This window comes from Leptinotarsa decemlineata, unplaced genomic scaffold, assembly GCF_025532065.1.
Source record: "Leptinotarsa decemlineata unplaced genomic scaffold, Ldec_3_MD MMD2_tig00026361_RagTag_RagTag, whole genome shotgun sequence".
Classification (NCBI taxonomy): Eukaryota; Metazoa; Arthropoda; class Insecta; order Coleoptera; family Chrysomelidae; genus Leptinotarsa; species Leptinotarsa decemlineata.
In genome coordinates, this window is record NW_027412704.1 from 1,525,272 (window position 1) to 1,645,614 (window position 120,343).

Here is a 120,343-nt window from a genome sequence, read left to right on the forward strand (position 1 = left end):
ACGAAAACAAAACAGTAATGTGTTGCCTAGCAATACCTTCTCTTTTTGAAAGCGATGACTATTTACTGTTGACCACACAAATCGTGATAGTCTGCTTAAAAATTAAAAAACACGTTCACCAAGTGCTATGATAGTGAAAAAATTTGTCACTAAATAGGGAAAAAGAGTTGCTTTCCATACCATTTATTTATTTATTCTTCATTCTTATATTGTGTACTGAAAAATATGTATTGAAATATACGGAATACTTTTTAGAGTAACATATTAAAAAAAGGAATACAAATTATGAAATTACGTAACAACAACAAACATTATTTGGCACTCCGGGACGACTTGACTGGTTTCAGTGGCGCATTTGCTTTTTCAGCTGCAGGAAAACCCGGGAAAACCTGCAGCATCACATCATCTGAAGATCTTGATCTGCCAATGTCCTCTCTTTCATAGAATAAAATGTAGGTTGTCTCCAGAGGCTCCAAGGACTCCAATAAATTCAAGATATCGCCAGAAGATCATGGTAGTGGTCTGGTAGTCTTCATCTATTTCAAACCTTCGTAAGAGTTTGGTGCTTCTGCCAGAGGTTGAGTCATTATTACGTTGACTGGTGCCTCAACTATACTTGCTTTCTCATAATAGTCAGTTAGTTTGGCAGACGTTTGGCAATACAGTTGATCATCTGAAAGTTTTCAGACGATTCAACAAAAAGTGTTAAGAATAATTATATGAAAAAGAAAATATTCATGTCAACGTTTCAGAAATATCATTATCATTTTGAAACTGATGAAATGTCTGTCAAAATCCACTAGAATAGCATGAATTTTGATATCAGTCTTCTATTAAAGCTAGACTGAGAAATGAACGAAATTTTTAGGAACAATCCCCAGGCTCTTTTTCTTCAATTAACATTTTACTTCAATGACCATCAATTTGGATTTTTTTTCATTCTCCAAATCATCTAAAGGAACAATTTATTCAGGCCAGTCTTTACCTACCTACACAGTAGGTTCATGGACTGGCACCTATCAGAAAACAACTACTTTCCTGGCTAATACCACGAAGAGTGTTGGATTATATCCGACAGGAGTCAGTGCAGTATTCTTCACTGAAGTTATTCCTGCATATGCTGTTGGCTATTCAGCTGCCGAAGTAGATTTTCAAGTATTGGAGCACACTTGCAATCCTTTCCGTAACTTTTGTGTGAAATATTTGTTTATCTCCGTTAAAGAAGCACCTATTGTCCACCCCAAATCGTTGATACACCCTGTATGTCATCCTACATGCCCTTAAAAAGTATTTCAGTCCAGGTCGCCATCCTACGCGGGACAGCAAAGCGTTTTGTGAACTTTCTTGCACTACTTGCATCTTCATTGCTTGTCCAATTTCATTCCGCAATAAATCGAATATACATTTCTTGAAACAACAAGAATTACATAATATTCCGGTTTCTCACACCCACATGAATTATTGATGGTCAATTAAAACTCTACCCAAATGTATCGGTCTATCTTCCTCTTCCACTGAATTCTGCAAGGACAATCATGATTCGGTCTAGGTTAGCCAAAGTCCATTTGCGTCAATACTTTATTTCTTGTATGTATTTTTAAACTAATAGGTATAAATTAGCTGAGAACGGAAAGTATACCAGTTCGCCGATGATTAAAAAACATACAAGAAGAACCATGAGGATTTATCATTCAAAACAATATTGATATGATTACAACCCTTCAAATTCAGGGCCCCGCAAAGATGCTCGACGACCGGACAGGAAATATTCCGGCGCCCTATATAAAATATTGTAGAACTTGTGCCTCTTCTTTATGAATATTTGATACGCTGTCAGCAATTCGGTTTCATATCTTCAATCCTCGCGTATTCTGTCCTCTCATGGGTCTCTCCAGTTTCGGAAGCAGGCAAAAGTCGCAGGGGGCCAAATCTGGTGGATGCGGTGGCTGAGGCATGACTATAATGTTGTTTTTGGCCGAATGATTATGAAAAAACTATGTTTTTGAACATTCACTGTAGATATTTTTTTCTTCTTATAGTAAAGTCATCAGATTTTGATTCGAAAATTAATAAGAAAATCTCTTTTTCTGATTTATTCCTTCTATATTTGTCTCGAGAGGAAATATTTCAAAATGTTGCCTTCTTTATAATTGTTGACCTGTTTTTCTATATTTCCTGCAAATCATTGTTTCAAAAGTTATTCAGGGTGGTTCGTTATAAATGTAATGCAGTGTATATACGCTACACATTGAAATACACACATCGGAAAAGTCTAGGGATATTTTTAAAAATGGCAATAACTTTTTTTTAGATCGCTTTAGGGAAAAAAAGTTGACGAGTAATTATTAAACGAATGTAACTTACAACAAAATTTATTAAATGGTCAAAAATACTGGGTGCGCATATAAGCAAAACTAAAAAAAATATGGCTCTTCTTTGGCACCCCGAAAAAAATCATAATACAAAAAAAATTGAAATCAGTACAAAGTATGGCCTCCACGCTGGTTTATTACGGCCCTACATCTATCGTGCATCGAAAAAATGAGATTTTCAATGTCTTGTTGAGGTACATTTGCCCATTCAGCGATTAAAAGCTTTCTCAATTGAAACGTTGTGTGAATGTTTCCCATATGCGGAGTAATTCTTCGTTGAAGCATGTCCCACACATGCTCGATGGGATTCAGGTCCGGTGATTGTGCTGGCCATGGCAATACATCAACTCCTTCGTTGGTGAGCCAGTCAGTCACTAGACGCGCGACATGTGGACGAGCATTATCGTGCATTAGGTGGAAGTTTTCACCAACAGCACCAGCAAACGGACGGACGATAGGTAGAAGAATGGTGTCGAGGTACTGTCGAGCTGTGAGGGAGCGATTTGGAAAAACGAGATCGGTTCTGCCGCCGATCATGATTCCGCCCCATAGCATTACTGCACCACCTCTGTATCTGTGGACTTCCTGGACGTGCCTCAAACGTTCATTATTTCCAGGTCGTCTCCACAGTCTTACTCGACGAGAATCTGGATGAAATCCAAATCTGGATTCGTCTGTAAACAAAACTGTGACCCAATCATTTGCATCCCAGTTTTGATGTTCTTGACACCACTCTAATCTTCTACCGCGATTGCCTCTCGACAAAGGTGGATATCTAAGTGACCTTCTGTTGTGGAGATCTGCTTCATGCAGTCGATTTCTGACAGTATAACGACCAATGGTTACCTGGTGCGTCTGCTGCAACACGTTAGCCAACTCAGGTGCTGTGATTGTCGGTTGTCTTCTTGCGGTTAAGACCAAAAATCGGTCTTGAACTGCAGTTGTAGCGCGTCCTCGCCCTGGACGCTGGACTACCAGTTTCACGGAAACGCCGCCACAATCGACTGATAACACTTTGGGAGACCCCCAAACGAAGAGCTACATCATTTTGTCGCATGCCACCTTGAAGAAGCCCTACAGCTCTATTCATCTCAGCCAATGGTAAGTGATGGCGTTCCATGTTAAAGCACAATATTTCCAGTTTAATTGCTGAGCAAGAACTGCATAGAATGTACAAACTCGACACTTTCAGATTATTCATTTTAGCCGAAAACCTACAGTTTGTAAAAAACTTGATAAAAGATTAGTTACCGTTTTTGCAGGCTTTGTTCAACCCATAGAAATCTACAGGGTGGTCGAGTGTACCAATTTAATCGACCTCATGCTTTTATTTTTATGATATTTAGTATGTTATAAAAATATCCCTAGACTTTTCCGATGTGTGTATATAATGCCTTTGATCTCAATTGGCAAATGGTTAAACTTTTGTTTTTCATTATATATGAAAGACCTCTCAATTCGTTGGTCTTGTGGTATAACTTTATTGAAAAGTTACTAATTATTGAAATTAGTCTAAATATCGTTTCAGCTCCTTACTTAAACGCATGTAAGAAAGGTTCCCCAGATTTTGATGAGTGTGTTACAAGAGAAGCATTAAATGGGCTTCCTGGTGTACTCAAAGGGGACCGCAAATATGGTATTCCTAAGTTCAACCCGCTGAAGATAAGCGCAGTCAAATTAGAAACTGCTGGAAATTTAGTGATAAATCTCAAAGATGTCGAAATTTTTGGACTGGATAAAACCGTTTTGAAAAAAACCAAGTAAGTATTTATTGAGTATTGAGTATTGTCAGCGTTCTGTAACAATGAAGGTGATTGACAATGCTTCATGATGAATTTCATCAGTTCGGACTTCCATTGTCTGGTATTATATGAAATGATATGAAATCCCTGAAAGAACTAATAAAAAAAAAGAATAAAAAAAGAATAGCTGAAAATAACAATTATATCAACCAAAAAACCTGAAATGAAATTACAGTGAAACAAAATAATACAAGTAAAAATAGAACAATTGAACAAAAAATTAAAAATATCAAGAATTAAGAGATTCTAAACCAAGTTACTTCATGACGTTTCGATTGTTAATATCCACAATCGTCTTCAAGTGATGACTGGACTAATTCCTCCGAGAGATGACTATATATAGGTCGTTCGAGTACTTTCACTCATCCCCGCTTTCCATTTTCCGCTTCACTGGTTCCGTGGGAGATGACCGTTTTGGCGGGAGTTGGCCATTTTTCGCTTGATGATGGGTTTCCATATGTTGCGTATTTCTACGCTGGCTTGGCTGAATACGTTGTTGGACAACATGTATGCGGCTTCCTTGAATTTTCTCCTAAACCAATGTTCCCCTCTGTGCAAGATCTCAGCTTGGGACCACTCGATGTTGTGTTGATGGGCCCAAACATGGTCTGCTATTCCTGATTTGCTCGTTTCCCCTCGCTGTGTGTGTTTCTTGTGCTCGACAATGCGAACATTTAATGGCCTCTTAGTTTCACCAATATAGGATTTTCCGCACTCACAGGGTATCCGGTAAATGCAATTCTTGGAATCGCAGTCCGCGTTTGGTGGCCTGGTTTTCGTGAGGCTGCTACGGATAGTGTTACCGGATCTGAAGCAGGTTCTGATGTTGTACTTGGAACCAATTCTTCTCATCCTCTCCGATAATCCTCTGATGTAGAGAAGTGCAAGCACTGGCTATGACGGCTTCTCTTCCTTCAAGGCTCCTGCTGTCTTCTAGCCAAAGTCTTTTCTACCATTGCTTTGGAGTAGCCATTCCGTTGAAGATCATTTTTGATGATGTCTAGTTCCTTCACGAGACCTTCCTTCGTATTACAGAGCCCAAAAGCACGGTCCAATAGAGTCGTGATGATTCCTCGTTTAGTCGATTGATGGTGGTTGGATTCGTGGTTCAGATACTGTCCCGTATGAGTGGGTTTTCGGTATACAGATGTTACCCACTTAGTGTCGGTCCTCTTCACCAAAACGTCTAAGAATGGCAATTCGTTGTGGATTTCCTTCTCCATTGTGGAATTGATGGAAGGTCTCACGCTGTTGATGTGTTTCAGGAAGGCGTCTAGTTCAGTATTCCCATGGTTCCATATTATGAAGGTATCAATATATCTCTACCAGACTCGAGGTTTCTTGTGGGCTCCTTCACTCTAGTACTAGCCCTGAGGTAACACGTTGTCTGTTCAAGGCTAATAGGACTTGTCTGCTGTCTGGGCAGATTGTTATGTTTCTTCCAAAAATTCCTTTCCTGGCGATTGAGATACCAGCCAGTTCTATTTGGACCAGGCTGGTATTTCTTCCTATTCCCCACTTAATTCTTAGGCTTAGTGATCTGGAGTACACTCCACACCCTGATCCTTCTCTGGTTTTTGAGCCGTCTGTATATATGCGTATTGCATTTGTAGTATCTGACCCTGTACTCTGTTTTATTTGTATTTCGTAGGGTTTATCAAACACAAACCTGAGTTCAATTGCATTACTGGTTACCTGCAGCAGAGGTTGCGGAGTAAGCGCTTCTCGCCATAGACCCAGCCTCAATTGACCCATTCCTACCAGCCTTGCGCAATCATAACATTTCCATTTTCGATTCCCTAAAAAAAATTTTTTTATTTCCAGGCTTGACCCATATGGCCAAACGCTCTCTGTGGATTTCGCTGTAGATAACTTGGTTATCTTGGGAAAATATGATATGGATGGAAAAATTCTGGTACTGCCACTGAAAGGAAATGGAGATTGTAACATTACTGCAAGTGAGAAGTTTTTTTTTGTTGGTTATTTGACAATATTCACATCTTTTCTGAATTAGGATACGAGCTTCTAATCATGATTAAAATTCAACTGAAACTTTTGAGAAAAAAACTTTCTCTCGATGAAGGATACAATCAATTCCTCAACACAAATTCTGTTAGAGTTATACACTCATGTTTACCAAACGATCGAACTTCCCAATGAGTTTATAGTTTTACCTTTTGAACTATGAAACTTTAAAAGCTGCAAGGCTGCTAAATAAAGTAGAATTTTTACACTAGCTACTGGTGTAAATAAACAAAACATTGCCCAAAGAACACTAAAGAACACTTCAACCTCATTTGACCATCTCAATTGTTAAACTTAATTGTTATTTCACTGTTGAGAAAGAAAGTAATTGTTCAGGAGTACGAAAAAATTTCATTCAATCGAATACTAAATCTGGAATGACATTTTTTTTCATATTAAACGATTATTTCCTCAGTTTTTGGATTATATTCGGCTGTGAAGTGAGAATGGTTGAATAGAAACGTTCTTCAGGTTGAAATAATGATAACGTTTGATTTTCATCAGTTTGGACTTCCATTGTCTAATATGATATAAAATGATTTAAAATCTTCAAAAAAATCAATAAATTAGATCAAAAAATTCTGAAATGACATTACAGTAGCTCCAGAGATTCAGCTACTCAAAACTTGTCCAGATTTTTATTGCCAATAATATAACCATTACAAGAAAAAACCTCATCTTTTGTGAAAAATTCAAGGCATTTTGTCAAACTACTAAGGGCAATCGAAATCACAGACTTAGATTAATTGATCAGTTTTGACGTTCCGTTTGAAACGTTCCGTTTGAGAAAACACTTCAAATCATACAAAGGAAGCTATCTGAAGACGAGAAACTGGAAGACAGAACTAATTTATCTGTTTAAAAATCTGTTTAACGTCTGTTTTTCCGTTAATCAGCTGTCGCTCCCATACGAAGGACAACTCTCACAAGTTGAGAAACTTGTGCGAGCTAAAGACTAACGATATCTTACCTTTTAACGTGTGATTCCTAACACGGTTGCAGAATCATCCCAGCTTCAACCAGATAAATTCTCTCGAAAACAATATCTGGTCGAGGCGGGAATCGAACCCACGGCTTTCCGATCGTGAGTCGGGCGCACTACCACCGTGGCCAATTCCACAACTCCTCTAGCACAACACAACCTATAGCAGTCATCATGGAATTATTAGGATGATGTGTACGAAACTGCTAAGTCCAACTGAAAGACGAATTATTTACGTAAGATGGAGTGCCAATGGGATCGCCACTTTCACTGGTTATAGCCAACATACGCTCTGTGATACGAAGAAAGGTTTCGAAAGGGAACTAGGCATCATCAAAACTGATCTTCAACGAAATGGTTACTCCAAAGAGTAATCATCAGAGGATTGTCGGAAAGGATAAGAAGCTTGCATTTTCGCGTTCCCAGTATTATAACTCACCAACAGGATACGTTTGTTTGGTCTATCTAGAACGTAACATATCCTTCATGATGCCGCCAAAGTTCAACAGTCATAAATCAAATCCGACGCTTAATCTGTTGGAAAAGTATCGATACCGAAAAACCGGGTGATCGATCTCGATCGTTATGAATAAAATAATGGAAGTTAATGCAATGGATCCAGATAAAGAAAACAGAAGACACGAAGTGGGTTTGATACTCCCAATTTTCAGTTTGTTGAGATTGATCGATTAACTTTATAAGTAGAATGTATAACCAAAATTGAAGCCATAAAAACTAGCAATTCTCTACACTATTATTTTTGTTGTTGAGTTGACGAATTGGGAAAGTTTAATCGGCATGGGAAATAGCAGTTAAACAATCTTCAATTTTGTTTCAGCTGATCTCGATTTCAAATATAAAACCACATATAAAGTCACAGAAAAGAACGGGGAATCACACATGTATTTGGACCAACAAAGCCTTGATTTCAATAGTACAAGATTCTATTTCCAGTTTGATAACCTTTTCAATGGAGACCCGGTGCTAGGTGAGTGGAAATAAAGAATTTGGAGTATAGTAAACCGTATATGTAACCGTATAGCAAAAAGAAGAATAAACTACATCTATATATTGTTCCAGGTCCCAATACTAATAAGGTTTTGAACGATGAGTGGGAGTCTGTCCTTATGGAAATAAAACCTGCGATTGGAGAAGCAGTTTCAGCTGTCGCTTCATCTATTGTCAACAGTATCAGTGAAAGAGTTCCTTACAGATTTATAGTCCTGTAGGTCTGAAGCAGTGGCTTGTTTATTTCTCATAAATCTCATTAACTAGTATCGAAAATTAAAGATATTTATTTTGTTTTGTCTGTTTCAATTACATTCTCCGTATTGAGAGAAGATTCTTACCGCATACGAGATGAATACAGTTGCAACAATAAGTGTGAATATAATTATACATACAGTGCTAGTCAAAAGTCCCCTCCCCCCCTTGTATCTTTTGAACGGGTATACTTATAATAACGAAATTTGGAGGGTGGAAATAAACGGATGTAGGCTTCTTAACTGGTCATAACAGGTGACGCAATAGTCATATATGACGTCACAAGGCCACTGTGACCAAAAATTTTAAATGGGACCCTATGGCAAGTGACAGCTCGTTTGAAAGGTATTGGAAATACCTTTTCAGTCATACCAATTTTGTTTGGGTTTCGGCTGATTTTGATTGATAAATTGAAGAAATACGAAAATTATAGTTTCGCATTTAATTAATAAAGATTTAAGAACCAGTTCTTATAATAAGTGTTCAAAATGTGCTCCATCTACTTCCTGGCAGTAATGCATCCTATTGCTAAACTCTTGTCGTACTCGTCCCAGTGTGTCAGCGGAAATTGCCCTACATTCTTCAACAATTCGTTGTTTCAGAATGGCAATACTGTCAGGTGCTGTAGCGTAAACCTTAGATTTCAAGTACCCCCATAGAAAAAAATCTAATGGTGTAAGGTCCGGTGACCGAGCTGGCCATTCGATCGAACCTCGTCGTCCAATCCATCTACCACGATATTCTTCATCTAGGTAACGTCTTACTGCACCGTAATAGTGTGCAGGAGCACCATCTTGTTGAAACGTTATTTCCAAGTTGTCGAATTCATCTGGATTATCTTCTAGAATTTCAAGAATTAACGCCTCAATATCAGTTTGTAACATCTCCAGATACAATTCACCGGTTAAGTTAGCATTGAGAAAAAGAGGCCCAACTATGTGGTTTCCCAAAATACCTGCCCAAACATTTACTTTTTCTGGAAATTGAGTATGTTTTTCACGAAAGATGTGAGGATTTGTGTCACTCCAATACCTCACATTTTGAGTGTTAACATTTCCATTGAGAAAGAAAGTACTTTCGTCACTAAAACAAATTGTCTGTATGTAGCCTGGTTGTTGGTTCATTTTATCGGACATAGTTTCACAGAATTCTAGTCTTCGGTCGGGGTCATCATCTGAAAGTTGGTGCACCATTTTTAATTTGTATGGATGAAATTTGTTTTTAGCCAACACCCTATGTACTGTCCTTTGACTGACTTCACAGATAGACGCAACTTGGGCTGTGGAAGAAGTAGGGTTCACTACCATTTCTCCAAGTATGTCAATTTTTTTGTCATCACTAATTGTTGGTCGACCAGATCGTTTGGCATCTTGAACACTACCTGATGCTTCAAACTTCCGAAGAAGCTCCCTCAAATAAACCCTCGATATAGGGCGATCGGGGTACCTCTCATTAAACAGTCGTTCCGCTGCATGGAAATTGTTTTTACATTCACCAATTATTAAGATAGCTGCTACTTTGTCGGCTACAGTACGTACCATTTTGCCTATGTAAACACTTAAACGTCTCGTTAAACAATAGCTTAAGTAAATTTTCAAGGTATAAACACTTTTGACAAGTAGATAATTCAAACACGTCAACCTTTTTGACAATGAACCAGAGGCGTACTTTAAAATCTTTATTAATTAAATGCGAAACAATAATTTTCGTATTTCTTCAATTTATCAATCAAAATCAGCCGAAACCCAAACAAAATTAGTATGACTGAATAGGTATTTTTAATACCTTTCAAACGAGCTGTCACTTGCCATAGGGTCCCATTTAAAATTTTTGGTCACAGTGGCCTTGTGACGTCATTTATGACTATTGCGTCACCCGTTATGACCAGTTAAGAAGCCTACATCCGTTTATTTCCACCCTCCAAATTTCATTATCATAAGTATACCCGTTCCAAAGATACGAGGGGGGGAGGGGACTTTTGACTAGCACTGTATATTTTGTGATATACGGATTAATTGGTCTATTGTCAGCTTTCTGATACGAGATCAGGTGCTGTTGAGGCCCAGAGGGAAAATGCATATACTGAGACTAAGATTGAGATTATTTTATTTCGAAAATTATGAAAACTGTCAGTTGAGTACTGAAGCGCCACCATTAATAATATATAAAGGCAAACACCTATGGAACCAGTGGCTTGCTCCTCCGAAAACAGATTTTCTAGGCACCCTATATGCTGCAAGCAAGAAAGGCTGGATGGAGAGTGATATTTTCACAGGATATTTCCTGAAGACTTTGATTCCAGCCCTTGGACCAGAACGTCCTGTTTTGATAATTTACGATGGCCATCCAACCCATGTAGGTTTGAAAATCCTTGAAACAGCGATTCAGAATGATATTACAATATTGAAGCTTCCCCCGCACACCAGCCTTTGGCTACAACCCTTGGATCTTTCTGTTTTTCGGCCATTCAAATCGAAATGGGATGAAAAACTCATTTCTTGGCAACGAAAACATGTTGGCCAGAAATTACCGAAGAGAATTTCCCCACAGTTTCTCTGATCCACATGGAAATATATGTATTTCAACTGAAGTTATAAAAGGTGGATTCCGAAAAGCCGGAATTTCACCATTGAATAAAAATATCATTCCAGAAGAAGCTTTCCCACCAGAAGCTCTCAAAAAATGGAATGATCATAAAGTTGTTATATACAGAGTGATTCAAAAGTACTTTGACAAACTTCAGGAGGTGATTCCTCACAATATTCTAATATGAATTGTCCAAATGAATAAATGTACGGAAACGCTTCGTTTCCAAGATACAGGATGTTGAAGTTTTATTTTTGTTTTCGTTTTTTTCAAATAACTTTTGAAATACTGAACTTAATTAAACGAAACTTGGTAATAGGAGGTTTTTGAGGTGTCGAATTCGAACCTGATGTTCTTATTGCTCTTACTCGTAGGGGCGCCACCTACACGTTTTTTTCTTTTTTAAATATTCATAACTTATTTGGGCGTACTTCTTGCACATTTTTCAGTGGAAAAATCGATTCCTCTATCATATCTACGTAAATAAGCTACCCTTGTTACTAGTCGCTGTAAGCAAACGTTTTCTAAACATTTTACTTGAAAACTTCAAGTCGATTATTTGATTATTTTTACATGTACCCTCATGATATGGTGTATATAATAGAATTCTTCTTGCATATTTACGATATTGCTAGCCTTTTTTAAAATTGTATGTTTATGCTATATTTATTATTGATTTATATTTTATATTTTTGCTTTTTTAATATCTAAAAATTTGTTCAGAATTTGTGAGAATTAGACTGTTATATATACATATGACCTGCTACAAACATTATGTAACGTAGTTACAATAAACGAATCTATCTATCTATCTATCTATTATCTATAGTTATCTTGCAGACCGACAAATTTGTGAACACACTGTGCTATAGAGCGCAGGATGGGCCCAAATTAATAGAAACATGATGTAAGGAACACTCACAGTCGATCAATCCCAAAAAGACTGAGATGGTCATTTTCACCAGGAAAAGAAGTTTATCGGGCTTGAAACCTCCCGAAATCTTCAAAAGCAAACTAAAATTCTCTGAAGAGGTGAAATACCTTGGTACTATCCTCGACAGAAAGCACAGAAGTTCACAATATCTTGGTTTTCGTAGTGGCTGTAGGAAAACAAAACCAGTCAAATAATCATTTATTTTATTTACATTAGACAGAGTCTGATGTTCCAAACTACAAAATAGTATACTTGTGAGGAACTTTCGATAAAATATTGTCCAGAATAGAAGAAGCGACTGTTAGAATGGTATTTCCTATTGGTTCCTTCATTTCTTTGAAAACAGATTCCCATTCTTTATTGAGGACTTCGTTAGCATTGGCACCTGTAAAATTATCAAAACGTTATTCATCATAACATCATAACAAATATACTATTTTTTTCGGTAACCGTTCGGCAATCTTTTTCTTTGAGGAAGTAGCATTTTTCTGGGTATGGAAAGTACGTACTTCCAGACTAGGCCGGGAAGAATCACATCGTTGTTGTCAGTGTCAATATGAAATTATTGGATCTTCAACAATTATATTTTCTATCAGCTGTAATACGACAACATGCCCACAGAAATATATAACTACGGTACACGTCACAAAAGCAATTCCTCCGTTATACCAAGACCGGAAAAAACCAACCTATAAAGAAGTTAAGTCTACTTGAGACCTGTATTGAATAGCTTAATCCCCCAAGAAATGAAGAAACACACGTTATATAATATTTATTTATGTATCAAGGGCGTAAACTCATCTCAAATTTGAATCCTTTGAGCTGTAGGAGTATCAATGTATTTATTCCATTCTGATCCTTTCATTTTTTGTGCTAATGCTATTAAATATTGTGTAAGTGGGCACATATTGATTGACTGTCACTCTTATATCAACGTGCAACCCAAGCAACTGAACCTAGAATCTTGAAATATGCAGGTGGGGTCTTTGTATAGCGTAAACGAGCACCAAGAAAGGGAATCAGGAATTTCCACCCCCACGGGGGAAACATAGGGATTGTATTGAATTTCGTCAGTCTAGAAGATGGAAACCTGAAGTTTTGGGTTGATAAAAAAATATTGTTACTACTATAATGAATCATAATATGATATTATATACGGGGTGTTCCATTTGAAAAATCAAAGAAGCCGCTACTTTATAGTAGAAGCGACAACGCCGCTTCGTCTGAAATATTTTAGGCGTGTAGGTCATATTGACTTATGCATATTGTGGAATTTTGAGGTTGATCCGTTGAATAGTTTGCCAGAAACGGCTAATTAACGCTCATCATGAAAAGCCCTGTTTTTGGAATGGTCTGTCACGAAACTCAATATGACAAACCAATTTGTACGCTGCTGAAGCCGCTGGCAATAACTAGTTTTCATATAAATGTTAATACAGGAGAGAAGTAGAATGTTAGTTACTATCTACACTGTTCGAATTTCAATATTCGATGCAAATTAGAACTAAAATGTACGAAATGAGGTTCTGCAGAATTTGATTTGTTATCCTACACGGTTGTCGAAAGAAACAGTGTGCGCAAAACGCCCGAAAACAGTTTTTTTGGATCCGCAGACTTCTAGGGCGTGCCTACGACTCGTTCCAGAACTTGGCTACTCGCCAAGAAAACAGAATTTTTCGGACTTGATTAACTATTTCATTGGAAGTTATTGAAACTCCACCTGTTCAAATTTTGTTGGTTGTTGAATACTTCGGAAGTCCATGAAAAATTTATTGAATTATAGGATCGATAAAATGGATAATATTCATTCTCTCACCTAAAACTTTATCGCCATTGAAGAGATTATCGAATTGGATGAACAATCTGCCAACTTCGTAGTCTATGTTTTGTTTCGTTGATTTCATATATTCCTCTCCATCCCTGTTCTCGAGTTTGTATTCGAAATTATAGTGGAAATCTCCACCAACTGAAATGAAATGAAATACATGGAATAACCAAGTGAAATGACGAAAAAAAATTTGCAGTTTGATACCTAGCCTGTCAAGTTCTGTTGGGAAGTTTGGTGAAATTATAGAAATTCTGGATCGACTGCTGTGATTAATTATGACTGAATATATCGACTTTTTTTCTAAATTTATTGAAAATAGCAAGAAAGTTTGTCGAGATTGCCGAAATTTGATATAAGGATATACAGGGCTATTCAAATTCGTTTCTGTGCATGGGGATCTCGTTAACGATAAGAGACCTATTGAATGATGTAAGGGAATCGAATATAGCTCTTTTGGTTCTGAAGATATACAGGAAAAACCAAAAAATTCCTAATTATTTTTTTGCCTATATCTTCTTAATTCGCAGACATATTGCAAATATGTCTACAATTTACTGCTGGCACTTGATGTGGGCTCTCAGAATATATCCATGAATCTTTTATACAGGGTGTTATCTGACTTGGGCCACCCACGTCTTTGAATTTTTATATACGAACCTGTATTTTTTGTTGTAGTTTTTGAATCGTAGACGTTCACTTAATACTGAGAAATTGAATTCAATTTTATATTTCGGGGTTTTTTGGTAATTTTCGATTATAATTGTGTGAATTATTCTCTTTAAAATTACGGCCCTGGAAATTGGTTGACTGAGTTGAATATAAACACAATAGCAACTTTCATGTCTTCCTATGTACCGTAGAGTTATTCGAGAGTTTTTTTTTCATTTTTGGGTACCTATTCATATTTTTTCCATTGCTCTGAGCGTTTTCTACAATGAACTTTGAATAAGAAAGCTTTTTATGATTATCTGAAACATATCTACAACAAAAATATATTATATGTGTTTCGATTAGCAGAAAAAAAATGGTAGCAATAATAACATACGAAACGAACACTATAATTATAATGAAAATTGAAATGAAGTAATTTATATACACAAAAAATTAATTGTGCAATAAATGTTCGAATTGGAGTCCTTCCATTTCGAGACAAATAATGGGACAATAAGATGGTCTGCAAGATCACCAGATCTTACTATTTTGGACTATTTTCTATGGGAGACATTGAAAAATAGGATTTACGCTGGCAGAGAGATAGAAAATGTGGAAAACTCGAGATCGAGGATTTTCAATGATTTCGCAACAATAAATAATATGAAAAACCGAGTTTGAAAATGCCTTAAAATGCCATGTACAGAAAGGAATTTGAATAGCCCTGTATAATTGTGAGAGAAACAATTTTTTCGAAAGACTTTTATGGAAATTCTATAGAGAAATGACAATTTTGAAATTTATCTTATCTCATTCGATACCCTAAAAGTGAAATATAGTCATCTCAAGGGGTCGAATCGCGAATTATTTCGAATTGAAGTTTTTAAATTGACACCCTGTATTACTTACTCGCAGTAATATTGGCATCTCCATTTCCTTTTATAGGGAGAATCAGAATTCTGCCGTCCATATCGTATTTTCCCAAGATGTTAATTGTGTTCACTTTGAAGTCCACGTAAAACTTTTTGGCTTTCGTGTCGATTCTGAAAACCAAAGATATATCAGTTGTACCATTACACATGAGTTCCGAGGTCAATATTTCTACTAGACAATTTACTAAACCATGACTCGTGTTTCGCTATACAATATCATCTTCAGGAGTAACAATACTGACTTGAGGCGTCAGAATTGTGACGCCTAACTCCAGGCATCACTACTGACTTCAGACGTCACTATTGTGACGGCTGAATCTAAGCGCCAACACAGACTTCAGGCGTCAGTATTGTGACCTCTGGCTCGAGGCGTCAATACTGACTTCAGGCGTCAATACTGATTTCAGGCGTCAGTATTGTGACGCCCGACTCCAGGCGTCAATTCTGACTTCAGGGGACACTATTGTGACGGCTGACTCCAGGGGTCAATACTGACTTCAGGCGCCAGTACTGTGACGCCTGATTCCAGGTGTCAATACTGAATTCAGGCATCAGTATTATGACACCTGACTCTAGGCGGCAATACTGACATCAGGGGTCAGCACCCATCAGGGTTCTCACTATTTTTGATTAACTCACCGAATTAATTCACCGAATAAAAAAATATTTCGAAAAATCATCACATTTTCTTGATTGGAAATAAAATCAATATCTGAGAAGAGATAAACCAAGTTTGCTCCATTCAAACACACGAAAACATTATTGATTAACACAAATATAACTTTTGTGAGTCAGAAGAGGAATTTTACTATCGGAAAATTTCAAAAATACGAGTGAATCTTACTATCGCGACATTTTACTGCCAATGTTCGAAAAGTCATGCAAAGGAAAAAAAGTCTTGAATATCGTTCGAAATTCATAAACATTGAGTTTAGGGCAATGGCGTTTTATAGTTTGTCTGTTTTATAGTTCAAGCCATATTTACTCTTCTTGGCAACACTTTACAAGAAAAGTGTTTTGGTGGGATTGTTCTTGGAATTCTTCACACTTTCATCAAGTAACGATCAAATCTATAGAAGTACTTCCATACTCACTTGACCCTTTGAAGTTCAGCGTTTTCCAAACCATGGACTTCAACGTCCTTCAGTTTTATCTTCAAATTCCCAGCGGTCTCCATTGTGATTTCATTTATTTTCAGCGGATAGAAGTTTGGAATTCCATATTTTTTGTCTCCTTTCAAGATATATGGCAAGCCTAGTTTACCATTTTGTAAAGCACAATCGTCTAGTTTGGGGTCATCCCTTTTGCAAGGTGTCAAATAACTAGCTGAAATGGAAAAAGTGAATTTTGAATACTTTAGGTGTGAGGATGTTGATATTTTCTGTAATAGGTAGAAGCCAGTAGAATATTCTTCTATTAGGTTGTTCAAAAAGTTCATTTTCTTTCAATGTTATACCTTCATATGTCAAATTTCGATCCGGAGACTTTAGCCTAGAAGATGAGCCACGAAGTGGTCGACCTACAGTGATCCAGGACGAGGCTTTGAGGACCCTGGTGGAGGCCGACCTTTCGAAAACGGTGGTTGGGATGACGGAAGAACTGGGCGTCAGCTGCCATGTGATTTTTGATGGAGGAGGATGATCAAACTGTTTGATCTCCATCTTGGAGATGATCACTTAGTGATCGAAACACGTGTTGAGGTGTTGAAATGACGGTTTGGTGTTGCGGAAAAACTCCAGTAATATTCTCTGAAGAAGCTAGTTGGATGAAGCACTCACGCTATTGTCGAAACTAACGATCAAGAACAGTTTTCTGTTAACGTGTGGCTCGAAGTTATTGGGGATGATTTAATTGGGCCTCATTTACCATCTCCTCGATTAAATGGTGAGACATACGTTCAATTTTCAAGAGAAGTGCATCCAGTACTGCTGGAGGAAGTTCCTTTGGGCGTCAAAAGGGATATGTTTATTATGCATGATGGGGCTCCCGCCTATTTTAGTCAAGTAGCACATCACCATTTAACTGAAACATATGCAAATCAGTGGATAGGTCGAGGAGGACCACATAACAGGTCCAGAGGGGTCAGACCTGTAATTAATTCCATTACCGCGGTTGGTGTTGTTCTCCTGGCTCCTATGATGTTTAAACAAGCCAATCGCTGAATTTGATATAATTTTTTGATGGCCGTTGCTTGTAGAACTTTTGGTCCCCATGCAATGGCTCCTTACGTTAACATAGGTCTTATTATTGCAGTGTAGGTCCAGTGTAGACCACACGGGGTGAAAAATCTCAGGCGCGTCCCACCGTCTTCCGGCATTGCTCATAAGCCACATATGCTCTTCTTGCTCTACTCTGTAGGTGAGAGTTCCATGTTAGCTTCCTGTCGAGGATAATACCAAGGTATTCCACCTCTTCAGAGAAGTTTAGTTTGCTTTTGAAGATTTCGGGAGGTTTTAAGCCTGATAAACTTCTTTTCCTGGTGAAGATGACCATCTCAGTCTTCTTGGGATTGATCGAGAGTGAGTGTTCCTCACACCATGTTTCTATCAATTTGAGCCCTTCTTGCGCTCTATCGCACAGTGTTCACAAATTTGCATATGCAATTGTGTAGAATCCATTATTGTTGGGGTGATCAATTACGGTATCCAGAACTATGTTCCAAAGAAGGGGTGATAAGACCCCTCCCTGTGGATATCCCCTCATGACCAGTCATCTCACATACATACACATACATGTTGCTCCACCCTGTATATATAGAAAGTTGCAATCTGGCGAATCACTTATTCAAAGTTCTGAACTTTGCACCTATACTTTGATAAATGTAGTGGAAAATATAACTATTTCAGGTTAATAATGTCGATTTGAATGTATGTTTATTGATCTATAATTGATTCAGAAAAACGAATATTAGAAACTGTTTATAATCAATTATAACTCATGACTGAGGAAAAATAAAAAAATTGAAATATTTCCACGATATTACCTGTGTAATTATCGAAGGTAAAGTTTATGTTTATCGAATATGTGTTCAACGCTTTTTTATGGACATAGGAAAATTGAAGCATAATATCTGGCCTACGTGATACATATTTCCCTCTGTTTAGAGTGCATAAAACTTCACATATCTATATACATCACCCCCGCACTATATACAGTACATTCCAGTTGAAACAAACTACCTTGAATGAGTCATTTGATATTGACACTGTAGAAAAATGGTGAAACTTCGATACTGTGACTTGTTGGGTCATTTTTGTGTGTAGCTCTCCAGCTTCCTGAAATAACGTTTCCTGCAAGTGGATGTCGAAGGAAATCTCACGTTAACTTTAACCATCAACGCTGATGTTCCCCAGGAACTCTCTTTTTATTGTATATCAAGACTTACTTTATTTATTTATTCAGTAGGACATGTCCTAATATAAAAATGAAAAATTAGCTATACAAACATGTTTTTAGTAGCAAATAAAGTATATAAATGAATTTGTGTGAACAAGATTGATTATGTTGTAATACATTCTGGTGATTTATAGTGACTGGATATGTTTACTGATCCTCGTTTTAAATACATAAATAATAATATTAAGGATTAACTGAAAAATACGTTCTGTTTTTTGAAAATAGCTCAAAAAACTAACTGCCATTTTCCAAATTTGAAAAAAGATCCGAAAGGGGGAGAAAATTTACCAAAAAAGCCCTCCCTACCTCCCGGAACTGAAGGATCTATATTTATAATTTTTCTAGAGGGTTGATCATGACTGGACGATTGATGGAAAAATATGTTTCCAACTGATTGAATTGCAAAATTAAGAATTGTGAAAATTCAAGCACCTACTGGATAAATAATCAACAGTAATTCGCGATCAAAACATTTTCATCGTGTCAATTATACATTGTTTAATTAACAATTTTTTTCTATTCAAGCAGGTACATTGCAAGTGCGATAATTGTTGAATAAAAAATCAGATTTTTTTTTTCAGAGCTAGTTTTGAAAGAATTCAGAATTGAATTGAATCAGATGTCATCCACAGGATTGCTATACAATATAGTACAAGAAAAAGGTGAAATTACACTTACATGGAACAGGTACAGAGTTTCTAAGCACGTACTGAAGTTATCGGTATTTATATTTTCTATTCATCGATGCAAGCATCAATACTTATATTATCAAAGGAAAATATCGATTGAAAAATCGAAAAAATGATTTATAGGTGTTTCTTTCCAGTCTGATCAGTGATGTGTAGTAGATTGATAATTTGAACTATGTTTAATCTCCAGTGATTGAAAATTTCACCAATGGTAATATATTTAGTACATAACAACATAAAATCAATGTTCACCAGTTTTCTATGACTAAATCAAAAATATTCCTAACACTTTCAGGACGTGAAATATTGCAAAAATAACAAAAAAAAATGTCTAAAACTCACGTAAAGGTAGCGAAGTAGATTTTACACTGAGAACGATAGCAAACAAAACAACTGCAAAACTCTTCAACATCATGGAAGTAACAATATTTGTGAAATGGGAAGACTTGTAATCATATGTTGCTTGGATGTTCCAGTGTATTTATATATTATTTCCGATTCCACAAGGTCATCATCCACTCTCTTTTCAAGCTTTTAGCGAATTAGGAGAAACATTTTTCATAATTGTACAAAAGAAGAATTATTGGATGGATTTATGACGTTCCCAGACACCAAACAAACAAATCATTGCCCAATTCGGCTGGTTATATCAAAAACAAAGGAATGAGAAGTGAATATTCATGACTTTCAAAGAGTCGGAAAAAAGCAAACCGCAATTGTCAATGATTTTGCAAGAAGTTGTCATAAGAAACTAACCTAAGGACCTAACCTAACATAACCTAGTATCAAAAGTGATGACTTGATAATTTCGAATACTAAAACTGTATGTGCACTGCAGAAATATTCTCAACGCGCTCTGAGAGCGGTGCCTGTGCTAAAGTAGCGATTCACATTGGATTTGAATCTCTGGAAATTAAATCCTTTTGGAAAAATGTTCTTAGGAAGTTTACTCCACATAAACGCAATTCTCCAAATGACAGAGTTCTCAAACAGTGAAGTTCGGAGTGTACTAGGTCAGGTTAGGTATAAAGTGAGTCGGTGTATTCGATCCTCCACCGCAACCCGCAAGGGTTTATTGTGGCTCCCAACTCACAAATCTGGTGTTCCCCAGGGCTCAGTCCTCGATCCTTCCTCATTTCTGATTTACGCTCACGACGTCCCCACTATTCGTGTCCTACTTGGGGGTCACTTTCACGAAGACCCTCAACTGGGAGGTCGACCTGAGAGAAACTCTGGACAGAGTCCGGAAGAGAGCAAACCTGCTAAAAGCACTGAGACGCAAGCTCGGGAGGTGCGACAGTAAAACTCTCCTACATACTTATGAATCTTTCATCAGACCAGTCCTAGACTACAAAGCGATGATATACTGTACGCTTCCTCCGAGACTATCCCACCGTATCCTAACTACCAAGAGAAGAATCCTACGCAACATCAACAACTTCCTTTACCGTTATCCATCCCAAAACCTATACAGCGTGACTCACGGTCGATGGTAAGTTAGACGTTTCTGGAAAACGCAAAGCATGATTTTTCTGGAAATTTCACCTCTCACATTTCCTTACCTGTTCTGATCTAAAATATTTTCAGCATTGCGGCGTTGTCACTTCCATCAAAAAGGCCTAGCAACTTTATTTTTTTAAATGGAACACCCCGTATATTAATACATTTTTGGAATCGCTCTGGTATTTTAATACTTTTTTGTTGATAATGTCTTATACCTATCTGTATCTGTTTTCAAGATAAAAAATAAATTGTGCTAAATATGGTCCAAAACATAGCCTTAATTGAAATTAAGTACATCAGTACTCTCAATTCATGAAAAGTTGATATTTTGATGATAGTTTGGACAAACTCGAAATATTCAAATAACACCAAGAAATCGACTCCATATCATACAGGGCGTGCTAAAATTACTATTATTTCCATTGTGCATAAAAGTGGTCAAAAGTTCATTTTTTCAAATGTTTATCCCAATTTTAACGTTAATTATAAATTTGTTAAGTAATAACTCTTTCTGAATTGAAAGTTAATATAAAAAGCCCTATAATTATTACAATTAATTTTTTTAAATTTTTTATTGTTTCAATGTCTCATGGCTAAAAACTAATTATCAATTTATTTTTTTATTTTTTACAGCTATTGTTAATAAATTTATTATAAACAAATATTATGAGAACAAGACATTTGTACAAAAAACTTTGTATGATATTTGTGTTGAAAGTAAGTTTTATTTTGTTCGTGAAATTGCTCAACTGAAAACCTTACTTTCAACACTAATATCATAAATAGCTATTTTCATCGGTTGAAAACTGTTGGTATTCACTGTGAAGTTTTGCGTCATTAAAAAATGTGTTCATTATACTACAGTGACTACATATCAACCTACGTCAATGTTTTATTACAAAAACTGGTTTCCGAACTGAAAAATCAATTTACATCACATGCTTTGCTGGAGTTCATGAGATATTTGCATTTTGTGATACTTGATGACACTTTTGAAAGTTGATCTGTGCATAATTGATCAGAAAACTTGCTCCACAATAACCTCATTCACATTGACCGATAATTTGGACGATTAATTCTTTGCGTGTTGTCTCACATCCAGTACCGATAGATAATATAGTTTTCTCGGTTTATAACTCACAACAAAAAGAATCGAAATCAATGAGAATTTTTCTGCTAGTGTTTACTGGAAACTCAGGAACTTTGGTTCAAAATTTGGAGTACTATATTCTATGGTGAGTCAGAAAAAAAAGTTTTATGAATTTGTTCCAAATCAGTTCTCTACAATCCATGTTCACACCACAAATAAATTTATGTTTTAACATCAGTTTTTATTTCTTTGTCATAATATTTTTTTTTTCGTTCATCATTTGAATTTTTATTGTTTGTACACTTCCGACTTCCACTCATTGTTGAAGTATTCATGGATTACTTTTCATTTTGACTCATAATAATACGTTTTTGGCAATACTTCTTTATCATAATATCTTCTTCCATTACTTATTTTTTCTATTTGTATACGATTGGCATTCCACTCATTATTGTTCCTTCCATTAATCAGTTCCCATTTCTAATCATGATATTTTTCTTTTCAAATTGGAATCATTTTTGAGCGTTATTTCTTTTTTCTTTGTCATGATTTTTTATTCATTATTTTCATTCAATTATTCCTATTATTTTCATCATTTTCATTCAATTGTTTATATGTTACTGTCATTCCACTGATTGTTGACTGATCAATGACTTCCCACCATAAGTCATTATATTTTTTTCGAATATCTTTTCAACAGTTTTTCTCATTCATTATTTTCATTTCTATTGTTGACATTTTTGTAATCGTTGAATAATTTATCAATCAATTTCCATTTCGAGTCATAGTAATTTGCATTTATTTCACAAGTTATCGTTTTCATACAAAAAGATTTCATAGTCATACACAAATAAACTTTGTTTTTTTGACATTGTTTCTTTCTGCTTCATAATAATAAATTTGTCATTCATTAGTTTCTTCATTGTTTCAACTCATAATTTTTCTTCACAAATTAAGGTCTTTATTTTCAAAATTTACATGTTTCCGTGAATATTTTTGACATAATTTCATTTTTGTTCCAATTATTTCATCCAAATATTTCAAATGGTGTCCTTTTTAACCCCCAACAAACTCATAGAAGCAGAAAGCAGGATTGTCTTTCCTGACATTATTATATTTGGTTTGGAGACGTTCGTTTTAGAGAAAACCGATGCGTGGGTTTTTGTGGCACTGAATTGAACCTTGCTAGTTCCACCCCAATTCCCAATCCCAATAGATCCTCATCAAGATATGCAACCTCCTGCTGCCGGTAAAGATGTGCATTCACAGCCATTGTCCTGCAATCAGGGCCGTCGCCATGGGGGGGGGGGGGGGGAATGGGCGGAGCCACCCCCTCCTGCTTTTTCGACTTGGGAAAAAGTTCACAATATTGCCTATCCAAATGTATTTTTGGAATGTTCCTTATGTAGTAATCAGTCAACCCAACAACATTATTTTATTTTATTTTAACAAGCTATATAGTATGCTCTTTGGTATAGATCCGTCATCGTTATTCATAATATTATTGTGTTTACTTATTTCTACACTCTCATAGGCATCTAGTTGCTTGTTGTTGTTAACTTGTCTAACTAATTTTAATGAACTGAAGTCTATGGAATGGTTTTGTTGCAAAATATGATGGGCGACTGCTGATTTTTCAGGTCTTCCATATTTTAAGTGTGCTAATTGTTCCTTATATCTTACTTCAATAGTTTTTTTTGTCTGTCCATAATATTTTGCATCGCAGTCCTTACATTCAATTTCGTAAATTCCAGACTTTTCCGAATTCTCGACTTTGTCTTTTGGACTTCCGAAAAGTCCCAAAAGTGTATGACTTGTTTTAAAAACCACCTTCATACCTAGTTCCTTGAAAATCTTTCCAAAGTTCCTCGTGTATTGGTGGTATGGAACTGAGATGTATTTATCTTGGTTTTTGTCCTTTCTGAAAGTCGAGATTTCGTTCATTCTTTACCTAAACTTCTTTTTCCTTATTATGTCATCTACAATACCGCTCGAGAAACCGTTAGTGGCTGCTATTTCCTGTATTGTACGTTTTTCTTTTGTGAACCTATCATGTGTTAGAGGGAAAGTCAAAAGACGAACCACTGAAAAATTCAACCCAGCACGTTTGTGCTGTCCACAGTGATGTGAACTGTGAGTAATATACTTGTACGTGTATGTTTCTTTTCTGAATATATCGTATTCCAACCCTCCATATTAGCTCCTCATTACCAAAACGTCAAGAAATGGTAGTTGTCCCTTATTTTCTAACTCATACGTGAATTTTATTGATGGACATCTATTATTTAAAATGGAAACAAAGTCGTCAATATTCGATTTTTTGGTATCGAATATCGCGAAAATATCATTCACATACCTTAGCCAAATCCTAGGCAAATACTTCGACTTTCCTTTGGTTTCCATTTCGAATCTGCTCATGAACAGGTCTGCCAGATAGGAGGACAAGGGGTTTCCCATGGCCGTTCCTTCCTGTTGTTCATAAAAGCAACCTTCTACCTGGAACCGAATAACGATTTGGTGTTGGGAAAAAAACTCCAGTAATATTTATTTTAAGCACAATATTATTCAAGTGTTTTTCCTTTCATTTGTATTGAATATTCCTATACATGGTGGAAGACGAAGGACCTTGGTCCAAAGTAGAATAATTCGTATTATCATTTTTATAATTACCAAAATTTATTTTTGTTTGTGCATACCCTAACGGACATAAGCGTTCAGCCAATCTTTGGATAGCTCCAGAAAATCAATATATTATAGTAGTAACTAATCCCTCGGCTTTCATTTTTTCGAAAGTTGGGAAATTTTGCTGGTGGGGTTGGGAAAATTTGGATTCCCTCCCCTCCTGGTATTTCATTTCGCTGCGGCCCAGCCTGGAATCCAAATGGAATGACGAGACAAGTGTGCTGTCGTCAGCAAGGCTGTAGATTGGATTCTTTTTCCTCCAAAAAGTCGTTGATATACAATGAAAAGAGGATTGGAGACAATACGGATCCCTGGGGAACAACAAGCCATATCATCAAAGTTTGGCCAGCAAATCCTCATGTCACACACGATCTAAGGCCTTAATTGCATTATTCTAAAGCCATATTGATGATGTTGAGATGTTGAAGCCTTCCAAATGTTTAAGGATATGCTGGTTTACGGCCTTCTCCGTGGTTTTTGATATCACTGACAGCAAAGCGACTGGTCTATAGTCATTTGGAAGATTTTTGTTGCCCTTCTTGGGAATAGGCTGATCGCGAAAAATCTCCCAACAAGAAGGAAAAACTTGTTTCTTGTAAGACAGGTTGAAAAGTGTGCAAGTTCGAAAATAGAACTGAGAATTTTATGGATTCTGCCACTTCCCTGAGAATATGCATAGTTGATTGCCTCTGGAAATTAACTTCCATTCCAGCTCCTCAACTAATGGATAAAATCATAATGTGTTTATCATTAACAAGTGATTCCAATTCCATCAATATAAATTCTGCAAGATATCATTCACATATTTGTTTTATGCCAGAATTACGATATTTCGTATGTAATTAGCTGATCCATCCATCTATGCCAGACATTTACATATAAACTGAATAATATTTCAATTAATGAAAGATTAATACTTTATCCTTATGGGGAATTACCATCATAAAGTGTGGTTTTGAAGCCAGGTAACATTACGGTATAAAAACGACTCAAGTGAACACGAATGAACTATTGACCTTGAAGTAGGCCGGATTAATGACCCCGACTTCTATTAAAATCAAACTAGCACATGCAAAAAACGATTTCCATGCCTAGATACGTACATTATTTCAAAAAACCAAAGGAGTGACAGTTTCTCATTCCTCTCAGAAACATGTAAAAATGTTTGTGATCTTCTTCCAGTCCCGAAAAATTATAATTTTTCTTCCTATGTCAGAGGGACTTTCAACCTTTGACAATTGATAAGGGCCATCTTGTTGAAGCTACTTCTGTCAAATTATTTGTCACTCATTGTTTGATCAGAATGGGTGTTCTATTTGGACAACGTACTGCGCGCTTTGTCGCCATATTGGTCCTACAATGTGCTGGTGGATAAATTCGATTCTACTATTTCAGTAAACGGCAAGAGTTATCGAAAACATCGACGCTATCTGTGAGAGTGTGCAGGTGAATCTGAGGCAGTCGATTTCGCAGAGGCAGAGCTCGGCCTCTCGCAGACCACAAATTGACAGATTTTGAGTCGTGACTTGTACAGAATCCAATTGACCCAGGAACTGAAGGTGAACGGCCATAAACAATGACGTATTTTCGCTGAATGGGCATTTGGCAACTGATCGGCTTTACGCAACATGAACACGCTTTGTGCAATTTACCTTATCCTGGTACAGGTATCAAGACACCAAACTACTTGAGTCAACATAAATACGTCTTACGCAGCCAGTTGTCGGAGAAAACTCAGGATGTATAAACCTCTAATGGAGCTAGCCATTCGCGTCAGTGAAACGTCAGGAAGAAATTCCAGAAATCGACGGCCCTCAAACCCCGGAAATAATGACACTTATCTCACAAACATTTCGTTTTATTTGAATTTGAAGTCAGGGTGAGTCAGCTTTAGTAAAACGGTGAAACTACACAACAGATTTCAATAACTCTTTCACCATTAGGAAGCTAGATTATCTAACAATACCTTAGACTTTTTTTCAGATACACCCACGGGCTCGGTCTCCCGCATGTGAATCACGCGCATGTGAATTCACGGAAAAAGTTTGTTGTATGTAAAGAATTTCGGTAGTTGATACAGAAACAGAGGAACTATTTCCTTGGTGTTACTGTAAAAAGTAATTTCTTCTTTCGTCTTTTTATATATACAGAGTGATCATTGGAAAATTACCGCAACTATTTGCTCAACTATTACATCAACTATTTGCTTGTGAAAGGGCTACGTTTCGACTTGAAAATAATTTCCAAAGAAGGGGTGTCATAAACCAAATTTCTGTATCAGGAAGGAAAATCGACAAATGTTGTATCTTGAAATCGCCGTTTCACCTTAGATATCATTCTACCCCCTTTCTGTTTTGAAAAGTTAGGAGGACGAAACTACCCCATGGGGGTTAAAAATTTTGCAATGGTGTTTTGTCAAAACTTGTCAATCTCTCAAACAAAGTGAGGCTATGCCTGACATATCTTTTATATGGGCCCATTCTGTATGTCTTATCACATACAGTCTACACATTCACGTTTGAGTAATTATTCATCAGTCCATTGTTGAGATCCATATACAGATTACCATTTTTTATTGAAAGTTGGCTGTTAAATTAAATATCTTTTATTTATCAATTCCAAACTTCAAGGCGTTCAATGAAGGTTTCTTTGCTTATGAAAGTCGATCTACATAAACGGGATGACGTTTACAGCATTTTTTTAAATTAATCTTTGTATCCAATTTGTATAACCTTATACCTTTGATCAACATTTTCCCAAGTATAATTGAAAGGAAATGAACAACAGCACCACCCTCTTTGTTTACATTCCTTTCGAACTGGAACATATAGAATTCTCATTCATGAGAAAGAAAATACATCATCAATAATGGAAAAATACTGTTTTCTCCAAGTTTTGTTTGAGTTATGATTTCCAAAAACGTAACTGAAAGAGGCTGCAACGTTTAATAAAATTCGTTTCCATTTCATTTTCATCTTCGGCAATATGAAACGATAAATCAGATGAAAACTTTATGCAGAAGCTACGACTTCATGTCATAGATGAGTTGAACCTACTCATGTCACAATGACATTACGTAACAACATCCATACGCTAATTTGATTCAATTTAAGCCATGAAAATCTTGTTCGAATTGACTAGAGGTGACAACGGAAACTGAAAACCCCATTTTTATCATGTTATGTTATTGTTATCAATCAATTGGGGTATAACTTATATATCTACGATTTCTCAGAGACGCTTTAATTCCATGATCATTATGTTCATCAAAAACAACTTCAACAATAACTTTTTTCGAGATCAATTGCCCTAATATCAAACTGATATTTTTTTTCGACGCGCGTTTCGCCAACAAAATTATCATCCTCAGGAGGAGAAAATTGATACCTAGTCTAGTCTGGTTAGTCCTTATATACTAAAATTTGTTACCTGAGGTTGTATACCAGAAGCCAAATATGGAATTTCTCGGTAATTAATTACCTGAAGTTCATAGTAATTATTCTCTCCCTAACAGAAGATTAAAAAGCGGGCTGAACGGGATGGGTCACTCATCGTCATTCATGCTGTTTTTACATTTTGCTATTTCTAGACTCTCAAATGCATCGAGTAGCCTGGTGTCATGCACATGCTTAATCAGTTTCAGATCGTTTTCACTAATTCTGTGGTCTTTGTCTAGAGCATGTTGGGCGACATTGGATTTTTCTATCCTTCCGTATTTCATGTGTGCACAATGCTCCTTGAAGCGGGTTTTAATCGCTCGTCGGCTCTGGCCGATGCTCTGTTGCAATCTTGACAATTGATTTCGTAAATCCCCGACCTTTCTGGGTTTTTTAGTAAATCTCTTGGATTACCAAGAAGCTGTTGCAATTTATTATATGGATGAAACCTGGGTTAATGTTGGTCATACTACCCCTAAAGTATGGGTCGATGAAACTGTGACCTCATTTAGGAGGGCCTTTCTAGATGGACTATCCACCGGATTAACAAATCCATCAGGTGAACTTATATTTATATCAAGACCTGCCTCAATCTCAATTTATAAAAAGTAACCCTCGTATTTGTTTTATTTACTTACATACCTCTTCATAATTTCAGGTAAAGGAAAACGGCTTATTATTTGTCACATCGGCAATGAGAATGGGTTTGTTGCTGAAGGGCTGTGGTGTTTCGAGTCGATGAAAACTGGAGATTATCACGAAGAAATGAACGGTGAATCTTTCGAACAGTGATTTTCCAAAGTTCTACCCCATCTGGAGCATAATGCTGCGATTGTAATGGACAATGCACCTCATCATTCACGACGGTTAGAGAAGATTCCGACAACGTCTTCAAAGAAGGTTGAAATCCAAAATTGGCTGCGATCAAACAATATTAGCTTTGAAGACTCAATGCTAAGAGTACAGCTACTAAAAATTGTCAAGAAGCGCAAGCTTGACTACCAAAAATATATAGTCGATGAGATGGCAGCAGGCCAAAACAAAATTGTCCTTTGCTTGCCTCCATACCACTGCGAGCTCAATCCCATCGAGTTAATATGGGCGGATGTGAAGAATTTTGTAGCTCAGCATAACACCACGTTCAAAGTTGCAGATCTCAAAGTACTTTTTGATGAGACTTTCAAAAGAGTCACAGCGGAGAAATGGGAGAAGCGTGTTCGGCATGTGATATCGGAAGTCGAGACAAAGGTGTGGAAGCTTGATAAAATAATAGAGGCACAAATCGAGCCACTGATAATTCAGATTGGTGAGGATGACACTACTGATGAAGAGACAAATCCATCCAGTTGAATAATTTTGGTTAAAATTCCTTTTGATTTTACATAAAATAAAAATTATCAATAAAGAAATGATTACGTCTCTTTTCATATAATGCTTGAGTGTGCTGTGAAAAATTCAATGAAAATCTTTTTATATTACACATATTACACTGCATTTTTCCCGTTAAACTGCAAAACTTGTGCATTTCACTCTTTATTATAAAAAAGTTTTCCTAAGTATGATATATCATTTGCGATCAACAAAATGTTGGTTCTGAATACGACCCTGGCCAATTCTTGGGGTTTTCAATATCACGTGCGTAGGGCATGTCAATATTTACATCCACCCTATCTTGGATTTGAATTTGCTTTAGGACCGCTGAAATTGTATGCGATTTATTCAACCATGGTAAACAATCACAATCGTGTTGATTGCAATCGTGGCCACCTATATTTCCAGATCTGAATAGTCTTGACTTTTATCTATGGATACATCTCAAGACGCTGTCCATCGATACTGGAGACGAGTCAAAAAACGGCATAATAGCTTTGGTGACACTAAAAGAATTTTCCAAAGCGTGAAGAGGAGAGATGGAGCATGCATAATGGCTAGTGAAGGCCAACAGCACCTCTGAATTATTTCCATGTCAGTTCACGACCGGTGCGTTTCAAGGTCAGCTTCTTACTCTGGAACACCCTGTATAAATCAACTTCCACAAACCTGAATGGCACTTTGAAAATAAAAATCGAGATGTTTCTTTTGAAATATGTAGTTTCGTAGAATCGGGTTGAACCATAATTGATACATTTAAAAATCAGTGCTAAAAATATCTTCGTCAGAAATGCATGGAACCGCTTTCTTTCGTCTTCAATGGGGGGATCACCTTGGAATCCGTCGATTTGTTATAAAAAGAATCGACGAATATTGCCGACGATATTCAGTTTGAATTTGTTCGGTTTATTTTTTATAGAAATGTGGAAGGGTTTTTTGGTTTTGTTCGTAATTGGAGTTGTGGGTGTAAATTTGCAGTTTCTACCATTACGTGAGTAATATTTCTTTACATTGTAGTGAGAATGAAAAGAAGTGGAAGTTTTTGAAAATTTTCAACTTCGATTGAATGTAATAAACGTGTTTATATGTCAATTAACGGAATTATAGGCTTGTTCAAAGTGGAAATACTTGCAACAGAAATCATAACCTCAAATGATGAATATATATTTTCAGTAAATCGATAAATAATACAGTTTTCTTCATCAGATTTCGTATTCTTTCGAGAGAAATTGAGGCTTCATTATCACTTATACTCATGTGAAGAATCCCTGACATAATTTTTCGGTCCACTCTCAAAGAATCCACTTTCTCGAATCGAATTCTACTTCACGGTGATTGTTTTACATAACATAATTCATGAATATTTCCAATAGACTTCTGGTGTATATTTCATTCCTTTTTTTATTGTAAACTATTATCTATTATCAGTCTATTCATTCTTTGGAGAACGGATAAATGGACACTTTTTCTTTAGGATGAGTGACTTGTGAGTGCAAGTAGTTGTTTCAGGAAGGCTCGCTTTGGTTCAGACCTGAATGATCTGAAGAAGATTCGTTTCTGATCATTAAAAAAGTTGATAACTCACGTATCAAGTGAATTGTGGGCCAATATTCTGAATCAGAGACGGTACAATATTAACCATGTAACAAATTGTGGAAAGACGACTTTGAACTTTCCAAAACCGAAGACTTCCAAACATTTTCCAGAAGCTTCACAAAAATCTCCCAAATCTTGTAGAAGAAATTCATTGCTCTAAATTCTAAATTCTTCGTTTTGGGTGAAGTTTTTGCATTCCTTTAAAAACAATTATCAATATAAGTAACCTTTTGTACACTAGATATTTCAATGTTTGTTCTGCTTTCTTCTTGTAGATTGTTCCTTATATTTCCATCCACATTCTCCCAATTTTTTCATTTTGCTTCTATGTCTTGTTTTTGTTTCCACATTCGATTAACCTACTGTTGTTCACATTCCTTCTAGAGTTTTCATTCTCAAAAGTTTCGTTGCCATTTTGAATCTATTTGCCCCTTTTCATTGCCCTATTTCATTGTGGTCATATTATAGTGTTATTTCTTCTTCTTGTTCTTTCATTGCTCCATGGTTTTCCCGTTTTGATTTTCATTCTGAATCTTCTTGTGGAATTCAGTCCTATTCATCGTTTTGACATTGTGGTTGATCATTTCTTGTTTGTTTTGTTGTCTTGTTCTTATTGGAATTATTCGTCCCTTTTCTTGAAGAAGAGAATACAAGCACCAACAACGAGTCAAACCCCCTTTCTGTAAGACAGTTTGAGAAGTCTGTAAAATAAATTTGCGCACTTTTCAAGTACGATGACTGACACTTTATCAGGACCAAACGCCTTGTTGATATTGAGTTCTACTCTCTGCCCAGGTCGTTCTTCTTTTCTTTTACCATTGATTTCGTTCTCGACTAGTTCATTTGAGTTTTGTCTATTTCTTCAGCTGAACACCTTCAGAACAACACACACCACTGAGGTTTCTTTGTTTCTGGATGAGTAATGATTCTGTCTCGTAAAAACTTGGAGGGAAACACGAATCTGGTAAGTACTTTTAGCAGTATCTTCTTCAACTACTTCTTTGGGGTATCAAATCAGGGTAGCCTGATTGATGAACACTACGAAACTGTCATCTGAATCTCAATATATTAAAAACAAATTACCCACACTAAAACACTGGAATTCAGCGTTATCATTAGCTGGAGATGACTAGTGAGGATTTTTCCAGTGGAAGATCTATGAACACAAGACGAGATGAACTGTTTAGAATGATTCAATCCAGAGCGGTTAGGATTATTGATTCAGCTTTTTCCCTATTCAAATTCTACCTATCATATATCTCCAAGTAATCTGAAACTCAAGGAAACATGCATATCAACCAGTTACCTCTAGCAATAGAGGCCAATGTCAAACATGTGAGGCCTTTGGAAGGTAATTGATGCAAATAAAGGAATCAATATGTGAATTACTGCTAGTTTTCGTAGTAGTAAATTTCAAACGCTCATTATCAATGGTGCTTGACTCAATTATATTCCTAATTATCAGTTTATTTATACTCGCATAATTGCATTCGTCTGTTGGAAAAACAGAAACACAGCTGAACACATTCTGAATATTTGTTTATTATTAAAGATGACATTCGAAAGAAGTACGAATAAAATAATGATAAAAAAACAAGTTTTTATTTGAGTGCCCCAAAAAGATCGAAATAAAATTTTAAATCACATTAACCACATTCATGTATGACTTTAGAGAATTGAAATTATAATAAAAGCTTGTCGCGATGCCTTGAAGAAATCTGTACATATTCAGTCAGTTGAAATTTGAATCAAGAAAAATTCTGACAGATCAACTGGGTACTGCAATAAATTTCAAACCCGATAAACCCTATGTGTGAAAAAAAATCATTCAAGGTCACAGTTCCACATTTTAAGCATTCACGGCACTTTTATTTAATAACAAACATTATGAATTGCTTACAAGTTCAGTAGGTGCCTACCTAATTACAAAATTTCAATTACAAATCGAAATTATGGCTTTAATTATAATTATAAATCTATTTTATATTTTACAGTTCCAATCGATATTTATCGATCAATACGAAAGTCCATCTATAAAACGGAGAGTCCTTCAACAGAAAAACTTAAGGAACGGGAAAAACTATTATTAGGATAAACTACACACATCGGAAAAGTCTAGGGATATTTTTAAAAATGGCAATAATTTTTTTTAGATCGCTTTAGGGAAAAACAGTTGACGGGTGATTATTGAACGAATGCAACTTACAACAAAATCAATTAAATAGTCAAAAATACTGGGTGCGCATATAAGCAAAACTAAAAAAATATGGCTCTTCTTTGGAACCCCGAAAAAAAATCATAATACAAAAAAAAATTGGAATCAGTACAAAGTATGGCCTCCACGCTGGTTTATTACGGCCCTACATCTATTGTGCATCGACAAAATGAGATTGTCAATGTCTTGTTGAGGTACATTTGCCCATTCAGCAATTAAAAGCTCTCTGAATTGAAACGTTGTGTGAATGTTCCCCATATGCGGAGTAATTCTTCGTTGAAGCATGTCCCATGCTCGATGGGATTCAGGTCCGGTGATTGTGCTGGCCATGGCAATACATCAACTCCTTCGTTGGTGAGCCAGACAGTCACTAGACGCGCGACATGTGGACGAGCATTATCGTGCATTAGGTGGAAGTTTTCACCAACAGCACCAGCAAACGGACGGACGATATGTAGAAGAATGGTGTCGAGGTACTGTCGAGCTGTGAGGGAGCGATTTGGAAAAACGAGATCGGTTCTGCCGCCGATCATGATTCCGCCCCATAGCATTACTGTACCACCTCTGTATGTGTGGACTTCCTGGACGTGTCTCAAACGTTCATTATTTCCAGGTCGTCTCCACAGTCTTACTCGACGAGAATCTGGATGAAATCCAAATCTGGATTCGTCTGTAAACAAAACTGTGGCCCAATCATTTGCATCCCAGTTTTGATGTTCTTGACACCACTCTAATCTTCTACCGCGATTGCCTCTCGACAAAGGTGGACATCTAAGTGGCCTTCTGTTGTGGAGATCTGCTTCATGCAGTCGATTTCTGACAGTATCACGACCAATGGTTACCTGGTGCGTCTGCGGCAACACGTTAAACAACTCAGGTGCTGTGATTGTCGGTTGTCTTCTTGCGGTTAAGACCAAAAATCGGTCTTGAACTGCAGTTGTAGCGCGTCCTCGCCCTGGATGTTGTTCGGCTAGACTGCCAGTTTCACGGAAACGCCGCCACAATCGACTGATAACACTTTGGGAGACCCCCAAACGAAGAGCTATTTAAAGGTATGCTAGCCATCTTAATCATGGTACAACTAATAGGGAAATTACTATTCTCAATAACTCTTTACAAATCCTTGACCTATCTCAAAATAACTTTGTTTACAATAAACTCAATAGATGGAGAGTGTCATGTGGAGAAATCAAATGATCCTTTCGTAGTCGAAGATCAGCATCATCCTGCCTTGGATATTACTTGTGTACTTGAGACGAAGGCTAACTACAAAAATAAACTGCATTCCTGTTTCCAGAATAATTATGATTTCAAAAGAGCCAACTATCCACAACTGTATAATCAAATATCTCATATTGACTGGACCTTCTTGGAAGTTCTTAATGACTCAGAAGATTTATCTACATATTTCTATGGAAAACTTTATAATGTTTCTGATCGCTGCTGTCCCAAGTATACAGTTGAATCCGAAAATAAATATCCTCCTTGGTATAATAGAAGCATTATTAGAGATTTGCAGGCTACGCCGATAGTCATCGTCGTTTTAATCAGTCTGGAGCCTTGCTTCCTCACCCTTTGGGCTGGTTTTTGTCAGAGGGACAAATGGATCATGACTGATCTGACTGATAATAATCACTTTCTTGATATATCAAGCTTCAGTGAAGACCACTGGTCCAGATGACATCCTGAAAGATCGTGCACTTGTGCTTGCTCGTCCTCTATCTATACTAATTAATATCTGCTTAAGATCGGCTACAATACCAAGGATCTGGAAATCATCAAAAGTCTGTCCCATTTTCAAGAAAGGAGATAGACGAGATATTTCAAATTATCGGTCTATCTCTATTATTCGCAACTTTGCAAAGGTTTTTGAGATTCTGCTGGAGCGAGTTATATATCGGCATGTTAGTTACAATATAAGTATAAACCAACACGGTTTTATGAAAAATCGTTCAACAGTCACCAATCTTCTGACTTTAACCCAACATATTTCTGAATCTATTGACAATAGGGCCCAAACTGATGTTATTTACTCATAATTTTCTAAGGCCTTCGACAGGCTTGACCATGGCATTCTACGGAACAGACTAGTAGCCTTTGGATCATATCCATTCTTAATCACACTCTATCAGTCCTACCTACGGGATCGAAACAATATGTACTAGTGCTTCTTCCGGTGTTCCACAAGGTTCAAATCTGGGACCGTTGCTCTTCAATATATTCATTAATGATATTGCAGATGTTATAGATGTGTATTTCCTTTTATATGCCGATGATCTAAAATTATACTGCCTCGTTGAGAACATAGATGATTGTGTGAACCTCTCAGCAAACGTAGGACGGGTTGTAGAATGGTGTTATCAAAATAACTTGTTACTGAACCCGGATAAATGTAAGGTCATGTCCTACAGTTTGAAAACGAATATCTTGATCTTTGATTGTTCAATAGATAACGTTTTCCTGGTGAGACCACAAACATTTACTGATCTAGGCGTCATATTCGACACTGCACTAGCATTTAATAGGCATATCGATAATGTTGTAACCTACTACTGTCGTTTGTACGGATTAATTGCACGTAACAGTAGTGATTTCAAAGAAACTTTGACCTTAAAAACTTTATTCTATGCTTTCATGAGATCAAAGTTAGAATACGCGTCAGTTGTGTGGAGCCCCTTTTATCAATATCACATTGATAGAATAAAAGCAATTCAACGACGATTTTTGAAACTGCTAAGCCGAAAAACCGATGGCATTTATCCTCCAGTAGGAACAACCCACTCTGAATTGCTACAAAACCATAACTTTTGCAGTCTCGAAAAAAGGCGTGTATATTATAGTGTTGCACTAACCTATAAAATTGTCAAAAGCATAGTTGACTGGAGAATTCTCCGATCCATACCATTTGTGAAGTGAAAAATTCTGTTAGAGATAATTTAGATATATTCAGTTGCAAATTGTCAAATATAAAATCCCACTTCCTAAAATAATTATTGTGTCACTTATAATAAATATAAAATGTGTTGTCTTTATAGTCACTTGTTTGTGATGTATTTATTATACTCTTTTATTACCTGCTCTGTAATTGGACCAGCATGCAAAATTTCAGGTCAATCGGATACCGGGAAGTGGGTCAAATTAAACTTGCTAGATTTCTTAACATACATACAAGTCAAGTTAAATGAAAGCTTTTCATTGAAAATATATAAGCATCAATATTTTCAACGAATTCAAACTGATCATCAGTTGCTGACGTACAAACGCTGATGTAGCTATGGTTCATATTTTGTGTTGATACAAGTGATTTAATTGTTTACAAACAATCTACCAAGAACTGAAAGTATTTTTTTTTCAGCACCGTATTTGAACGCCTGCCATAAAGATGACCCGAACCTCAATGAATGTGGCTTGAGAGAAGCAAAGAATGGACTCCCTTACATTCTAAAAGGGGACCGACGTTATGGAATCCCCAATTTTCTTCCAATGAAGCTGGACATAATATCTGTAGATACCCCCGGAAACTTCAAGATCAGTCTCAAAAATGTTTCCATATACGGACTGGAGAAACTGGAAGTGACGGGAGTGAAGTAAGTTGTAATGATTTATATGTACAGGGTATTAGTTTGAAAATACAAAATATAAAGATGGGGGACTATTTATATTTCTGAAACCGTTTGGGTATCCAAAGAGGAGCTGAATCCAACAAAAGTGTTAGTGGAAGAAGCACAACGAACCAAATGTTCATGTGGCCACCGTTCCGCTTGAGCAACGTAGAACGGTCAGTTCCTAGTGGTACACGACCATTTTTTGCCGGAAGTCTTCGGAGAAGTTCGTCAAACTATCCGCCAAAGACAAAGCAATCTCCATCATGACAATGCGAGCTCTCACACATCGGCTCAAACCACTGCATTTTTGAGCACCCAAAACATCGAATTGAAGACTCGTCCTCCATACAGTCCTAATTCGTCACCCGAAGACTTTTTGTACCCGAATATCAAAAGTAAACTGCGTGGTCAACTATTTACGAGCGCCTAAGATGTAGTTAAAGCGCTCAAACCATGTTTTGGAGGTGTCTCAAGAGGAATGGAAAAATCACTTTGACAAATGGTTTGAGAGATTGCAAAAGTTTATTGATCATCAATGGCAATATTTCGAAAAACAATGAAGCCGTTTTCATTGAAAAATGTTTGTTATCATTTGCTACTCCCGAAATATAAATAGTACCCCTCGTAGTAGTGGTTTTAGTTGCTCCAGACATGCGAGTCTTTGTATCCTGATCAGTTTCTCAACAGCGCTAGTTTGTTTCATCTCTAGCCACCAGATAGTAGACGCATCTGTATCTAGATCTGTAGAGTAGCGAGGGTGGGTGAGGCCACATGTGACCGATTGTACATCCTCTCGAGGAGTTGTCCTTCTAGGTCATCGTCCATTATGTCCTTTCCAGGAAGGTGAACAGGTCAGTAGGAGACATCTCCTTTATATCGGCGGGTGAAGGCCAAGACTCGCCGAAGAGACACTCTCTTTGGCAACCTTGAGGTATCCCACGGCGGCCTTTGTGAAAGCCGCCCCGTCCGTAAGGCTACATTTGCTTCCCGGACGGGGCTTCCAGTCCCCTGGCCGTTCCCCTACTTACCCAACCCACGGAATCATAGACGCATACGTTATTATGGATCCAACACCCATGGTGTCTGGTTTGAGCCACCATGTCTTTCCGTAGAGGCATCTGGGTACTCTTCAGATATTGGTTTCAGGTCAGCCTGAAACTTAGTATTACTCCCACATATCTCCGCCTCGAAGTTTTAGAGGTACTGTCTAAGCCCTCTGTTTTGGTCCGCTTGGTGAATGGTTGATAACGTTAGGCCCATGGTAAGCTCTTCTTCATCGGTCTATTGAGTTGTAAAATTCAGACCTATTTAGAGTTATCTTACATTGGACGATCCTGGGAAAAACACGGGACATTCGTTTTTTACCATTATGGCATCAGACCAAATCCCACGACAGGTAGGATGGAAATCGGCAGCTGTGGCGACAGAAGAACGTTCCGAATATTATTGACAGAGCTGTTGATGAACGGGCAACCTCATTGGCTTCCGAAGAGGGCATTGAGTGGGGCTTCTCTTTTTTTTTTAGAAATATTTTGTTTTAGTCGATCAACTGACACTTGTCAGTTGATCGAATAATAAGTTGGAATTTAGACTCCACGTTTTCAAAATTGATCTGAATCACGTACTTCAAATACCAATGAAAATACGTTCCATTTCAGGGCCAATCTGACTGAACACGTTGTCAATATGAATTTTTCAGTGCCAAGTTATACCCTTTTATCGAAGTATGAAATGGATGGGAGAATCCTGGTGCTTTCTTTAAAAGGAGAAGGAGAATCTAATATTACTGCAAGTAAGTCACAAACAATATGGACAAAAGGGTGTTCCATTTTCAGGCAAATTTTTCTCCCCTTCATCATCTGAAAATGTTTAAATATATAGGATAAGTCCCCTTGGGAAAAACCCAAGTGGATTAGATTTTCTGTTCATTCGAAAATTGGATTTTCCTTTTGAATACTAGGTTGTTTCGAAAGTTTTGCCCGTTTTCATTAGTCTACTATTTCAGTGAATATTCAATTTACTCAAAATGAGGGCCATTTGGATAAGTACCTTTGAGCAACGTCCATTTTGTCCTTTTCATGAGTCTACTATATCAGTGAATATTCAATTTAGTCAAAATGAGGGCCATTTGGATAAGTACCTTTGAGCAACGTCCATTTTGTCCGTTTTCATTAGTCTACTATATCAATGAATATTGAATTTAGTCAGAATGAGTGCCATTTGGATATGTGCCTTTAAGCAACGTAGAAGAATCCAATTAATTGTGTCATTATAAAAATGGTGTACTCATGATTTGAAGAAGTCGACGACGGTCGTTTTTGTCTGGTTCTTGATTGGCGAAGGTTCTTCCAGTGAGAAAGTTAGCAAAGTCACGGATTTTTCAAAAATCACTGAACAAATTGAAATTCTACAGCATATACAGTTTTTTTTTTCATGTGTGGGGATTTATGAAGTAACAATTTTTTTGAATCAAGCTCTTTGAAAACTTTGTTACTTTGTCGATTATCATTATTGTTTAATTTACTGTGAATAATTGAAAAAATTGTTTATTACCTCTATATTGAATAAGTACTCTTCAACTAAGAAAAATCTCATTACGACTATTACGATTATTATAATTCAACGGAAACAATATCGAATAGTATCTTCATCGACTTGATTTTTGTAAAATAGTTTCATTCACTTTTCAGCTGATGTGACTGTTGAATATGAATTGAAATACGACCTAGTTGACAAAAAAGGGGAACAGTTCGTCAAGATAGCTGATCAACACGTTCATTATGAAGTATCCAGAGCATATTTCAACTTCACAAACCTGTTCAACGGTGACAAGTTACTAGGTGAGTAATCTTATTTCAAACTTGCAAACGACCATCACGATATTCGTAAAGTTCACCCTTTGTTACATAACAATCAGCGATAGCTCAGAAATCGATGGCATAACATTGAATTATCTAAAAGAACAATTTGTTTAGGTATTCTCTTTACTATATGTGAAGTTTTCTTTTCTTATACGAGGAATTAGGCCAATCGGATATGAGGTTGGTTACCTCGTTCATAGGCATGTAGGGCGATGACAAATATGTTATAAATATATCAATTGCTCTTTTAGACAATTTGATTTACAACCAGCCTTCGATTTCCAGATGTTTTCAACCCTCCAAGTTTTTGTTGTGTTCTTTGACACCAGTTTACTATCTCGATGTCTCCGACCAACATAGTTGTTGACGCAGAAACAATGTCAATTTCATTTTCATTTCAGGTGACAGCACAATCAACCTGTTGAACGACGAGTGGAAGTCAATCAATGATGAGTTGAAGGAAGGCATTGAGGAGACAATAAAATCAGTATCTGCGACGATTGTTGGTGGTATTTTTGAAAAAGTACCCTACAGATTCGCTTTCCTTTAAATGTTTAATTTTTGGGTGGAAACTTTGTATCAGTACACTTTTCCTACAATTGTTTTTTCACGTAGCCCATCTTCGGAAAATTTAAGAGGTTATAAACATTGCTTGCGAGTAGCATAAATTTTACGCTTTTTATGCGATACCAAAAAAAACGAACGATTCTTGACCTGGAGGTCGATAGTTCAAATCCTGGCAATATTTTTACAACATATCTTGGCTTTGTAGTAATATTTGAACAACTTGTTTATGAAGAGACGATATTAGACAATAAATACTACTAATATCAAACGATTTCGTCTTTACTTATCGCAAAAAAATCCAAAGAGCTCAGTCTGAATACTTAAAAGAGAAAATTGAAAAATTATTTCTCTATTCTGTCGATGACTTCATAACACATTTTTGTGGTAACACACAAGTCACTGCTTCTTTTTGATTTCCAAAGTTTTTACATATGTGACTGTTCTTATTTGCTTGTGAATTTTAACTAGTACATTTTGAATGTAAAGCCAAACATGACTTGCTACAAACATATTGTATTATATAACGTAGGCAAATAAATATTACCATTATTATTATACCAATTGACAGGGAATTTCGTTCTCTATACATTGGTGCTGGTTATTTTTTCCAAATTGTATGTTATGAAGGAGCATTAGTGAATTACCTATCAATCAACTTCTGCGGATGGAATAAAATTCTGTACATTACAGTTACTGTCTTTATGAGATTTAAAAAATTTGTTGCCATAGTGGCAATTATATTTGAAGGAAGTCAATGAAATCGCAATATGATAACTACATTCATTTATTCATTTTCATTTTCGAAGATGTATAATATCTCGAAATACCAAAATTTTCATATCTACATAACAATAAAGCTTACAAAATAACATTGTAGTCGCATGTATTGCAGTAACATATTATATAGTATATTGAAAACTTTCCGTCGTCAACATTTCCACATAAGTAATTATTTCCAAAATTGAAATGAAAACATATAAAAATGGGCACATTAAAAAAAGTATAGAAACCCTAGTTCTCTAAAAAAAGTCCACTTGACTCGTTTATAATTGAAGCATGGTGATTTTCGAGAACAAGACTGATTTTTTTATTGATCCATATACTGACGCCATTATACAAAATTATTGGGTACAATTTGCGCTCAGCTGGTCATTTATAAAACTTATCAGATTCCGTCATCATAGAAAACAGAGTATTTCAACCACCAATAGAAATTTTGTATAGAAAAAGCCCTGGGATGTTTTAAGTTCAATTTTTATTATGGCTCCAATATGGCAAACACTTCGTAAACAAATATTCATGACAATGGATATTTGGCACCCCAGGCTTTTCAAAATCAGAATTTTTTTTTCAATTAACACGCTTTTATTATCTTCACCTGTATGTATGTATATTTTTTTGTTTGTAACTCTCCTTGCTTAATCTACTCGCGAGTAGATGGCGCTCTACGTAACCTCCTTGATATATCGACATTATCACTTGATCTATTCGCGGGCAGATGGTGCTGTACATAACTTCCTTCATATTTCGACATTATTGCTTGATCCATTCGTGAGCAGATGGCGCTGCACGTAAATGAAAACAAATATAGTTTAAAAAACTAAAAAACACGCTTTTAAAGAACATCGGAATGAAAAGTTATTTGTTTCAAATAAGCTTAAAACTATAACGAATGAAAAATATTAATAATATTGTGAAAAAAGCGTGGGCGCTTTGTATTTTTTTTTTCGATATTGTTTTAAGCTTATTTAAAAAAAAATATTTTTAAATTTTCAGTTCGATGTTCTTTAAAAGCGTGTTTTTTAGTTTTTTAAACTATATTTATTCGTAAATAGATTTGTTTTGATCTCAGACTTATTAAAAGTCATTAGTGACAAGCCATAGGACTTGTTATCGATGTTGAACACAATCTCAAATTAGTTTCGATTTATTTTTCAGTTTGTGTTGCTAATAAAGCGTGCTTTTTTAGTTTTGTAAACTATTATTTATTTTCGACTTTTCAGTTTGACTTGCTATTATTTTTTTAATATTAAATATATATGCAGGCGCAGGCAGTGTAGTTGTCTCCCTTGCTCACACAGAGACTGTCTGAGGAAATTATTTAATCCTGGCGATCTTGATCAGGATAATGAGATAAACTTATGAAATTATTGTATTGTTACTGATTGTTGATAAGTGTGCAAATTTTAAAATGAATCTGTCCGTTTACAGTTTGTCAAAATCGAGTCCAAAGACGTCGGTTATAAACAAACAAATATACAAGTGAATCTAATAAAAGCGTGTTTAAAATGTGGAAATCTTCGAAAGAAAGAAAGAAATCAATTGATTTCGAAATGAACTCCTCCTATTCAGTTTGTAAACCAACCATACGTTATGGACATTTATGAAGTCCAAATCCAAACAGATTTAGGGTTTTTAGAGCCAAAATTGGACACACTGCACATAAAAAATAATAAGAACATTTCAGATTATGGTGAATTGAAATTAACAAAAATCTAAGAATAAAACTGAACAGTGAAATGTTTCGAGTTCTTAGTGCCATTTTCAGAGATCTAAGTCAAGCAGAAGCATTGTTGGAGCACCAAATCCAAACAGTTATAGGGTTTTGAGTGAAGTTGGACATACTGCATACTCTAATCATAAGGAATCGGATTGAATGAATTCTATGTTTCGTGGAAAATGTTGCACTTCATTACGACTCCAACCCAGTGCAAGGATCCGGTTAATCTTCTTGTACATGAACTTTATATCCAAAAGTTTCCAATTCCTTGAAGTAGTTTTCTTCGGCTAGCAAACTTATGTACCATGGCCTATTATCGAAACATCCAGCTGTTCCTCCGTATTCTGTGGGTAAAATATCACTTGGTATGAAGGCATGTAGCGATGAGAGATCACTACCGTGAAGTATTATCTGAAAAAATTGTTCATTAAGGAATACAGTAAACGATTCTTCCTCAGGTTTATCGACTATTTCGAATTATTGTTTCAAAAGTTTTATCTGTTTGTAATTAGCGATTTTTTTGCTGGTATCTGTTTGGCAACACTGTTTATGATAGATCACGCTTGAATCGTGTCTTGTGTCATTGTTTAACGAACAACAACGCTTGCACTTCTTCCGAGCTGTTCAGAAGCTTGTGGCTAAATTTCGAATTCAGTTTACATTATTAAACATTAAACCACCAACACGTATACGTAGAGTGGGGACCGAAGAAAATATTGCGACTATATCCGCCAGTGTTCGTGATGACCGTGAAATGTCGATTCGCCGCCGTTCGCAGCAATTAGGCCTCTGTTATTCCACTACGTGGAAAATTTTGCGAAAGGATTTGGGTGTAAAACCCTATAAGATACAGCTGGTACAAGAATTGGAGCCACAAGACCACGGCTCATTTCTGGTTGAATGGATAGGTACGTTAACAAGCAAAATTGCCGAATTTGGAGGGAAGACCAGCCACAAGCATCGCAAGAGCTACCGAGCAAGAGCAAGAGCTCAGTTAATACACACTCAATTCAATCCAAATGAGCGCCATTCGAATTAGTGCACTTCTGCCAACGTAACACGTATAAATTATTCCCGTCAGCATTAAATTGTGTGTTCAGGGTTCGTTGAAGTTGACGACGGCCGTTCATGCCTGGTCCTGATTGTCGAAAGTTCTACCGGTAAGAAAGTTATCGAAGTAAAAAGATGGTAGTCGGTTGGCGTGAGGTCTGGGCAGTATGGTGGATGAGGCATTACTTCAAAGCTCAATTCGTTTGATTTTTGGATAGTGATTTGTGAACCGTGCGGATAAGGGTTGTTGTGGAGCAGGATCGGCCCCCATGGTTTTCTTTTCTGAGGAGATATGGACAAGAGCGGAAAAAACTTTTAAAGCAACCCAATAATACCATAGGCATAAATATGATGATTTTTTTTCAGTTGATCCTAAGCCCAACATCTCTCAAATGACAGGAACTACTGAAAGAGTTCAAAAAGAAATAGTCTCCTGTTGAACTCGATTATTTTTCGTATAAAAGCCCTCAACTGAACGGGATAAATATCCTGTGTTATATTACAGAGTTGTATTAAATGAATTGATACCAAAGTAAGATAAAAATGTAAAGAAAAGATGGAGATTTCCAAAAATTATTTCATATTGAATAGTACAACCTGAATATTTTGATATATATGATGAAATTGGCAGATGTTCTTGGGTTCTTGACTTTCCACAGTCTGGAATGATCTGGGATTCATGAAAAATGAGAAATAAAGCTTTCTATGTTTTTCTACCACTTTTATTTGTGAGTAATGTTACTGTAGATTCGTCCTATGAGGACATTTTCAATCCTATACAATGGAAGTCCTTGTAGGACGAAACTGCAATAACTTCAGTTACAAATACAAGAGGTATGAAAACATTTCTCATGATGATCTACTTCCACTCAGTACGGCTACATCCATCAATGTATTGATCTATATTCATTAATTTTTAAGATTGTGGTAGGTTATGAACCCAAAAATTATCAAAGAGCAACGACTCCTTCACTGGGGGGATTAAAACTCCAAAACAATTCTTCTCCATTATTTTGAATATAAAACCCCCTTTTTTTTATTCGACCCTGAAGTGTACTTCCAAATAATATATTACTTCATGACTATGTGCCAGTTTGTCCTACGAAGTGAACTGTGAATGATTCAGTAATTCCAAAGAGGTATTGTGGGGTTTCAAATCAATATATTCGTCAGATAACATAATTAGGCCTTCAACAACTGTACTTTATTCATGAAATCGAAACATAAAGAAAAAAATTTATAGTAACTCATTGACAAAAAAGCCTCACTTTGATAAAAAAAAATAGCATTGACGAAATATCAATTAGAAAAACAGTTTGATAACTTGTGTAAAATGGAAATTATTTCATTCACAAATAATATATATAATAATAATATGAATTCATTCAATTTTCAGTACAAGGATCAGTCAATAACAATTTGAACAATCTGAACAAATTCAGAAAACCCACAAAGGACACCCTGTGTCTGATTTATGATCACATTATAAATCAGAACAATGAGAGTAAAATGGATTTGACAATTCAGGTTATGAAAATGTAAGGTTGTGGAAATCTTAAATGTTAGAAATGTTAAAATGTAAAAATATATTCATGTTAGAATTTAAAAAGGTGATATATAAAAATAGAATGCAAAAAAAGTAAAAATGGAAAATGTTAAAATGAAAATGCAAACATCTAAAAAGTACAAAAATTGCAATAAAAGGTTAGGCTGTTTAATATGCCATTACTCGCCATGAAATCACAATATTTATGATGGAGAGAATTTTATACAAATATTTGGCAAATAAAATCGAATTCCCTCAGAGTAGCATTCCTTGAACTAGGCTGAAGCGGACAACACAAACAACAGGTTTACCATCGCCCCATCTGCCTGTGAACGAGGTAACCGACCGCATATCCGAATTTTGCCAAATTCCTCGTATAAGAAAGAAAACTACACAAATTGAGCGCCTGTAAATCAAATTTCCTGAAAGAACAATTCGTTCATGTCAGTCTCAACTTACCTACACTGTAGGTTGATGGACTGACACCTATCAGAAAATAACTACTCCCCTGACTAATACCACGAAAGGCGTTAGATTATATCCGACAGGCGTCAGTGCAGGATTCTTTACTGAAGTTATTCATGTATGTGCTCTTGGCGATACAACTACACTGAATCGATTGTTCTTCGATGAAATTTCATAATTTCCCAACTCACCCTCTTTCTAATCTTCTCCTTCAAGAACGGTTTCAACACCGCCACGACGGCGTCGAAGTAGAACGGCTCGTTAACGATGTGGAAACCCTTGAACCTCAGGGGGAAAGTTTCCTGCACCAGCTCCACCATTTTCCTTGCGTAATACGGCGTGAAAAACTTGGCGTGCTGTAAACTTAGTCCCGCCATATCCAGGATTACCACAATCCCGGCTATCTGAGTTTCCGCCTCGCGCACGATGTGTTCCAAGGCCAAGACGTTGGTGCGGAAAATTTCGTCTATTGTCACCTTGTTGGAGTCGAAGTTATCTGGAAGATACAGGAGTGCAGCTGAATCAGGCGCATTTAATTTAGATGACATGAAAATTCGTTGGAATGGAAGTTCCTCAATTGAAAACAGTCCTTCCACACCTGGGTTGCTTTTGAATATACCAGATTGTGCCCGAACATTCTACCACATTCCAGAATACTCCGGGATGTTGTTGAGTGTTGTGAAATGCTTTAAAACTTCTCCAAACTATCTGACATGTCGGAGAATATTCGGACGTAGTCTAAAAGGTTCGGTAAAATCCCCCATTGAGAAACGATAGGGGTAGTTAGAGGGAGTAGTAGATCTACAAGTGTGGTCCTAGAGGTAGCCGCCTCAACAGAGAAAACAAAAAAAATTTGGAATCTCCGTGCAGCTCTATTCACTTCTGCCAACTACGTTCAATGAGTTCGATATCATTTTTATAATAATGTTACGTGTTTCTCCCGTGGGTTCACCAATAATTGACTACACTGAATATTCAAACTTAACTTTGTTTCACTTGAACAAACACCTCAACTGAAAATCATTCGCGCACCGCACTGTAACATCCACTTCACTGTGTACTTGACTGTCCGAATAGGCTTGCAGCCAGCGTTTAAATATCGCACTGGAAAATCGTAGAATTTTCGCCGAAGTTCCATCGACATCGGTAGCATATTTCTTGCTGCTTCTCGAGCGGCAGGTAACATTGGATATTCCCACGCTTTCAGCTACGTCACGTTTGGTTTATGGTTACCAGTGGCGGCCAGCGTTATTTCCTTTCGGGCATGATTTACAACAATAAGAACTGTCTTTCTCCTCATTAACTGCCGACATTACTTCTTCATCGTTGGAAATACTTTGACGATAGAGCCATTTTTTCAAGTTGGGAAACAGAAAATGCTCCGAGGGGGATAAATCTAGCGAATAGGGTACATGAGATAGCAATTCAAACTTTGATTCGTTAATTTTGGTCATTGCGATAATGGATTTGTGAGCTGGTGTATTGTCTTGATGAAACAACTTTGTTTTCTTAGCCAACAATACAATATCATATATACATATATCACTATCGTACATCAAGTAGCTTTGAATCTCTAAAAATATAATTAGAGGAGTATTCATTCTATATATTGTACATAATTTTAATTTTTTTTTTGTAATACCTCAGCTTTTTTCAGGTGGACGTCTAATATGCCACCCCAACTGAGTATGACATATTGGAGCCTAGATTGTACCAATGCGTAGTATATTATTTTGAGGTGATTGATATCGAGAGTAGAGAGGACATCATTACACCAAGGACTCCAATAATCAGAACAACCATCTCGACAGAGTGATATGGATAGAATCTGCGGAGTTCGAAAAGAAAATCTCGATATTTTATCCGTTTTTCCTCCTCCCCGGAGCGTAGGGCAACACCGGTGTCTCGTCAATACCGTAAGAGTGTCGTAGATGGTAATATAGCACTCTTAGGGCTGCGTTTTGTTGATGGATATAGGCCGAGACCACATATGCTGGACATGCTGATAGCAAGTGCATTAGAGTCTCGGGCGCCTCGCGGCAGGCCCCGCACCTTGTGTCAGGAACCTCTATACCCATCACGCGACTGCGGTAGACTAAGTTGTTGAAGACACCATCCTGGCAAGCCATGATGAACCCCTCAGTTTCCGACTTCATTCCACTCGACCTGAGAAAAGCGAAGGTCAGGCGCTTTGATAAGCCAAGGTCTCCAATGTTTTTGAAGAAGACCCCATGCATTGGCTTATCCTTGTGTTTCCGCAGAAGTAGGGTAATCTCTGCGGCTTTTATCTGAGCTTTTTGCTGAACAGGTTCCAACTCGGGTCAGAGTTGTGGTCACCTCGTTCAGTGTCGAGAACTAAACCGAGTTCATCAGCTGCTCGGGCAGCTGCCCTAAAGAGAAATGCTCAAATTCCTGCTCTCTCAAGGTCACGGACTATGCAGAGAAGGGGATCCTAACTCCTGACGACTTTACAGGCTGTATCTGGCACCATTCTGTCATGTAGACACTCCAAACTCAAAAGTCCACGGCCTCCCTGTTGTCGGAGGAAGTACAACCGTGGAACGGACGATTTGGGATGTAAACTCCTATAGAGATGTATCATTTTCCGGGTCTTCTCGTCGAGTTGATACAGCTCCTCCCGAGTCCACTTCACTACTCCAAACGAGTAGAGTAAGATTGGAACGGCAAGCATATTTGTTGCAGCAACTTTGTTCTTCCCCGACAGTTTCGATGACCAGATCTGTCGAAGTTTGTGCTGATACTTGCTGCGGAGAGAGTTTTTCATTGCTGTTACCTCTTGTGAGTGGCGTTGTTCCACTCCGAGGTAAGTATACGTCTCTCCGGTATCCAGATGGTGTAAGATGCTTTCATCTACGAGCTGCACATCCTCTCCGTAGTCCTCGCATCGACCTCTTTTGAAATGGACCATTGCACATTTGTCTATCCCGAATTTCATCCCGATAGCATGCGTGTACTTTTCCACCACCCTCAAGGACTGATGGAGATCCTTCTCTCCAGAGGCATAAAGTTTAAAATCATCTATATAAAACAAATGGGTAACTTTGTGCCTCTGGTTTCCGAGGGTGCCACTGTTATACCCTCGAGTGTTTCTGAGCGCAACGGATAATGGCAATAGTGAGATGCAGAAGAGAAGGGGACTGAGGAAATCACCCTGAAATACCCCCTCTTCGGAAAGTGACCCGCCCTGTTTGGACTCTTGCTTGACCAGATGTTATGGTAAAGCGAGTTCGCCAAAATGGTATCAGTTGATCATTGGGTCCGAGAATCATATGCCCTGAGCAAGCGCAGTGAGCCTTCTGCCTTCTGCATCTGTGCGGCTAAGATTTCTGCCTTAGTGTAATCATTATTATTATAAACTGCGGCCGTTATTGCTCAATTTCTTCACTTAAACATTGCAATAAATTTTCAAGATAGTCAATGAAAAGTATTCACCTGCATCCCAAAAAACCGATGTCATGACCTTGTCTGCAGATGAAACGGTTGAAGCCAGTTCTCATTTTTGAGTCCACTATTTTGATTATTCTTTTGTCTTGGGTTTCAAGTGATGATCCATGATTCATTGAAGGTTATGAAACGACGCAAGACTTCTGCTTTGTTGCTGCTTTGCCACACACTCAATTGAAACATCCTCACGGCACTGTTTTTGCTCGAGTGTGAGCAAACGCGGTACCCATCTTGCAGCTTCCTCATGTCCAAGTTTCCAGAAGATATACGATATACGGCACTTTCTGAAATGCTTAGCAGTTCCGCTAGTTCGCGCACTTTCAGTCGACGATCATTCAGTACCGCTTTGTGGATTTTCTTCACCGTTTCTGGAGTTTCCACCTCATCTAGTCGACCACTGCAATGTTCGTCTTGGCAGCTCGTACGTCCTTGTTCAAACTCTGCTATCCAATATTTTACTGTTGTTAACGAAGGAGCAGACTCACCCAGAGTAGAATCCAGCACAGCTTCCATATTGATTGGGCTAAGGCCTTTTATATAAAAGTAACGATATATACCCCATAACATTTTTCTTAATTTTTACAAATTTACCGTTCGCTTTTGATGGCTGCCAAACAAATACTCAACATCTCAGCGTCTTCAAACTCGAAACATCACTCCAACAATTTCTGGGACCACCCTCGTATATTACCCATTCATGCAAAATGGTTCTCTGGACCAAGTTATCAGCATGAGGAGATGGATGAGACCAAATCCTTCAACTAACTTCATACGTATCTGAACATGAGTATCATACCAAGAACCACACGCAAAATATTTGAAGTCTGCAATGAAACTCACCTACTCGTATCATGAATATCCGTCTTCCCAACCGATCTCTCTGGGGCAGCAAATTTTGTGCCTGCAGATCAAATATGTGGTTACACTGAGAAGGTAGAGGGCAGCCAAAAAGTTCTGGACATCGGATTTTCATCAAGAAGTACCTCTGCAGCTGAAAAAATTGAAATCAAACATTTCACAGCCTGGTAGTTGACATATAAGTAGTGAAATATATCAGAGCTTCAACATAAGCTTCGAATAGAACCAAGTGGGGATTATCACTTCTACAATTCACATTTTTTTTTCAAGGACAAAACACAAACACTACAGCTTCTCAACTTCTGAGAAGGAGATTTTGAAATTCCAGCAACATGATTGTGCTAAGGCATATTGGTGTTTTGGTGGTTTGTTTGTCCTTGGATATGGATTCCTGAGGAACACCAGCGTTGATGGTATGTGTGAATATGTGTGAGATGCAGAAGATGAATTTTAGATAATTTTCATAAAAAAAAATGAATAAACTGTTCACTCACCATGTGGAAAGCTTTCTTGCTATCAAATTTTCTAGCCCGAAGGAACCTCACCAAAAACTGATCGTAGTTAGGCACTGCCAAATTTGTGTCATCTGCAAAAAAACATTGTTTGCATCATTCAACATACAAAGTCCACATCGGACCAAAAAAACTTTAGGTATATAAACAGCTAACCCTTGTCTTTAGATTCAGTACCAATTTGTTTCTCCTGAAGATGCTAACCTTGTTAGCGAAACGCGCGTCGAGTGCAAAAATATCAGTTTGGTGTTAGGGTAATTGATCTCTCGGAAAAGTTTTCAACTTTCACGCCAAAAGTTCCAATCTCATCGTTTAAACCGATTTTTGTGAAAATCTTAGTGTTTTTTGGTACTTTCATCACTATGGCTTTATGGAGACCTTTTGAAACAAATGATAACATTACGTGTGAGGAATCTGTGTCAATCGACAGGGATCCGGAATTTGGAAATAATGACTTACATGTTCAAGTTCATCGAGTAATTTTAAATATTCATGAATGCTTGAAGAAGGAAAACTGTCACACTTCACAGAATGCTATTGTGAATAGAATATGCGAGTTAACGAAACTATCTCGTTCGACAGTTCTTCGAGTCATCAAAATAGGGGATGTCATTGACCATGCAATGAAACGAAAACAAAGGAATAACAAATTCGCAGATGTTGATGGTGCTACAAAAGATGTAATTCGACGAACAATATATGGTATATACCAAAAAAATGAAGTACCAACCTTGAAAATGATTTGGTATAAATTACTCGACTATCCCGATTATAATTATAAATCTTTATTGGGTTGTGGTTTCAAATATAAAAAATTGAACAGTAGGATGGTTATAATGGAATCGACACGCATTGTTCAACTCCGACAAGAATATTTGAGGCGAATGAAAAGCTACCGAGAATCCAGCAGACATATAATCTACCTCGACGAAACTTGGTTTGACACCCATGATGTTGTCAAATATGGCTGGGTAGACGAAAGCAAGTATTATGCTTTGAACACACCTTCTTCAAGGGGAAAACGTATTATAATTTTGTGGTTTCGTATCTAACGCTTTTCTTCTGTCGGCCAAAAATATAATAGATTCGTCTGCTGGTTAGCACGAAGATATGACTGCGGCTTTATTCGAAACCTGGTTCAGTGAGCAACTTCTCCCAAATATTCTTCCAAACTCGATTATTGTTATGGATAACGCTTCGTATCATTCTCGGTTATTGACTACAATACGAAACAATGACACAAAAAAAGCAAATATTGTTAATTTTAAACGAAATCATGACATGGAAATACCCGAGAAGATTCCAACGAAAAAGGTATTACTGGCAACCATAAAACAACGTAATTTCAAAAAAGAATATATTATTGATTCGATGTGTGAAACACGTGGTCATAATCTCTTACGTTTGCCTCCATACTATTGTGTGTTCAATCCAATTTAAATGGTTTGGGCCACAATGAAAGAAAGCTTGCGGAAATGTAATCAGTCACCGACTTTGAATGATGTAGTGCTTGACAATATAAGGCGAGTGGAGAATGAAGTAGTTAATAAAGATGCGTGGAAGAACTGTGTGTGGCCCACGTTATAAAAAAAGAGAACAAATATTATGTGCAAAGTTCCATAAATCCGATCGTTATTCAACCCGATGATGATTCCACCTCATCCGAATATAGCGAAGAAAAATTTTGATTTTTCTAGCAATTTTGTTCGCCTCTATCATTTTGTAAAAATATGTTTGACGAGAATTCGGTGTGATTATTTGTGTTTCCATTGTATTTTAGAGTTTTCCACTCGGAAATCAACTACCTTAAATTTCGAAGTTTTTCATAATTACCCATGGAGGAAAAATTCAGTTGAGATAACTTTTTCATGGGGTGATCAATTGCTATGATTGTAAGAATGAGTAAATGAATAACTACCACTGAAAAATAATATGCCGACGCCCATGCCGAGGCGGGAATTCCTTCTCTGTGGTGTTCCAATTGGTATTGGAAATACTATATTTGATGGTTTTTTCTTTTTTTTGTATTCTATCTGAAATTGTATATAATGTATTGGAAACTCTTTCTATTGCTGGTAAATAAACATATTATCATTATATTAGTATAGTTATTCTAAAAATACCCGTCCAACATTTTGATCTGAGATATTTTAGACATGTTAGACAATTTTTAACTTGGACTAAAATGATTCTTCAATTTTGGGACACCCGGTATAATAGACTATGCAATATTCATGTTTTCTAAATTTCTGTTTCTTGGAAAATCAACTTATATATCATGAAAAATACCCTACTTTCAACCATACGACGTAAAGCCGCTAGTTCCCGTTTGAAAATATCAGGAGTTTCATGTAATTCCTCTTCTGCTATTCTAATCCAATCGCTGCTATCTTTTGAAATGGATCCATCTGGGTTGGTATTGCAGATCTGGACATTTTGGGGTGAACTTTCCATTAGCATTACTGAAAAACACATAAAATACGTTTCAAAAACTACAGCTCACAATTTGATTTCCACAAACTTTATTTGAAAAAATATAATCACTAGCACACGCTAGCACAGTAGCTTTCTCAAGTGTTCGAATAGTTCAAATTGTTCTTGCATTAATATTCATATACTACAGGTAACCATAATTAAGACTACCTCCAAAAATGACCTGAACCTCTACCTAAGGTACCTGCTGAATTATGATTACCTAAAGCATATCACCACACATCTTCATCAATAATAATTCTTTTTCGGATTTTAAGAAAACAAGTTCAATAATGGTGATCTATTCAAATCTAGTTGGTCATTAATTAGAATGTTTGAATTTTTAAGTTTATTAATTTCCATTGCTTCCAAATGATTCAGTTTCAAACCTTTATTTTCTATGTGCAAAATTTCGAACTCTACGTTGAAGATATGATTTTCTTCTAGAAGATGATTTGAATATGTTGAATTTGTTTTATTATTTACATAGCTCGTATGATGTTCCTGGATTCGATTCCTAAATGTTCTGCCAGTTTGACCAATATATACCTTAGGGCACGTTCCACACTTCAATTTATATACTCCTGATTTCTCGGATGATTTCTTGGATGTCTTGTCTTTATTATTTCAAACTAACTTTCCCAAACTTGTTTTATATGCAATTTTAATATCTCCTTTCCTCAAAAATGAAGCCACTTTTTCAGTTGGTTGTCCAAAATACGTTAAAGCTCTATAATTTTGATTATCTACCTTATCAATAGGAATCGCTTTTGCGTAGACTTTCTTGGCAAGTATTTTGTTAATTAATTCAGCTTCAAACCCATTGTTAACCGCAATTTGCTTGATTATATTAAGTTCCTTATTGAAATTATCTGTTGAAAGAGGAACATTGACTAATCTGTGAATCATGCTATTATAAGCTGCTACTTGGTGTTGATGAGGATGGGTAGAATCGTAATGTATAGTAATATCCGTATAGGACGGTTTGTAATAAATTGAAAAATCATGTTTGTTGTCCTTTCTACTAATTGTTAAGCCCAAGAAATTGGTAGAGTTGTCTGCTTCTATTTCAATAGTGAATTTAATGTTTTCATGAATTTTGAATGAAAAGTACGGAGTGGTAATCATGCCTAAACCTCCGTATTTACCAGATTCGGTCCCCTGCAACTTTTTATTGAAGATTGAAAAGAGCCACGGAAGGATGGCATTTTGGGATGATTGGCAAGAGCTCAAGGACATAGCAAAAAGTTGGAAGAGGGTTGGAAGAACCGCTGGAACAAATGTATCACATCTGACGAAGATTACGCTGCAGGGGACAAAATAGAAATTGATGAATGAATGGATATTTCTTGGGAAAAATTGAAATTCACTTTATTTTCTGATGTTTTCCATTATTTGTTTGCGAAAGATGAAGTTACCAAAAAATAAAACTAATAACAATCGTCTGTACTTGAGCCTTGCGGATTATTCATCACTTTGAATCGCCATAGCCCCTGTATATCAAATTTGCACCTCCATAACGAATTTATGGAGTGTAGCGTGAAAAATTTTAATCTACCATTCAACTTACCATTAATATAAGCATATATGAATGAATATATCGACTACAACAAAATCACAGTGGTTTATTCGATGAAACAAGTAAACAGAAGTTGAAGGTTATGGAAAATGGGAAAATATCGACTAGGTCACTGCACATGTGCACAGTTTTCCACATTCTACCCTTACCAATGGGGTAATGTATATTGTCTTCCCTCTCAAGCTACAGCTAATGCGTTTCTCATAAAATATCGATGTAGGACAATGAGGGATGTTTTAAACAGTACATGAATCGAAGGTTAAAGTTTTGACAGAGTTGACTCTGAAAAAACTCTTCTGTACAATACAGAAAGCGCCAACATTATTGAAAAAATTACCACTACTAACAAAATTTCGAAATGGAACAGATGTGCCTCATTTATGGAATTTTCCAAATATGTTCAACTATACAGTGTGTAACAACGAAAACTTAACAGATCCGTTTCTGAATATAAAAAGTAAGATTTTTAAAAAAAGCTCGAAAAAAGTCGATTTCTAATCGAAGGGGGACACTTTTCAGACTAATCAGGTTTTATTGTAGTACGCACTCCCTCGGAGGGGTGCGTCCGACGACCCTTATTTAGATAGGGAAAGTAGGTCGAGTGGCACCTTGTTTTAAAGGTCTTTTGAATACCTTCACATCTCTGTTGAAAGAAAATTTTTGTAACGATTTATAGCGATGCCAAAGACAGGTTCTGGTCCAATGAAGCTGCTTGCAACATCCTCCTTTGCAAGGGAATCAGCAGCCTAATTCCTGGCCAGTATTGCCAGGAATCCAAACCAGAGACAATCTGTTGAGTCTTCCTATCGAGAAGAGTCGTTTTTGCCAATTTGCTACCAATTTAGATGTTGCTCGGTAAGAGTCAAGAGCTTTCAACGCCGCTTGATGACCCCAAAGTATTTTTTTCGACTTGTGTATGAGGTTGGACTCTTCCAAACTCTTCGCATATAATTCAATAGCGTAAATTTTCGTTTGGAATACAGTCGTATATGTTCCAAGGCAGGTTGATATCTCTCTCCTGAGTATGCGACTGATAACACCTGCACCAGAACCGAAAGGTGTTCTTGATCCATCTGTGAAACAACAACTATCTGATCCTTATGTTTTCTTCTCCTGGAGAATCCAGTCCTCTCTGCTGGGGAACAATACTTCATAAGGCAGTTTGTAGTTGACAGTTGCTGTGACTTCCAGTGTCAACCAACAATCTGTTGCACTCTGCATTCAATTGATTTGTGCAATTGGCAATGTGCACAAGTCTGTATGCAGTCCATCTAGCCTCTCTTTGTTTGGGACCGAAATCCCCAGTTCTACCACAAATCTTTCGACATATCCATAGGGACAGTCTGGTTTTGTGTAAAACTTTTTTCAAGTGAGTTTTTATCAAGGACAATGCCAAGATATTTCACCTCCGTTCCAAATGGAATGTGACCTCATCATTGAGGGAAAGTGGTGTTAGATTGTCCAATTTCCTTCTCCTGGTGAGGGAAACAACATCCATCGTGCTTTAGAGGATATCACAAGCTCCCCTGCTCGACGTGGACCTTGCCAAAATGACAAGGTCATCTGCATAAGCTTTCATAGAGCCAACGATTCAGTAGTGGGTATGTAGACCCTAAATTCAAATTTTCATGTACATCTGTGCTGTTTTGCGAATTTTTTCGGGAAAAGAATCATCGCCTGGACTATGATCTTCCATCAGACCTGCGGAGGTAACAAATAATCAGTGATTACAGCGTGGACGAACATATATTTTCATCATCTTTAAGAAATTGTAGTACAAACGCAATGAAAAATTAAAAATAAATACAAATACAAAAATAAGAATCACTCGTCGCCTTCAGGTATCGTGGGGGGTATGCAAATGGGGCCGTTCTGTTGGGGAAACGAGGGGTTGACTGAAACGCCTCCAGCGTAATCCAGCAACTGCTCTTGTTTTATTGGTTGCGCATGCGCGTCCTCAAATTCTTCATCCTCCGCCGAAGCATTGTCCTCAATGTGTTTCTCCAACGCCATGAGCCTCATCTGGAAAAACCGCTTCTCCTCGTTGATGCAAGCCAGGTCTTTTTCTTGTTCTGCTATTATCTGTTTCAGATCCGATATTTTATTCAGGTCTTCTTGTCTAGATTCCCGCCGTTCGTATCTTTGCCTGACTTCTTCGAATCTACAAATAGAAGGAGTAGGTGAAGTGTTTGTCATCATTAAATCGGTATTCAAATGTTCTTTTGTTCTCAAAACGAGAGAGGAAGTTTTGGTTTGACTTTTCAACCAAACTTGATCCATTAGATTTGTTGGTCAACATACAGAAACAAAAAACTGCACCATGGCAAATAATCACCAAAATATTCAATTATTCAACAAGTAGAAGGCGCCCTCATGGGTTCCTCACTCTTTCCAGTCCTTGCAAATCTTCACATGAAAGACTTTGAAACCAGTTCCATTGACATGTCTTTTATATGGCCTCATGAATTTGAGGCTCCATTTTAACTCCGTACATTCCGACCCAAACATTACAATCAAAGTCGAATGAAATAAGTCACTTCCATTTCTGGTTGTTTGCATCAGAAAACTCATTAATTCCAATCAAATTCCGTTTGAAAATATCTCATATGAAGGTTTATCGGACTCAGTCACAGCCACAATATGGATCTAGACGGACTCAAATCCGCCCTTTGCCAAAACAACTATCCCGAATCCCAAATCCAGAGATCCAACCAACTGGAGCGAACTCCAGTTGGTTGGATCCCAAATAGGCCACATCCCAAATAGGCCAAAGAGCAGACGGACCAAAATCTTTTTTTCTTATATGCATGGAGTTACTGGCAAAGAAAAGGCATGATACGAAAACTATACTTACAGTCAACAATCAAATTTTCGCTTTTCTACGAACACCTAAAGATATAACGCCCAATGAGGCACACAACATACCATGTTCCACGTGCTCCGGAACTTACATCGGACAGACCATCAGAAGAGTCACCAACAGAGTCTACGAACACGAGCTTGCTGTCCGTAAATCAGATCCAGCTCTATCCCTTTTCAAACATCATCTTGAAGCAGACCACACAATAAGCTTCGAAAACACCAAAACCATTGCCACTGAACTGCTTCAACAAACGAGATGATTGACAAAGATAATCTCATTCCTGGAGATCATTACTGTCACGCCATACTAACAAAATTGCACACACGTAAATATCAGAGCAGAACCTGTGGACCCAGAACCAGAACCCAGAACCCACAGTGAACGCTTAGGAGTAAGCAGATTGCCTACTTGAGAAGTTGGCAGATTGAGACCTTAGCTCCTTTGAAATAACTCTAAAGTCGAAGCTGAAACGTCGAACAACTGAACAGGCCAGACTCGATGCAACTTGTACTTTAGATTATCAAATTTCGGACCCGGGAAACACGACAAACATGTTTTATATCAAATAACTGAGATTATCTGTGAAGGTCACGGGAACAATAAGAACAGGTAGACTTTTTTTCAGCATTTCATTTGGAGTTTTTCAACTTCTTTTCATTCTGCGATTTTGTACATGATTCTAAATGGATGATATATTATTTTCATACATTCTAAACCTAAAATCATTCCCAAAAATAAGCTACAGAGGGTTTGAGTTCCTTTTTGTACATGGAGGAGGAGTACTATACAATGTACTGGAAGTACTCACAATTTAGTCAAACAGTTGCATTTTTTCTGTAAATGTTCAATAGTCTCACTGGCCTGCTTCTGAGAACTCATGAATTTCAGTCGGTAGCTCTCCATTTCCTTCTTATGCTTTTCCTCCAACACAGCTATGGTTTCCAGCAAACCCCTGAAATTGTAATAGACACAACAACACATCATGATGTTGGAAATCAATGGTCCAAGTTAATGACTAGTCCCAGTCTGACCAACTCACCTGACTTTTTGGTCCCACTCTTTCCCATTCTTAGTCGTCTCATCACTTTGTAGGGCAAGCTCTTGGTTCAAAACCTGAATACCACCTTCCAAAGTGTCTACATTATTTTGTAAATCTTCTATTGTGGATTCCTTGCTCTCCAACTCGTTTTTCAACGAGTCTATAGTCTTAAGCAGTTCCACCTCTCTCAGGCTATGAGATTTCTGTTGGGTGTAAAATTGTTCTTCTAAAGTTTTGTACTTGGAAACATATTCTTCTTCTAAGAGTTGAATAGCCTCGCTTTTTTGGTGGATGAGGTTATCCCACTGCTGATCTGAAATGGGAGAAATATCAGCGGAAGAAAGGTTCTTGTTTTAGAAATCGCAACTCCCGCCAATGATGCTTTCTAGAAGCAAAGGAAATGAGGGGGGGTAGTCAGTGATTTTGAGAGTTCATATTTCACAAATCATACCATAGGATTTCAACTAATGAACAATATGTATTCAAATAAACGATGTGACGTGATATCTGACCGATGGAATATATGGGTGGTCCTCAAGGAACGGGTTTGTGTCTAATTTTATAGTTATCGTATACGAAATATATGTTGTATATGAAATATATGTGAATTGTCATCTGAATATACAGTATACAGAGATTAATGTATTATAATTTGCAAATGAAACCCCAATAATTTTATAAAACACGAGTAATTGATATTAGAAGATATTTGAACAGTGAACATCCTGGGAACGTAAATTTAACCTCCAGCGATTCAAATCCAACGTGAATCGCTGGGAACTTTCTATAGTGCTTGTGTTTTGTTCTTTTTTTCTGAAAGAAAAGAAGAAAGCATTAAAAATTATGTGTCGCCTTCCATACGACACAGCAGAAATTACACAGTGACAAGCTCAATTATTTTGTGTATTCAAGTATGAGTTTGCTCATCACAAGTTAACAGTTAATGAGTTGTTTTTGGATTATTCCTATAAAAAACTCATTTGGAGTTATAATTCTGGCGGAAGCTAATCACATTCCTTAATTTGATACAGAATTGAAAATTGAGAAGCTAGTGAATGAAGCCGAAAAAGCCCAAACAAATTTACCTAATTCATTTCGATGTTGTTGAATCAAGGACTCTATTTTTTGTTGGGATTCCCTTTCCATTTGTTCCTTAACAATTTCCACTGCTGCCCTCATTGAGCCAACTTGATTTTTCCAGAAGGTTTGTAAATCCTCGAGTTTCTTTTCATAATCTGCATTTATTCGGTCTACAATAATTTAGAAAATATTACAGCTGAACCTCATCGTCTGATTATTTTAGTATATATTAACTGATTCATTTACCATAAAGAATGGAGTGATAATTGACTTTAATGTAAGTTTTTATTGTTACAAAGAAAGGATGAATTGCAGTTCTGAACACAAAAATCATCAGAATAGGAGAATATTCTCCTAAAAATAAAATTATTCAGTTGTGAAAGTAATGTATTGAATTGAAGGGGTTATATTTTTAGGAGTGATTAATTTTTGGGAAGGAAAGTTTTTGGCTTTCTACTACTCATCATAGAAGTATTTGTTTCAAAAGAATTTTTTTCTTTCGTGTAATTCAAAGTTTGTATGAAAGTAGCTGTTTCAGGAGGACTTTCTTTCAGTTTGTGTCTGAAAGTTATTTCTTTGCATGATCTACACATCCATGTATAGAGTTACATATTTTCAAATTGATTACTTCCTTCCATTCTTTGGAAGATTCTCTCGTCCGTTTTTTGTATCAAGATGGAGTAGTAGAAAGCCAAAAACTTTCTTTCCCAATAATGTACTGAACAGTTGCATGTAACAGTAGTTTTCGATTTATTCCCAATAGCAGAGGGTTAGATTATTTTCCATATAATAGTATGGTTGAGTCGTTAGAAACGCAAGTTTCTAAATCCACCTAGATTATTTTGTTGCAAAGTGAATAACCTCATGTAAAAATGTGTTTTGGTTGTGACAGGAACCTCCTGTTTTGAACGAAATATCATATATTTCCGAAGTAATTTCATTTCTAGCATTACTGTTTTATCTGTATTTTCATTTGATCTCATATGTATAATCTTATATGATAATTCACCAAAGAACTGAAAACTTATACATAATCCCTACTAAAAAATTGTTTGCTAGGTTACTTTAGGTTAGATTAGGTTGGGTTAGGTTAGGTGAGGTTAGGTGAGTTTAGAATAGAGTAGAGTAGAGTAGAAACGAGTAGAGTAGAAGAGAGTAGAGTAGAGTAGAGTGGATTAGAGTGGAATAGAATTGAATAGAGTAGAGTAGAGTAGAGTAGAGTAGAGTAGAGTAGAGTAGAGTAGAGTAGAGTAGAGTTGAGATGAGTAGAGCAGAGTAGAGTAGAGTAGAGATGAGTAGAGTAGAGAAGAGTAGAGTAGAGTAGAGTAGAGTAGAGTAGAGTAGAGTAGAGTAGAGTAGAGTAGAGTAGAGTAGAGTAGAGTAGAGTAGAGTAGAGTAGAGTAGAGTAGAGTAGAGTAGAGTAGAGTAGAGTAGAATAGAGTAGAGTAGAGTAGAGTAGAGTAGAGATGAGTAGAGTAGAGTAGAGTAGGTTCAGTTAGGTTAGGTTAGGTTAGATAATAATTTTTAATAATTGATAATCCTAGCCAAGCATTAAAACATAGTTGTCATATTGATTAATTTCTATTGTACTAACACTAACTTAATGGCATAAATGCTAGCGAAGCCGCGAGTAAAAGCTAGTATAGTATATAAAACTAATATAGTAATATATTTCATCATGCTTGCATTTAACCATTCATAAATTGCGATTCTTTAAGTTTTCACCGAACTTCATCAGATCTAGTTAATGATAATTATATTCAGAGATAAGTTAGGAAGTTTGATATTCCTCTTGAAGATGATCACTTGTTGATCGAAACACGTGTTGAGGTGTTAAAATTATGGTTTAGTGTTGGGAAAAAACTCAAGTTTTATTCATAGGAAGTTAAAGTAAAAACTATTTCATCCAACTCTATCAGATCGTTTTCAAATTGTTTTCGTCTTGGAGGAGTATAATTCTCAATCAGGAGTAAACTATGATTTTAATAGTACAGGAAAATTCACCTGAATTCTCACATCATTTCAAATAGGACTATGCGTCCCAAAAGTGATGTATCGTATAGAGTATTGACCTTTGGTTGTTGTTTCATACAATATGGTGACTTTCCTAGCATTTTAACACATTGGTAATGATGATAAAACTGGAACCTCTGTTCCACCACTAACGGTTGAGATCGTATTTTCAAAAAGTTGAAGTGAAAGCAACTTTCAAAATTACTTGCTTACTTCAACAAAAAATGTTTGGTAACCCTGAAGAAAGAAGCTGTAAGAAGTCGGTCAGACTAAACTTGTCATCAAAACTCGTTTTGAAGAACACACAGCACATTCACAGTTCGTAAGACCAGAAAAATCTGAGTTTGGCCGCTGAGTGGAGAAAATCTCATCGGTTCCAATTCATAAATATCAGATGTCGTCTGTATGAATTGAATGTAAACTCCATTGTCAATGTCAATAAGTTTGTCTGATAGGTTGATAAGCTAATATACTATTTTTATAGTACGGTTTGTCTTCAGTCTCAAAATGGGCCTCAGTTTTGTCGATTTTCTCTTCATCAGCACTAATTTTTCCCAGCGAGCATTTTCTTGAGGTCTGAGAGCAGAAAATAGTAGCTGGGGGCCAAATCTGGAGAATGTGGTGGATGCGTAAGCAATTTGAAGACCATTTCAGCTCCAATGGTGATGATTATTAGGATATATTCAAATATTCAACTGAACACCAACGCTGGTTCTACTGCAATTAGGACTTTTTGAAATGTCCGTTCCTCATCAATAGATGGTTCAAACAGGACGTTTGAAAAGGTCCAAGTGACGTCCGTTTGATGTCCAGTTACTGAGAGATTGCGTCAGTACGTCTACTGCTTATCCGTAAAGTTCATTACGGATAGCCATTGGACAACCAGTGAATGTCGCTGTGTTTACTGGCCTGGCGAAGGGAATATAGGCCATGTTAGTTTTGAAGAAACGTTTAGACAAACATACTGATGTACACACATGAAATTATTCATATATTCCTCTGGAAAAAATAGTTGAAAGCTCAACGGTTCATTTCTCCTGACTGAAAAGTTCTTTGGGAGAATTCTGATTGAAATTTCCTGTGAATAATTTTTATAGAGCCATAGTGAAATTTCTTTGGATAAGTACCACTACGGTATCATTTTTTAAGGTTTTATGTGTTCTAGTATGATAATATAATTAAATATTTCCGGTCCAAACTGATTTGATAGAGAATGGATGAAAGAGTCTTATTTTTTCAATAAAATCGTCTACAATAAGGTTGTTACCTATTTCACTATCATGTTCTGAAACTAACTTTTCATATTTGTCGTGATGTGACATATCGATCTTATCCATCAGTCGCCTCAATTCTAATATGTCTTGATCAGTAGCTGTCTGCTGCCTCACCAATTCTTCTCGATAGTATTCATCTTTTTCGGCTAGTAGTCGTTTCAAAGATGATACCTGAAATGAAAATCTCCATACATTTCAGAACATTCACAAAATAAAATTGTTTCTGAGCCTACGGAAATTCCTCAAAATAACAGTTCTCAATTCATATTCTTCCAAAACAACCAATTGTTGCCAATATGTTAACATAGCAGCACAAGTACCGAACAGTGAGATAACAAGCAGAATATCCACCATAACTTTCATAATAATCAATAATATCTACAAACATAACACCAGAAAGCAAAATCATTATTGATAAGTGCTTTTTCATCTACTCATGAGCTAAACCCATTTACTCTCATCTACATTTTCACATCTTTACAAGCTGTGGATAGTGAACAAACAAATTACTTTTTAACAATGAATTGTTGTTGATTGTTCTTCCACCTAACCTCAAGAGAACTCCACGTGATGCTATCTAGATAGAGATGAAACCAACACACAAACAAGTCTCTGAACAGAAATTCTAACCACCAGCCACTACAAATGAGAGGGGTGATTACAACGTTGGTTGTCACAAACAACACAAATAATATAAAGTATAAATATAAAATATATTGAAGTTGATAATTCTACGTGTGTATAAATAAAAAAGGTGTTAGGAATCACACCTGCAACTGTTAATATTTTTAACTTCTGACATGCTCCCCTACAGGAATCCCTAAATCCCAACTTAGCAATGATCCTTACTGCATACTTCTGTATCATGAACACTTGATCCGCAGAGGACCGTATTGGGAGGATCTTACAGAAACACGACGTGAAACCAATATTAAGGCTTGGAGGCGGAGCTACATACATGAGAACAATGATCCAAAGGATCCAAAGTTGCTGAAGTGTATACAGTTTTCTAGTTCAGAGCGGTGTTGGTTGAATTGAACATCGAGTACGTGAAGGAATGGTTCCTAGAATTATTTGTTACCTTAATTCAATTTATTGGTTATTAAAAGGGAAATGGCGATATGCATGGTTTCATGCAATCGATATCTTGATATCTACCGTGTGACCCATTTAAGATGGAAGCACCCTTATAAAACTTACATTTTTCAACCGATTGGAATGTTTTTTTTTTGTTAGGTAGATATTCAAAAAGTCTATTAGGACACCAAATATCATGAATAAATCTCAATTTCCAGGGCTAACTAATCTTATTTTTCAAGGTCAAAAATCTAAAAAAATTACTAGCGATTTTTTTAGAAAAACTCTGACTACACCACTGGATTTGTGACATTTTCAAATGGGTAACATGTGAATTACGTTGAAATGCGTCAATCAATAAAAAAGTTATAAAGGAATGAAATTTGAAAAATATGCCGTTTAATCAACCCACCAATTCATGTTCAGGAATTTTATGAAAATTCTGAATACACCACTGGATTCAGGATGTCTTGAAATATCACTGGTCACAGTTTCATCGAAATCTGTTCAGTAATAAAAAAGTTATAAGGGAATGAAATTTGAAAAATATGTTGTAAAATGAAATTTTAACAACGTTCTTACTAAACCACTGTTGATTATTGAAAAAATTATTGGGGTGATTATTGCAATGTCGTACAATTATAACATCTGAAAATCATGATGGTAAAAATAGTCTATAGGTATTTCTCGAAGTGGAGTGGATACATAAACAAGTACAATCAGGAGAGAACTCCTGGTTAATCTTCATGAAAACAATTTCAACAATATAAGACAAGTCTAATGTACTCCCAATAGAAATTATAACGAAAAAAATATGAAATGGATAATAATTATTATCATTCCAGTAGGTAACATCAGCTGTGATTTCTTCCTTTTGTTGAATAGCAAAAAATGAGATTTGCAATTTTAACTGCCTGTTATTCAGAATGCATTAATGAAATAAACAAGTAAGCTGTGACTTACAGTTTCTCATCTATTTATTTGCGCATTATTGTCATTTTGTTAAATTGTCATTTTGTTACGCACCATTAGTGAACTGAATAATTTGTGTTTCAAAATAAAAACAGATAATGGCTCAATTGTCAATTCAAGAAAAAATCGAAATTATACGTCTTTCCGGTGATGATTACCGGAGTGAAAGAGAAGTAACTAGAATATTCAATGAAAGACACCCAAATCGTCCAGCCATAAGTAACAGCACGGTACATAAAATACCCCAAGTTTTCAATCGAACTGGAGCAGTAACCACAAATATTTTAAAGAACAATATACGAAGAAGGAACGAAAATAACCAGACTATATTAGATTACTTCAGAAATAATCCAAATAGTAGTTTGAGGGATGCCAGCTTAGATTTAAACTTACCTAGGGAGAATGTTAGGCGATGTCTGAAGAAAAATAAATTGAGGCCATTTGAACCAAAGTTTTTACATACTCTGGAACTAGGTGATCAAGAAAAACGATTGGAATTCTGCTTATGGGCCCAGGGCGAGTATCTTAATGACAGGCAATTTTTAAAGAAAATTTTATTTAGTGATGAAGCTAGTTTCACAACAAATGGAGTGGTTTCATCACAAAATATTCGCTATTGGGCCACTGAAAATCCTAACTGGGTGATAAACTGTAAAAGGCAGTATTCAGAAAAAGTGAATGTTTGGTGTGAATGAAAGGATAATTGGACCATTCTTTTTCGACGGCAACATGAATGGCGCAATTTTCCTACAATTTTTAAGGAATGAATTTTCGGACGCAATAGATGAACTTCCCCTTGCAGAAACAAGAAATTTATATTTTCAGTTAGATGGTTGTTCCATACATAATGCGGGAATTGTGAAGAGTTGGCTGAATCAAAATTACCCTAATCGTTGGATAGGAAGGGGAAGTACATTAATTGGATTGCCACCAAGATCGCCTGACCTTACTTCACTCGATTTTTTCCTTTGGGGTTATGTTACACAAAAGGTTTACAAATCACGACCAAGGAACCGAGTGGAACTGTGCACCAGAATTCAGCAAGCTTGCGATGCAATTACTCCACAACAATTGAGGAATACTTTAAAAAATATTCGTAAGCGATATGATAAATGCATTGAATTGGATGGAAGTTTGGTGGAGGCCACCAGAATATGAATTGCACTCATTTATTTTTCAATTCGGTATCTTCTTGGTTTCTATTTTTACAGTGATTGTGAATAAAATATTGTTTTCCGCTAGTTTGTAGCAATTAGAAAAATGTACTTACAGTTAGTTTTTTGTAGATTCATTTGAAATTATTGAAACTAAAATTTGTTGTGATAAACTGATTGATTGATATGGTTCGACATACATTATGAAAGGAAATTGATTCTCCCATAAACGTTTCATGAATTTTATTTGAATAAATAATATTTTGTTGAATATTGCCCCTAATCCAGTGGTGTAGTAAGAACGTTGCTAAAATTCCATTGAACAACATATTTTTCAAATTTTATTCCTTTATAACTTTTTTATTACCGAACAGATTTCGATGAAACTGTGATCAGTAATATTTCAAGACATCCTGAATCCAGTGGAGTATACAGAATTTTCATAAAATTCCTGAACATGAATTGGTGGGTTGATTAAACGGCATATTTTTCAAATTTCATTCCTTTATAACTTTTTTATTGATTGACGCATTTCAACGTAATTTACATGTTACCCATTTGAAAATGTCACAAATCCAGTGGTGTGGTCAGAGTTTTTCTAAAAAAATCGCTAGTAATTTTTTTAGATTTTTGACCTTGAAAAATAAGATTAGTTGGCCCTGGAAATTGAGATTTATTCATGATATTTGGTGTCCTAATAGACTTTCTGAATATCTACCTAACAAAAAAAAACATTCCAATCGGTTAAAAAAAGTAAGTTTTATAAGGGTGCTTCCATCTTAAATGGGTCATACTGTACTATATGCGATTTTGTATTCCGATAGCTTTACTTCACTCACCTCTTTCAAACACTGCCTAAGCTTCACTTCCCAATCTTGTTGGGCCTTTTCAAAGTCTTCGTCTTTCGCTTGTCGAACGCTTTCCATGGCCATCCACTTCTCCTCATTGTGAATTTGTTCCAGTTCAGATTTCAGCCTTCCGCACTCGTTCATCAACCGCTCCTCCCAATACATTGCGATTTCTGTCCTCTTCTCGTTCAGAGTTTGGTTCAGTTTCCTCTCTTTGTCTAGCATCTCCTGGTGGTGCAAGCGCTGTATGTGCTGCAGGTTTTCTTTTTCCACTTCTATGAGGTTTCTCAGCTTTTTGGTTTCGTTTTTCAGACTTTCTTCGGACTGTGTCATTTGGGCTTGTTGCTCCAGGAGGTTCTTCATTGTTTTTTCCTGATTCAACGTGAGGTTTCTCAGTTGGTGGACTTCGTTTTCGTATACCTTCAGATTTTCTAACTGAAACATAGCAAACAATGTGAACAGTTTCATTGAATGTCAATGATGAATGAATCTGATGGAATACTAATTCTATGCTCCACTGAAACAGATTTGCTGAGTTTGGTCTCGCCCGAAATATCTGTCAGAAGGTAGCAAATATACTGCAAAATATCAGGAACCAATCCACTGCAGATGAAAAAGAAATCGCACAAGAAGAAGGTCTACCGTTTTTCAGTAGATCTCCTGTTTTGGCTTCAGAGCTACTTCTTCACTGTTTGAGAATTAAAATACACTGAATTGAATATTTCCACCTCTGTGAGATATCTTGCATAAATGTCTGGCGGATATAATGCAATGCCCAGCGCGATATGAGCCGAGGAAGTAGTTATTCTTCGGCAGCCTGAAATCTTCTGGATGTCCTAGCTTCTGAATTACAAGGTGCGATAGTTTCGAGAAAAAAATCAGATTTGGTGAAATGTAGAATATATTTTCTATGCATCAAAAGGTATTTTTGGTGTCCAATATGATTTTTTGTTCTTGCCAGTGGCGTCCGTGACAGTTATCGCCCATATTTCAGGCTAAGTACGGTAGAATCAAATATGTAAATAGATGAAAAGTAGATGAATAATTAGGATAACCCTAATTTTCACGACATTCGAACTTTAAAAGCTAAACTAAGAATGTTGGCGACCGATTTGACCCATTTTTGTAAATAGAGAAAGAGAGAGAAGATAATAAAGATCAAAACAGTGTGAGATATTATTACTAAAAATGATTCCATGAACTGTTAAGAAAAAAAAAGTTCTCGAAATATTTGGTTCATGGAGTTGAAAAAAGCTGAAAGGAAGAAACCTGGAATCATGAAAACAAGCAATAACCAAAAAGAAACTCATTGAAATAAATGTTAAACTGAATTTATCGAATGTTCAATCTCTCACCTTCTCCATCATTTCTTCCGCTGCCTTCATCTTCTTCTCTGCTTCTTTGTAAGCTTCCTGGAGCCTTTCATCCACCGCTTTATCCTTATCCTCGAGTCGCTTCTTACAAGTTTGCTGAACCTCCCTTAATTTCCACTCGAAGTCGTCTAAAAGTTCCTGCTCCTTCAGTATATTGATAGTCCTCAGTTTCTCGAAATCTTCTTTCCATTTCTTCTCTATTTCTTGCTTCTGTCTCTGAGCCTGCTGCACAGCCTCTGAAACTTTTCGTTTCTCTTCGTCCCTCTCAGCGATCAGTTCTTCGTGTCTCCTTTCCAGAGCTGCTTTTTCTTCCTTCAGTGTATTCAATTGTTTCTCTAAATCTTCGATTTTTTCTCTTAATTGCCTAACAGTGTCTTCAAGTTCCGCGATCTTTGACTTGGATTCCTTTTCGAAGTTGCTGAATATTTCTGTAAACCAGTGACTGTTGGTTTGAACAAACTCGTGATATGGCCATTTTTCTCACCTGATTTCTGTGATAACTCATCATTTAATTGATTATTTATCCTCTTCTGGTTATCCAAATCGTGCTCCAAGTTGCGTATCCTCTGTCTAATAGTTTCACACTCTTTAAGGGCAGCATTAAGTTCTGATTCTAGCCCTACAAATGATATGCAATATAAGTTACAGGGTGATCTATTTGAACCATGCCACCTGACATATATTCTATGGAAGAGGATTTCTGGCAAACCCTGTAGATCCTATGAATGGCGAAGCTGTGAGGGAAGAAGTTGTCACCGATTACTACGTTTCACTTTTTCGTTAAAGTTTGCAATTGGCTTATTCAGTTACTTTACCGTTTATCATTGAAAATTAGAATTTATTGAAACGTCTTGATAAGATTTTACATCATTTTTATGAATCTCTAAGCTACAAAACGTCCCATTTGAAACTGAAATCGATCTGGCTTCTGTTTTGCCCGGTTTGCTACCATTAAAAGTAAGTCGGGTGAACGCTTGAAATAGTCCACCCTGTATATAATGGATACGAAAACACGGTCACAACGTCAAGCGATAGTTTTACGGAACAAAACAACTGTTGAAAGAAGAAAGGTAAACCTAAAGAGTTGATAACTGTGGATGGAATTCTCAAAAACTTACTATCCATTCCTGCTGACTTGGCAAAAACATCTCGCTGAAGCTCTTCCATTTGGAATTTGAGTTTGCTTGCTTCGGCATCTCGAAGTGCTAACTGTTTCGACAGATCGTTCAACTGGCTTTGGAATTTAGCTTCTTGGTTGATAAGGTTTTTCCTGGAACAAGTCGAAAGTTAGAGGATAATTATTGATCGAATTATTACAACTCAGCTTCGACACTATTATTCTAACAGAAACTTGGAATATTCAAGACCGAACTCGCAATTACTGTACTCATAACCAAAATTATGGTGTCATGGTCTATTTGACAAACACATACAAACATGATCATTATATTATTGATATTGCAGGTATTGAAATCAATAAAATTTGTTTAAAATTCAGGAGGATCATTCTTCAATAAGTGTCATTTGAAGTCCACGATGAAATGAGTAGATCAAACTCATTCCTTGACATGAAGTCGTATTTTATCGAGTGTGCATGATACAAATCAAAAATGAAACAATTCGTGGACACAACACTCCAAAAAAGGGGGGCAAACCGCGACACGTGTTTCTGGCTATTGGCCTCATCAGCGCGGTGCAGCCAAGTGTAAAGATGGGCAACACTTGCTTGCCGAAAGCAGGAAACAACACATACGCACGGAGTCAACAACAGAAGCCAACCGCACATTTGTGGTTCCAGTAAGAAGACCTAGAATTCCCAGGCTACATCTAACATGACCACGTAGGCAGCTATAGCTACCTGCGTGACATCCGGGTCCAGGATATAAATACAAATAGAGATTTTATCGAGTGTGCATGATACAAATCAAAAATGAAACAATTCGTGGACACAACACTCCAAAAAAAGCTGCCTACGTGGTCAAATAATGTGAAAAAACTTTCGAAAAAACGGTTTTTATTTACAATATTTGCCAAGCTTCCGCTTTATTTTAAAGCTTCTTCAGCGCTATCTAAAATACAATTTGGTTTAATTTTAATAGAAAAAGGATGATATTGATACTTACAGTAAATATAAATAAATATATAAGAACTCTGTATAAAATAATTGTAGAAAGTTTTTAAAGAAATTTTTGTCAAAAGATTGAATTTAAATTGTAATAGTTGTCAAAATTGTTTTTCTTTTTTCAATTTGTTAAGTCAAAGACGAATTTTCTCTGACATTTTGTTATAAATCAAACATAACTATATATTTCCATGAACATCAACAATTTGTTTTTCAAAATTGTTAAACAAAGTTATATCAATTTTGACAACTATTAAGTCAATTTGAATTCAATCTTTTGACAAAACATTTTTTACAAACTTTCTACAATTATTTTATACAGTGTTCTTATATATTTTTTTATATTTACTGTAAGTATCAATATTAACCTTTTTCTATCAAAATTAAACCAAATTGTATTTTAGAAAGCCCTGAAGAAGTGAAGAAACTTCTTACTATATAAAAATACTGATTGATGCAACTAGTTTTCATTTATTTTCAAAATTTCAATATTAACTTTTGTTCACAAAAAGGATTTGAAGCTTTGGTAACTTCTGATTATTATTTCAATAGCAGACTATACTATCATCTTCATAGTTTTACTCAAACTGGACGTTTTATCTCCTGGTTTGTTCTTTTATATGGTTAGAACGCCATAGTGCAGGTATTTGTTCTCTCCTTTCATCCGGATATCTCATATGGTTTCTTTCATTGACTTCTTTCATGAGTTTGGTGTTTTCTTGAGTTATTAGTTACCTCTACCAAAAAATATAACTGAGAATTGACGTTCCCAGCTGAGAAGTAGCAGCTAACGACCCTAGCAATCTGACTGTTTTAGTTCTTGAGCCTGCTTTGTCAACAAAACCAAAACTTTCATTACAATAAAGCATTTTTGACTCTGGCTGAGTTTCAAATTATCAGTCGCTAGTTATTTTTCGAAGAGTATAGTGAATTGTGACTAAAGACAGTCCACGTCTAACGTTAGTCAGCACAAGCGTGAATTTCACAGCATATTTCGAGAATAGAAACTAGAACAATTATCAGAATAGTGTTCCACTCATTCAAAAATCCATAGGCGTCGCACGTTGTTGGGACTTTTCCAAATTATGTTTAGATACCCAAAAAGATATAAAAACGAACTACCAATCGTCAAACCAAGTCAGACCAGGATGAATAAATTCGTTAACGACGGGTGGTTCAACATTCGAAAATAGGTCAATAAATAGAACTGATCTAGCAGGTCTTTTGAAGTTTGTAGCAGTAACCCACTTCAGCACTGCAAGCCGGATGCAACACAGAGATACGTTTGTGTGGCTTTAACGATATTCTAAAATTAAACCGAATTCACGTGAATCAGTTCATCGTCAAAATAACTTCGTCAATGTTATATGGAAACCCAACGACGTACTGTCATGCTTGAGAACGAATGAAATTTGATGAAATGACGGATATGCTTTCCACTCCTAGTCTACAATGACTCCAATAATAATAATAATAGCTAAGTATGTTAAAAAAGTAATATATATCCTTATAATTACAAAGTTACAATTTAAGGATATGAATAACAAAATTATAATATAATAAAATAAAATGAAAAAAAGTACTGCTGAATTATGGAAACCAAATTGGTGGAGTTTTTGTAGAAGGAGCATGTGATCAAGTCAAATGCTTTAGCAAAATCAGTATATATCACATCAACTTGACCACGATTATCTAAGACATCACTAATATTTTGGGTCAATACAACTTAATTTGTTATGGTGGATCTGCTTAACATAAATCCATGTTGTTGCGGAGATATGATATGACGAACTGAGATGACAATTCCGAGACTTTCATATAATGGTGAGTAATTACAAAACTCAATTGAACAAATTATGAATTCTGGTATATTTTGAGGAAATAATTACACTACAACATTACTTTTAGGAAAGCAGGTAATTCATAAATGTTTCATTCATTTAAACGGTGGCATTCACAAATATGTACTTACTTAATATAATTTGTGAATCTATATAAAAAGAAACTAAATGAAAAGCAGAACTGTCAGTTAGCTAAGGAATGTCTTTTGATTTGTATAATCTGGCAGTTAAATATATCTAAGACATGACTAACAGAATTAGAGGTATCGCACATTGTATAAATTGGAGATTTTTTCGTTATATTCGTTCGAGGAGAAAAAAAGCGTGATTTTCATCTGAAAGGTAGCAAGAGTAGGTGGGATTAGGTTTCTTCTTACTTTCTGTTCGCAAATTCTCGTTTCGAAATGTTTGTATTCCAAACATTCGTAATGGAATCAAATCAAATATCAATCACTAGTTTGATCAAACTCGTTTGATCTTCCCCTTGAAGATGATCACTTGGGGATCGAAACACGTGTCGGGGTGTTCAAATAACGGTTTGGTGTTCAAATAACGGTTTGGTGTTGGGAAAAAACTCCGGAAATATTCACTAATAGACATAATATTAGGTATCATAATCATATGTTTGATTTGTTCCTATATTTTTGTTTCGATTTCTAGAAGGCTCGTCAATTTGTGTTTAGAACACTTGCGTCGAGGACAACTAACATGATAGAATGTAAATTCTCACGACCAGAGATCCTGGAGACATGATACCGCAATGGACAGTCCATCGAGTCCAGCGGTGGCCGCTTTTTCATGGGAATTTTCGAACAACGGGTCTTAGAGCAAGCGGCCGTTAAACCATATTTGTGGCTGCGTTATGTTGATTAAATGTTCCGTAGTTCATCCCTACTACAGTCCAACAACTGTTTAGTTTCAAGCTTTGAAGGGTATATAATCCAATCCTGATAAATTCGTGACAGAATACAGCTTCCCATCGCTGCTAGTTTCAAGGAAACACATCTTTGACTATTCCTTTCAAGCAGAACCAGCAAAGTTGTTTTATAATTCCATGGTGTTGCAACAGTTTTATTTTATAAGTATTTTATAATTACTTCCAAAATGCTAATTCATTATATTAGATGATCGGTGAACACAATACAGTTGTAGGCAATAAAAGTGTTTTAAAAATTTGTCGTAAAAACGTTTATGAAATGAAATTGAAAAACCGTTATAGAATAGTCACGAAATTATCACAGAAACGTTTTTACAAATAAGTTTTAAAACTTATTTTGCTATAAGTAAATTGTTTTGTAGCAGTTTTATAGCACTTTTCTGCGAGATTTTCATGATAGTTATAAAACTATTTCAAGTTTGTTTTATAACTGTTTCTTGTAACTTCAATGAAATTATTTTATTAGAATTTTTTCAAACATTATTTTATTTCCATTAATATTCATATTGTTACTTTAATGATAATTTCCCAACTATTTTATAGTATGATATATTTACTACAATTCCAAAACACTGATATAACTGTTCTAAAATCAAATTGCTTTCGCGAATATATATTTGCTGCCGCCAAGAATAAAATGCAGCACTTAAGAACAACCAGCTGACGTTGATTTCAGATGTCATGTAATGAAAATATAATATTTTAGTTTTATTTGACTAGCGTCCCAATAACTATATTTATAATGAGTCGTGTAATATTGGTCATTGGAAAAAAATTAAGCAAAGTGGTTCGTTTAGAAGAAGACTGAAAATGTGTTACGAAAATATACTGTGCAGTAATAGGAATATTTATGTCGTTAATGTTCAAAAAGAATCAAAAATCAATATTGAGTTGGATCCAATGTCAATAGGTGAAATATTTCTACTATGGCAAGTACCAGTTTATTAGAATATGAAAAAGAAACAGACATTTGTGTTGAAAACATGGCGGAGATCTCGATATTGGAGGATCATTCGAGTGACGAAGGAATGGTAACGAATAATGAGGTGAGGAATAATGGGCTATTAGAACTAGAGTCCAACGAAGAGGATGATTTGTTGCTAGAAGTTGGAGAAACACAGAATTCAGAAAGAACATTCGATCATATTTATTCATACTATATGTGAGAAACCCTTTATTCATACAAGCACTTTTGTAGGAACCTATAGCTTTAAAAGTAGTCCTAGCAGCACCTTTGATGTGTGTTTTTTTTGTTCTTTCCTTTTTTCTTAATAATCTTAGTTCTTTGAATTGATTTGTATTTCTAGTTGTGTCACAATATATATATTGAATGTCCTACTCTGCCGCAATACTAGAACTAAGTGTTTCGTAACAGTTTTATAGGGGTAACATAGTAGCTAAAATACGTAGAAATGGTTGCTACTGATACCAAATTATTTTATAGAACGACGCCATTTTAAATGTTAGTAATTCGGAATACTGAAATTAGATGAGTTGCAAATATGAAATACCGCACTTATAGTGATATTAACAGCTGAAAAGTACATAGATATTATAACCTTATATTATTCAGAACAATCTGAATTAGGTTTACGACTAGAAAATTACCACGTTGATATAGTGAATTTTTGTATAATTAATAATTTTTTCAGAAACATTTATAAATGAGTGGCGCGCTCTAATTTTGCTAATAGGCTATATATTTGCCAATAAAATTTCATTTGCAGTAAACATATCAATCTTGGAAACACAAACAATGTCTTTAACAGTTTTATGAGTACAAAAGTGAAATATCAAAATGGCTTCAACCTTTCTATTTGTTAGTTTTCAGTTGGTGAAATATCTATTATATTTTCTTAATGGCCAATTACTTCTTTTGCCTTCGAGAAAACATTTTTACACTTTCTCATTTTATCTTCATCGTTTTCGGCTGTATTATATTTCATAACGTTTTTATAAAACCACTCATTGAGAGTATTAGACAAATTTTATAGTAACTGCCAAAATGTTTATAAAACTGTTTTGTAGTGTTTGTGAAAGGCCTTACAAAATATTGATAAAGACTATAATGTTTTTTAAAAAGGTACCAATTTTCCATTTATAGCTGTTTTTAAACACATTGAAAACATGTCTGGGAGAAATACAGTTTTATAATGTGTTTCAGAAACGTTTTCGCAACTATTATAAAATACGAAATTGCTAGTTGGGATATGATTCTATTTCTACTTCATATTGTTTTGTAGACAAAACAAACATCTTGATGTCTTGTAGTCCATAACTCCAACATCTAAGTATTGATGAAGACCATAGAATGGACCATCAATCTAGTGGATTTTTGCAGCACTATAAAAGCTATCTCTTCACCAGAAAACCTCATAAATGTTCGACCAACTTGAACCAACACAGAATGTATGGAACATTATCTATAACATCATCATTTCCTAGTGGATTTTTGTGGTACTCTCAATCTTAAAAGCTGTCTCTCCACTACAAAACATTATAAATGTCTAACTATCGACAAACGACTCAGAATGTATACAACAGTAGCTTTTTCACGCATTTCAGTGATCTTAATAAATTCGTGCCAGAATACAGCTTCCCATCGCTGCTAGTTTCAAGGAAACACATCTTTAACTATTCCTTTCCAGAACTCAAAAGGGACATCAATGCTGGTCTGGGAATGCGATGGAGAATTGAGAAAACTCGCTGAAGAAATGGATTATACACTAGGTGCCTTAAACATTGCAGACAACGAAAAAGCTGATTAATTTCCCGGACACGGATCCATGTAGTGGAAAATCAGTGAAGGGACTGTCTATGAACAGTACTGAACTACTACTTCAACAGAGCAGTTGGTCTGTACAAGTAGTACAAGAAAGTAAAACAGAAGATCCGGGAATACAAAGACACAAGAAGTCAATTACTATTGTAGACGTCCAAAATGTATGTGTAGAAGACAACTATCCAACTCGATACCTACTTGTCTTCCTCTTCAGATCTGTTGGGAAGGTTGACGTGCAGCTTCAAAGATCCAGCGACGGTGTTATCAGCTCCTACGTCGCTGACGTTCTCAATCCCGGTGATCCTGAAGTTCCTCCTGACCTCCAGGACTGGACTAGCACTCGGGGTACTATTCCCGGATCGGTTTCCACTGAGTGGTACCCTCGTGGGTACACCCACAGTACCGTGGCCGCACGGTTTCACACTCACATGCACTTGTTCGGGTTTTTTCGGCATTTCGAAAGAAACCGCGTTGTTCCGGGACATCGTCGCAATGATATCGGGATTAGCGGGTGCTATCGAGTCGTTTTTCTCGGTAGGTGTCACAACACTGGATGCATTTTTTTGTGAGTCCGCGTCAGATTCCGAGAAATAGTTTGGCAAGGGCCCACTCTCAGTTTCCGACGCAATCTCCGAATTGCTGGTGATTGTCTGGCAGGTATTTTTACACACATCTTCACCTTGAGCGGGACTTCTAGGCTGCTCTTTCGGATCTTTGGTTCTGCGGTCCGAGTCTTTCTTGGATTTCCTGAAGAAGTTGAACATCGTTGCTTCTAGCACATGAGTTACTTTCGAGAGGAATTTCGTGAAATTCACGGAGCGGCTGAATCAGCCAGACTGGAAAATGATCGCAGAACCGACTTCTGTTTTAAATTTAGATCCCCATTTTGTAACTATCTCAAGTTTTGTGTTGGTTTTTTTCGTGAATGTCTTCTCTGGTTATTTTCAACTCGTTTTTAATTTACTACCGAGAGCTACTTGAGATTCCCGAGGAAAGATTTGTGAAGCTAACACGGTGGACTGGGAAAATTGAATGAACAGTGGAAACGTTGTGAAAATGACGGGAATGACGTGAGTTTGTGGGTTGTTTTCGAGGAGGGGATATCCTGAAATAATTTTCGGTTCAATGGAAAATGTCAGTGACCTTGAGCTCACGAAATTATTCTTCGTAGATCAATTCAACTTCAGCGATGAATATATTAAAAAAACGGTGTGCACTAGAGTAACAGATAAACTCAATATCTACGTTGTTTGGGTTTCTCCACCTTCACTAATTGAGGCAGTTAACCTCCATTTTTTTAAATTATTAATAATAATAATAATAATTTAGCTCCTTTCCAGCCTGCTAACGAAGTGGTAGAAGTAACAGTTCTACCACCCGTTGGCCCGGCTGGAGAGGAGACTCGTACCTTACCACCAATGGAGACGACCATCAGAACACGCAGGGCGCTCCACAGAATTAGGCCCCTGAAGCCACAAGAACTGGTTCGTTTGGATGCGGAGGTTCATAGGGTTCTAACAGAAGAGGCTGACATCTGGCAAATCAACACCGCCGTGTATAGCGTCGTCCAATCGCTTTCCGAATCGGAAGGACGAAATCCCGGCCTTGCGGTTCGGAAGATTGAACGGCGTGTACACAAGATAGAGGCTAAGATCACGTCGGCGAGACAACACGCGTCTCGTATCCAATGTGTGATGGATTGCAGAGCGGCCAATAGGCCTTTCACGCCGGCAGTGCGGCGAATAGCCGCTAAACTACGACGTATCCATCACACTTCAAGTCAAGGCGTGCTGCTGACCACCAAACAGCACTGCCTTGATAGGATACGAATACTGGTGGCTGCTAAGAAGTGACTAGTGAGGCGAGCGAGAGGTATCGCGGAAAACCTTAGGTTCCGCGAGAAACCTTCTCGCTTATTCCAAAAGCCTCCACGTGTTGTGGATTATCCGCCGAACGCTGATCAGGTGGAATCCTTCTGGAAGGATATCTATGAACACCCGCAGCCACTCAACTTAGACACTCCAGCCCTGGCGCAGTTCGAAGCTTTCAACAGAGAGCTTCGACAGCCCGAGCTCAAAGAACTACGCAACCTGATAACCCCGGATGACGTTCGAAGAGCCCTTGTGGGTTCCAAGAACTTTGCTGCTCCAGGCCCAGATGGGCTGAACACTTATTGGTGGAAAAAACTACCAAGCACCCACCGCCATCTGGCCAGAGTTTTCAACTCATGGCTGGACGGAGAGCAGCTGCTTCCGGATTGGCTTGTCGAGGGGCGGACCGTTCTTATCCCCAAAAGCGGAGATTTGTCGATTCCTAAGAATTACAGACCGATAACATGCTTGAATTCGTGTTATAAGTTGTTTACAAGCATCTTATTCACACGAATACTCATCGCAGTTGACCGAGTGTTCGAACGGATATATGAGCAGAGAGGGTCGAAGAAAGGAGTCGCTGGATGTGAAGAAAACCTGCTCATCGATAGATGTTTAACGCTCGATGCCTTGCGGTACCCGACAAAATAGTGAAATGCATTGAACAACTGATACCACTTTGGCGAACTCGCTTCACCATAACATCTGGTCAAGCAAGAGTCCAAACAGGGTGGGTCACTTTCAGAAGGCGTGTATTTCAGGGTGATTCCCTCAGCCCCCTTCTCTTCTGCATCTCACTATTGCCATTATCCATTGCGCTCAGAAATACTCGAGGGTATAGCTGTGGCACCCCCGGAAACCGGAGGCACAAGGTCACCCATTTGTTTCATATGTATGATCTTGAACTTTATGCCTCTGGAGAGAAGGATCTCCATCAGTCCTTGAGGGTGGTGGAAGAGTACATGCATGCTATCGGTATGAAATTCGGGATATACAAATGTGCAATGGTCCATCTCAAAAGAGGACGATGCGGGGACTACGGAGAGGATGTGCAGCTCTTAAATGGAAGCATCCTACACCATCTGGATGCCGGAGAGACGTATACTTACCTCGGGGTGGAACAACGCCACTCACAAGAGGTAACAGCAGTGAAAAACTCTCTCCGCGGCAAGTATCAGCACAAACTTCGACACATCTGATCATCGGAACTGTCTGAGAAGAACAAAGTTGCTGCAACAAATATGCTTGCCGTTCCAATCTTACTCTACTCGTTTGGAGTAATGAAGTGGACTCGGGAGGAGCTGTATCAACTCGACGTAAAGACCCAAAAAATTATGCATCTCTATAGGAGTTTGCATCCCAAATCGTCCGTTCCACGGTTGTACTTCCCCCGAGAACAGTGAGGCCGTGGACTTTCGAGTTTGGAGTGTCTACATGACAGAATGGTACTGGATATAGCCTGTAAAGTCGTCAGGAGTTCGGATCCACTTCTCTGCATGGTCCGTGACCTAGCAGACCATTAATTAAAATCATACCGGCTTGCCGCACTAAGGCAGAAATCTTAACCGCACAGATGCAGAAAGCTGGCATTCTTGGCTCACTGCCCTTGCTCAGGGCACATTATTTTCGTATCCAATGATCACTTACCCCACGGTATGGGGAGTGGTCATTGGTTGATAATGCTGGCGCGCCCTCCCGAATGTATCGGGGCTTCGGGGGATAGGGCCTGACAAGCGCACACTACGGTGATAATAATAATAAATGGGCTTTATTTATTGACATACATTGTTTATAAAGAAGAAGTTGATACAAAAATCAATGGAAGGGCGAAGTTCTGCCGAGGAGGTTTCACAACTTAACCTAGGAGATAGCATGTATTATATAGAAATATAAAAATAACTGCCTTATTATACATTGGTAAGTGAGTAGTTCATGAATCTTTGTGAAACTAAGAAAGAAACAAAGGTTATAAATTCCGAAGTAAATATTAAAAATCTATTTAGCTTAAATAAGGTAAGATATATATAAAAAAATACACCAAAGTGAGACAAAGGGAAAACCATATGAGCAAAGCATAACATGAATATATTATCTATGCAGAAGACTTTAGATATGTTTTCAACTTTTTCTTGAAATTACATATGGAGTAGTGTCTTAATTCACTGGACAGAGCGTTATATTGTTTGATAGAGTTGTAAATAAAACTACGAGAAAAGCAGGCTGTCGAGTGTTTTGGAAAAATAAAAGTGTGACTGTTTCGTGTCCTCCAATTATTCTGAGATTTGAAAGTTTTATATCTTTCATAAATATAATTTGGCTTTTTATAAATGAGGAATTTATGTGTATTGACGAGTAGGTGGAGCTGCCAGGTTTTATCAGTCGATAACCAACCTAACTCCTTGAACTTGGGGAATATATGGTAAAATTTTCCCACACCATAAGAAAGACGAATGCAATTGTTTTGTATTTTTTGTGAGCGATTTACATCAGTTTGTATCAAAGCAGGCCCGTAGATTATATCGCAATATGCTAATCTAGACAATATGAGGGGAAGTTTCAACTTCAATTTGGAAGTCATAAAATCTCTACTTTGATAAAGTTGACATAAGATACAGTACGAGCTACGACAAAGTGAATGTATATGTTTGTGAAATCTCAGATCATCATCTAGCCACAAACCCAAGTTCTTGCTTTCTGTAATTATTTGTAGTAAGTCTTGTCCAAGTTGGATTTCAATTCTTCCTTCAATTTTCCATATTTTGTGTTTTGAGCCAAAAAGTATCAGCTGAGATTTTTTAGAATTCAATTTCAGGTTATGGGTTTCAGATAGATCCAGTAACTTTTGTAGATCGCTCTTAATTTTTTCCATGGCCACCTGCCAGTTACTTAGAGGAATTTGATAATAAAACTGTCGTCTGCATAATGATGAACTCTGCAATGATCAACTATTTAAAGGAATTCAGATATATATAGAGAGAACAGAATTGGGCCAAGGAAAGAACCCTGAGGTTCTCCATAGTCAACAGATAAAGCACTAGAACACTTTCCGTCAGGACATACTGACTGAGTCCGGTTTCTGAATCCGAAAAATGACATTTCCCTACACAGAATATTGTGATCTAATGTATTGAATGCTTTGCTGTAGTCCAAGAGTACCATGGCAGTTACTTCATCATTATCAGTTGCTTTGAATGAATCTTGGGTGATGTTGGCAAGAGCGGTGGTGGTGCTATAGAATGTACGACATCCAGATTGAACATTTGTCATTAAACTATTATTGTATACAAAAGAATCGAAGACTTCAGATAGGATAGGCAGTTTGTAATTCAAAATTGTTTTCCCAAACTCTTTTGTTTTAATTATACGCAAGAAACTTGAACGAACTGAATTGTTCAAATGATTCAATGTAACTTTCACTGCCATATTTTTTGAGGTGAATCACAAGAACTGCAAAAAAATACTTCAGATGACGAGATAAGTGTGCTATATATTGGAATCTTGGGGAAGTAAAACCGTTCCCAAGGAGTAAGGAGAAAGTTTGCTACTGAATTCCTAATCAAATTGCTCGTTTGAATTTCACATATCCACTCAGTAAGTGTGCTGGATGGTTCAACGCGTAAAGCTTTCATTTAATTTATAGACTCGCTATTTTCGACCACACCAACGTCAGCGTAGAGCGTCAGTGCATTTCATTATAGTTAAACTTAGATGCTACTATAACCCGCTTTCGTACAAAATATTGATATTATCGATATAATCTCTCGCGTATAACAATCAACCCACATTGTATTTATTTTACATGCCGAAAATGTAATTTATGGAAGGCGAATGTAAACTCTGTGCCTATTATAACTTGGCATGGAATCTGAGGTGGGGCTTAAAAGAATAAAAAACAGTTCTTGGTATGAAATGAAAGAGGTTTATCATTAGGAGACGTACACTTTTGAGGAAAAAACGTTTTGGCTTCTTACTTGTCCAACTTAATACAAAAAGAATGTGGAAATCTTCCAAAGAAAGAAAGAAAGCCACTATTTTGAAAGTAAATGATTCAAAAATGTGTGTAGATCATGCAAAAAAGTAACTTTTAGACACAAACTGGAATATAAAGCCCTCTACAAACAACTACTTTCATATGAACATTGAATTATACAATACACACTATTTTCTATCCAGTTCATTCATTATGGAATTGAATCAGATATCATCCACAGGATTGCTACAAAATATAGAAGCCCTAGAGTAGTCGACCTACAGTTCTCCAGGACGAGGAATTGAGGACTTGAAGACTGACCCATCACAAACGGTGCGTAGGATGTCGGAAGAACTGGGCAACAGTTCCCATCCGGTTTTTGATGGTTTAGAATGTATTGAAAAGGTTAAAAAGCTCAAAAAGTGGGTGCCTTGCCATTTGAACGATCGACAGACTCTTTGCCAACAGAATACCATCTATTCAAGCACTTCGATGACTTCCTCACCGAGAGAACCTTCGTCAAACGGCCTTTTTCGACCTCATCGAATCCCGAGCACATAATTTTTATGCTGACGAAATTAATCGACTTTTGTCAACTCAGTTCAAAGTAAACTCATGAAAACGGACAAATCTTTTGGATCAATCAATCATTATTTCAATTATCTTTAAACATTTACGACATTTTGATAACCGGTTGCGGAATTATAGATGTTTGAATTTGGGACTAGGAATTTTGTAACTACGCCACTGCATGTCAGATTTTTTGAAATGAATGTTCATTGAAAAAACGAGTTTATTAGTAACATTCGGATTTGTTAAATATGGGGACATAAAACGATAACCTTTAATTTTAACTTCGTTATTAATTATTAATCTTTTGGAACAAGTATTCAAAATATTCCCCTTGAACCTCATGACAGTAAAACAGTATACCTAAAAAAAATCTCTTTAAAATCTGTTTTTCCGTTAATCAGCTGTCGCCCCCATACAAACGACAACTCTCAGAAGTTGAGAAACTCGTGCGAGATAAGGACTAACGAGGTCTTATCTTTCAACGTGTGATTCCTAACACGGTTGCAGAATCATCCCAGCTTCAACCAGATAAATTCTTTCGAGAAAAATATCTGGTAGAGGCAGGCGGGAATCGAACCCACGTCCTTCCGATCGTGAGTCAGGCACACTACCACCGTGGCCAATTCCACAACTCCTATAGCACAACACAACCTATAGCAAGTAATCATGGAATTATTAGGATGCTGTGTACGAAACTGCTATGTCCAACTGAAAGACGAATTATTTAGGTAAGATGGAGTGCCAATGGGATCGCCACTTTCACTAGTTATAGTCAACATACGCTCTGTGATACGAAGGAAGGTTTCGAAAGGGAACTAGGCATCATCAAAACTGATCTTCAACGGAATGGTTACTCCATACTTTGGTTTAAAAACGGCAAAAACCTCGCAAAGGAGAGAAGCCGTCACAACCTGTACTTGCACTTTCCTACATTAGATGATTGTTGAAAAGGCTAAAAAGCTTGCATTTTCGCGTTCCCAGTATTATAACTCACCGTGAGTCGGGCACACTACGATCGCAAATTATTGTCAACATTTGAGAATACTTATGAAGTAATTCTGTAATTTTGTTTCTAAGTTTCCGTATTGTCACTAGTTGCGTAACATGAACTTCCAATTTGATATAGCCCTGGAAAGAAAATCCGGAGGAGTCAAATCCGGTGAAGTAGTAGGCCATTCCAATGGACCGCGCCTACCAATCCACATGCCTGGAAATGTCTGATCCAACTAATTCCTTACTGGTCTGAAAAAATGTGGAGGCACACCATCTTCTTGTGAAATAACTAGAGTTTCGAATTCATCTTGATTATTGGCCACAATTTCTGCCTCCAAAAACCTGATTTAGTCCTCAGCGAGACAGGCACAAGGTATGTGCATCATTTTCCAAACAGAGGCGACACACACTGTCTTCCGACAGTCCGATTCTCTGCATATGATGATTCAAATGACAGTGACTTGTTAGAAGGCCTGTTAGACATCGTAGTTCACTCCTACTGTAGTCCAACAACTGTTTGAAATCAAGCTTCGAAGATATCTCGAAGATATCTTCGAAGATATCAACCTAGGCAGGTTGATATCTCTGTCCTGGGTCTGCGACTGAAAACACCTGCACCAGAACCGGAAGGTGTTTTTGATCCATCTGTGAACCAACAACTATCTGTTCTTAATATTTCCTTCTCCCGGAGGATCCAGTCCTCTCTACTCAGGAACAGTACTTTATAAGGCAGTTCGTAGTTGACAGTTGGAGGCATAAAATCAGAGGTCATTTCCAGAATGCTGTGACAGTGTTAACCAACCAGTGTCAACAAATTGATTTGTTCAGTTGGCAATGTGCACAAGTCTGTATGCAGTCCTCTCCAGAAAAATGTGGAAAAGAGGTAGATCTAGAAGGATATCCATGGCCGCTGACAGTGTGGTACTGAGGGCACCACTTATAGCCAGGCAAGCCTGTCTCTGTGAGCCAGAGAGCTTCGCCTGAGCCGTTTTCTATAAAGCCTTAGACCACCAAGCAATTGCACATAAGTGATCATTGGGAATGTACATGTACGGGATGTATGTATGTATGGGATTACCTTATGATATGATTTCCCAACATTCCTACCCAAACATTTATTTTCTCAGGAGTTTGAGTGTTATCTTCCTGAAAAATATGTGGGTTTATGTCTGGGCAATATCGGGTACTTCAGCGGTTGACATTTCCGTTTAGAAAAAATACTTTTTATGCCGTTTCGATTTGCAATCAAACAGTCGGATACTTCTGTAAGGGTGATATTCATTTGATGTATGTAATATTTTCAGTTCATAGGGGTGAGATATTCGTTGATGGTAGTTGTTGAGACTCTATTCTCACGAGCAACTTTTGACGTAGACTGCAGAGAGTTATTCACTGCTGACGCGGCGATTTCTATTTATTTCTCGTCCAAGATAGATTTTCTTCCAGCCCCTCTAGCTCTAGCTACACTTCCAGTTGTTTGAAAATAGAAGAGCGTACATTTATAGTATTTTTCAGCATCTGGATATTTCTAGAAATCTCCCTTGTTTTCTAAAAGTGTCTGTCGACATACTCAAAACATTGCAAGTCAGTTTGTCAATTCAAAACCTTCTACACGAGTTTCAGAATATTAAAATCAACAGCATTTTTCAGAAAATAGACACAAGGCTAAATATAGGATCTCATTCGAGATAAATACAAGGTTAAAGACTTTGCTTTGTGAAATAAATAAAGGTTTTCACGAAACGTGACCGAAAAATAGCATTCTCATTCAACAATTCGAAATGTGTGAAACACACTTAAAGAGTGCTTGGATAATAAAAAAATAAGTTTATTAATGTAGTATGATTCAGTGATATGGGTGTTTTTGAAAATGTGATGTGGTTCTCTATGAGAGAAGTGAAAATTAAAAAATCTGTCAATCAACAAAGGTGTCATAAATCTGTCATAAATCTGCCAATATATCAATGTTGAACGAAGTCATTTTCTGAGTAGGAAAATCAGTTTTTTATCGACTTTTTTCGTGTATTTCCACCTTCCACAATATGAAAAATATGAAAATTATAATGGGGGACTTTATACAAGTGTAGAAAGGGCAAACTTTTTAGTTTACCCCGATAAGTTACTGCGTAAAATCAAAGTATTTTTCAGAGAAAAAATGTTCTATTCATCAATAACTTGTCGTATTTTGCCTATAAAAAAAGGGAAGCTATTATTGTTGTGGGTATGACAGTATCTCAGTTAGTATCATTGAAAACATGCCTATTTTCGTTTTAGAATTACTAGTCCAACTTATTAACAACTCGTTTGTGACGGGAACATATCCGGACTTCCTAAAAACCACTATAGTAATTCCAATCTATTAAAGGTGGTGATATTAATGACCCTTGCAATTATAGGCCAATATCGCTTATACCAATTCTTGGTAAAATCATTGAGAAACTAGTAAAGGTAAGAATAATGGAGTTCGTGGAAAGAAATAAAATTCTAAATAGGCAGCAATTTAGCTTTCAGGCTAGGAAAGGAACTGGAGATGCCATGTTTGTCTTCCTTAATGAACTGTACACTACACTAAACCGTGGAGACGCATGTGCGGCGGTGTTTTGCGACCTGTCAAAAGCATTTGACTGTGTAAACCATAAAATTCTACTGCGTAAACTAAACCAGTATGGTTTCAGAAAACAGAGTTATGATTGGATAGAATCGTACCTTAAACAGAGAACTCAGATTGTGAGAACACATAGGCTCTCAGATGGAGTCGAGTGTGGGGTTCCTCAGGGCTCAGTGCTGGGACCAATTTTGTTCTTACTGTATTTTAACGACGTAGTAAATATTACAACCGACGGTTCTTTCACAATCTTTGCTGATGACACTACCATTCTATGGTACGATAAAGATGCTGATAACTTGCACTCAAAAATAGTTTTAGGGATTACAAAGATCAAAGAGTGGTGCGATGCTAATTTACTCTCCTTCAATATTAAAAAAACTAACTGCGTATCATTCCACTGTGCTTTGCCGGATATCCCTCTGGGTGATGGTGCAATAAGAAATAATGCATGTAATAAGTTTCTAGGGGTGCACATGGATGGGGAACTAAACTTCCAGCATCATGTTAGACAGCTAGGTTCAAGGATCGCCTCGGGTGGTTATGCACTACGCATCGTTGTAAATGAACTAGGTACAGCGACAGCAATGCAGGTTTATCATGCATTGATCGAATCGCACATTCGATATGGAATCGCTTTCTGGGGAGTCTGTAATCAAGTACATTTTAACTCAATCTTTGTTCTTCAAAAACGTGCAATTCGCTATCTTTGTAAGGCGGCTCCCAGAGTATCTTGTAAAGAACTATTCAAAACTCGTAAGTTGTTAACTCTGCCCTCATTGTTCATTCTCGAAACTGCCTGTCTAGTATATAAAAACAAAACACTTTACAAGTTCGCTGATGGAATCACCCGCCAGAGAAATGACATAAAACTTCCAATCCCAAAAACAAATTTCATAAAAAATTCATGCATATATAACGCTGCCAAAATATTCAATCATCTGCCAACAGGAATAAAACATTCTGAAACATATGCTGTGTTCAGAAAAAAATTGAAAACTTCTCTTCTGGATCTGGCTTTATATAGTATTACGGGATTTTTTGAGACAGTGTTCACTGACGTCTAACATCAGCTCAGTATGTTATATGTTATATGTGTTATTTAATTTATTTATCTTAATACTAGTTACAACCAATTGAAAATTAAATTAATTGATAGTCCTATATTTTATTGACAATATCATGTGAACCATGATATATCAAGTTTTATGAATGTCTACACTTTGTCGATAAGATTATTGTATCTTCAGACAATAAAGTATATTTATTATTATTATTATTATTATTATTATTATTATTGGCCTCCAAAATGTTAAGATAAGTATTGTATTATTTCTCAGTAAATATAATCTAAAGGAATGAAGTTTAAACGTTCAAGCCAGTCTCGGATATACCTACACAGTAGGTTGATTGGATTGACTCCTGTCAGAAAACAACTACTCCCCTGGCTAATACCACGAAGAGCGTTGGATTATATCCGACAGGCGTCAGTGCAGGAATCTTCACAGAAAATTTCCTGCATACGCAATTGGTAATACAACTGAAAAAGTTGACCTTCAATTTTCGAACGGGCACACTTGCAGACCGGTTTCGGGCTCATTAGCCACTCTTCAGTGCAAGATAGTGGCCATCATCGACCTAAAGTCAATGATATTCCATAATTGAAAATCGCAATTCTTACAGAGTATTTCATTCCTCTTCCTAAGTTGGAGCGAACAACAAAATGTCACTCCATCTAGTGAACGAGGTACTCACCAACTGCATATCCAAAATTTGCCCGATTCCTCTGAATAAGGAAAAAAAACTTTCTTGTTAGTCAGTGGGCTATGCTTGAAGACTGGCAGTCTTCAAGCATAACCCACTGACTAATGAGAAAATTTCTCAGTAAGTTTTTTTTATAATCAAAATTGTTAAATACGACAAGTTACTGATAAATAGAACATACTTTGATTCTACGCAGTAACTTATCGGGGTAAACTAAAATGTTTGCCCTTTCTACACTTGTATAAAGTTCTTCATTGTAATTTTCATTTTTACCATATCAATCGTCCGATGTGGGAGTCGGTGGTTCAAGCCGCAGACTTGTTATACATTGTTACAGCATCATACTTGAAGGATCGTTCATAGATAGTGCTGTTATGATTCGGAATGTCAAAATTATTGAATGTTTCTTGAATGTATGTGACGTTTGGGAAGGAGTTTCTTCACTGAATAAGTGGGATCAGTTTGTGAACGAAACAGACGAAAGGTAATTCTCTTCTGTTTTGCATTGTTAACCAATTCAAATGATTGATTGAAGGAGTCACATGATCTCTGTAATTCAAGCTGAATATTAGTCTAATGCAGGCGTTCTGTACCTTCTGAATTCTTGCAGAATCGATAGAAAGGCCATAGACGACATCGCAATAAATGAACATAGATAGAATCAGTACGTCAGTAAGGGTAATTTTGAGAGAGCTAGTGTCTGTTTGATGAACAAATTTGAGGTTGTAGTCTATATGAAGTTCTAAGCATTATATTTTGTCAGTCAATTCCACAGAATGTCCATCAATATACAAATCGATATCATCTATAGCCCTTTCATGATCTTTGGCTTTTCCAAAAAGTATTAAAGATGATTTACTAGGATTAAGGTTAAGACAGTGTTGCTGTGAAATCTGAACAAAATTTCATTATTGAACGATGTTTCTTGATCAATAAGCTGATTTACTTTATCGGACTAGTACAAGTAAGTGTCGTCTGCTTATGCATGAATGTTTAATAACTTAAGAACTTTGGAGAAGCCAGATGTGTAGATAATAAAGAGTAGCGGGGCGAGAATTGAACCTTGCGGGGCTCCATGACATGCACTCATATTATCAGAGTGACTACCATTTATCACAACAAGTTGCTTTCTATTTTTCAAAAATGAACTGATAAAGTCAAATGCCTCTGTACTGAAACCAAAAAAAACACAACCACAGAAACTCACAAACCACAGAAAACACAGGAAAAACATACCAGTATCCGAAAAAGTTGGAAATGGACGAACAGTCCGCTTCAGTAGGTTCCCCCGTCCTCAGTGTTCCTTCTAAATCACTACTGCTATTGACGTTACTGCTGACAAACCCGGTATCAGAGGAAGTCGACGTTTCTTCGCTGACATCCTCCTCGTCTTCGGTTTCCTTGTTGTCGGCCATCCCGAATATATTTTTGACGAAACTCATAACTCTATTTCATTTGACGCGTCGTTAGCTTGTGCACGACTCGCACATTCGCTAAGTTGGCTAGATAGAAGCTTTTCTGCTATTTGTAGCTCAAGCATGCGAGACCTTGTGTACGGTCACCGTGTGTGCAAAAGCCGTTGTTTAGACGATAGAAATAATCGTTGTTTGGTCTATGTACAGGGTGTCGAGAGGGGAGACGCCGGTCGTAAATGAGAAATCAGGAAGTTCGGAATTTGTCCGGTTTTATGGATTAATTTTCAACTGGCAAAAACAAGTAACAACATTTACTGGCCGATACTCAATGAAAATCGATATTAAAACTAAGCGTAAACCAAAAGTTACTCCTTAGTGTCATTGTTTTTCGAGTTTGAAAGCCGTGGCTTTTTAGAATTTCTTCCTGACGTTTCCCTGGCTAGCCACTCGCGGCAGCGAAATGTCAGGAAGAAATTCCAACAATCCACGGCTTTCAAACTCGAAAAACAGTGACACTGAAAACCTCAGCCGCGAAAGTCTAAACCATTATGTCAGTTACACCTTAATTGCAACCAATTTATAGCATATTTTAGCTGAAGTAAACGGTATTGTGCATACTTAAAGGTGTCGGCGCTCTCAAAGGCCAAAAAACCCAATACAGAGAAATGAATCCGCTGCCAACTACTCCACGTGGACTGAAGAATTGGCGATTCGTATTGGATAATTTTCACTAAACCTTATGAACGCAAGACGCGATATGATACAGGATTACTAAAACCTTTAGATTTCCATCTGATAAAATTAATGAAAAAATCAATTTACGACTAGTACAAACGCAATGAGATTCCTACAACTGAAATCATAAGGAAGAAATTGAATACTTCCGGCCATAACGTGAGCCACTGTCGATTCAAAATAATAAACAAACGTCATGCAGTTATGGAAATCAGAAGAATAGTGAAATTTCGTAACAAATACTCAGAACAAATAACAATATAGACAAGAACAACAATTTGGACGAAACTTGGTAAGACACTCACGACACAGTTACGAAAGGGTGGACTAATGGTTCGAGAATGTGTACGCCTAACATGCCTGCAAACAAAGAATCGCGACTAATCATTGTGCATTGCGGAGGAAGTGAAGGATAGGTTCCAAATTATGTGGAAAAAACTTGATGACTGCAATGTTGTCTATCATAAGAACATATAAGCTAATATGATCGAGGAATGGTTTGAAAACACATTGGTACCAAATTTGGATGTCACTAGTGTAATAGTTCTTGACAACGCTTCCTATCATTGGCGACAGCTCATCAAAGTACCGAATAAAAATTCGAGGGAAGATGAAATACAAAGTTTTTTCAATGGATAACAATTTGTATTTTGAAGATTACTATATCAAAAACCAACTGCTTGAAGTTTTACAGACAAAAACATTTAAAAAGTGTATGCCTTCGAGAGTATTGATGAAAAGTATGGACACACTATACTGAGACTTCCCCCTATTTTTGTATTTTCAATCCCATCGAGTTGATTTGGGGAAAGTTGAAACAAAGCATTAGACGTAAAAATAAATTTCCAAAATTTGATAAGAAGGTGATAGAGCTAGTTAAAGGAGAAGTATCTAATATTACCAAAGAAGACTGGCAGAAAAGGCTTAAAAAGGTGAAAAGGACTTTACCATATCAATATATCACCATTACCATATCAATGGTGGGAATAAATTTATTATGTGAAACAGAGAATATGGAAGACAAATTATCAGAAGCTTTCGAACGAAGTTAGTAAAGTGTTTTTGAAACGATCGATTATATAAAATCGACAAAGGTTAATGCAGTCAAGCTGTTGGAAAATAATTCCATGAAAATCAAAAGATGAATAGATAAGTACTTTCTGATCATTCCCGGTGGCTCTTGAATTGAAATCAATATGGGAATAATCAGAAAGTACTTATCTATTCAGAAACCACTATCGACATGGGTGGAAAAAACACGGCACCCAAAAAAACACGGGCCCGTGAGATTGAATGGGAAATAGTCAGTCAACTCGAGCGAGCCAGGCGAGAGCATTGTTATTCATTTTAGTTGTTCATATCCAGATCGAAAAAGGGGTGATGGTTTCTCACCTGGAAATAAACAGAATCAATAATGGAGAATTATTCAGTTCAGTTATTTGAAATATATTCACTTCGAATGTTCTAGAGGAAGGAAAGTAAACCAGTATTTGCCTAGCTATCAATTCTGTCACATGGCGCAGTCGGTAGGATTCGAACCTACTCTCCCAAAGGGAATCTGATTTCCATACAAGTCATTTAATGAGACGTGGTAATTTGTTCACCGAACTTCTTCACCATTATATCCATAGAGTGATGGTATGGTAGAACGGGTTGTGCAAACTTTAAAAAACATTTGTATAAAAATTCTCCAGTTTTAAACCCGAACAGGTAGTTTTCACTGTTGATTCCGTGGGGTTTATAAAAATAAGAGTGAAGAATTAGTTTTCAGTATGTTATTTACTATGAAAAAGCTGATGTGATAGCAAAACATTCAGTAATATTTTTGGAAATGAAGTTCGTGAAGATCAAATCTTTTCCGGAGCAGTTTGTAAAAAACTTCTATATTTTGTGTTGCCGTTTTGTGTTCTCATTCATATTTAGTCTATATCCAAAAAAGGCAAAAAAATATTTTCTTAGAAGAAAGGCACACTTGCAGACCGGTTTCGGGCTCATTAGCCACTCTTCAGTGCAAGATAGTGGCCATCATCGACCTAAAGTCAATGATATTCCATAATTGAAAACCGCAATTCTTTCAGAGTATTTCAGGGTCTCCAACCCTCTTTTTATTGTATGTAAACGACTTATTGGAAAAAAACAAGAATCCAATAAATTGCTTTGCTGATGACAGCATACTTGTCTCGTCATTCCATTTAGATTCCAGAACATCGGCTACGGAGGCACATCTTCACCGGCAGCAGGATGTTGCATATCTCCAAGAAGATAAATGTCTCCAAAACGGATATAATAATGTCAAATCAGACAATTCTGCTTCGATAAGTTCGTTGGAGGTTATGTGGAATAAACTTCCTGAGAAAGTTTTTTCAAATGTGTTTGATCTCCAATGAATAAAATTCAATGTGAACCGCTTCTTTCCCACAGGCACCGCTCTGAGAACGCCGTAGGGATTTTCCTGTAGTGCTTGTACTTTGTCTTGAAAAAATGCACATCCCTTCTGTTTTCCACATCTTTGTTCTATCTTGTCTCGAATTTCTTGTAATTTTTTTCATCTGTGTTCACCCTCAACTTTTTTTTTTGTTTCCCAAAGAACATTCCAGACTAGTGTAGCTAAAGAGCAATACAACAATCTGCTAGAGACTGAGACAGACTTTGCAGATACTGTTGCAGCTACAAAAAACGGATTGTTTTAAAAATAGCAGCTGGGGTCAGTACAAGATGACTTTTTTGAATTGAACAAAGCGACCAACTTCAATATACAAGCGTATATGAGGTAGGCCCACTGACTAAATCAAAATATTTCAAAATATATCACGGAAGCATGTCATTGTCATAACATTTTCCAAACATCAATTAACAAACTCGCAAACAATGCGAACAACACAAAAAACTTTTGAGAAATAATTAGAACTTCCCAATTTGTCAAACAGTAAGACAAAATAGTTTTTTCGGCCAAGTGGGGTTCAGATTTTTAGATCCGATTTTTGAAATGGAGCCAGCGGAAAATGCAGCTGTTGCAGGAAAGTGTTACAAAACGACGTTCAAACAGCCAGTTACATGCCCTTGGAGCAATTTCCAACCATATCCTCCATCGGCGAGCAAAAATAGAGCAGGTGATTTATCGGCAAATCAAACTTCGGTTAGTATAAAATAAACAGTTTGATGAGTGGATATGAAATTGGTTTCACAGTGAAACACATGCATTTTGAGCTTTTCACAGCTTGGCTTGCCAAATTGATTTTCTAATGAGGCAAAAACCAATATTCAGGGCAGGACTAGGACCACAAAAAATCAATTCAGTAGCCAAAATATATATACATTCATTCATCTTTCCTCATCTACGAAGAATCTTCTCAACTGACAACTATAATCTTTGTCTACCGAATAGGCATTTTTTCGATCGCCAAAATAAACAAGTCACCAGCCTATAGAAATCAAATATAACGTTCTAGTATGAAAGAAACCGCAACATTTCTTGCTTCAAAATATCACATTCATCACCTGAAATCAAAATAGAGACAGTAACTGAAGATAATAATACAAAAATGTGAAGTTTAATTGAATCTCTTATGACAGTACTGCGTACAACCGACTGAATGATGTATGACTGTCTAATTTATTCAACCAATTTCTATTCAACAGTCTTCCGATAAACAAATGTCGTACCCGGACCCCAAACTAATGCCAAAAACTTGCCCATCGCTACAGCAATCTTCCAGCCAATTCTTCTACTTCCTCAGACTGATGCAGCTATTCCCAGAAACACATCCAGCCACCCTTCACACCGTGCTGAGCTTGTGCAAAAACGACTTCTTCTGCGCAGTTGACAAATTGCTGTATGCCAGGAGGTGCAAGACTTTGTACAATCGTAGTCACAAGAGGTACTGCTGCAGCTACAGCGAGCCATATAGGAGGAGGGAGAGGGTGGTGGATTTGCAAGTTCAGCAAGACAAGTCGAGGGTGAGTAAGATTTGTGATGTGTTGTCTCCAAAGGGTTAGATATCTCTATTCCTTTTCTCCACGTGTTAATCCAGTCATTTAAGCTTAAATTAGGTAAGAATCTCGGAATTCGAGATACCCAGCTGTAAGTCTGTAAATACTTGTATATCGACACCCTAAAAGTTGTCTCAAAACCTACATATGGTAGGGTGTAAGCAACTATTGAATTTCAAGGTCAAAGCTCACAAAAATCGGTTTTTTGCGCTTTTTTTTGGAAATATCTCATTTCCTATGGGTTTTTTGCTATTTGTATTTATTATCAAAATTATAGAATACAAAATTCTCTACAAATTTTGTTTAAAAAAATTTGTTATACGGTGAACCGTTTTCGAGATAGAGGGCGGAGAGCGCGCGGTCACAGCATCACTTCAGGTTAACCGGTGCCTCCGGTCGAAAACGCGCCATATATAGTTGATGATCTATAGATAAATCAATGATTATAAATATTTGTCAATTTTTATTAACTATTATATTATATTTTATCATTTTCATCATGCATTAAATCTATATCTATTCAATAATACTGATAACCGTTTACTAAAATTAAAAAATAATTAAGAGAAAAACCTAAATCATAATATAATTACATTCCCATTTACACTAACGACATTTTAAATAGAAAATAATTTAGTGCCTCTTTAAAATCTGTAATCACCGACTTATCATTTAATGAAATAAAGTTTAAACGCTCCGAAAAAGTAATGCCGCTTTCCAGTGTTAACAAATCTGTAAAAATAAATGATTGTAAAGTTGCAGTGGATCCATTATTACTCTTCCAAAGAATTACTGTCAGCAAACAATTTGAAAGTAATCTTGAAGAATATCTTCAATATGAATTGAGTCCGTATCCAACAGCTCTATTTGACAATGATGGCATGCGAAAAACAACAAAATCGTCATTGTATGACAACATGAGCCCAATTGATTTTGTTCTCAATGAAAATAATGTGACGTTCATTATTGATGGCGGATTTCTTCTTCATCATGTTGTATGGAGCAGAGAAGATACTTTTTCTATTATTTTTGATAAATACATGAATTATTTACAAAGGCATTACAGTTCCAAAATAATTGTTGTATTTGACGGATATTCAGACTACAGTAAGAACGTAAAAGCTATGGAGCAGCAGAGAAGACCTGCTGCACTTTCAAAAACGTATGAAGTTTGTTTCGATGAAACAATGGTTGTACCAGTTACCCAAAAAAAATTCTTATCAAATCGAAATAACAAAGATAAGTTCATTAATATGTTAATTGAAAAATTACAAGCTGCAAATATTACTGCTAAGCAAGCCAGAGATGATGCGGATGTTCTTATTGTTGAAACTGCAATTGAAGAATCAAAGTCTAAAAAAACTGCGGTTGTAATAGGACAAGATATTGATTTACTTGTCATTTTAATTGGGCGTACACTGTCTTACGAACAAGAAATTTTCTTTAAAAAAGTTGGGAAAGGTAATGTAGAAACGGAGATATACTCGACTAAAAGTTTTGATAATTATCCTCATTCCAAAAAACATATTTTATTTTTGCACGCATTAAGTGGCTGTGACACAACTTCTGCGCTTTTTAAAAAGGGAAAGAAATCATTTTTAAAAGTTTTTGAGAAACTGACAAATTTGGATGAACTAGCTGCAGCATTTGAGGAAGAAAATTGTTCGGCCCAGAGATTATTAGAGAGTGGAACTCAAACCTTATTGGCAGTCTATAATGCTCCGAAATCTGTGAAAAGTCTCGATCATCTTCGTTATATGCATTACGTCAAGTCTACAAAACTTAATAAACCTGTGCAGCTTTCAAATATTCCACCAACCAGTGCAGCTGCTCATCAACATTTCAACCGTGTATATTATCAAGTTCAAACTTGGTTAGGACATGATTTGGAACCCCAGGGATGGGGTTGGGCAATGCGAAACGATTTTCTGGAGCCTATCATGACAATTTTACCACCTGCTCCAGAAGATTTGCTGAATACAATTTTCTGCAAGTGAAAAGTGATTGTGGTTCGCGATGCGGATGCAGGAAAGCGGGCTTGCAATGCTCTTTAGCTTGTGGCCAATGTAATGGGCAAGCCTGTCTCAATGCTCTACCATATCAGAGCGACATTAACGAAGATGGAACCTTTGACCCCGAAATCATGGAAGAACTTGAGACAAATGTCGTTGAAGACGATAATGAAGACCAGTTTGAAATTTACCAGCAGCCAGAAGACGACGATGAAGAGGAAGAAGATGATTAAAATTATAGATTGTAGTTTTTGTACCCTTTATTCCATTTCTTTATTTTCAATAAAAATTAATGTATTCAATAATATTTTTTAATAAAAAGATGAATTCATAATTTATTTGTTTTTTTTTCATCATGTAAGGAGTTATAAATATTAATTAGGTTAAAATTCAAATATAATTCCTATATTTTCATTAACAATTCTACAATTACATGGGCAGGTAAGTGTTGTTAAATAAATTAATACTGAATAAAAAGTGGATAAGTTAGGAAAAAAATGATAAAATATAATATTATAATAGTTAATAAAAATTGACAAATATTTATAATCATTGATTTATCGATAGTTCATCAACTATATATGGCGCGTTTTCGACCGGAGGCACCGGTTGACCTGAAGTGATGCTGTGACCGCGCGCTCTCCGCCCTCTATCTCGAAAACGGTTCACCGTATAAAAAATTTAGGCTTTGGCTAAATATTGTTGGCACTCTAGTACTAGCCCTGAGGTAAAACGTTGTCTGTTCAAGGCTGATAGGGCTTGTCTACTGTCAGTGCAGATTACAAACATCCTATTTTGGTGGAAAAGTATTTTGAAAAAAGTATTGGCTGTCATGGTTTATGTGGAAATCAAATCAGAACGACCAGCAATTCCACATTGACACCAGGACAAGCAAAAAATGTATAGAGGAGAGTTCACAAAGATCTTTCTGAAATAAGACCATGTAGCTAACTCCCATACCAATCTATTTATGTGTCTTGGAACTATATGATTGTGATATTCTATGAAGTTCAGCATACGTTGCTAGGAAGTCATTTATAACCGCATATGGGTGAACTATAATTCAGGAGCTACATTCACTCAGTTTTCCTGATACCACATTAGCTTTATGATAATGTAGAATTTGGTTGTAATACCACAAGTACCTCAATATTATTGGGTTACATAACAATGTCTTGTTGTTTAATAACGAAGGGTTTCAGTCCCTAACTGAGGGACTACTTTGCCAAACTAAAACGATTTGTGATTGAGCAGAAAGTTAGGAAAGTATGACCTAGTGAATATAAAGTACGCATTGTAATCGATAAGATTATATTTTGAGTAAATATGGCAATATGTGACAATTGTCTTTTGAAGGTTGAGGTTAACTAAAAATCGTATGGATTTGATACTAGTAGCCAGTAGTAGCCAGTGATACTAGTAGTCAGTCCATCTAGTAAGTTGCGGTTGAAGCTTTACTTGTTTCTCGTTTTCGAAGATGAGTTTCATATGGAAGGAGGTCACTTGTTGGTTCCAACTGATGAACAATATATCGATGGGTGTCCAGGTCATTGCAGAATTCCAAATATTTGGGAATCTGTTAACTTATTTCTCCGCACCTCCTTCATTTTTTTCGATATTACTGTGATGTTTGGAAGGTCCTTCTGACCTTTCACAGGTAAAAATAGAATTCAGTTGAATTTCGTACAGAAAGAAAGTACACATTTTTGTATGAAGACTAATTACTTGTTATTGACGGACATATAACATAGATAAATTTCCTGAATAATTTCGATAGGCTGGTAAAAATATTTTAATCTCATGCTTGAGATGGATCCCAAGCCACATTTCAAACTACCCTCGTATATCAATCCATTGTTTCGTGATGCAGGTGCCTGAATCCGTCTCTGTACCAGTTTTATTTTCCAAAGATGACGCCAACAGGGAACCTTTACTAGATTTAACGATGAAAAGCGAATCGAAGTTAGAAGAATATGGTGAAAATGGTAAGTGAAAATTGAAATAACTCTAATTGGGATTATACGATGATTTCTTTATCTCAGTAAATTGGCTGTGTTTTTTCTTGGCACACAGAAATTCTTCTCTCTGAAATGGCGAATTATAGACCAATTTCAGTGTTACCAGCTTTATCTTAGATTATTGAAACATCATTACATTCTAGATTGGTTGAATATCTTGAAAAGATAAAATTATTATATGATGGGCAATACGGATTTCGAAAAAATTGTGACACAAAGTCAACAGAATTAGATGCCATAACCCAATTACAGCTAGATTTAGATTCAAACAAAAAATGTGGTGTTCTGTCATTAGACCTGAAAAAAGCATTTGATACAGTGGACCATAAAATTCTTTTGAGAGTAACGCATAATATGAGTATCAGAGGTTTAGTTTGTAATGGGTTTGAAAAGTATGAAAGCAATATGTCTACTTGAATGAATAGAAAGCAATATGTCTACTTTGGCGACATAATCAGTTGAAAAAAATATATGTGAGGTACCGCAAGGATCAACAATTGGGCCTGTTTTGTTTCTTATATATTTCAATTATTTGGCTACAGTAAATGTATTTGGCAAGGTACAAATATTTGCTGATGCCACAACTTTAATTTACAATGAAAATAGTGTACAAGAAATCAAAATTAATATTCCAAAAGACCTTGATCAAATATCTTTATGGCTTCAATGCCATAAAATGACACTGAATTTTCAAAAATCTTCATATATCAAACAGGTCTATATCAATTGATTCAAAAGATCCGTTTAAGTTTAATAATGAAAATATTAAATACTCTCCTAGTGCTAGATTTCTTGGTCTTATTCTAGATGAAAATGTATCATGGAGAAAACACATTGAAACGATAAGAAAAAAATTAGCTCCCTCAATTGGAATTTCATTCAAAATGGAGGAATGTTTTACCCCTAAAATACCTCAAACTGGTTTATTTTTCATTAGTATATTCCAAAGTTCGATATCTTGTATCAGTATGTTATATGGCAACATATTTCATCCTCAATCGTCGCGAAACGCGACGAGTCTCTTCAATTTTGGGAATAGGAAAAAGTCGCAGGGGGCCAAATCTTGTGATTTTGGTGGCTGAGGCATGATTACGATGTTGTTTTTGGCCAAAAAATTACACACTAGCAATGAGCATGTGCATTATCATGATATATAAGCCCTGAATACCGGAATTTAACGGACAAACAGATTTTAAACAGACGTAGCCAGCGAAATTTTAACATTTACCTAATTTTTTCTACAGTACACGAATCTACAGTGTACCCATTTTGAATGGAAACACACCCCTAAAATTTGAAGTTAAAAACCGATTTTAATATTTTTTTTTGAAATGTCAAGTACTGAAAGGTCTACCTTGGGACAAAATTTGAAATGTTTATTAGTTTCAAGGTATACTACGAAATTTTTTCTTAGTCGAAAATCGGGATTTTTTATTCGCGATTTCTTTATTGGAAAAATCACTACGCCACTGGATTCAGAGTGCCTCTAAACAGGTGTGACCAAAATTTCATGAAAAAATATTCATTATTAACAAAGTTATGACAACTCAAAAATTCGAAAACTCACACAGCAAACAGTTACAAAAAAACACCCTATATCAACAGATATAGTCATGAGAATATTTTTTTATGATTTCAACAATGAAGTGCCGCCAGATGAAAAAAAAAACAAATAGCGAAAATATTTTTAATGAAAACGGAATTACATTCAAGTTTTCACGCAAATTAACTAAAACTAAGACCTAATATTTCAATTTAAATCTTAGTTGCCATGGAAATGATATCACAGTTTGACAATTGTGAAAGATTTAACTGTACTATTGTCAACGATATTCACCTTACAGTTCTTCGAATTATTTTGTGTCATGGCTGCAAGATTGAGCGTAAGAGAGAAAATTGAAATTGTACGCCTTTCGGGAGATGACGTTAGAAGTGCTAGAGAGGTTTGTAGAGTATTTAATGAGAGACATCCAGATCGTCCTCGTATTAGCTGTGGTACAGTAAATAAAATAAATAAAACATTCAATGAAACTGCTGCAGTATCAAATATGATGTTAAAAAATAATCCTGTACAAAGACGAAACAGGAATGACACGAATGTTTAGATTATTTCGGAAATAATCCTAATGCCAGTAAAAGGAATGCCACTTTAGATTTGAATATTCCACGAGAAACTATTCGGAGATGTCTCAAGGCGAAGAATATTAAACCTTTCAAGCCAACATTTTTACACACACTTCAAGAAGGCGACGAAGCAGGACGCCTGGAATATTGTTTATGGACCCAAGGGGAATATTTAAACAATAGAAATTTACTAAAAAATATTTTATATACCGTCGAAGCCACTTTCACTACAAATGGAGTAGTGTCATCACAGAATTGTCGCTATTGGGCAGCGGATAATCCTAACTAGGTAATAAACTGTAAAAGCCAGTATTCCAAAAAAATCAACGTCTGGTGTGGGATATTGAACGAACGAATTATTGGTCCTTTCTTTTTTGAGGAAAACATTAATGCGCAGAGGTTTCTAGAATTTTTAAACACAGAGTTTTGGGATGCTACTCACGAGCTGCCAATCAATGAACGATCAAATTTAATTGTCCAGTTAGATGGGTGTTCAGTTCATTATGACCTAACCTAACGAACATTTTCCAAACCGATGGATAGGCCGAGGTAGTCCGTTTATAGAGTGGCCACCCAGATCTCTAGACCTCACAGTTTTGAACTTTTTTCTCTGGGGACTTCTCACACGACAGGTTTACAAAAACCGCTCAAGAGATAGAAATGAAATTTGTGCAAGAATTCGACAGGTATGTGCAGATATTAGCCCTCAAGAACTAAGGAACGTAATCAGAAACATCCGTAAGCGCTACGACACATGTATCGAAATACGTGGTGTATTAGTAGAGGCTACTAGAATATGAGTTAGAATTAATTGTTGCACTGAATCGAAACATTTCAATAATTAGTTATTAGTTACGTTTATTAAAATTTTTTGCTTCATTGTTAGTTGAATTGTGTGAATGTAATTCCGTTATTTTCATTAAAAATATTTACGCTATTTGTTTTTTTTTCATCTGGCGACACTTCATTGTTGAAATCATTAAAAAAAATTATATATTGTGACTGTTAGCTGTGTGAGTTTTCGAATTTTTGAGTTGTCATAACTTTGTTAATAATGAATATTTTTTCATGAAATTTTGGTCACACCTATTTAGAGGCACTCTGAATCCAGTGGTGTAGTGATTTTTTCAATAAAGAAATCGCTAATAAAAAATCCCGATTTTCGACTAAGAAAAAATATCGTAGTATGCCCTGAAACTTTAATGAACATTTCAAATTTTGTCCCATGGTGGACATTTTAGTACTTGACATTTCAAAAAAAAATTATTAAAATCGGTTTACAACTTCAAATTTTAGGGGGGTGTTTCCATTAAAAATAGGTCACACTGTATAATTTACAATTTAGTACAAATCAACCCACCTTTGAAACATCCACATTTGTTCTCTAACTTGTAACAACACAACTGCTACCAACATTCTGCAATATTTTTTTACCAAGGCGTCGTGACATTGCATTCGATTGTTTATTAAGCCTAGGATGGAAAAAATACACACACACAGCTGATGTTTTTACATTTCTGATTTGAACTCTCCAAAATAGAATTGAACTTCAAATGTGACACAAATAGAAGTCATGTGTTTCAAAACTAGGCGTAAAAAATGCTTGTAACTGTTTACCCATGTCTCATTTTCAATAATGAAACGAAATAATAGCAAAATTCCAGGTAGCAGTATCGATTAAAATGTATAGACTATGCATTTGGAGGAATGTTGGCTTAAACGACTGGCGTCATTATTTTGGTTGGTTTCCGGCTTTTGTCGGGGTCTTTTTTGGTTAAAATCTTGAATTGTTTCAACCGCAACCGCGGCAGTCATTTTCAGATATTCTACTTATACCTCTGGAATTGCTCAAAAATACCTTTGGCTGCTTAGGCTGAGTATGAACTCTCTCTTGATTTAATTTTCGTTTCAATAACTTCAGTTACTCGAGATTTTTTAAATTCTGAGTAACTCTGCTCTATCCAAATTGTTATATTTTTTTGGAAACTGCTTATATGTTCAATCTATAAGTTTGCAAATTGTTGGTATCAAATCCACTGTAGATTGTGGATATTTTCAGTGGGAATTGAATATATTTCATTCAGAAACACTGATATTTCGTTGGAGGTAACTATAATCAATTATATAGAAAAGAGACAACAATTCAACATCGGGACAGTTCCCATGAACTTCAAACAAAAACTGAGAATTTTCGTTTTATAAAAATGTCTTTCCAAGATAATTGACGGATATTCTTGATCTGAAGGCAATGTCTTTCATTATCTCCTCAAATATATCAAACATTCATAAAATTCAACCAATAACAAGAACGTTTTCCTTCCGATTGAGTGCTATCGCTATAAAGTAACACCCTGTATATCTAATGAAATTGCTTTGTGAAAATATGTAACCTAAAAAAAGCTGACTTCAGTCAAATATTCATTTAGAAATTTTGGAAAAAGTATAAGTGATTTTTCAATTTTTTTTTTCCAGAAATATCACTGGCTCATGTTGAAATATTCAAAGAGGAATCTGAACAGGAAACTCAAACAGGAAATACTCATCAAGACAATCCATCTAGAAAAGGGAATTCCTCCTGAAGAAGTTCTTGGTTTTTCGATACATTCTCAACAGTTCACTTTTTTATTCTGAACATGTTTTTTATTAAGTATAGTTACCAAAGAGAATCCTTGTTTCAATACGAAAATTTCAAATGCGCCTTTCCCGGGTAATATTACAGGCTACTGCCATAATTAATACTGAAATTCAGCCGTTAGATGCGCTGATGCTGCAAAACATCGCTTCGGTTCTTTTGGGAAGTGTTTCGCAATGATGAACCTAACCTCGAAATTTTTGTATCAGCTTGATCCGACCTGTTGAATTGTAAAGTATCCCGTCCAGTAGTAGTGATTTAGTGTGTCGATAATTTAAAATGTCACAATGGGGGGAGATAGCAGGAAGACATTCTGATAGCACACATAATCAACAGGTGAGTTTTCAATTTGAACGTAACCGTTAACGGTGGAGAAAATATTCGAACATAAAGTTTGCGTTTTTCTGCAGGGTTTGATTTTGATATCAATAGCAATGGAATGGCGCATTTTGCAGATAACTTTGGTAAACTACCCATTGTTCGTATTTTCGATCTTCTCCTATTTATTTGTTGAATTTGACGGTTGTTTACAACATTTCTGGCTTGGCAACACGGCTGATGCATCATATGACGTTTTCTTTGAAGCTGTCTTTTAACAATAATTTCTGTTTTTTCAACATGTGAATCACCACAGTAACAAGTGTAACGAACTGAAGAGTATGACATAAGCAGTGGCGCTCCTAAACATTCATTTCCGGGGGTGCTGAATTAACAAAAAGTTTACAAACAAGAATTCTATCTATCACGGAAAATTAAAAAAGTATTATTGGAAGTAAAACCGAAGTAAAACTTGCCGTTTTTTATAGTTTGCGTAATCAAGTCACGGAGGAACAGTAAAAATAAAAGTTAGTTAAAGAAAGAATATAGGCAAATGACTCAATAAAATTATTATTTATTTATATTTCAGAATAAAAAAAAGAGAACAGGCAGGAAAATTGAATAATCAGGTTTTATTCATTTTGTTTTTAGATATGCGACTTCCAAGAGTGTGGAATAGTATATTACTAGATTGTATATCGTCAAAAATATGTGTCTTGAAAATTTTATTGCTTCTCACGAAAAGCTCATAACTATTTTTTCTATATTCAAGCATATAAACTTGTTTGAATGAAAATTGTAAGAGCATTTGGTGTTGTGATTGAATATAATAATATGTCCAAAAGCAATCAAGTGCATAGTTCTAAAAGATACAATAATAAATAATGAATATAGAACAACATTACGAGGTCTGTTGAAAAATACGGCAAATGTTCAAATTTCGCGGGCTCGTAGGTATACTCGTCTCGAACAAATCTTCTTCAGTTTCAGCTATTTAGCATTTTTAGATCGTTGGTGCGAGGCATGAAAATTGGAAAGTTAGGAACGTTTCGGATTGAAAACACCATAGGAACTACGTAGAAAGCCAAAAAGTTTGAAAATATTTGTTGTAAATACAGGGTCTTCCATAAAGCCCTTTCTATCTTTAAATTTGAATAAAACAAAGCGTGAGACATGAGAGAAATTTTGTATTCGTTTGAAAGACCTATTGATGCCATTATGTGTGGAATATAATATCATTCAAATGCCTGCCACGACTTCTCTGGATGGAGCGCATCTGAAAAGTCCAATTTTCCATTACTCCGCGGCATGAATCATGCTGAATGTGACCAGTGGCAAGGGTTATGTTGGATTTGAGGACCGCTGTTGTTTGTGCCTTGTTCGCATACACCTGCGACTTGAGGAAACCCCACAAGAAAAAGTCTAACGGGGTGAAATCGCACGATTTCGGTGGCCACCACGTGAGATGATCATGCCCTCAAATTGCTTGTGCAGAATATCCAATGTGACACATGTCGTTGGTGTCGAGATCATCCAATTGAGGCCAGAAGAAGTTGGTTATCATCGACCTATAGTGCTTGCCGTTGACATGGATGGCCTGGCCAACGTCGTTCTCAAAGAAATATAGACCAATGATGCCGCCAGCCTAAAATCCACACCAAACACTGTCTTTTTCGACATGCATCGGACGCACTTAGATCTCATGTAAAGTGGTATCGTCCCTAATTCGACAATTTTGTTTGTTCACGTACCCATTCATCCAGAAGTGGGCCTCATCGCTGAAGATGATTTCAATGAAAATTAGAGCCAGTTGCCAACTGCTCCAGAACCAGTCAGCGTTGTCTATGGTCGTTTACCTTCAGTTCCTAGGTCAGTCCCTGTTGGAAAACCCTATACATGGTGTAACATAAGTACGTTGAAATATTCAAGTGACGTATAAGTGTATACTTATGTTACACCCTTGATATTCAACCTGTTTACTTTCATTATAGACTGATCATTCGTTACCTGTGTAATTTTTCTGTTAGTATGTTTTCATTTGACTCATCGATGAACCTTGTGCAACCGAAGTTGAGTAAGTAGTATCATTATTATTTTCTCAGCTTCAGCCTAGCCAAAGCCGTCCACAGAGAATATCCAAGACGGCCATGACTCTCAATTACACCGAGCAATTGGCTCCCCTGTACCCGGCCCTGACCAAAACCCAGGTCAGAGCTGCCCTGGTACTGACCAATAACGACTTGCACGAATGCAGATTGCTTCTCGATATGAAATCCGATTTCGTGGAGTTGAAGAAGTCCTTCCGCATGCCCAGTCACTTCCAGAAGATCGGGTGGAACCGCTGGAACGACGTTGGTTTCAGCTTTCGTGGCAAGAAGACTCCTGGAAACGCAAGGAAGTCGCGCGGAGGGGTCAGGAGGTGTCAAGAGATGAAACCGTTCCAGGATAGTCGAAGAGTGAACGTGAAGAAAGAAGATGGAGGAGGAAACGAGGTGATTCCTTCTTTTTGTGATCTGTCGTCTGGGTGCTCCACGTGTCCTTCATGCAATGGAAAGGTCAAGGGTATGTTGGTGAGATTCAAATCAATATTTCAATCGTGAATTTTTATGTTAAACTTCCTGATTTAGATTCGAAATCAACGCTGAAACACACTCATAAATTGAATTCGCCACCACCACCAAACGTACACATCCCTATCAACATGAAGTAGCAGCATTTAATGATTCACAGGCTATTGAATATCCCACTATTAGAAGGTTGCTTGTAGTTCTTTTCCAAAACTTTATATTGGCCAAACGGGGAGAACATTTTTTCAAAGAGTAAAAGAACATAGGAGTGGTTTTTTGAATGTGGAGACCAATTCCACATTTGCAAACCATCTTTTGACAGAGAGAAATATTTTTCATTGTCTGAAAAAAAAAGTTTTATTGACAAAGCGTATCCTATGTTAGTAGTTTAAAAATAGACACATAACATATCGGTGAGAAGATGAACCTAAATAATTTAAAACTATAAACATAGCAAAACATGAATTAGTCCAAAAATTATGAATGGAGGTACATCGACAAAACTGGCCTTTGAGACATTGAAAGAATGCTTATTTGAGTTACATCATTCCTAACTACGTTGACATCATCATGATTCAATTTATTTAAGGACTCTAAATCCGAACCATGCCACATTATGGTGGTGTCATCGGCATACAGTGTAAAATATCCGGATATTTTGGCATTTAGCAAATTTTACTTCCAAGTTGTTTAATATGCTCAATAAATTTGAGCTTGTTGTCAATGTGAATACCTAGAAATTTAGATTGAGTCTCGTTCTTGATCACTAAGTTATCACCGAATGACAGGTCATCAAGAGCACATCTGAATGATGAAATGTTTGTTTTAGTGATATCGAAGGATAGCAAATTAGCATCACACCACTCCTTGATTGTTTTCATATCAGTAGTAAGGTTAGTAACGTTTAAATGTTATAAACACTCCTCCAAGATTTTCTAGCAAAGAAAAATTTCACTTGTTGTGAAAAAAGGAAAATGTGACTTTCATCCCCGCAACAACTGCACAAAGAATCACTCTCGACACGCAAAAAACAAATGAACGTATCTGCATTACATCATAGGAGAGCAAAGCATTTGTGGTTGAGCCTAGTACCACTGATGAGGCCTATGACAGGCTGAAACAGCGCTGCTAGGCAAAATTGCGTTGTGTTTGGGCTCTTGATTTCAATCAACTGTCACAAGGTTCAAAATTTCCTTTTAAAGCAAGATTAATGGCTTCTTTTAACATGCTCAAGTGCATTCCTACTGACAACTTTTCATGTTAACGACAAATGCGGCTTTTTATCAAATCAACGCCAAACAATCAAGGTCGACAAATTTGACGATTTTGTTCCAATCACTGATCATGAAAAATATATCTTGTTTCGTTTTAATTGGCTCACCCTGTATTGTTCTTCAAGGGGGCGTGGTTTAATTTATTATGGTCTTGAAGGTATCGCAGAGGGTACTTTGCCATTTGAATATTTTTAAGTAGCGATCACAAGGCCAGAATTTATCGGTTTTTGGGACACTGTTTTCTGCTTCAGGAACCGGCTCTTCGCCCTTAAAAGAAAATCAGAAGGAGTGGTTGGAGAACATGCAGAAGAGGGGCACTCCTAAGAAAAAAGTGGGCATTCTCATTGTTAGAGACCAAACCGGCTACAAAGTTGCTCCTTTATAGAGGAAAAGACTGATTCCTTATTGTCATTATTGTGTGTTGAACCTTTTTATTTTGTGTTTTGTATAAAAGAATTTTATTTTAGTTATATTTTTACATATTTTGACATGTTCTTTGTAGAGTTTAGTAAATTGGATTGTTCATAATGCAATATTGAGTAGGCAAATACATTCCAATTTCAATGGTTGTGATATTTTTTGGGAAAAGGGGGCAATTTTACTGCTTTCATCAAATGAGTTGGCAGCTACAATTAATTGTCACCGAAATATACAAGATAAAGATATCCAAAAAAGCTCAAAAATCTTTCATTACACTAATTTTTCGAAATGAATACAACATTTGATCAACAAACTGAAAGAAAACTCAAAAGATTGTGACTGTAATAGTTTTTATATTTTGTCGAAAAGAAACCTCTGGAGTGAAATAAATTTATTCATTTCTATCAGCTCTTGATGATGTTAACTTGTTGAACAAACGCCCCCCCAAGCGACAATGTTTTTGTTCCGCTGTGAGAATAATATTTTCTTCAGGGTTTATCAGTTGTCAATTGATAACTGTTGGCCGGATAGCCATAGTTGCTGAGGCTATTGAATCAAAAAGAAGAAGAACTGTTATTAATTGACAACTGTCAATGAGATCACGATTCACGTGACTAACCTAAAACTAATTTTTAAAGATTTCAATTAACATTTAAATGTTCCTACACTGTTTGTCTGCATAAGGTGGCCGATAAGATTTGATTGTTATGAAGGAACTAGCTTCTCTCAAACTCACGATATAAGTCCTGAAGAAGAAAATAAAGCTTGGCGAAAGCTTGACGCAATATCAAAGAGTTTTTTTCTTACTCCCTGGCATCCTCAAAATTGACGCAACCTCACAAACACAAATCATCTTCAGCGATGAGACATATTTCTGGGTTGATAGATAGGTGAACAAAATTTTCGAATTCATCCCGAAAAAGTAATTATTTGGCGTGAATTTTGGGCTGGCGGTGTCATCGATCATGACCGTCTAGGTCGTATATGGAACCCAAACGATTCAAATAGAAGTATATCCAAAGTGTTTTGACGATTTGAAAAACTTATTATTGTTCCTTCAATGGTTCACAATCAAATCAATAATCCCGTCACATCAAGTTTTGGCACATAACTAACTACGTTTCTAAAGTCTTGTACTGAACATGCATAAGAATAACCATGAGCAATATTGTCTTTATCCCACTTAAGCCAAGTTACTGACCGCGAAATATCCTTACAGACAACATATTTCTTAACCCCATCTTGATTCAAGTGAGGATTATTAACTGTTACTAAAACGACTCCTTTCTTCTTCAGTGGGTCGTAGACCAACTTCCAAAATATCGCTGGTAAAGGAAGACCACGATGTCCAGAATGTACATACAAATAGAGCTCAGTTTCTTCACCAGTAGTTTCGTGAGGCAGTGTGGTTACCCCGTAAGTCCCAGTCCAGACGCGTAGAGTAACATTGTGCATAGTGGCATAATGTCTGGTGTCAGTTTCAACCTGGTTCCAGTTGAAACCGTTTATTGACTGCCACTGAGGAGCTGTGTTGATGTACCTGTAATGAGAGTTTATTATTAAAACTATGTTCTTCAAATGTGCACAGCGAAGCCCTGGGGAAATCAGAGACACCATGAAGGGGAGTGACGTAAATCCATTTATGGATACCATTTGTGACCTGTTATTTAAATAGGACCATATCCATCACAGTAAAAAGTAATTCACACCGACTTCAGCAAGTCTTTTTAATGAAGTTTTGTGACGAATGTTATCAAAGGCCTTATCGAAGTCGGTGTATACAACATCAATCCGAACCTGTTTATCCATCGAGTATAACAAAAAATCGGTGAATCCTATTAAATTAGTGTCTCAGAATGCTGTGAGTTCCAGTGTCAACCAGCAGTCTATTGTACTCAGCCTCTCTCTTCAGTAAAATGTTGAGAGGAGGAAGATCTAGAAGGATCTGCATGGCCGCTGACGGTGTAAGACAAATATCGTTCGAAAAGAGGAGGAAAAACGAATGAAATGTCGAGATTTTATCTTAGAACTCTGCAAGACTATCCAGACTACTCTGTTATGATGATTTTTCTGATAATCAGAGTCCTTGGTGGAATAATTCCCTCTCTGCTCTCGAATCTCAAGATTGTGCCGCACTAGAGCAGGAATCTTGGCCGGACAAATTCAAAAGAGGATCATCCTTGGATCATTACATCTGCTTAGGGCACATGCTTCTTCGGCCCAATGATCAGTTACCCCACGGCGTGAGGAGTGGTCATTGGTTGATGATGCAATTGCAGTATTTCTTCATCACATTTGTCGCATCGGTCTATGAGGCCACTGCAATTTATTTAGTAGCTCAATTGTTTTCAGTTCGGGATAACTCCCAAGATATTAATTGAAATCGTATAGTTTGAACAGCAATTGTAATGCGCATGGGATGCTTAAGGTTACTAACGTATTCAACTTGATAAGGATTAATATCGTTTCCGTCTAAATAGCTTTCCATACCCTGAACTCAAAATATCACCTGAACGTGGAGTTTTTCTGCGCAGCGTAAACAAAGTCCCCGTTAGCCGATAGATGACCCTTGGAAAGGAAAAACAGATCTCCATTGTGGATATATTTCTGAGAATTCTCGCTCAGTCCCAGTAGCTTGTTGACGGTACTCTGCTCGGCCTCTCTCACATACAAGTGTTTGAGTGATCCGTCGTAGATTCTGTAGAATCCATCATCCACGTGAAAGGAGGGTCTTGGAATGCCTTCAGCGTTCACAGCGATCGTACTGCTGAGCTCGAACTGGGAATATAGCGGAGCTTGATTCGTAGTGTCGAAGCAAATCTTCATGGTCCGCAGAAAGCGGTGATCATCCAAGACGAATCCTATCTCCGCATTCCTCCCTAAGCTGCTGCAGTTGCCGTTGGTGAACCTGCCCACAGGCAGAGGGTGGTAGTTGCAGGAGATGCGGCTCCAGGAGTAGACCTCTCCGAAGATGCTGAATGTTTCACCTGAGATGCAAGTTGCTGTGACGATGGGATCTGTTTGGTTTCCATCTAGAACAACGAATCGCTGAGCGCAGGAGAATTCTACTGTCTCTCCAGGATCGAATTTGACAGTTCTTTCGTTGTATTTTGGATAAATTATAGATGATTTTCCGTTGGTGATCAGCAGCGGGGTATCGAGGGCGAATGGATCAACCTCGCAGCCTGAAAGTTCACAAAATGGTTTGGTTAGCAATATTGTGGTGTCAGTGGTGTTAGTTTACAAAATATGCCTTTTTCCACACAGTAATACTTTTCTTGAATGTTATTTGGTTCAAAATACCATGATAACAATAAAAGTATTCTATCGTTGTTTGGGATCGTACATGATAACACAGAACAAGTCAATAATAAAATCTAAAAAACTCCAGAAGTGAAAGAATTAAACCATTGAGTTGAACAATCAAGTAAAATTATGATTCAAATCATACATCAACTTGAAAATTCAACAAAACGATTGATTGATCCACATTTGGAGACTATATTGCCATTCTAGTTGAAGTCATGAAGACATAAACCATTGTAGCACGTTACATACCGTGTAGGGAATTGGTTGGATCAGACATACCCAGGCATGTGGATTGGTGGTCGCGTTCCATTGGAATGGCCTGCTCGTTTACCGGATTTGACACCTCTACATTTTTCATTTTGAGGTTATATCAAATTAAATGACAATACGGGAACTTAGAGACAGAATTGTTGAAACTTGTGCTGACATTACCCCAGAAACATTGCGAAATGTTAAAAATGAGATCGAAGTCATGATAAGCAGTGATTTTTCTGCGAAAACGATGGGAAAGTAACTAAATATTGAACCAAATTTAATTGAGGCGAAATCAATAGATCTGTAGAGTAGGGAGGGTGAGTGTAGGTCCACAGAACTTAGGCCAGGAAGGTGTACAGGTCACTAGAAGACATCTCCTTTATATCGGTAGGTGTAGGCCAAAACTCGAAGAACACACACTCTCTTATTGACGATAACTCCGAACACTCGCATAAGACATGTCTAACAGTTTCATCTTCCTGTTCACACATCCTGCATAGAGGTGTGTTCACTAGCCCCATGTTATGGAGGTATTTCCTTAGTTGACAATGGCCAATCAGAAATCCTACTGTTAAGCGTAGATTTTTCCTGGTCATCGCCAGATATTTCTTCGGCGCCAGCTTCCCACAAGATTGCATCTTTTGATTTCATCCCATCTCTTTAGGGATTGTGCTAATTCTGCAATTGTAGAAGTAATCAGGCCGTAGGTGCCATTGAATCCTAAAATTCTTAGTCCAGCTGCTTCCTTGGCTAAAGAGTCGGCAATGCGATTATAGTCCATCCATTCCCAATTGGAACGGCAATAAAAATAAGAGTACAGTCATAAACATTTCTTGCATGTGGCCCCTAGTCGCCCAGATAGTTAGTAAACGTGCTATCAAATGTAGTTGAGGAATAAAGGCTCGGCTAGCTGGACTGGCTGAATACTAATTTTTTGTCCGTTTCACAATATTTCTTTATCAGTGCCGTGTGTTCGTGGGGTTAGGTGAGGTAGTGAGTGGTTTTGCAAACCAATCTTTGAAAACTTTCTCTAGAGATCAATTACGCTAACACCAACTGATATTTTTGCACTCGACGCGCGTTTCGCTAACAAGGTTAGCATCTTCAGGAGAAGCAAACTGATACTGAATCTAAAGACAAGGGTTAGCTGTTTATATACCTAAAGTTTTATGGTCCGATGTGGACTTTGTTTGTTAAATGATGATTATCCTAATTGATTTTTCGGTAATTATTTAGTGGAACCACTACCTGCAAATTAAATTGTCAACAATAGATTAAAAGGTATAAGTTAATTTTCATACTCATTTCAAACAATATAATCATAGTTGCGTTGCTTTTATCACCTTCGAAAGGTTTATAGCCCCATAATATTTCAAGTAGTTTACTTCTTGTTTTTCATAATTTGTAATATTTGACGATTATTATTTGTTTGATTTCCCCGATAGATTGTGTCATGAATGTTTAAAGCAGAGCCACTGCTCTGAATCATTCATTTTTCATCGGGAAAAAACATTCAACGTCAACTTTTGGCAAAATTAGTTTTCATTATTGACTTTTTTGTCATAGTTACAAATCAAGGAAACGAATACAATGGTCCAGGGCTCAAAAATCAATAATAAACCTGGCAAAACTGTGAAACTAATATACTAACAATGGATTCTGAATTCGCTTGATTATTTAGGTTGTATCTGATCAAAATAACCTCAAAAATAACAATCTCACCTGTTGCATTAACATTGGATACCAGCAAGAACTGAACGAACAACAAAAAGAATGTAACAAACAACATTTTAGAAAGGTACTGATCGTTTTTCCCTCAAAATCATTTATAATCATTTTATCTGTGAAGTACCGAGAGTACAGTTGAAACAATATCTTATCTAATCTACATATTCATTTATTTCTAGAAGATATGACCAAACAAAGATCTGTTTGGTTCATTTCTGATTTAAATTTGTATTTGTATTTAACTCAGGTAGTTCAAATTGAAACTGGAAAGTGTACCAGAAAAAATACTTTGGAATGGTTTCAAATTCTCTGAAAATAAGGTGTGAATTATTTATCACGAATAATTAGCCAGCCCAGGCAAATAGATTGGGATGTAGTGAAACAAGTACCTAAAATTGAAAATGGAGCAAATGCCTAGTCAACGTTCGTTGATTAAGATTGATTAGGTTATATACCTGATAGAAAACCAGTTAGCGGTTACATATTTCTTCTTGAAGAAAATCCCATCAGATCTACCAGTAAAAAAACAAACAACATAAGCTGAGTATGAAGTAGCAGCTAGTCAAGAACTAATATAGTTGAGACTAGTTATATTGGAGTTTGGTTTGAAGTTTGAAGACGCAACCATTTCAGATATAACCGTCCTCTTCCCTCATTGTTTATCATCAACTCATTTCCAGTGGGATGTTTTTTTTTACGAACTAACGAATGGTACCCCAATGGGCAATCCATCGAGTCCGGCGGTGGCAAACTTTTTCGTGGAAAATTTCGAACAACGGCTTTAGAGCAAGCGGCCATGAAATCATATTGTTGGCTGCGCTATGTTGATAATACGTTCATGATATGATAAGATAGTGAAGAGAAACTAAAAGATTTTCTATCATGACCTAACTCTTTCGACCCAAAAATACAATTCACAATGGAACGAGAAACCCAAGGGACTCTAGCTTTCTTTGATGTTCTTGTAAAGAGACCTGAAGATGGATCAGACATACCCAGGCATGTGAATTGGTGGGCGCGGTTTATTGGAATGGCCTGCTCGTTTACCGGATTTGACACCTCTACATTTTTCATTTTGAGGTTATATCAAATTAAATGACAATACGGGAACTTAGAGACAGAATTGTTGAAACTTGTGCTGGCATTACCCCAGAAACATTGCGAAATGTTAAAAATGAGATCAAAGTCATGATAAGTAGTAATTTTTCTGCGAAAACGATGGGAAATTAACTAAATATTGAACCAAATTTAATTGAGGCGAAATCAATAGATCTGTATCTGTAGAGTAGGGAGGGTGAGTGTAGGTCCACAGAACTTAGGCCAGGAAGGTGTGCAGGTCACTAGAAGACATCTTCTTTATATCAGTAGGTGTAGGCCAAGACTCGAAGAACACACACTCTCTTATTGACTCAGCCACTGAGTCCTAAAATTCTTATTCCAGCTGCTTCCTTGGCTAAAGAGTCGGCAATGCGATTATAGTCCATCCATTCCCAATTGGAACGGCAATAAAAATAAGAGTACAGTCATAAACATTTCTTGCATGTGGCCCCTAGTCGCCCAGATAGTTAGTAAACGTGCTATCAAATGTAGTTGAGGAATGAAGGCTCGGCTAGCTGCACTGGCTGAATACTAATTTTTTGTCCGTTTCACAATATTTCTTTATCAGTGCCGTGTGTTCGTGGGGTTAGGTGAGGTAGTGAGTGGTTTTGCAAACCAATCTTTGAAAACTTTCTCTAGAGATCAATTACCCTAACACCAACTGATATTTTTGCACTCGACGCGTGTTTCGCTAACAAGGTTAGCATCTTCAGGAGACACAAATTGATAGTAAATCTAAAGACAAGGGTTAGTTGTTTATATACCTAAAGTTTTTTGGTTCGATGTGGACTTTGTTTGTTAAATGATGATTATCTCAATTTTTCGATAATTAACTAGTGGAACCACTATCTGCAAATTAAACTGTAAACAATAGATTAAAAATACAATTCACAATGGAACGAGAAACCCAAGGGACTCTAGCTTTCTTTGATGTTCTTCTTGTAAAGAGACCTGAAGATGGAACATTGGGCCATAGAGTGTACAGGATACCACCACACACAAAAAATCTAACAACCAGCCGCAACTGAAAGAGGGGTAAAAATGTTTCGACTTCCAAAAATGTGTGTTGCTATTGGTCAAATCATATTTTTTGACATCGATAACAGTTAAAAAAACTTCATATTTGTCAATGTTGATATATTTTTTCGAAAGCAAAACACAAAAATTATGTTTCATTACCAGTAAAACCCAACACCATTTTGTACTGAGCATTGTGTGATATAATGGTACCAAAGTGATTTCTTTTATGTGTCTAGCAAGCCAGAAACTGTTAGACTTGGAGCGTAGGTAACAACTTTCCTAAAATCAGGTACCGTACAAGCGTAAGAGTACCCGTGGGCTATATTACTTTTTTTCCACTTGAGCCAACTCACTGAATCTGAAACATCTCTACAAATGATATACTTTTTCATTTGTTCCTCCTTCAAGAACGGATTGTTGACCCCTATCAGCACAATTCCTCTCTTGTTGACCGGATTGTACACAATTTTCCAGTATAGCGCTGGTACAGGAATGGCACTGTAGTCAGAGTTGGCGTACAGATATAGCTCTATGTCTTTTCCAGTCTTCTCGTGGGGTAGCGACGCCACCCCGTAAGTACCCGTCCAGACCTGTAAACCCACCTTGTGGGCATTGGCATAGTTTCTTGTATCCATCTCCACCTGTTTCCAGTTGGCTGCGTTGATGCTCTGCCATTGGGGAGCTGCGTTGATGTACTTGAATGTGGAGTTTTCCTCAGCTGCGTAGACGAAATCTGCTCTGGCGGTCAAGTGACCTCTTGCCAAGTACAGAACTCCGTTTTGAATATACTTCACAGAATCCGTAGAAAGTCCCAAGAGTCCGTTGATAGTTTTACGCTGACCTTTCCTCACGTAGAGGTTGTTTACTTTCTCGCCATTCAAATGATAGAAACCGCTGTCTTCATGGAACTGTGGCCTGGGAGTATCACTGGAACTGATAGAAATGGTGGAGCTCATTTCAAAATGGGAATATAGTGCGATCTGCTTCTCGGTATCAAAACAAATTTCCATGGTTGTCAGAAAACGGCTGTTGTCCAAATTGAACCCAATCTCTGCTGACTGACCATTTTTGCCGCATTTACCATTGGTAATCCTGCTGGTAGATACGGGAACCCCGCTGCAGACGATTTTTTCCCAGTTGAAAGTCTGGCCATTCATCTTGAATCTCTCACCTGACACGCAAGTTGCGACAACAATTGAGCCAGATGACTTTCCGTTGGTGAGTACTTCACGTTGTGGGCAGGACAGTTCCACCACATGTCCTGCTGGAAATCTGATAGTTCTCTCGCCGTATTGTGGATAAATGATGGATGATTTTCCGTTTTCGATTAGCAGTGGAGCATTCGCAGAAAATGGATCAATCTCGCATTCTGTAAAAAAACATTTTTCAGAAGAAATCCATTTTTTTGTTACTTATACCAGAAAATGTATGAAGTTGGAGAAATGGTAAGATGAAAAGCTAAAAGAACAACTAGTTCCCTGGCTAATACCACGAAGAGCATTGGATTATATCCAACAGACGTCGGCGTAGGAATTTTCACAGCAGTATTTCCTGTATATGCTGTTGGCGATAATCAAATCAACTGAAAGAATAATTTCTTCGGGCCAATCTCGACTTATCTATACTGTAGGTTTATTTGACGTTGTTTACCAGATGGAGCGACGACAAAATTGTTGTTTGTCGTTCGCTTCAGCCTTGTTCGAGGAATGATACTCAGAAAGGAATTCGATTTTCAATAATGGAACATCATCAACCTAAATTTGATGGCCACTATTCTGCACTGACGAGAGGCCAAATGGCCCGAAACCGGTATGCAATTCTGCCCGTTCCTGTATTTGAAAATCGATTTCAGAAGTTGTATCGCCAACAGCATATGCAGGAAATACTTCCGTGAAGATTCCTGCACTGACAACTGTTAGATATAATCCAACGCCCTTCGTGGTATTAGCCAGGGTAGTAGTTGTTTACTTACAGGTATCAGACTATCAACCTACGGTATAGGTAAGTCGAGACTGGCTTGAAAAAAATGGTCCTTTGAGTAATGTTTTACATATATTCAGAATATTTGGAAACTTAATCAATTAAATTCATGTGGCTCTACAAAAAATTTCAATTTTTTTCTTCCACCGTTCTTGAAACATCGTCAAATTTATATTTTCTCCATAATTCCCACCTACGGGAGTAGCTCGCTATTACCACGAACGCAGTTTTAAAATGTAAGATTATCTATTATGCCTGTTCATGTGCTTTTCCTAAATTTTTGCTGTCGCTAATCGCTAATGCTCACCGCTATGTCGTACAGTCCACAACCGCTCAAAGTTTTCGCTTTGCCAGTTAGAATTGCAGCAGGAATTCCATAATTGCCGCAAATCCCCCTGTTTTCCCCCTTGAGGGTGGAAATTCCTGATTTCGTTTCTTGATGATTATTTATGCCATACAAAGAACCTACCTGCATATTTCAAGATTGTACGTTAATATAAGAGTGTCAGTCAATCACTAGGTACCCACTTATACAATATTAAATAGCCTCAGCATATATTATAAATGCGTAAAGTTTGTAAAGATGGATGAATGTACAGTATAACAATTTTCAATTGAAGGTAACTCATATACAAATTGAACTGAGAACTAACGGCAACAATGTTAAATATTAGAACTAAATTCTTACCGGGGGCATTTTTATTGTCTATGTCATAAAATTTGCCCCCCGTAACAAGATAGCTTCTGCTTGTCGATAGGATGTACGAGCGAATAGGTAAACCAGTTCCTTAAACACTTTGAAACATCGGTAAACTGATCAACACTTCGCAGGTCTATTATATTTGCGTCCTTAAAATGCCATAACTAGTCATTCGGTTTCTTCATTATGAAGCGTCTTCATCTGCATAGGCGTAGTGTGTTCAGTTTCTTGTGAACGTGACTTTGTTTTGTATTTATTAAATATATTTTATTATATTTATCAAATATACTGTTATACCTATTAACTTAAAAATATAAGATAGAGATACATTATCATAGATTTTCATCACATTCACACTTTATTGTGAGATAATTAGTTGACCTAGTCATTAAACTCAGGTATAAATGTTCGTTATACTCAGGTATAACGTCATTAATTAGTTCCTAGAATATTATTAGTTTCTAGGTACCTAGATAGTAATATTTCAAAAAGTACTTATATATAAATCACAATGTATGTAGAATTCAGTTTGTTAGTGAACACGCTTGAAAAAGCTACTGTGAAGCGAAACACGTGTTGCGGATTTGTTAAATCTGTTCTAGTGAAAATCTCACATTGAAGTGTTTTTCAAAATACATCAACATTAAAATAGTTTTTGAGGTAAGTAAACAACTAACAAATAGCTGAATAGGATTATTGAATTTTATTTTTTTTATAATATTAAGATGGATGCCGTAGCAGGTCCAAGTAATGTACAAAGAAAGCGGAAGTTCCATAATTAGTGAACCTAGAATTATCTTGAAATATGCAGGTAGGTTCTTTGTATAGCGTAAATAAGCATCAAGAAAGGGAATCAGGAATTTCCACCCCCAAGGGGAAAAAAGGGGTTTCAAAGATTGTACTGAATTTCGTCAGTTTTGAAGTTGGAAACCTGAAGTTTTGGGTTAATAAAAAAACTTTCGTTCAGAACTACTTAATATAAACAATCTTACGGCACATTATCTGTATGTAACTCCAACGGTAACTCGAAGATAGCTCTTAGGGAGCAAGAATTTTTCCGACTCACTTAATACTTATCGTTATATCGTGACCAAAATTACACAAAACCTCTGTTAATTGTAGCTTCTGTCATTCTAATGTATAAACTGTATTTATGTAAAGTTTTTTCAATATAATCAATACTTTAGGCAATTTGGGGAAACGGAAAATAGCATTTCTCTCTCAAATAATTCCAAATGATATGGTAATACCAAAATCTACTTGGCATACGTTTTTGTTGTTGAACTTGACGTGTTCTATAAAAAAATATATATTTTACAGTAAAGTCAATAGTTCACTAAAAAATCGAAAAGAAAAATAATAATTCGTGGGACACGACGCCAGCCTGTCTAGGTGTGCAAAAATTCATATTGTATTTTTTCGAATAGCAAAAATATGAGCGTGTATACCGGGTGTCCCACATTTTATGTGACAGGCAATATCTGGTTTGTTGAAGGAGATACACAAAAATGTTTCATACAAAAGTTTCAGGAGTTCATGAGAGCTATATTTTGATATAATTTTTAAATATACAGGGTGTTTGGTGTAGGTGCTACAGACCAAAATTTCATTTTTTAAAATAGAACGCCCTGTATATCATTACATATTCAGATGCTACGTTAAATTCTGATATCATTTCATGTTTGGTTTTTGAAATTCGGTTACGGCGTTGTTGAGTTATTGCTTAAAATGTAAAGTCTTGAGAACGACTATTATTTTTAAAAATATCTCATACAATTATTCTCTCTACATCAGATCACATGAAAATTAGTCAAAATTTTGGGTGTTCGAAGTAATGGTTTCATTTTTGAGTTGTGGAATTCAGTCAGGAATCATTTTGAATATGAAACAATTGGATGAGACGACACAAGACTATTTGGTCGATTTTACGAGACAAAGGCAACCTTTACTGGCCAACTACTTAATTCATACACCATATTCACTGTTGAAGATCATTGCACCGAGTTCATTGCATTTAAAATTTTTCAGGATTCTATACAACTGCCAAACATATTCGATAATCTCACCTGTGGCAGATGGGGCGCCAGATAAAAAGGAAAACTGAAGAGTCAAAACGAGGGTTACTGAAAAAAGAAACATGTTTTCACTTACTATACTATTTGTCATCTTGATACCCTTTTATATTCCCTCTCAGATACTTGGAATTTTATCTCGTACTACGAGCACGCTATACTGCTTCAACAAAGTTAGGAATGAAGTTTGAGAATGAAATGAATGAATAAAATCATTATTTTCAACTATTAGGAAAGAAATGATTTACATTGATCTGAATACCAATTCCACTTTGGGTTTCTCCAGAATTTTCCCAATCTGGTTAGTTACCTTTTTTACATAAGACAGGAACGCTTTGGAGTTGTCCCTCCTGACACATAAACATCGAACCTTTTATACTTTGCCGATATTCTTGTCTTTAGTATTGAATTGAAGCTTTTTTTCTACTCATTGCTCATTAAAAATATCATAGTATAGATACGCCTACAAGCAACACGTGTTTCGCTATATATTAGCTTCTGTATAGACGTTCTACAGGCACGCAACATGTGTTTCGCTGTACTGTAGCTTCTTCAGGCGTTTCTATACTTGTCTCTAGACGTCTTACAAAAACGCAATACGTGTTTCGCTATATAATAGCTTCTTCAGGCGTAGCTACATAGTATAAATACGCCTACACGTATATTCTTGTCTTTGGTATTGAATTGAAGC

At 36.6% G+C, this 120,343-nt stretch overlaps 8 protein-coding genes across 12 annotated transcripts in view; 4 read left to right on the forward strand and 4 right to left on the reverse strand.

The window, feature by feature from the left end:
• Positions 1–8,484, forward strand: part of LOC111514823 (circadian clock-controlled protein daywake) — a 10,239-nt gene extending 1,755 nt beyond the window's left edge. Inside the window, exons 2-5 of the mRNA XM_074184966.1 lie at positions 3,901–4,132; positions 5,999–6,132; positions 8,020–8,169; positions 8,262–8,484. Of these exons, the coding sequence (XP_074041067.1) occupies positions 3,901–4,132; positions 5,999–6,132; positions 8,020–8,169; positions 8,262–8,410 (665 nt within the window). The 3' untranslated portion in view covers positions 8,411–8,484. The remainder of the gene's footprint in view (positions 1–3,900; positions 4,133–5,998; positions 6,133–8,019; positions 8,170–8,261) is intronic.
• A 3,665-nt stretch (positions 8,485–12,149) lies between these two features.
• LOC111514822 (protein takeout) lies at positions 12,150–19,960 on the reverse strand. Its single transcript, XM_023171062.2, has 5 exons — positions 19,803–19,960; positions 16,470–16,701; positions 15,353–15,486; positions 13,781–13,930; positions 12,150–12,349 (listed from the first exon to the last, which is right to left on the reverse strand). The coding sequence occupies exons 1-5, from the start codon at positions 19,873–19,875 to the stop codon at positions 12,201–12,203; spliced, it is 738 nt and encodes a 245-aa protein (XP_023026830.1). The 5' UTR covers positions 19,876–19,960; the 3' UTR covers positions 12,150–12,200.
• A 12,125-nt stretch (positions 19,961–32,085) lies between these two features.
• LOC111514825 (protein takeout) lies at positions 32,086–40,658 on the forward strand. The gene is made up of 5 exons (XM_074184944.1): positions 32,086–32,103; positions 36,710–36,941; positions 38,618–38,751; positions 39,650–39,799; positions 40,222–40,658. The coding sequence occupies exons 2-5, from the start codon at positions 36,838–36,840 to the stop codon at positions 40,368–40,370; spliced, it is 537 nt and encodes a 178-aa protein (XP_074041045.1). The 5' UTR covers positions 32,086–32,103; positions 36,710–36,837; the 3' UTR covers positions 40,371–40,658.
• Positions 40,659–42,143: 1,485 nt separating this feature from the next.
• Positions 42,144–55,177, reverse strand: LOC111513597 (alpha-tocopherol transfer protein-like). Its single transcript, XM_074184943.1, has 6 exons — positions 54,826–55,177; positions 53,078–53,245; positions 50,766–50,857; positions 50,254–50,404; positions 46,140–46,444; positions 42,144–43,298 (listed from the first exon to the last, which is right to left on the reverse strand). Exons 2-6 carry the CDS (start codon positions 53,241–53,243, stop codon positions 43,110–43,112), a joined length of 903 nt encoding a protein of 300 aa, XP_074041044.1. The 5' UTR covers positions 53,244–53,245; positions 54,826–55,177; the 3' UTR covers positions 42,144–43,109.
• A 1,384-nt stretch (positions 55,178–56,561) lies between these two features.
• Positions 56,562–101,771, reverse strand: LOC111513598 (uncharacterized). 4 transcript variants are annotated; one of them, XM_023169819.2, is made up of 10 exons: positions 101,640–101,771; positions 69,646–69,797; positions 69,012–69,146; positions 68,510–68,955; positions 67,146–67,589; positions 63,097–63,274; positions 59,822–59,986; positions 58,737–59,049; positions 58,506–58,649; positions 56,562–56,995 (listed from the first exon to the last, which is right to left on the reverse strand). In XM_023169819.2, exons 1-10 carry the CDS (start codon positions 101,732–101,734, stop codon positions 56,659–56,661), a joined length of 2,409 nt encoding a protein of 802 aa, XP_023025587.2. In that variant the 5' UTR covers positions 101,735–101,771; the 3' UTR covers positions 56,562–56,658. The 4 variants fall into 4 exon arrangements, with proteins under 4 accessions (XP_023025587.2, XP_023025586.1, XP_074041145.1 ...); XM_023169818.2 differs by lacking the exon at positions 101,640–101,771 and adding an exon at positions 89,222–89,501; XM_074185044.1 differs by lacking the exon at positions 101,640–101,771 and adding an exon at positions 76,408–77,229.
• Positions 92,954–102,945, forward strand: LOC111513599 (uncharacterized). The gene is made up of 4 exons (XM_074185046.1): positions 92,954–93,271; positions 93,775–94,092; positions 98,008–98,122; positions 102,752–102,945. The coding sequence occupies exons 1-4, from the start codon at positions 93,122–93,124 to the stop codon at positions 102,856–102,858; spliced, it is 690 nt and encodes a 229-aa protein (XP_074041147.1). The 5' UTR covers positions 92,954–93,121; the 3' UTR covers positions 102,859–102,945.
• Positions 102,946–103,043: 98 nt separating this feature from the next.
• LOC111517163 (uncharacterized) lies at positions 103,044–107,535 on the forward strand. 2 transcript variants are annotated; one of them, XM_074185047.1, is made up of 3 exons: positions 103,044–103,247; positions 105,332–105,799; positions 107,322–107,535. In XM_074185047.1, exons 1-3 carry the CDS (start codon positions 103,191–103,193, stop codon positions 107,340–107,342), a joined length of 546 nt encoding a protein of 181 aa, XP_074041148.1. In that variant the 5' UTR covers positions 103,044–103,190; the 3' UTR covers positions 107,343–107,535. The 2 variants fall into 2 exon arrangements, with proteins under 2 accessions (XP_074041148.1, XP_023028999.2); XM_023173231.2 differs by having other exon boundaries at positions 105,332–105,791.
• A 1,026-nt stretch (positions 107,536–108,561) lies between these two features.
• Positions 108,562–119,742, reverse strand: LOC111517168 (uncharacterized). The gene is made up of 5 exons (XM_074184917.1): positions 119,647–119,742; positions 115,127–116,269; positions 112,777–112,869; positions 110,000–110,675; positions 108,562–109,030 (listed from the first exon to the last, which is right to left on the reverse strand). The coding sequence occupies exons 1-5, from the start codon at positions 119,717–119,719 to the stop codon at positions 108,562–108,564; spliced, it is 2,454 nt and encodes an 817-aa protein (XP_074041018.1). The 5' UTR covers positions 119,720–119,742.
• Between the last annotated feature and the right edge of the window lie 601 nt (positions 119,743–120,343).

Coding starts and splice junctions, on each gene's coding strand:
- LOC111514822 (XM_023171062.2), bottom strand. CDS start 19,875: ATGATGTTGAAGAGTTTTGCAGTTGTTTTGTTTGCTATCGTTCTCAGT. Junction 16,702..19,802: donor ATCTACTTCGCTACCTTTAC/GTGAGTTTTAGA, acceptor TTTCCATTTCAG/CTAGTTATTTGACACCTTGC. Junction 13,931..15,352: donor AGATGCCAATATTACTGCGA/GTAAGTAATACA, acceptor ATTTCATTTCAG/TTGGTGGAGATTTCCACTAT.
- LOC111514825 (XM_074184944.1), top strand. CDS start 36,838: ATGAAGCTGGACATAATATCTGTAGATACCCCCGGAAACTTCAAGATC. Junction 36,942..38,617: donor CTGGAAGTGACGGGAGTGAA/GTAAGTTGTAAT, acceptor GTTCCATTTCAG/GGCCAATCTGACTGAACACG. Junction 38,752..39,649: donor AGAATCTAATATTACTGCAA/GTAAGTCACAAA, acceptor TTCACTTTTCAG/CTGATGTGACTGTTGAATAT.
- LOC111513597 (XM_074184943.1), bottom strand. CDS start 53,243: ATGCTAATGGAAAGTTCACCCCAAAATGTCCAGATCTGCAATACCAAC. Junction 50,405..50,765: donor GCAAGAAAGCTTTCCACATG/GTGAGTGAACAG, acceptor CAATTTTTTCAG/CTGCAGAGGTACTTCTTGAT. Junction 43,299..46,139: donor AGGAGAAGATTAGAAAGAGG/GTGAGTTGGGAA, acceptor CAATTTTTTCAG/ATAATACTTCACGGTAGTGA.
- LOC111513598 (XM_074185044.1), bottom strand. CDS start 76,973: ATGTTCAACTTCTTCAGGAAATCCAAGAAAGACTCGGACCGCAGAACC. Junction 68,956..69,011: donor TGAGTTATCACAGAAATCAG/GTGAGAAAAATG, acceptor ACTGGTTTACAG/AAATATTCAGCAACTTCGAA. Junction 59,987..63,096: donor AGAACATGATAGTGAAATAG/GTAACAACCTTA, acceptor AAATTATTGTAG/ACCGAATAAATGCAGATTAT.
- LOC111513599 (XM_074185046.1), top strand. CDS start 93,122: ATGGAGCCAGCGGAAAATGCAGCTGTTGCAGGAAAGTGTTACAAAACG. Junction 94,093..98,007: donor TTCAGCAAGACAAGTCGAGG/GTGAGTAAGATT, acceptor TTCGTGATGCAG/GTGCCTGAATCCGTCTCTGT. Junction 98,123..102,751: donor AGAAGAATATGGTGAAAATG/GTAAGTGAAAAT, acceptor TTTTTTTTCCAG/AAATATCACTGGCTCATGTT.
- LOC111517163 (XM_023173231.2), top strand. CDS start 103,191: ATGTCACAATGGGGGGAGATAGCAGGAAGACATTCTGATAGCACACAT. Junction 103,248..105,331: donor ATAGCACACATAATCAACAG/GTGAGTTTTCAA, acceptor TTATTTTCTCAG/CTTCAGCCTAGCCAAAGCCG. Junction 105,792..107,321: donor ATGCAATGGAAAGGTCAAGG/GTATGTTGGTGA, acceptor TTTCTGCTTCAG/GAACCGGCTCTTCGCCCTTA.
- LOC111517168 (XM_074184917.1), bottom strand. CDS start 119,719: ATGTTTCTTTTTTCAGTAACCCTCGTTTTGACTCTTCAGTTTTCCTTT. Junction 112,870..115,126: donor TTCTGGCTTGCTAGACACAT/AAAAGAAATCAC, acceptor AATGATTTTGAG/GGAAAAACGATCAGTACCTT. Junction 109,031..109,999: donor CAGAAAAACTCCACGTTCAG/GTGATATTTTGA, acceptor CTCTCATTACAG/GTACATCAACACAGCTCCTC.